General features: G+C 42.0%; 5 protein-coding genes across 6 annotated transcripts; 2 read left to right on the forward strand and 3 right to left on the reverse strand.

The window, feature by feature from the left end:
- Positions 1 to 1,780: 1,780 nt before the first annotated feature.
- DTX3L (deltex E3 ubiquitin ligase 3L) lies at positions 1,781 to 16,536 on the forward strand. Its single transcript, XM_063116641.1, has 5 exons — positions 1,781 to 1,999; positions 5,450 to 5,694; positions 8,198 to 9,745; positions 11,497 to 11,714; positions 16,080 to 16,536. Exons 1-5 carry the CDS (start codon positions 1,816 to 1,818, stop codon positions 16,147 to 16,149), a joined length of 2,265 nt encoding a protein of 754 aa, XP_062972711.1. The 5' UTR covers positions 1,781 to 1,815; the 3' UTR covers positions 16,150 to 16,536.
- Positions 16,537 to 17,844: 1,308 nt separating this feature from the next.
- Positions 17,845 to 50,955, reverse strand: LOC134392374 (protein mono-ADP-ribosyltransferase PARP14-like). Of its 2 annotated transcripts, none has more exons than XM_063116657.1 (17): positions 50,760 to 50,955; positions 48,039 to 48,178; positions 47,904 to 47,937; positions 46,414 to 46,662; positions 44,980 to 45,216; positions 40,208 to 42,468; positions 35,639 to 35,875; positions 32,664 to 32,885; positions 31,249 to 31,315; positions 30,154 to 30,303; positions 29,700 to 29,762; positions 27,595 to 27,762; positions 25,591 to 25,797; positions 24,868 to 25,476; positions 22,998 to 23,143; positions 20,925 to 21,099; positions 17,845 to 19,946 (listed from the first exon to the last, which is right to left on the reverse strand). In XM_063116657.1, exons 1-17 carry the CDS (start codon positions 50,947 to 50,949, stop codon positions 19,660 to 19,662), a joined length of 5,442 nt encoding a protein of 1,813 aa, XP_062972727.1. In that variant the 5' UTR covers positions 50,950 to 50,955; the 3' UTR covers positions 17,845 to 19,659. The 2 variants fall into 2 exon arrangements, with proteins under 2 accessions (XP_062972727.1, XP_062972726.1); XM_063116656.1 differs by having other exon boundaries at positions 31,240 to 31,315.
- Positions 50,956 to 55,114: 4,159 nt separating this feature from the next.
- LOC134392367 (protein mono-ADP-ribosyltransferase PARP14-like) lies at positions 55,115 to 91,319 on the reverse strand. Its single transcript, XM_063116643.1, has 18 exons — positions 91,107 to 91,319; positions 90,253 to 90,392; positions 87,785 to 87,818; positions 86,110 to 86,307; positions 84,736 to 85,002; positions 83,293 to 83,529; positions 77,209 to 79,463; positions 74,305 to 74,535; positions 72,806 to 73,027; positions 71,643 to 71,724; positions 67,468 to 67,599; positions 66,244 to 66,306; positions 63,612 to 63,779; positions 63,259 to 63,477; positions 62,565 to 63,167; positions 59,309 to 59,442; positions 56,676 to 56,850; positions 55,115 to 55,526 (listed from the first exon to the last, which is right to left on the reverse strand). The coding sequence occupies exons 1-18, from the start codon at positions 91,297 to 91,299 to the stop codon at positions 55,237 to 55,239; spliced, it is 5,643 nt and encodes a 1,880-aa protein (XP_062972713.1). The 5' UTR covers positions 91,300 to 91,319; the 3' UTR covers positions 55,115 to 55,236.
- Positions 91,320 to 95,073: 3,754 nt separating this feature from the next.
- LMLN (leishmanolysin like peptidase) lies at positions 95,074 to 116,846 on the forward strand. The gene is made up of 17 exons (XM_063116647.1): positions 95,074 to 95,239; positions 96,940 to 97,037; positions 97,327 to 97,357; positions 97,922 to 98,004; positions 98,722 to 98,839; positions 100,302 to 100,480; positions 101,740 to 101,845; positions 102,086 to 102,180; positions 102,451 to 102,568; positions 103,870 to 103,977; positions 104,736 to 104,812; positions 106,929 to 107,039; positions 107,187 to 107,319; positions 108,497 to 108,656; positions 109,771 to 109,901; positions 111,367 to 111,580; positions 112,056 to 116,846. Exons 1-17 carry the CDS (start codon positions 95,084 to 95,086, stop codon positions 112,154 to 112,156), a joined length of 2,019 nt encoding a protein of 672 aa, XP_062972717.1. The 5' UTR covers positions 95,074 to 95,083; the 3' UTR covers positions 112,157 to 116,846.
- Positions 116,847 to 117,744: 898 nt separating this feature from the next.
- Positions 117,745 to 139,458, reverse strand: LOC134392370 (glycerol-3-phosphate dehydrogenase [NAD(+)], cytoplasmic-like). The gene is made up of 8 exons (XM_063116648.1): positions 139,360 to 139,458; positions 126,071 to 126,248; positions 125,383 to 125,523; positions 124,114 to 124,252; positions 122,466 to 122,578; positions 120,303 to 120,536; positions 118,759 to 118,865; positions 117,745 to 117,918 (listed from the first exon to the last, which is right to left on the reverse strand). Exons 1-8 carry the CDS (start codon positions 139,398 to 139,400, stop codon positions 117,822 to 117,824), a joined length of 1,050 nt encoding a protein of 349 aa, XP_062972718.1. The 5' UTR covers positions 139,401 to 139,458; the 3' UTR covers positions 117,745 to 117,821.
- Between the last annotated feature and the right edge of the window lie 2,583 nt (positions 139,459 to 142,041).

Consider the following 142,041-nt stretch of genomic DNA (forward strand, 5'->3'; position numbering starts at 1 on the left):
CACCCTGCATAATTTGGTGTCATCCACAAATGTGAGCAATTTATTGTTCACTCCTAACTCCACAATATTACACAGTGAGCTTCACAGCTGTGCAGGATGGGTTTCCCCAGTTACCGAGCAACACAATAGTCTCTCCACAACACTACTATCACATATTGTGAAATAGAAACACACACACACAATGCTGCTGTTACGATGGGCTGTACCCAATTATTACAATTTGTGTTAATTGTACTGCAGTATTGTGTTTCTTCCTTTATGCAAATCCATACTTTCAAAGAGCACAGGTGGAAAGCTGCTAACTGAACTGCCTTGTAATTGTGATCAATTACAACAAAGGATGGCACGTTTATGGTTGTGTAGCAATGCCATGTCACTCAAAAACGTGAAAAAAGTTGTTCCTGCTAAAATTCCCTCTTCTACACAATTATTAAAGGCGCAAGAGCCATGTGTTCTCACTTGTGACTTACCCGTGGCCATCCGGTAAAAGAGAGGCAGTTTGTTTTATTTTTATGAAAGAGGCTAGCCCTCAACAAATTCATATCACAAAGATTTATGCCTGAATAAACATGTGTTTATGAGTGGGATGACTGGCTTAAATTGAAAGCACACTTTCTTGGGAGATGTATGATACAAATCAATACAATTCCCCCAACAGAAATGCGGGGATTGGCCTGCTAACAATGTAACCCTAAAAATGCTGACGATGCATTCCATTAACCATTTTGACCTTAATGCATTCTATTAACCATTTTGTGGTTAAGCAGCATAGTTTAGCGTGTTGTCTGAATGGGGCCAGTGAGTTCAGTGGGACCTACTCCCAGGTAAGTGTGCGTAGTAGCTGCAATCCTATACATACTAACCTGGGAGCAAGCCCCACTGAATCAGTGGGGTTACTTCCAAGTAAGCAAGTTTAGGGTTGCACTATAAGGGCACAATCCTAGCCATGTTTAGACAGAAAAAAGTCTTACAACTCCATGCTAACTGGGGCATGCTGGGAGTTGCAGATTTTTTTTCCTGTCTAAACATGTAATAGAATTGCACCCTAAGTCTCCCATCCCAAACTGTGCAGGATTTAAGTGACATTAAAATACCACGTCCTTAACACCTTTTCACAGCCATCAATAGGATGGGCTTTTTATTTTATTTTTTGTACCAATGCACGATTATAGATTTAAGTGGTCAGAGTCTTATAATGTAATCCTACTACACATGTCTACTCCGAAGAAAGACCCACGGAGTTCAATGCGGCTTGCTTACTTACTAGATAAATAGGTATAGAGCTGCAGCCTTAATCTGTATTAGCAGTTTCGAAAATAAAATAAACGGTGATCATTCTTGAAGAGCTATAAACCAAGGGACTACGTGAAAAACATCCAGGAGAGATGAGCATATAATTTAACATCTCGCCAACAGGACCATCATCAAGTATTTATACCCCGCCAGTGGGATAGAGAGCTCTCATGCATGAGCTCTCATGCATTTTGGGTGAAAATCCATAGGGGCGGCAGAGGGCAAACATTCACCTGTTGAACTTCTGCCCGTCACTCGGCTTTTTAAAGGATAATAGGACTGGGTCCCGGAATAGAAGCATCACTGGGGATCTGGGCCAGGCTGTCGCCACCTAGGGAGAGCAGCAGGCGGCGCTGGACGCACGACACGAAGGGCGGCGATGGGCTAAGCCTCGCCCCGGCGGCGGCGGACGCGGAGCAGGAGCAGGAGGAGGAGGAGTTCTCCGTGGCTGTTGATCTCCTCCAAGAGCGTTTGCGAAGAATCGAAAGCGAAAGTTTCCTCGTCCTCTCCAAATCCCGCACCATGGCCAGCCGCTCTCCCTCGCTGCTCGTGCAGGTCTCCCTTGCGGACCTGCCCTGGGAGAGGGTTCAGAAGAAGCTGGAGATCTACTTCCAGTCCCAGAAGAAATCCAGGGGCGACGAATGCGAAGTGCGGCCGGTGGATCGTGAACGGGGCATTTATTCGGTTCATTTCCGGTCGGAGGAAGGTAACAGACGGCTGAGGAGGCCTCGAGCAGGGGGCTGGGGCTGGACGTAGCTCCAAGAGGGCTGCGACCAAGCCCTAGTGCCCCTCGCGGCAATCCCTCGACCAGGCGTTCGTTCTGGCTGTGACAAAGTGCTGCAGCACTTTAAAGAGATTTCCTTTTCCTTCAGGCGCTTTTGATTCTAGAGTTGGCAAGTTTCTCTTTTTCTCCTCCCTGCCCCACCCCACCGGGTAGGGTTCCTGATGATCGTTTAACTAACAGATGCACGACAGGCAGAAATATCGCAGGCGAAGCTCTTCTGATAGCTCGGATCTCCAAACCGAGTGAAAATCTTTACCTGTTGGATTTCTGCCTGCCTCGAGACTGAGAAAGGCTTTGGAGTCCAGTCAGAGAAAAAGTTGGTAGGCACATTTGGGCCAGGGCTCTGGCCTGCCCTTTGAAATAATTTGTGGTGATTTTTTGTTAAAGTTGACTCTGAGTATATGCAGAGTGCCTTTCATCACTAGCTGATCACAACCAGACATTTTGGAGGGGGTGGGGAAAAGGCTCCAAAAGGGAACAGTCCCAACACATCCTATCTGCCGGTCTCGACATGCCCATTGGCTTGTAGAGTGTTAATTATGCCATTCTCACCCCTGCCCGTGTATGTTGTTATTAAATGCATTATTATTATTATTATTATTATTAATAATAATAATAATAATAATAATATTTGTCGAAGGTTTTTGGTATAGAAGACATTCCTGAAGCCATAAGAACGTCAGCCAAAAAAGAACATATTTGGCTAGTTTTAAATTGTACTATTGTACCTGGTCCTTGTCTCTATTCTGAAACAACACCAAGCGGGTTCAGGGATAGAGCCTGTTTTGCACTGTGTTTATTTAAAGCAGGCCTGGAGAATGTGTGGCACTCCAGATATTGCTGGATTTCAGCATTGTTGGCTAGGGAATATTGGGAATTTTAGGACTTTTCTGTCTGAATATACATAAGATCGAGCCTTTACAGGATCTGGGGGAAGCAGGAAAGAGAGTAGAACAGTCCCTTTCTCCCCCCCCCAAAAAAAACCTTGGTCCTTTAGATATTTTGGACTTGGGTTCCCATCAGTGCAGCCAGGAATTCTGGGGAGTTGGAGTCCAACATGTCCGGAGGGCACTAAGTTGGATAATGCTGCTGTTGAAAGTTTTCACACTGTTGCCAGCAACTGAGAGCCAGATAGAGATGTACAATTTCTGGAAATTTTGAAGCCATGGGGAAAAAAACATTTTTTCCCTGGGTTTTTTTTCCAGGAAAAAACGGAAATTTTCAGAAAAATTGAAATAATGCAATATTAGCACTTTTTACAGATGGAAACACTTTGTTACTTTAGGAACATAAAATGTAATTATGTCCAAGTTGATTTGGCATAAAATTATTACATTAGGTATATTAAAAGTACAGTGTATTAAAACAATTATTAAAAACTGAATTTTCTTGTTAATTCCCCCCCCCTTTTTTTTTTGGTAACAAATGGAGCTACAAGCTACAAGCTCCTGAACCATTAGGAACACCTGAACTGTGAGGAACCTCTTTGGTTTTGCCAGTTTATGAGCAGGCAAAAAATAATTTAAAACAACAACAACAGAGGAAACCATCAACATTAGTAACAAAGAAAATTATTTATGTCTCTGCTAGTCCTCCACAGTGTCAAGCAGACATAAAGCCCCCATTCCCATAAAAAGAACTGAGAAAAAAGAGGGAACCAAGATTCAATGAATATGCATGAAAATCAGACTCATTTTCTGACCTTTAGCTATCACTATCAGTTTCAGTCCCTGCTTCAGTGGCAGTGCCCCCTAGAGGCAGAAATGCATCTTGCTCTTGCGTTTGAGAGTTGCAGTCTCAGTTTGCAACCTAAGACTTGTTTGTCCTTGGTGCACAGAAATTGTAATAATCTAATACTGTACATAGTTTTTTAGAAATCATTTGGAGAAGTAAATATCTGAACACCTTGTCTTAAACATTTTATTCATGCTAAAATAAAACATTCCATAATCCGTTTTTCTTCATTTTTTTCAATTTTTTGGAAAAAAACCCCAAAACTTAAGAAAAAAATGGTATTTTTTTAATTTTTTCAGGGTTTTTTTCAGGCCTTCACATCTCTAGTGGTGTAATGGCTGAAGTGTTGGACTGGGAGTCGGGAGATCTGGGTTCTAGTTCCCACTCGGCCATGGAACCCCACTGGGTGACTTTGGGCCACTCACAGACTCTCAGCCCAACCCACCTCACAGGGTTGTTGTTGTGTAGATAAAATGGAAAAGAAGATTATGTACGCTTCCTTGGGTTCCTTGGAGGAAAAAAGGAAGGATTTAAATGCAATCAATTAAGATGGAATGGATGATCTTAGTCTGCCCCAGGGGTTTGCAACCTGGTGCTTTCAAGTACATTTCCCATGGTCTTTGACCATTGATGATGTTGGCTGGGGCTGATGGGGATTGTAATCCAAAATATCTGGAGGGCACCAGGTTGGGAAAGGCTCGGTTACTACTTGCAGACTTCTGGTTGCTTTGATGCAGTCCAGCCCTGTTAATAAGCTGACAAAAGTTACTAGCCTGCCCCCCACCAAAAAAAAGTATACTAGCTTGATGAGAGGTCTAGTAGTAGCTTCTGTTTCCATGCTGTCTGTGGAGGAGGGGAGGCCCTTTCCTGTGTCACCACCAGCACAGAAATATAGAGGATCTCGACATTAGAAAAAAAATGTATTACATCAACAGCCAGGACGTCTCCTTCATCCTTACCGGGTCTCAGATTTTGACTCGTGATTTTGAATTGGGAAGGGAATGACATTGAAAAGAATAGGCTGCAATGAAACAGCATCACTAGTGGTGGAATAAGTCTCTTCATAAATAGATTAGATACTGGATTATCTCTGTGTTATAAAAACACAAGGTTACTGGTGGAAACCTCAGGAGATGTCCTGGCTGTTGATGATGTCATGAAATCGACTCTCAAACTTCCGTGACGAGTGTGTTATAAATCACTCGTTTAGAGAAGCCCATAGGCTATTCGCATCTTCATAGGCTTTAAAAAAAAAGAGCCTTCTACCAAGTGGTCTGGGAGAGGGAATGGAGTTCTCCATCACTTCTCTGCCAGCCTGCTGCATATCCTTGATGGTGATGAGGCTGAGGCTTTCCTTCCTTCTTTGAGAAAACTGAATCTATGCCAGTGGCTTCTAGGCAAGTCATTAAATCCAAGGCTGCAGTAGCAGGACTTCAGATGTCTGACATGTGTTTGAATTGTTCTGTCTGTCTCAACATGTTGTTGTAAACCTGGATTTATGTGGATTTTTTTAAAGTATTTCTGTGGCTTCAGGATAAATGGTGTGTTAGTCATGCAGTGTGATAGCCCCATGAACACCAGTTAAAGAGTTATACCGTATATTCCACTAATGTTTGTTTCCTATTCAAATTGGTTTAGTGAAGAACCGAGTGAAGGTACATAAAGACCATTCTATAGAGATTGGCAACAGAATTCTGAAAATACAGATCCTGCCAGATTCTGGCATGACGACGATGGATTCCGCAGAACGATCATTGACAAACAGCTTGATAAGCCCCTCTGCAAACTCACTTCCTGCTTCAAGTGCTCTCCAACTTCAAAGTGATTTAGAAAGGAGGTTTGATGGAAAATATGCAGGTGATCGTGACAGCATTGCCGGAAAGGTAAGACAACAGCATTGCCTAGACTGGAAGTTGAGAACTTTTAAGCACCCCCTCCACCCCAATATTGTTTAACATGAAAATTCTGGAATTTAAATGCTGTGAAATAATAGGATTTTTGAATTAATTTTATGTGCTGACCACAAAATATTCCTTTTTCCACTTAGCAAATGTACTTTTGATTTATTGAAACCAAGCTGAGATTTTCATGTCTCATGCATTTTGAAAGTGGAGTTCTGTGTGTGACCACTTCTCTTTCCATTGATTTGATTACAATAATATGCCGAAGGAATATATAAGTCCTTCCTGCCAGTCAGGATACTTAATTAGGATGTCCTAATTAAGGACTAAGTTGGATACTTGCTTCCTCCTGTCTTCGGTGCAGCCTTCCCCAACCTGGTGCCTTCCAAATGTATTGCTGGCCAGGAGTGATGGGTGTTCTTGTCCAACACATCTGGAGGGCACCTGAGTAGGGAAAGCTGTTTTAGAGGCATTTTAGTGGGTGTGGAGATCCTGGAGATCTTCACAGTGACACTCTTCTCCAAGTGCCTCCTTGACCTATTCACCATCTCTATATAGATCCTCCTTGGACCCTTTTCCTGGAAGCTATAGAGCAGTTGTCCCCAACCATGGAACCCCAGATCATGCTGGACTACAAGTCCCAACCATACCCAGCAGTATTTATTTATTACATTTATAAACCGCCCCATAGCTGAAGCTCTCTGGACGGTTTACAAAGATTATAGTCAATGGTTGGGTATAGTGGGAGTGACCATTGAGAGAGAAAATAATACTTTTTCTTGAGTGCTGAAAACACTTTGGGCTTCTATAGATTTAAAGGGAAATCGCATTCGCTTACTGGCGCTTTGCTTCCTGCTTCGCTTCCATAATTTTGTTGAGTTGAGTTATACAGGAGGAGAGGGGCATCCACGTGGCCTGTGACTGGAAACTTCGCTGCTCATATACTTGAATGGGACACCGCCCTCTAGTGGGTGTTTTGCAGCATAATTTCTGCTGCACATGGTAGGAAATCCCGAGATATTTCAGAAGAATCGGGATATACAAGGCTTTTTTTAATGGAATAACCAGGGGAAGGAGTGGGAGATGTACAGTGGGCTCATAACGTCATCAAAATGACCTACAAACATCCATGAGTGGCCAATCACGAGCGTGCTATAAATCGCTCATTTAGAGGAGCCCTTTGTGTGTCCTGTCATCTTAATCCATGCAACAGCCTTAGGAATATAGGAATCTGCCGTATACTGAGACTGACTATCTAGCCCAGTATTGTCTACACCAGGAGTGGGCAGAAGATAGCGCTCCACATGTTTTGATTTTCAACTCCCATAAGCTCCTGCTAGCATGGGAATGCTGGGAGTTGATGTCCAAAACATCTGGAGATTTACTTTCTGCCCACTCTGGTCTACACTGCCTGGCAATGTCTCTCTGGGGTTTCAGGCAGGTGTTTTCCACGCCCTACTTAGTGATGACAGGAATTGAACTGAGCAAATGCTGTACCTGGAGATGTATAATTTGCAGAAATTTTGAAGCTATGGAACCCTCCCCCCAGGGGGCGGGGGGAATGTTTTTATTTATTTTTGAAAAATTGGGGGGGAAATGCAATATTAGAACTTTTTACAGATTGAAAGTCAGTTTGTTGCTTTAGGAACATAACATTTAATTATGTACATGTTGGTTTGGCATAAAATTTTCACATTTGGTATATTAAAGTACAGTGTATTGAAACAATTATTACAAATTGAATTTACTTTTTACTTTTTTTAATTTTTTGGCAACAGATGGAGTTACAGCTCCTGAACTGTAAGGAACCTCTTTGGTTTTGCCAATTTATGAGGAGCAGGCAAAAAACAATTGAAACCATCAACATTTGTAGCAAAGGAAATTATTTATATCTCCACTAGTCCTCCACAGTTTCAAGCAGACATAAAACACCCATTCCTATAAAAAGAACTGAGAAAAAAGAGGGGTGGAGTAGCTATAGTTTTCTGAGCTATAGTTATCACTATCAGTCTCTGCTTCAGTGGCAGTGCCCCCTAGAGGCAGAAATACATCTTGCTTTTACATTTGAGAGTTTTAGTCTCAGTTTGCAACCTAGGACTTGCTTGCCCTTGGTGCACAGAAATTGTAATAATCTGATACTGTACATAGCTTTTAGAAATCATTTGGAGAAGTAAATATATGAGCACCTTGTCTTAAACTTTTTATTTATCATGCTAAAATAAAACATTCCATAATCCATTTTTCAAATTGGGGGGGGGGGGATCGCAAAAAGGCTTCAGGGAAAAACGGGGGAGGGGAATGTGTGTGTGTTTTCTGAATTTTTCTGGGGGTTTTCCAGGTCTTCACATCTCTAGCTCTACCACTGAACTATGATTGTTTCCTTATAATGAATCCCATGTGACATATTGGGGTGTGTGGATGCATGTGCTGAACCATTTTATTGCACTGGCTTCAGTTGTTTGATCTCTTTGTTTTCCCCCACCAGATATTTCTCAGCGTCTCTGCCACTTTGAATACTGACTTGTTCACAGAGCAGGAGAGGAGAGATGTGATTGATCTGTGCCCCACTTTAAGAGTAGACGGCATTTCAAGCCATCATGGCATTGAAAAGGTGTCAGGAGGTTATGGCGATATTGAAAAGTTACACCACCTTTTTGAGAAACGCCTTGGATCTTCCCATCGCCACGCCAATGAATTTCTGCATCCTAAAATACAGAATGGTTTGGAAGAAATGGACATGGGAAGCCAGAAAGACAGAAACAAGAGTGATTCAGAAGATGTTTGTTGTGAATTGGAAGTTCCTTCAGGTATCTTTGAATACTTTAGCCAGGCCTTCAAAGAAACAGTTGAAGAACTGGAGCAGAAATTTAATGTCAAGATAACTAGTAATGAACATGAAAATGGATTGACCTCTGTACGCTTTAATTCTGCTGGAAGTCTTAACTTGATTGAGAAAGCTCAGCAGGATTTTGTCACAGCTTTTCAGAAAGTAGCAGCAGATGTGAAACAGGAAAGGATTCCTTTCACCAACCATCAGCAGTTTGATAAAGCACAGGAAATGCTAAGCACCAAATATAAAAGTATTCTTGTTAAAACGGACCAGAACGAATTAATTCTCCGTGGCCCGGCAAAGGAGATTTCAGCTGCTAAAAGAGAAATAGAGGCAAGTTATTTGGATAAGGTACCTGAATCTCCTCCTCCTATGAAGAGTGACATTGAAGTTGATGCTGATATATTTGAACTCATGGAACCCAAATTGTCTAAAGAAATTGAAGCTATAAAACAAAAGTATGATACCACCATGGAGAGAAAAAAGTGTCTCAGGAGCCAGAAAGCAATCATCCGTTTTATGCCTAAGAAGCATGGGAAATCAGATCAGTCTTCAAAAGCTTATGGACACTTCCACTATGTTTATCAAAACACTTTAAAACAGACTACAAGAAAAGAAATCCCCTTGAAACTTTCAGAGAATCAGCAAAGGAAACTGGATGCATTCCTTTCACAATTGCAAGCTGAAAATACTAGAGTATTCCTGGAAAAAAAGGGAAATAAACTGTTTATAGAAGGGCCTCTAGAGCATGTGTGTTATGCCGAAAAGCACATCATGAAGTTTCTGAACACTGACATGAATCCAGATCACGGGAATCTACCCATTCCTGGTTCTAGCCCTAGAGCCACTTCAGGGGCATACTTTGAGCCAAACAGTGCCCACAACATGCGCCCGGTTTCTAGGGAACAAGCAGGTTCACAAGCAGTGGGAGCCAAACAAGAGGAAGAGTGCTCCATCTGCATGGATTTAATCGACCAGAAAGAAGTGTTGCCCAAATGCAAGCATGCGTTTTGTAAGACCTGCATTACTGAGGCAATGAAATACAAGCCCACCTGCCCTGTGTGTAATATGTTCTATGGAAAAATGGAAGGAAACCAGCCACCTGGGACAATGCAAGTTAACAAACTTCGAACGTCACTTCCTGGTTATGAACAATATGGTACTATTGAAATTGCCTATCACATACTTGATGGCATCCAAACTGTAAGTCTGAGTAGGAATGTGCTGTTTTAGTATTATCATTAGCAATCCTCGCATGTTATTGATTCCTTTTTAAAATTGGTTTCCCCAAGAAAAGTTGTAATAGCAATTTAGTTGGGAATATAAACCAGGAGATTGAGATTTATTCACAAAGTTTTAAATGTACTAAGAAGAAAACACAGAAGTTACAATCTAGTGCTCGGTGATCCACTCTTAAGTCTCCCTGAAATCAGTGGAGCGTAGGACACTGCTAGATAAGGTGGTGCAGGATCTGTGGTCAGACAATCCAAGATAATCTCAGTTCTTAAAATGTCAAATGCAGCCTGAGTGAGTGGGGTTTAAACCCTTCCCTCCCCATGCTGTTTTCCCAATCCAAATGGCTTCCTTTGATGCTATTTGCCCCATAGGACAAAACATAGGAGTACCTGTACATTTTGCCCCATGAGGCAAATAGCAGAAGTGGGGGGGATCCATTTGGATCCAGAAAATTGCATGGATAGAGGGTTAAAAAGGCCCTCCTACTGAAGCCCTGATCCAAAGCAGGGAGAGGTGGATGAAGTTGCATTTGCCCCCTTTTTAAAAACGGTGAGAGGTGTGTGGTGGGATCTCCTGCCATCTCCATCTAATTTGTGTTTGAAGGAGAACATTTAAAAATGGAACCCATTTTTGTCCTCAAATCTAGGCAGCCCACCACAATTATGTAATAATGTTGAGGTCAAAAAGAAAATGATAGAGGCCTTATAAACTTATGAATGATGTTGCTCACTTTGTCTCTCACTCACTCACTCACAGTATTAGAACTAACGGTCATACCCTTTGAAATTAATCGGCAGTAGGTTTCGGACAGGAAAAAGGAAAGGAACCTCTCGTGCCAGCACTGAGTCATTACTGACTCTTGGAGGGACACCAGCTTTCGCTGACGTTTTCTTGGCAGGCCTTATAGCGGGGTGGTTTGCCGTTGCCTTCCCCAGCTGTTACTACGTTTCCCCCAGCTAACTGGGTACTCAATTTACCGATCTCGGGAGGATGGAAGGCTGAGTCGACCCAAGCCAGCTGCCTGAAACCAGCTCCCGCTGGGATCAAACTCAGGCCGTGGGGAGAGTTTCAACTGCAGAAACTGCTGTTTTACCGCTCTGCACCACATGAGGCTAGTAGGTTTCAGACAAGAGAATACTTAATTTAATTCAATTACCAAATTTACTACCAGAAGATGTGTGGTGATGACTACTATCTTACATGGCTATAAAACGAGATTAGACGAATTCATGGAAGAGGAGAGGTCTTATCTATGGCTATTAGCGTGTTTGCTAAATAGGAACTTCCATATCCAGAGGCAGTATCCATCTGAATGCCAACTGCTGAAGGTAAACAGAGGAAGGCTACCACAGTCATGCTCTGTTTGGGAGCTTTCCCAGGACAGCCATTTGGCTATTCTCTGTTGGAAGCAGGATGCTGGATTAGATGTACCCTTGAGATTAGATGATCCTCTAGTGTGATTTACAGCAGAGCTGCTTTATATAGAGGGGGAAGAAAGAAAAAGGAAGAGAAGCTAGAGGACAACAAGGGGATGAACTAGACAACCTGCTGTTGCCGTGCAACCCATTCTCTATCGCCCCCTAGTGTGCGGAAGCAAGCAGAGTTCCTATTATTCAACAGAGATGAGCAAAGGACGTTCTCATTCATGATATGGTGAGCATCTTGCCAGTAAAGTGTAACACATGGTGTATTTTAATATTTTCACTTTTTGCAATTAGACAAGCCATCCAAATCCAGGAAGAGGATTCCGGGGAGCATATCGGACTGCATATTTACCAAACAACAAAGAAGGAAATGAAATCTTGTGTCTGCTTCAACGGGCTTTTGAACAAAAATTGATTTTCACAGTGGGACAGTCACGTACAACTGGTTTATGTGATGTTGTTACCTGGAATGATATACACCACAAAACTGGAAAGCATGGCGGCCCAGAGAGGTGAGTTGTGGTGTGGTGTGTGGGAAGTTAAATGTTGTTTCTGTTTCTGTATAGTTCTGTTGTTTTTATTTTGCGGACTGACTTAAGTCAGTAAGTGCTTTGAGAAACCATTTCGGAAGAAGCGTTAGAGTTTTGAAAAAAGCATAACAAGCAGACATCTCTGTGAAAATGTGTTGTATTTTTCTCCATCTTTGCTATACATTATAATTTTGCCATTATCCAAAGAGTAAGTTTCGTATCTGTAATTATAAAAGAGGATGACTGTCATAGCATTATTATTTGGAGAATAATCCAGCCCTCCATCTATGTTAATGTCTTATAATTTTGTTGTGTATTTTTTAATTGTTTATGGTTTTGTTTCCCCCCCCCCCCAATGTATATTTTAAACTTTGTAAGGCCGCCTTGAGGCCCAGCATTGGGCAAAAGGCGGGATACAAATAAATAAATATAATAATAGCACTAAAACTGTGAAACTCAAGATAACTGAAACATAGCATGCATAGGGGTGGGCACCTTAGGGCTACATTTTCAATGCATTAATTGTGAGTAATTAAATTATTATTATTATTATTATTATTATTATTATTATTATTATTATTATACCACCCCCATAGCTGAAGCTCTCTGGGCGGTTTACAAAAGTTAAAAACAGTGAACATTAAAAACAAATATACAAAATTTAAAAGCATAAAATACAAACAAAAACAGACAATATCCATTTAAAACAACTATTCTGGGGTCAGTTAAAAAACTTGGCATATGCTGTTAAATGCTTGGGAGAAAAGTCTTGACCTGGCACTGAAAAGATAACAATGTTGGCACCAGGCGAGCCTCATCGGGGAGATCATTCCATAATTGAGGGGCCACCACTGAAAAGGCCTCTCTCTTGTTACCATTCTTCGAGCTTCCCTCAGAGTAGGATCTTAGATGTTGAGTGTAGCGTACAGGTAGGTTCAAGTTGGTAGAGACATTCTGTCAGGTATTGTGGTCCCAAGCCATGTAAGCCTTTATAGGTTAAAACCAGCACCTTGAATCGGGTTCGGAAACATCCAGGCAGCCGATGCAAGCGGGCCAGAGTCGATCTTACCTGTTCAAACCTTCTAGTTCCTGTTATCAATATGGCTGCTGCATGTTCCTCAAGCTGCAGCTTCTGAACCATCTTCAAAGACAGCCCCACGTAGAGCACATTGCAGTAATCTAACTTGGAGGTTACCAGAACATAGACAACTGAAGCCAGGTTATCCCTGTCCAGATAGGGGCATTAGCTGAGCCACCAACCAAAGTTGGTAGAAGGCAGTCCTTACCACTAAGGCCACCTGGGCCTCAAGTGACAGAGATGGTTCTAGGAGAACCCCCAAGCTGTGAACTTGCTCCTTCAGGGGGAGTGCAACCCCATCCAAAACAGGTTGAACACCCTCCATCCAGTCAGCAGAACCACCCACTAACCACCCACTAACAGCATCTCAGTCTTGTCTGGATTGAGCTTTAGTTTATTAGCCCTCATCCAGTCCATTGTCACAGCGAAGGACTGGTTCAGCACACCCACAACCTCACTTGATGAAGATGAGAAGGAGAAGTAGAGTTGCGTGTCATCAATGTACTGATGACAACGCACTCCAAAACTCCGGATGACCACACCCAAGAGTTTCATGTAAATATTAAACAGCATGGGGGACAAGACTGACTCCTGCGGAACCCCATACTGGAGAATCCACAGGGCCGAGCAATGTTCCCCAAGCACCGCCTTCTGGAGCTGACAAGCCAGGTAGGAGCACTCGAAGCCACTGTAATGCAGTACCTCCCACTCCCAACTCAGCTAGTCGTTCCAGAAGGATACCATGGTCGATGGTATCGAAAGTCCCTGAGAGATCAAGGAGAATTAACAGAGTCATATTCCCTCTGTCTTTCTCCCGACATAGGTCATCATACAGGGCGACCAAGGCTGATTCCGTGCCAAAACCAGGCCTGAAACCCGACTGAAATGGACCAGATAATCAGTCTCATCTAAGAATGTCTGGAGCTGGCCTGCAACCACCTCTCAAGGACCTTGCCCAAGAATGGAACATTTGCCACCAGCCTATAGTTATTAAGATTTTCCTGGTCCAGGGAAGATTTCTTCAGGAGTGGTCTCACTACTGCCTCTTTCAGATGGCCTAGGACCACTCCCTCTTGCAGAGAGGCATTAATCACTTCCTTGGCCCAGCTGACTGTTCCATCCCTGCTGGCTTTCATTAGCCAAGAGGGGCGAGGACGCAATACAGAGGGGGTTGCACGGACCGGTCTATGTTTGGAGCCTGCTGTGCTATCTTAAGTCACTAGGTTGCAGACTTCCCTAACCACCGCATAGTTTGAACTAGGAGAGAATAGTTCGAGGAACAGTTACAAGCCTGCCCTCTTCTCAGCTGAGGGGCAGCCACACCCTCAGCGGAATGGTGTGGACAGACTCCTTCCCTCAGGAGGCTAGAGGGGTGCACTTTGGCAGTGGGCTTCAACTGGTCCAGTCCTGAGACTCACCTCGGACTCTCAGCCTGCAACATGGGACCGACTTTTACAATTTCATTCTCCAACATGGCAGCAACGGTTTTGCTGCGACCCAACTGGACTGATCTCGCAACCCACTTTTGGGTCGTGACCCACTGCACTATGGCACAGGCTGTGTGTGCCGTCACCAAGACAGGGTGAATACAATGTGTCCAACTCCGACAGCTGCATAACTTTACTTGAAGGCTTCACTGTATCAAACTTAAAAGTTATTCCAACCCCTGCAAAGCCAGGTCTATTTGCTAGTACTCTGATAAACATTACACTGTGGCTAGTCACATTCTCCATCCATAATACTAATTTAATTAGCAAATAACAATTTATTTAGTGTTCTATCTGTTTTGAATTACCATAATAATCCTGTCTTGTGGTGTTATGCCCATACTTAATATAATGGTCAGTCAGGGGGCTGAGGGAACAGTAGCTTGCTTATAGTTACCTAGCAAATTCATGGCTGAGGTAAAAGTTCAGTCAGGAACATCTTGGCTCCTAGCTCTTGTACTTAGCCACTGTGTTACAGCTTTTTTTTCTAGTTGCAAACTGCTGTATCCGAATCTTACTTGGGATATAAAATTAGAATAAAAGATCACTTTGCCCAGATCCTTTATGATCACCTGTATTTATCTGACCACCATTATAGAATGTGTTTCCGATGTGACTGATGCTTAATGAATTCCCATAGTGTGTGTTAGGTCAATTAGAGACTAATTCTGACAATGTGAAATAGGCCAGAGCCATGTATGTGTCACATATTAGCCAGTTCAGGTATTATGCACATACATACATACATTAGCATTCCCTGTTCAGGTATAATACCTGAACAAAGGGCTGCTATAAATGAAGAATTCATTAGACCAGAGTACTTTGTTTAGACCATAAGCCACAGCATATGAAGATGTTTTGCCATGGTTAAAGTGTGCTGTGAAAACATCTCTGTGATTAAACTGATACAATGTGAAAGTACTAGCAACTGTCATATTGGGAAGTTGTAATGAACTAAAGATCTGTTGTTAGTTTGTTAAACTTTGGATGCAGCTGACAGTTTTACTATCATTTCCGTGTCTTTTGTGACTTTGGGTTGCAGTCAATGCAGTGAGGCGTATTTCACTAGTTGCTTTGGTTTTAAGTCAGAGGTATGCTGAGTGGACACCTCAAGGCATGATGAAATGGGCTTGACTCCTTGAGAACCAAAAAATGATAGAGCGCAATCTTTTGTGTTGTCTACTCAGAAGTAAGTCACATTGATTTCAATGACGCTTCCTCCAAGGTAGGTGGGTATAACATACTTCAAGGGAACAAGCCCCATTGAACACAGTGGAACTTAATTCTGAGTAAACATATGAAGTAACGTGCTGGAATCTTGTGCTAAATAGGAACATTCTAATGGTTTCTAAATACTTGGCACATGGTTAGCCTATGTCTTTAAAGGCTCTATATTCAATGAGAGCTAAAAACTCTTTTAAACTACAGCACAGCAGCTTTGATCTTTTTTAGTATGCTCTCCACTTTTGTCAGTAAGCTATATCTGTATGTGGATGACTTTGCACTCTATCAGGCACATCTTGTTCGCCTGCATTTTTTTAAGGACCTAAAAGTTAAGGTAAATTTTATAAATAAAAAATTGTGTATAAAATCTTCATACCCGGACCTATTTATTTGGAGAGAATGTTGAAGATAGATGCCAACATGGTATCAGCCTCCTTTCTCTCAAATTCTTTTGCTTCAAATAGATTTGAATACATGGTATTTGAATGGAAGATGCTGTACAACAGTATCATTTCACTCAGTAATTCCTTGATCTAAACAAGTCTCTTTTTCTCCTAGTTTTGGCTACCCTGATCCTTCCTATCTGAAACGTGTTCGAGAAGAACTGAAGGCAAAAGGAATTGTATGAGTGTTTTTGTCCAGAAATTGCATCTGTCTAAATACACAATTTAATTCACCATATTGTTGAAGTTAATGAAAGAGTTTAACACTTGCTTTTGAAGAATTGCTGCTTACCCAGTGCAAAATTCTGAATTGCAGTATTTGTTGATTAACAATTATGTTTTGGGCTGTGAAATTATACCAAAATCTTTGTATGCAATACTAACTATAAAGCTGTGGTCCTGTGCACATTATGTAGAACCAAGACACATTGATTTCAGCTGATTTCTTTTTGAATTCTGTTGAAATCAATGGGCCTTGGTTCTAAGTAGGCTCATATATGATCAGGTTATATTCTTTCATTTGATTATTACTTGGAAAATATGGAGATGGAATAAAAGTTATTTATCAGAAATGGGCTCGCCTCTTTTCTCTCCTTGTGTTGCAAAAATACAAAACAAAACAGAAGCCACAGCTCAGAATATGTTACGTATTGGTCATAACTATGTCATTCTATCACATGCATATTTGTATTGCATCAGACCACTGAATCACAGTCTGGTACTCATAATGTAATTATAAAGCCTGATACATCTATTAACCTTGGTGACATGGTAGCAGTGGAGTTGGTGGCTCCGATGTAAGTGGGGCAGTGAATCCGCTCTGGGTATTAGTCAGAACTGTAAAGGTGCTATCTAAAGTCTCTTGTGTAGCCCCTTTAGTGTTCTGATTGAAACCCAGAGTAGATTTCCAACCCCACTGATATCGGAGCCACCAGCCAGGACAGCTGTCTTTGAGAAGGCTACTTCTTCATGAAGATAAAAGCATCCCCCCACCCCAGTATCTTGAAAAGGCAGGACTACGCCATTCCCTCATCATCAGGGGCAGGCGCTCTCTGGGCTCTTGACCAAAACATCCCTTTACCAAATCAACAAAAAGCGGAGTAAAGATTAGAGAGGAAACTTTTGTCTGGTAGCCTGCCCTAGTTTCCCCCTTCTGATGCTCTATGAGCCCATAAGAACCTATGATTTAACTCCAGACAATTGATACACTCCTTCAAGAGTGTATCCAGCCAAAGATGCTATGGCAACATATGGAAAGCCTTTGTGAGTTTGACAGCAAAAGACCCAGGCTTTAATGTCTTACTGCTTTCCTTCAGCCCATATCCCACCCTCCCAGGTGATGGGTGGGCTCTCAACTTTATTAAGAGGGCAACTTGGCATGCTGTTGGATCAGAGGCTTATCAGTCAGTACAGTATACTGTAGCTAGTGCCCTCCCCTCACAAATTATATTTCCACTAGCACCAATCAACATGCTTACATTGTGTCTTCAATTGGTTTCCCCTCTCAAAAGCCCAATGCGGAGTATTCTCTTTCCATATAACACTGGCTTGACGAGTTTGCTTTTTCAGCTTCTTTACAAGCTGGATGTTTTCTCAAGCACTGGGCATGAGGACCAGGGACCCTCCAGATGATGATGATGACAACTGCAACTCTCATCTCAATGTGGGATCCTGGCTAGGACTGGTGAGAGTTGTAGTCCAACAATACCTGGAGGGCCACAAGTTGCCCACCCCTGCTCTAGGAAAACCTGTAACCCTCTGTCCCACTATGTGATGTTTTTCCTGCGATCCTTCTGTATCTTACTGGTTAATGAAAGGTAAAAACTGAAAGCACATTTCTCAGGCAAGCCTCATTGGCACAAATGACATTACATGGTAAATAATTGGAAACAAGTTTTTATTCAGTCATTTGAATCATGATGAAGATATCGTAAATGATACAATAAAATAATGAGGCAGAATAAGGAAACTAGCATACAACTTTGTATGTGAAAGTGGCAGTTGTTAGGCTGGACTAGGCGTCTTGTATATCTTTAACCTTTCATTGAATTGTCAAGACTGTACTATTTGTCTTTCACTGCCATTTGATCACCAGTTTACAATTCCATCCCTATCTGCACATGTGGGATCAAATGGCAAGAAAGGTGAACAGTACAGTCCTGACAATTTAATTAGTTAAATGTATACGAAATAAACAATGATATTCCCAATGGCAGTAACAAAACAATCCAGGCATTGTTAATTAACACCTGTAGTGGGACTAGAAACTCTTCATTTATGCCTAAAAAGACAAGATCAAACTTACAGATATCCCTCTAGAAGCTAATAAGAGATGGCTTAACAAAACCAACCAGGGGTTTCTTCCTCGTGTGTTTGACAATGATCTTCCAGAAATAAAGTTGATACGTTCTCTCCCTACTTACTAAACCCCTGAGAAGAATGGTTTGCAATTATGCAGGATATTTGTGGAGAAAGCACAGATAAATTGCTGTAAAAAGGCACAACACTCTGAAGGATCATATGTGAGGTACAGCGGTGAAATTTAGCATTTCCTGAAACTCCTTCAGAAGTGGGTGTAGGGCAACCAGCACAGATAATAAGGGGGGGAACAGCATATGACACAGAAACATTCATTACAAATGTCCAATAGGTCCTGCTGTTGGAAGACAACCCTCTTCAGGAGAATGCAGGCTGAAGCACAGAAGTGGACTGGAAGAGGCTTAATTGTTCCCCACCCAACATCCTACTGCAACTCCTCCCCATCCACACACACACCCCAAAAAACATGGGTTGGATCCAGCATCAATATGGTGTAAATGGGGGGATGCCAATTGCAGAACAGGACATCTGCGTCTTCCCATCCCCTGTGCAGCCCCCATGTGCCTTCTGGAGATTTGGTGTGTTGAGGGACTGCAAGGGGGAAGGAGAAGTCATGGAAGTCCCAACCCACAAGCAATGTCAAAGTGGGATCCAACCCCTCTTCTTACCAGACAAATGTTTGCAGGGTAAACGCACATCTTCAACCCCATGAGAGGGTGGGAAGAAGGGTTTGGCCGGGACAGGCTGCAGTGGAAAAGTGGGCAGAACAAACATTAAGCACTCCCCTTGTTTCTTCCTTCTAAATGGACCATCCTGAGGCAGTTCTTCCTAAAAGGAGCTATTGGCATTTTATTACAAGTATCCATGATGATGTGTAGCTCCACCCAAACTGACAGAGATGCTGAGGAACATAGAGGAGAGCCAAGCAAACTTTAAAGGCCATTTATTTATTTATTTACTTATTTAATTACATTTATATACCGCCCATAGCCAACGCTCTCTGGGCAGTTTACATTCTGGCACATACGTATTTGTAAATGACTTGCAGGGAAGACTGAAATTAAAAGGGTGATATATTAAGAGAAGGATGTACTGTAGTCCAATGAGATAATGAACATAAACTATGATCAAAGTATTGTGCCCATCTAGCTTGAGTTCAAGCTTGCTTTCCCAACTCTCAATCTCTAAACTGGATCTTAGCCAAAATTATTTCGCCTTTGCTAATCTTTGAAATGCACAGCTTAAAGCAATTGATCAGAAAGAGCAAGCAGCAAGCCCAATAAAATCACTGTTTACAAAGTATCTTTATAAATTCAGGGTTATTTTTTGGAGGGAGGGGGAGAAACAGGACAGCTCTTTGACTGCCAAAACTGAAGTTATTTTCTGAAGGTAATAAGATATTCTGGGTACGCCTGAGCATCATAAAATATGACAAACATTGATGGATTAGCCATGTTGTCAGTCACACTGTCATACAGGTCAAAGCCTCCCACATTTTTTGGCGGTGGAGTAATTTGTCCTTGTCTTCCAACACAATATTCCCCAGTGAGAACTCGAGCGACATATATGTATTTTTTACCATTACTGTCTGGCCTGGAATATACATCCGACGCAGAATAGTGTGCACTAACGGCAAAATAGGTACCATTTCCAATTGATGCAGCTGAAAAACATTTTTAAAAATGCAAGAAAAAGGTTAATGTCTTACATAACTAATGGAAAGCACCACTAGCAGCACTTCAACTTTGAGGAAAGAATTGTCACATCACATAAGAAATAAGAGCTGCAGAGAAATTTGGAATAACTGAACAGGTACTAGCTAACTGATTCAGTAAACTGGGGGGGGGGACACAAACTGGAACCCTCAAAGGTATTTTGTACATTTAAAATGAATGGAGTTGAACCCCAGGACATGAAACCCTGAAAGGTCCTAAGAAGTAACTAAGCAGGAAGGCAAGTGGTAACAATCCTTTTGGAGGCACACAATTAGGAAGCTACAACTATTTGATTTTTTTTAATCCAACTTCTTTGCATCTGCTTTTGAAAGAGAAAAAGACAGGTACAATCCCCCACCCAACCGAGAAGTATAGAGTGTAGAGTATACACACATGTGGATTAGGAGGATTATTGTTGCCCACATTACACACAATGGGTATAAGGAGGCCTCCCATCATATCTGCATCCAACAAAACTGCTTCCATGGGCTACTTATGATCCATGCAGCATTCAGAAACACCCCCTCCCCACTAGTAGGGGGGCTCAATGCCTGAGAATATGCCTCCAGATAATGCTTGTTGAAACAGAAGTGAACATGGGGGCAGTGAACATTGTGTCATTGAGGTAATGACACAAAATCAGGCCTACTGCTGTTGAAGCAGGAAGGGGACAGTTTCTCTCATTGCCTCACAGAAATGTTTTGCATACAGCCAAAGGCCAAGATCCTGTGTACACTTTCATTGGAATAAGTCTCATTAAAATGTGTGGGACTTGTGTTTGAAAAGATATGAAACCTAATCCTATTTTCCCAACCTTCAGTAGAATTCACTGTTCATCTGCTTTTTAGAGGCCCTTGCAAATCACAGCTCTCAGTATTCTGTCACATTTCCCTTGAAATAAATTACCAGATTTCTTATTTACTTACCATTTTTCCCAGCATAACTGCGATTAAATCCAGTGTTATTAATTGGGCTCAATGTGGAATTAGCTGTCCCATGATACAGGATCTTCTCATTGTTGTCATGGCCATTCTTTCTATTTATTTCCTGTTTTTTAATTTGGTAGGATTGCCAGAGGAAAGGATTCTGTACCCTTTCAATCTACAAAAGTTGTAAACGTAAAGACTTTATTGAGAAAGAATCATAAAAAAGCAAAGACAATGAATAGTTATGAAAACAGATTACAGGTACTCTTGGAATATTTAGGGCAAGACTACACATTAGGTCAAATGCACACACATTCCAAAACTCACACTTGATGGGTGAATGTACAACATTTTCAGGGGAGCTGTAATTAAGTGAGAGAAGGAAACGTCATCTTTTTCCTACTTGCCAATCTTCCCCACAACTCCATCCCTCAACAGTTTTGTTATTTCTCCCCCAGCTGTGCTCCAAGACTGGAAGCAAATAGAAGTGGAGGCAAACAGCCTGAGGGGAAGGGTTGCAGGAGAGAATCAGTAGGCGGGGAAGGGTTAAGTAACCTCTCCCAGCTGCTGTTACGCCCTGAAAATGTGCTGCTGCCAACTCGATTCCTGTTATTCAGCATCTGGGGTTGAGGCAGAACCTATTACATTGGGGTGAAACAGATTGCTGTCTATTTATACCTAGTTTCATCCCAGGCAACATAAATAAAAGTTATTTCCAGAATGTCAGCCAGTCACTCTGGAGATTATTTTGAGCATGTCTTCCAGGTCCAGTTTGGCACTTCAGTGCTAAAGCAGAAGTGGCGCAGGAAGGAAGACACAATAAAGGAAAGTCCAATGTGATGCAATCCCGTGACAACAATTGCAATCCCGTGACAACAATTGTAACAAGGGCAACTACTGCTAGAATGTCTAAAGATGCTCTCATGGGGATCAAAATGCGTGGTTCAAGGTATGACGTGCCAACAGGGCAAATACATGCAGAAGCACCTCGCCGAGGAAGAGGCCAAAACACACATTAAAGACAGGCCCAGCAGATTTTTTAATTTTTTTTAAAGGGGGGAGTTCAGGAAGTTTCAACTGAGTGGTTATTAGAGGAAACAGGGAAAGGAGAGATGGTCGAGAGAATGGCTCAAGTAAGGACTGGTAAGATTTGTGATCTGCTCCAGAAGTACAATTAGGACTCAACCAGCCATGGCTGACTGGGGGAGGAATGTAGCAGTCCTTATTATGACTTTATCTTCAGCTAAGGGTGTTTATTCTGAGATTTAAGTGACACTGGGAAAGGGATATGGACAGTTATTTCATACAGATAGTACATGAACTGGAATCATGCCTGATGAAAATTTCCCAACTACCCCAGCATTCTCCTTCTCTCTCTCACACACACATACCATTCAATATCAGTTCAACTTACTGATTAGGTGAAACGTGGGCCAAGAGCAGGGCCACGCAGCACAGCCCCGCTCCTGGCATATACATAATGTAACCCTCCCCTGCAGGCATCCACACACAGAGCATGACATTTACAGAGAGGTGATCTGTGTGTACAAGGCCTCCACATGAGCCGAGTCCCTGTGCAATCAGGTTCAAGCTCAAGCTCACATGGAGGCCTCTGTGGATATACACGCTCTTTACAGATTTTCATGCTCGATGCACAGACACTGGCGGAAGGGGCTACTCGGCATAGTCCTGCTCCCTTCTTGCATGTTTGCTTAACCAGTAAATTACATGCCTGATTAAGGCCTAGATGTCTGAATACTGTGGTTGTCATTATGTTGATCTATCAGATTATGAGCTTGTGGACAAGAACTGTCTTATCTTTCAAGTGCTCAGAAAATATTAGTTGCTTTATTAGATAATAACGACAACAACAATCAGAAGAAGAAGAAGAATGTTGTACATTATTGTAGTGTACTTCAGTACAACTGAATTTTCCCCTTGTTCATTCCACACTTGTGAGAGAAATTGCAACTATTGCTGACTTGTGAGCAGCAGCTTTGGATCACACAAGTATTTTGAAGAGAGGCTCCTCCATATGTGGCCTATGAATTTTTTGTCCCTATTGTACTTTACCTTTTCTATTTTGTATGTAGGGCAGCTGCTCCGGAATTTTATTTCAACATTTTTATATTCTTTTGACGTCGGCTGGAGGAAAACCACTTTGACACAACTTTTCTTCATATCTTCCCATTCTTTAGGGAGTTCTACCGATAGCTTACCTACGAAGTAAACATGTTGTTATTACTATGTGCACAAGCTGTTAGAATTAAGGTCTGTGCGTCTCTGCAAAAGAACTGGGGGAGGGGTGTCACTGGAGCTTCGAGTTGACTATGGAGACATTTACTGTTCCATATTATTTACTGCCTCCACATGCATTCCAGTTGCAGCAATGCATTATTGCAATGATTGTGGCATGGACATCTGTGTTATCACCCAACAATGTGGAAACCATTAAAGTAACTATCGCTGACTGTACTTTTGCATTTCAATTCCATCTAACAACACAGTTTATATTCCCCCCCAGCCCTACCTCCGCGTGTGCATATAAATCTGCCAATCTGAGGTTAATACTTCATAACCTGAGGAAAAGGACAGTGTCTATGAAAGCTTATGCCAAAATAAATGTGTTACCCTTTAAGGTGCCACAAGACTCTATTTTTGCTGTAAAAACAAAATCTTCTCCTGCAAGAACCAAGGGTAAAGAGAGACTTAATGTTCCGAAAAGCAGACTGAGCACACTCTTCACTTTTTGTGTGAACATAAGAAACATAAACTTTCTTGCACACTGAATACTGGATCAACTCTCAAGGTATTCCCCTAGCTCTACATCTCGGCTGTCTTTATTTTAGAAAATATTTTTAAAAGTCCATGCACGTTTCCTTTACCTTAGCAGAGAAAATAATCATAAATACTCTAAAGCGCTGAAGATTTGGGCGGGGAAGATACTTCAACAAGGTCATAGACTGAAAGAGGCACATGATGAACTAAAGTCTGTTTTTCAGCCTAGTAGTAAAGCTATCTGAAGCCAACAGCTGTTTGTGACCTAGAATTGCTAGTGTATAAAGTCACACTGAGACTTTATACACTAGATGGGAAATGGTTATGGGTTTTGCCCCATGAGGACAGACAGACAGTAACGGAAAAACCACAAGATGCAGATTAAGAACTTTGGGGAATATTCTTTAGAATGAAGGCAGTGAACAAGACATCAGTGTGCTACTCAGAAGAGGCTTGGCCCTAAGACTTGAGGAACGGTCCACAAAAGAGCTAGATCACCACAGAGGATCCAATCAGCTGCCTTAAAATATATAAAGGTTGATAGGCATGGATTTCAGAATATTTGGCAGAGAACGAGGGTATAAAAAATAACCTCATGTTAACGTAAGACTCTTCTTTCTGAAATTGAGGTGAGTAGTGGTTTCCACAGCCTTGAATTAGGGATTCTCGAGGTACTATTCCTTCTTTTATCTTTGTATTGAGGGTCTTTGTCGTGTTAGTGTGAAATTGTCTTTCACATTAATAAAAGCACACTGCCTCTATCCAGTTGTTTGATCATGGTTCAGTAATTGCCAATGGCAGATTCAAGTCACACCCCTAGAACCTGAAGCCAAATACAGCAGATGGGGTGTAAGGACTCACCATAAACTAACTTCTTGAATGAACAAAGATATTCTAGGTACCTTTTAAATTATTAAAGAGACTTATAATTGAGTGAAGGTGATTAAATTACCTTTTAAATTGTGAAGTGTTGAATTCTTGGGCAAAGGATCTTTCTAAGTTCTCTTTAAGTAAAATGACAGTATTCATTGGGAAAAGATCGAAATGTCTTTTAAATTATTCCCATTTATCCCACTTTTCCTATCATGAAAAAGTCCCTACAATAAACTAATCAATAGGAATCCAGGCACTAACCAAGGCATCAAACCATTAAGATTCTTTTTACCTTCATCCTTTGCAATGCGCCGAATGTTGACACATTTTCCTAGGCTATCAGTAGCGAACATATTTCTTAAGTTTGCTATGTAGCTCTTCCCATGAATCTGGATGTTAACATGGGTCTTGTTATTGATTTTAGAATCCTCTAAATGGAGATTGACAAGCATATTAAAAGCTACGAATACATTCCCGCTTGTGCAATACTGCCACTCAACCAAATTTTTAACAAGTTCTGCCTTGGATTTCTCTTCCCGGTTCTCTTTCATAGTTTTTATCAGGCCCTGAATTTCTGTGAAGGCGGTGAGGACATCACGGGGGATTCCAGATAGCAGGATGAAAGGAGGAGATTGTTTCTTCTCCAGCTGAATAGCAATATGCAGACTTTTCTGGAGCTCATTCAGTTTCTTTATTTCTGTGTCATCAAACATGTCAATCATCTCATCAGAAATACAATTCTCTGTCTGTTCCTGAAGTATCATTTTCTTTAACCAAGACTCTGCATCTTCCACCTTTTCTCTGCTTTCACCACAGATTTCAAACACTGCAACTTCAACCTTCTTTTCCAAAACCAAGAGACGTTTCTTTTTAGCAGGCGGTTTTTTGCCAGTTAGAAAATCTGTAAAAAGAGAGAGACATTGTGTAACTACAGACAAAGCACAACAAAAACTACAAATACTGAAAATGAATGCTGCCAACGGAAAATAAAGGAACTTGTACTCTGCACACTTACTTTTCAACCTAGAAAACATAGACTCATTAGTGGGCAATGCAACACCTTCTCTCTTCTTCATAGCAGCATAAAAGGCATTTTGCATTTGCGGCTGAAAAATAACGATTTTAATGGTTTTTAAACATTGGGGCAATTCTTTGCCTGCAAAGTCAGCAATTCCACTCATCATCTGCTCAGCAGCATCCTCGGGACTCTTCTGGGCCTGCCCTGTATCAAGTGCCAGAAAAGAAGAAAAAAACGCAAGTATTACAACCTTCAGATTTGAACTACAAAATGAAAGGGCAAACACAATGAAGGATGAGGAACATGATAGGAGGTTCATGATAGACCTGAAGAAGGCAAAAATTTGGTTCTCTGCTTAGTCAGAAGACAAGATTAAATCTAATGTTTAACATTATGAAGAACTTCTAGATGGAATGAAGAGAAGCAGTTTGACCAAGGGGTCAACTATCTTGAAAGATGAGCGGGCTCTCTGTCAAAGCAGAGGCTGCTTGGAATAATCGAACTCAACATAGGGTTGGACTAGATGAGTTAAAGATCCCCACCAACACTAGGGTTGGCATTTCACCACAAAGGCAGCCTAGAAAACTTTTAAATAAATAGTTATGGTACCCCAGCTGTACTTTATATCACGCTCATCAGCATAGCTGTATTCAGTCAGCCCTGCTGCAAGCTCTCCTTACCGCATCTTGCCTAACTATCTCCTGGGACACAACTCCCCAGTCTGGTTCTGAGGAAGGACCCCTCAGAGCCAAGCAGTTTGGTTTGGCCTGCTTTCTGAAGGGCCACTTCCTGTCCCTGAGAACCCTGCTGGGCTGCTCTCTCACTGTGACAAATGGGAAACCACCTGGCAGGGTTCTCTGGGGAACCCACTGGAGGCAGCAGCAGCAGGCTATCCTCCCACTCTGTCACCTGAGATTGGAGTTTCACCCCACCTCATGGGAGGGCCAACCCTGTATTTGATAAGTCTGTGAGGAACAGGTTATTAAGACTAGCTATGAAGAACATCAGCACTTGCTGAAAACTGACCTGCCTTTCAAGTGTTGAAGAAGATAGACAAACAAGACTTCTGCTACAGCAATAAGGAAATGGAGCAGGTGGTTAAAATGGGAAAGAAATGCAATATATATAGAGCTACCTAGACTACATAGAGCCGAAAGATGAAAGTGGTGCTTGAGCTAAGAAACTGGAAGTTCTTTTATGTACATGCAAACAAGAATGCATGGACACATAAGAAGAGCATGTGGGAGCAGACCAAGGGTCCAACTAGTCCAGCATTCTGTGGCCAACTAGCTGTCTGTGGAAAACTCACAAGTATGACATGAGTGCAGCAGCACCCTCCTGGTCGTGTTCCCCAGCAACTGGTGTACATAGGAAGACTACCTCTGGTGCCGGAACTAGTGTATAGACATTATGAACAATACCACTGACAGCCCTGTTCTCCAAAAATTTGTGTAATATCCATTTAAACCGTCAAATTGGTGCCCATCACTACACCTTGTACTAATGAATTCCATAGTTTAACTATGCGCTGCGTGAAGAAGTACTTCCTTTTGTCTGTCCTGAATCTCCCACCAAACAGCCTCATGGGATGACTCCCGGGTTCTAATATTATGAGAGAGGGAGCAAACTGTTTCCCGTTCCACTTTCTTCACACCACACATCATTTTTGAAAGCTCTACCATGTCTCCCTTTACTCGCCATTTTTCTAAGCTAGGTTTGCAGCTTGGTGCATACAGTCTCTCTTTTATGTTCGCATCCACACACGCAGTTTCAGTCACTCATGGAAAGGCACACAAATGTTTGTCTCTCCCAGGAAGGAAGGCAAACTGGGAGGCTAGAAAATGTAAGCCTACTGTTGCATTTCATTTAAAATCCAGTTCAGCAGCTCAAGGCTCCTAACAATAGAACGCTACTGCGTGAAACTCTTCACTAGGATTTCATTCTTTAATGAAAATCTTATTCCGGATCCGCCAGCGGTTATTCTCATGAGAAAATGCAAACCTGTTCCAATTGCAGGGAAGGCAACTGACTGGTATTTCCTCGCTTCACACTCCTGGAGCACTTTGGAGACCTGAGCTTTGATATTAGGGTCAGGAGCAAGGTGGATAATGTTCTTACAGATCAGATTGCCGCCTTGTGTGGTTATAAATCCATTGTGAGGCTGCGAAGCTAGAAATGAGAAAAGGACAACTTGTAAAGCCAATCTTTACGAATGCAAACCTAAATTCCCAGCCGGTGCACGTCATCACTGAATAGCACTTTACAGCAGGGGTAGGCAAAATGTACAATCCCAGAAGCTGTTGCAAGCATTAGACTACATCGACCCTTTCCAACCTGGTGACCTCTAGATGCATTGTACTACAATTCCCAGCATGTCCTAGCCAGCATGGAAGTTTAGTCCAACACAGGGCACCAGCTTGGAGAAGGCTGCACTAGATAATAGGTTCAGGGATCCATAAATACATGTTTCATATGGCCAGCAGCAACCATGAATCTTTTTGGAGCAACTGTCCACCCTTCAATTCCTGGCACAAAGGGACTCATCATTGTCGCCCCCCCCCCACCCGCCGCCCCATCACCACCACGACCACCATGCGTAGCTCATAATCTGGGATGTCCCACTTTATGCTGGGTGGGAGTGACAGACCCCTTCTCACAAGTCTCCTGACATGCATAGAAGAGACAGGGAAGAGGGCCATTTCATTTTGCTCCGGGCTGTCCCTGTCTTTGAGTCAGGTGTTGCGGAAGTTCAGAAGCTTCCAGGCAGAGATGCACCATCTCTGACTATTTGCACAGCCCAGCTCAAAGTAGGAAAATGCTCCTGATTCCCCCACCACCTACAAAGTTGACTGAAATTTAGGGAAGTGGAGAGGTCAATCTCATTTAGTGTTGGGCTTTGCAGTCACTTGAAAGCAGCCAAACATCTCTCAGAGCAAAGTGAGAGGTTGCCCTACCCCCAAAACCCTTTATGCACCTCAGAGGCGTTGAGGGAAGGTGACTACTGCAAATAATATTGGCTAACAAGGCTAATCGAAACCAATAGATCTCAATCCAACATTAGACCCAATTAGAGTAGATCCATCAAAATGAAAGCCTAACTTAAGCCCCATGTATTTCATGGGTCTGCTCTAAGTAGAGCTAATGCTGGAATTAATCTATGGATGCCTGTATCCATAACTGGTGTTGCAATGATCTGTGTATTGAGCAATAAATGTTTTGTATCCATAACTGGCATCCATTCACATTTGATTTTGACAACTTAGGTCTATTTCCTGAAAAACTGCCAGAGGCTGGTTTAACCTGGGAAGTCTTACAGGTACTTAAGTTAAGAAGATCAGAAACCTGCCAGTCACAGCCATACTTCTCCTTAATGTCCCAAACACAAAAAATAATGTAGGGTCCAAGCTTAGTGTTTGCTTTTCATTAAAATCGACGTCCTGCAGCACAAATATGCAATCTGAGGTTATCCCAAATATTATTCCCTTCCTAGATAGTTTTTCAGCTGCAGGTTATATCCCACATTGGTTTGTAGCTTTGTTTGTCTAATGCCTAATCTCTAGAGCTGTGATTAAGGGAAACAGGCTGATCCATGCAAACCATATTTGAAGAACTCAGGACATATAATATCCCTGATGCAGGAGCTACACTTTATCTTCTACCAGCAGATGCCCAAATAAAGACAGACCCAATCAAGTACAGCTACAACAGCATATGCTACCTCTCTCGCCTGCCTGTTTCTGAAATTTTCTGCAGTAGCAACACTATTCTGCTTCTCACACTAGCCAGGCTAACAAAATTCTACATTCCTCTAGCTGGGTCTGTGCCATCACCACCTTTCCCTATGAACTATCAGCAGACATTCTGTTGAGCTGCAGAGCTATAATCCCCAGTGTTAAGGATATACAGATTATTTGCAGCCCAGTTATAAATGATGTGGCATAATGGTCCATCCAATGCTAATTATTGCTATGTATTATTTCTATCAATTGATCAGCAAATCATCAACATTTACAATCAGGCATGAGTAAATGCCTGATTGTAAGAAAGAGAAGTACAACCTAAGAAAGAGAAGTACAACCCGAATTTGACTAGTTGTTGTGTCATACCATATGTTGCACATTCTGTTTCAACTTGAGGTCCACCGCCTTCCAAAATCGCTTTGGAGACACCTTTAAAGAAATTGGGTGGGGGTGGGGAATGTTTGTTAATGCTCAATGAGTACTCAAAATTCACATCACCTGTAAAAATATTACTGACAGATTATTTAAAATTACAGGTCTAATTTGTGAGATTGGAATCGAATTAGATAATACATTATACATACAGTCACATTTGATATAGTCTGATATAGCGAATGTTGGCCTTGAACACAGGGGAAAACAGATTCAAATCCCATTTCAAAATTATTCTAGTGAACATTGCACACTCACTCTCATTCGCTCACTCACACACATGCAGACACACACAATTTTTGCATTTTAAAATGCTTCTTCCTGTTGTCATTAATTAATTTATCATTAACAGATTCAAGTGAAGAGGTAATTCATTGAAGTTATGTACCTGATTTAGCATTAAAGTCTGCATTTGTTACATTTACAATAACATCTGTGTTTTCCTTTGTAATGTCTCCTGTCATTGATTGCAGTTTAATTGATCCTATCTGCATTTCATTAATTCCCAAGCTAGGAGTTGAAATGGGTCCAAAGAAACCTATAAGGGAGAAAAGAAGCAGTGTGATTTAGCAAAGGCACTGACCCCTTGATTAATTACCATTCTAACCATTCAAATACATCAGAGAATGTGTAAAATGTACACATATTTGATACTGCATCCATTTTTCAAGAATTCCAAATTTTTTAAAAAAATCACTTCACTATTTTATCTTTTTAGCTCTGTTGTTTGGCTGATTTATACTAAATGGCTGTGTTTGGACAACACAACAGTCAATGGTAGGTTAATGGTCATCTTCATTGTTAATTATCAAAAGGGTACTCCCCACACAACATGATTATAATCAACCATGGTGTGGATTAAGACCAGCATCGAGGTGACTATTAGTCAATGATTGACACACACCCTGCCCTCTCATCCCCCTCAGTCCTCCTGCTGGTATCCCATCAGCCATTGCAAGTTCTACCAGCTGGACTAGAGCAGCAGCCACTGCTTGTTCACTCTTGCCAGGGCACTCCGTAGTCGTCAAAAATAACCAGCTGTGTGCAATGAAATAGTCAACAGTGCTCAACACACGACACGATAACCAACAGTTGTTCAAATAATCAACCCTGCACAGCAATGGTTATTTCAGCCAAACAACCAATTGTGGTGTGAAATAGTCCAGATGGCGCAATAACCAACATTTGACTATTTAACCCACCATTGGTTAGGGTGTTGGCCGAACCCAGTTAGTGTATAAGATAGACAGAGCACAAGAGTGTTAAAAACCCATCCCTAGAGTTGCAGTCCCAATCCAACCTCCCCAGTAGGTACTATTAACTTCTTCTTTTTTTGGAAAAGGAGGTCTTGTTCACATATCATTCAGTGTTCCATCTTAGTTCAGTCATAACACAACTGCAACTCTGGGATTTATAATCAAAGAAGGCTATAGAGAGTGAATGATTGGGCTGTTAAGTGAGCCACCCTACTCACCAGTATTACCTTCATCACTCCATGGCACTGCCCTGGAAATTCTGCCAATCCTGGATTCAAATACATCAGAGAATGCCTAGAAGGAAAACCAACATTACCCATAACATTTCAGAGATAAGCTAAGTAAAAACAGGAATACACTGGAATCATTCTATTAATGAAGTGAATGCTTAGAAACCAGTAGTTTGAAAGCCTTTCATATTAATGACTGCCTCCAGCACAGGTCACCCAGTTTTCTCTTCCTCATCTTTTAGCAGAGGAATTGTTTGAGTGGAGAAGAAATAGCACAAGTTGTTTGTGCTCTCTCCTTGGGAATGGGGAACCATCCACTCGCACAACTTTGCTGCTACAGTTCTGCTAATGATACGCTGGAAACATTTAATAATACTTAAGACAGATGAAAATGGTATGATAGAACCACCATTTCTCATGATGCACACCTCTTTTCTGTGATCCAACCACCATCCCTGAGGTTTTGTGGAAGAACAAGAACCCTACAAAACCTATGAACAGAAGTGACAGCGTGTATGCCAGAGGCGTAGCATCTACTATAACACCTTCAACCAGGGAGGGGGGAATAAAAGCTGTGGCAAGGGCCGAACAACCCAATCCTATCCATGCTCACTCAAAAGTAAGTTCTACTGATTTCAATGGACTTACTCTTAAGAAATTACATAAAGAATCCTAAGGCGAGGTATGCTGAAGATTTGTATATACGTTTATTTTCTGGTTCCTTCCCTTACTGTTTCCCCTGCATGGAAAATCTGAGCTGTGGAATGATGTGGAAACTGATCCTTAACTAATGTTAGCCAAGTGTCATAACAAAGGCAATATGGTAGCTGCAGCTATTCCCTATAAAAGAAGGAACAAAGGTCAGATTCCTTCGAATTGCAAGCAAGGGTTATCTTCTATGTGAAGTGACCACACAGCCTTCAAGAGCACTTTTCTAATCAGCGATGTTTGTACATGCCAATAAAATGATCATCCCTTCTAATTCTAATGTTCAAGCTTGAATTCCAATGCTTATATAGCTAAATGGGCATGATCCACACACAAGAGGGAAGTATCAGCAGTCTCAATAAGAGTCCCATCATTCCCAAAAGCATAATCATGTGGTGGGAAAAAAACCTGGGGTGGGAACCCCCAAAAAATGCATAGTGAGGACTGAGCATGCTCAGTGGCCACAGAATGTTCAGATTGTTGAGAGATGGATGGAAAACAGAGGTAAAGGGGAATGGAATGTAGTATCCCAAAGGGACACATTTCTGACCCAACTGAAATGCTGAACATTCCACATACTGCAACATTTTATTGCAGGTCCCACTTGGGTGTTCTAATAGAGAAATATTCTGGGGCATTCATTCAAACTTGTTGCTAATTTCATTATTTAGAACTATTTATGACTGGGAAGTTATAACAATTACCTTTATGTTATCGTTATCATTTGGATGTAGGAGAAAATGAACTTCCTGAAGAGACTTCAAATTCTTCGCGCTACTGAACTGAAGCGCCTCGTCGAACATTAATTTAGCGACTTCAGATTTTGGAAAGGCAAAACCACCTGTCCCGATGGCTGGGAATGAGATGGAACTCAATGACAGCTCTTCAGTTTTCTCCAGGCATTCCCTCACAATATCTCTAAGTTTCTGTAAAATATACAATCGATTTTAACAAATATGATGCTTTGTCATCAAAACCAGACGATTAAGGGGATGTACAAACTTAGTGCCAAAGTATATGTGACAGAATAGGTAACGGTATTTTATTCACATAGAATCATAGAATAGCAGAGTTGGAAGGGGCCTACAAGGCCATCAAGTCCAACCCCCTACTCAATGCAGGAATCCACCCTAAAGCATCCCTGACAGGTGGTTGTCCAGCTGCCTCTTGAATGCCTCTAGTGTGGGAGAGCCCACAACCTCCCTAGGTAACTGATTCCAATGTTGTACTGCTCTAACAGTCAGGAAGTTTTTCCTGATGTCCAGCTGGAATCTGGCTTCCTATAACTTGAGCCCGTTATTCCGTGTCCTGCACTCTGGGAGGATCGAGAAGAGATCCTGGCCTTCCGCTGTGTGACAACCCCTTAAGTATTTGAAGAGTGCTATCATGACTCCCCTCAATCTTCTCTTCTCCAGGCTAAACATGCCCAGTTCTTTCAGTCTCGCTTCATAGGGCTTTGTTTCCAGACCCCTGATCATCCTGGTTGCCCTCCTCTGAACACGCTCCAGCTTGTCTGTGTCCTTCTTGAATTGTGGAGCCCAGACTTGGACGCAATACTCTAGATGAGGCCTAACCAAAGCCGAATAGAGAGGAACCAGTACCTCACATGATTTGGAAGCTATACTTCTATTAATACAGCCCAAAATAGCATTTGCCTTTCTTGCAGCCATATCGCACTGTTGGCTCATATTCAGCTTGTGATCTACAACAATTCCAAGATCCTTCTCGTTTGTAGTACTGCTGAGCCAAGTATTCCCCATCTTGTAACTGTGCATTTGGTTTCTATTTCCTAGATGCAGAACTTGGCATTTATCCCTATTAAATTTCATCCTGTTGTTTTCAGCCCAGCACTCCAGCCTATCAAGATCACTTTGAAGTTTGTTTCTGTCTTCCAGGGTATTAGCTATCCCACCCAATTTTGTGTCATCTGCAAATTCGATAAGAGTTCCCTGCACGTCCTCGTCCAAATCATTAACAAAAATGTTGAAGAGCACTGGGCCCAGGACTGAGTCCTGCAGTACCCCACTTGTTGCCTCTCCCCAGTTTGAGAAGGTTCCATTGATAAGTACTCTTTGAGTCTGATTCTGTAGCCAACTGTGAATCCACCTAACAGTTGTTCCATCTAGCCCACTTTTAGCTAGTTTGTTAATCAGAATGTCATGTGGTACTTTGTCAAAAGCTTTACTGAAGTCAAGATATATGATGTCCACAGCATTCCCACAGTCCACAAGGGAGGTTACCCTATCAAAAAATGAGATCAAATTAGTCTGACAGGATTTGTTCCTGACAAATCCATGTTGGCTTCTAGTAATCACTGCATTGATTTCAGGGTGTTTGCAGATTGACTTCTTTATAATCTGCTCCAGAATTTTCCCAGGGATGAATGTCAGACTGACTGGTCTGTAGTTCCCAGGTTCTTCCTTTTTGCCCTTTTTGAAGATAGGGACAACGTTAGCCTTCCTCCAGTTGTCCGACACCTCACCCATCTTCCATGATTTTGCAAAGACAATAGACAAAGGTTCTGAGAGTTCTTCCGCTAGCTCCTTCATTACTCTAGGATGTAGTTCATCGGGCCCTAGAGATCTGAACTCATTCAAGGAAATTAGGTGTTCTTTGACCATTTGTTTATCAATCTCAAACTGTAATCCTGCCCCCTCAACTTCTGCTTCACTTTTTCCAGGGGGGTCAGAGACCCGCTTTTGGGAGAAGACTGAGGCAAAGTAGGAATTGAGCACTTCAGCCTTTTCTTTGTCATCTGTTATCAATTTGTCATCCTCATTAAGCAGTTGAACCACCATTTCTTTCCTCTCTCTCTTACTACTAATATATCTGAAGAAAGCCTTTTCATTGCTTTTAGCATCCCTCACTAGTCTCAGCTCATTCTCAGGTTTAGCCTTCCTGACTCCATTTCGGCACTTCTGTGCCACCTGTCTGTACTCTTCTTTTGTAGCCTGGCCTTCCTTCCACTTCCTATATGTATCCTTTTTTGTTTTCAGGTTGTCTCTAAGCTTTTTGTGGAGCCACATTGGTTTCTTCTGTTGTCTTCTATCTTTTCTCCTTCTTGGAATTGTTTGTAATTGTGCCTTTAAAATTTCCTTTTTAAAATACTCCCACCCATCCTGCACTCCTTTTCTCATTAGGCTCACTTGCCACAGGACCTTACTTATCATAGTTCTGATTTTATTAAATTCAGCTTTCCTAAAATCCAGAGTACGTGTATGGCTACACTCCACTTTTGTCTCCTTTATAATCAAGAATTCAAGTATGGCGTAGTCACTTTCCCCCAGAGTTCCTGTAACTGCCACTTTATCCACTAAATCATCCCTATTGGTCAATATCAAGTCAAGGATTGCCGATCCTCATGTTCACCCTATTCACGGATAAGGCAAAGGACTGGAGGATGGGGTGAGAAGGAGATGAGAGGTGTTCTACTTAAAACAAACAAAAACCCAAAGTGCATTGCATGGGTTAGGGGAGCTAAATTGTGCCCACCACCACTTGAATCTTAACCCACCATGCTCAAGTCATAATGTTTAACTCAAAATCTTAACTGCCATGGCTAAGCGTGTCATTTGAACAGGGTTGAAGTATTGAAGTAACCTGCAGTTCAGTCACCATGACCCATGAGCTTTGCATCAAGTACAATTAAGACCGCCAAGGAAATGAAACAGACAGCTACCTGCATTGCAGGTCCTTTTCCTGCATCCCACTGTGGAACAATAGCATGGAGCACAAATCTACAGGCCAGGTTATATCCGCCCGTTTGCAACACGCAGCCACCCTGAGCTCCCTGGCCTTGGATGGCTTGATCAAACTCCACTTGGAGCATCGGCCCAGACTTCTGCAGCAGAGCTTTGGAAAGTGGACCCACACCAAGCTTCAGGTCGGAGCCGATGCTGCTGACAACCACATCCGTCTGGAAAAAAGCAATCTTAAAATTACTTGCAAGGAGATGACACAGAGCAAGACATCAGTATCAGCTGGGAATGTGAATTGCAGAATATGCTCAGACCCACATTTTGCCATTATTAAAGGAGACAGAAGGATCTTGAAACGATCACCAGCAGCAGTCATGCCAGTAGGCTGCACAGAGGGAGATGGAGAGGGGATGCGGTGCCATTCCACCACCCAACTGAAGGACTTAATATTTCCCCCCTCTTCCTTCCCCATTCCTTTTTCCTTGTGGATTGGGTCTTTTTAAATTGTAAGTGTGTGGGCAGGGACTGTCTCCTTTGATTGCTTATATGTAAGCCACTCTGGGGGACATTTTGGCTGAGGAGTGTGATAAAAACACTTCAAATTATAAACTAATTGATCTTTGATCAATTGAAGTAGGAGGCTTTGAAGTAAGAAGCTCCTAATTTGAATTGGGGACGGGTGGGGGAGGTGGGTTTGATTGTTTTTTGCCAATTCCCCCCAGCACCATTTCCCACACTGTTTCATATAGAGCCTCAACCATTCAGAGCAAATTTAGGGTAGGCACAGGAGGCTGCGAGTAGCAGGGAATCTCCTCTCCCTGTCCATTACTGGGAGTTGGGAACACATTTTCCAGGAGTGGAACTCTGCTGATGAGAGCTTAGGATCCATTCAATGAATGAATATGATACAAGTAAAACTAGGTAGCTGGGATGGATACAAAATCACAAAAATCTAAAGACAAAGTTGTAACAAACTTTTCTCGGGTTACTATCTCTAGAAAGCAAGTATACTTATGGGCACAGCTCATCCGGAATGCTAAAATTAGTGTGCTAACAGCTAGACAGAGAGAAGGCTGTAGCTCAGTGGTAGAGCACATGCTTTGCATGCAGAAGGTCCTAGGTTCAATTCCTGGCACCTCCAGGTAGGGCTCCCCAAAATCCTGGAGAGCTGCTGCCAGTCAGTGTCAACAATACTAGGCCAGATGCACCAAAGGTCTGACTCTGCATACACCAGCTGCCTATGTTCCTATGGTTTTCCACACCTTTGTTTTCCCCTGTATAATCTTAAATAATGTAAGGGAAGTGCCTGGCATTGAGTTGTCATGCCTTAAAATATTTACACATATTCCAATATAAATTGGGTTGTATCCAAAGTTACAGTAGTCTATTTTGTCCCATTCATTTCAGTGGATCTACTCGAAGTAGGACTAACACTGGATACAAACCATTACAAACTTTGCATTAGTTTGAATGTAAGATTTCAATCACATTAAGTGTGGTTTAATTCTCACCCTCAGTTCAAACACTTTTGATAACTGAAAATATTTTGAGATATTAGTTCACAACAACAACAATAATAATAATAATAATGACATAATTTGGAGAGGTTGTTTGTTAAACACACTCAATCAAAGATGTTCCAGTTCATGATTTCTCAAAAACCCATATCACTGAGTCTCTCAGGAAAAGTTCCTAAGAAAATATAACCATCAAGGGAAAAGATTATAGATCCTCTTATGAATCCACGACAGTCTGAAAAACAGGCAGGGGAAACAAGCAGGGAGTTTCACTAGCAACTGCAGAGATCTCCAGAATATCAAATGAGATTCAGTTGGGGGAAATTACATCCTAGATTCACATATGTATTTATGGGGGAAAGGGCTGTAACCATCTGGGAAAGATATGGGGGTCATAGTAGAAGCTCACTACAAACATGAACTGAGCATTGTTGGTAATAAAACTAACAAGAAAACAAAACAAATTCACCCTGCAACTTAGTTCCCTGGGAGTAACCTCTGAAAAGACATATATAGGATTGTTCTGTCAATGATAGGGATTATTAGGAAACAGACTCAAAAGGCTACTCTAGAACTGAAGATGCTAAAAAGGACAACAAAAATAATCATGGGTTTACATCATTTCTGTTCCTATGAAGATGAAGGAACCTGAGCTTTTGTAATTTTAAGGAAGGGGCTGCAGCTCAGTCAAAGGGCCCTTGTTTTGTATGCAGAAGGTTCCAGGCCAGGTTCAATCCCAGTATCTCCAGGTGGGGTGAGAAAAAAAATCCTGCCTGAATCTTTGGAAAAGCACTACCAGTCAGAGTAAAAAACAAAAATGAAAAAAAATGGGCTAGGTGGACCAAGGGTCTGAATCAGTTTAAAGCAGCTTCCTATGTTCCTAGTTTAAAAAATGATGGCTACGTGTCACAGAATATGAATGTATCATATATTTTTTATAAGAAATCACTGTATTCTTAATAATCTGTGAATGCCAAATGTAAGTGATTAGTAACAAGATGTGATTAGTTCTGTATGCGTTGTGAGACAACTGTGAGTAATGGAATGTATTCTTGGAAATGAAAGAACGTTGCCATAAGTAGGTTCGTTAGGTACAGGAAGCAGAAAGCTGCTTAGCTTAGCAGGGATAACTTCATAAATGAGTTACTGGTATCAATGACAAATCTAACTACACTGAGAATAGTAGTATGACCAGGTCCAAAAGTATTTATTTATTTATTTATTTATTATTACATTTTTATACCGTCAGAATGAGGTCATCAATAACATAAGGGTTATAAAAGCAAGAGTTTGATCTGATCGTCCAGAGAAATCCTGGGAGAATGAGAAGCCTTCCAAACAGGATTACCTAAACTCTGCACACCATGCTTGCCAGGTAGGTAACCATAAGATCTTAATGATGACTGCCTTATTGGGTGAGAGGAATAGAACTTTTAATTTTACTAAGGAATATCCTAGCCACAATTTCTATTGTGCTTCTAATAATCTTAATTGCACTGTATGTAATAACGTGCTTTGCTTGTTTTATCATTGCATAAATTTGTTATTCTCTAATACCATTAGAGCAACAAATATATTGTGGTACCACTTTGTATTATTGGGCTTGAGAGAGGTTTCAGGGATCACAACGTATATATTATATTATATTTTACTATATTATATATATAACATTCTTGAAGCCCGAAACAGTAAATCTGTAAATCTATCACTGAGTGGGGTCTGTCTTTAATGCTGTTGCATTCTCTCTTGATATGGTGAATCTCAGATTCACCCATTCAAGTTTGGGAAACGAGCTAGTCAGATGGAGCAAAAGAAGTTACTCGTTTCATATGGAGGAGACATAAGAAATAAAATTAACTAATTTGTAGAGAAATCAATGGAGAACAGTTGTTTTCTGTCTCTATACCCTAGAACTTGTGGTTATCCAGTAATACTTCGTAGTAGACTCAGGACAGTATTTCTTTGTGTAGTACATAATTAACATATGGAATTAATTTCCACAAGATGTGGTGATGGCAACTAGATGGCTTTCAAAATTGGTTTGACATACAGAACCTATTTCAGATATAATTACAGTGTCTGGTGGCAATTCTTGAGTTAATTAACCCATGAATTGTGAGGACATGAGCTGCCCGCAAGCCACTTCCAGTTTCCTGGAACTATAAATGTAGCATTTGTAGGTTGTTTCTATGATATCCAATCCTGGGCACTTGGGATTGTTTGTGGGTTCAACAACCCCAAGTTAACCCAAGAATGTGCCATGAACTCAACCCCAAGTGCTGAGGTTTGAACATCATGAAAACAGCCTATGAATACTGCATTTGTAGGTTGTTCCAGGATACTGCAAATGATTTTTGTGTGGCTCGCTTTGCTGCCAGACCCTGCCGTGATGTCCAAACAGGGCTGAAAGGTGGCTGTTCACTCTGAGCCAATACCAATTTCCTCATCAGTATCTCCACAACCACAAGACTATAGGAACCAACAACAATCACAGCTTGCTTCTAATCCTCCCAGTGGTACCTGATCATGTTTAGAAAGCTGAACAAGATCCAGCAGAACAATTGTTACTTCATCACTGGTCACAACAGATAATCCTGGATTTGTATTCAACAGCCCATGTACAAGCAGGAACAGCCTTGACAAACAACTATCCCATTTGGACACGTTTTAAAAAAGAAAAGCTGCAAAGCTATTCCTTATATATGAATGACATCACTGAAACATCACATGGTTCTTTCCAACACATTTGACACAAGATAAATGTAATATGTAAAGACGTTCTTATCTTGCCCATACCCAGTTCAGGTGGGGAAAGGGCAGATAGTATGACACTTGTCCCTGATACAGGACAAAAGGCTAATAAATCATAAACATTACAGGCTCTTTGTTTTGGAATTTCACCTCAACGCTAAATAGAAATAGTCTAGAAGGACATTTTACAATGCAAAATAACATGAACTATGTATGCAGGGAAATTAAAAAGATGCTCTGCGTGTATTTGAAAATGAATTGTATGTCAATTTACAAGCTTACCGTTGCATCTTCAATGCTTTTTTCCTTAAGTATGAGTTTCAGGCCTTTATGAGAATTTACCATGTGAAGTTCATCTCCAATTTCTTTGGCCTGGTTGACCGGTTGGGAATGAGATGGTGATTTGGGCCCAGGTGGTCCATCTCTGAATATTTCATTCAAAGCATCAGCGAGAGCCTGAACTGTATTTTCAGACACATCCACAAGGGATATCTGTTTCAGAGAGTCATTCTCAGAAGATTCTTCTAAGGTTTCCTTGATGGCCGTTACAATAGAATGGGCACACTCTTTTAGTGGGAATCCAAAGACCCCAGAGCTTACTGCAGGGATGGCTATTGAACGATGATTAAACGTTTCTGCCAGCTTTAAACTTTCCCTCACAGCTTTCTTTAAAAGGCGTGTACATTTCTCTTTTTCAGAGCTGTTCCACCTTGGCCCAACAGCATGGATCACCTGTTTACATGGCAGCTTCCAAGCGCTTGTGATAATCGCACAGCCAGGTCTCAAGCTTCCATGTCTCCTCACTAGCTCATCACATTCTCTTTGTAGCCCTGGGCCAGATGCTTTTGACAGTGCATCCGCAAGACCACCAATGTGCTTTAGGTCTTCATTTGATGCGTTCACAACAACATCAACTGGAAAATGGGTCAAGTCCCCCTTACAAGCCTCTACCACAATGCCATCTTTTAATATTACTTTAGCCTGTAGGTGCCCTCTCTTTTCCTCAGAGTCTCTATTATTTTCACCATCTTTCTGTAGTCGGAGCAAACAATTGAAGGAGCTTTTTGCCTCAGTAACGTAAGAATGTTCTCGGGTTTTGAAAAAGACTTTCACTCCAGGTTTATCAAATGCCACGTTTGAAGAATGCACCAGAAATAACATTTGTTCAACCATAGTGGCTGCCTTTGCCACTTCTGCCTTAGGTCCACTAAGGACAATGTTCTTCTGTTTAGCCTCTAGCCCAAAATTGATTTTCACACCTCTCTTCCTGATGTCATGCCAAACCGTCTCCTTTTCCTTCTTCATAAATTGTACAACAGCCACCGACTTGGCAGGGATGACTTTTAGCATTTGGGTGTTTCTTTCAACAAAATTTGAAAGCTCTTGATGAACGTCTCCTACTGCTGTTGTATAACCAGCTATGGATACTTTAGCATCCTCTCCCAAAATGAGGAAATCATCAATTATTACAGCTTCTTCCACAGAATTGTGTTTCCTCTGCAATCGTTTAGTGAGTTCTTTCCATTCTCTTCTGTTGACAAGTTCCTGGTCCTCCAAAGCAATACATCTATGATCCAAGTTTTTCTTCATTTGTTCCTCAGCTTTCAAAAGACCTCCGGGAGATTGTGCTACCAACATTACAGACTCATGTGCAAGTTCATAGGAAGCATTAATGTTATTAGCATGAAATATGTTCTCTGATGCCTTTTTGCTATCTGCATGCTGCAGGAATTGAAAAATATGAGCGTGAATGTCAACTTTTTTCTCTACCATGTTGTGCAACTTCTCCAATAGGTCACTTTTCATTTTATATACTTCTGCAAGCATTCCAGAGAGCTGCAACTTCTTTGCCGAAGAATCGTAAGAGAACTTGACGCCAGGGTTTTCTTTATAGATGTTCCCTTCTTGTAAAATATGGTGCAAAACAGCATATTTTTGTGGAGCAACAAACAATGTTTGCTGTATCGTTTGTTTTGCCTTTTCTGCATCTTTGGTCAAATTTTCCATGTGTTCCTTTACCGCTTTCTTTACACCATCCACAGTGAATACAAAACCAGCTAGGATAACAGTTTCTTTGGAAACATCAGGGACAGCCAAAACATTTTTTATCAAACTGCTCTCTATTGTTTCCCATGCTGCTGGGATAATGTTGCATTTAACAGACTTGAACTTTGACATGATGCAGGCAAACTCTGCAGAAATTTTCTCTTTCCAAGCCTTGACTAATTCTCTCACAGAGGTTCCTTGTTTAGATAGGGCAGCTGAAGGGCACATCGTGATTTCTGGATGTTCGCAAGACATTTGGGGCCATATTAGTTCACAGTAACAATTTGCCATTTCATGTTCTATTTCTTGGATTAGTCTATCCCTTCCTTGCAGAAATTGCCAGATATAAGGATCTAACGGGACTCTGATACGTTCTGGCATTTTGATTTGTGGCCTCTCCTTCCCATACAAAACTGTATCCAAAGAACTGCAGTATGGATAAACCAAAACTGGTTGATGATCAAAAGAATGCTGCTTTTCCAATGCTCTCTGCACAGCTAAAAAGATGAAAACAAAAACACAGTAAGCCTTCTGACAATTTAATCAGAATTAGCAATATAAACCCACAGATTCAAATCAGATTTAGCAACAAATAATGGTTTTTCATTGACCTGGTTCACACAATACAGCATCCCACCATGGATGTTGTTATGTCTGAACCTGGCACAATTTCTCAGGGTGGCTTATTTTTCATGAACAAGCCACCCTGAGAACTCATGGCTTGTTGGGTTGTTTAGAGCAGCTTGTTTTCAGGATGGCTCGTTCAAATGTCTGAACCCAGCAGGACAACTTTATTAAAGACTGTCAGGAACGGCTAGGCAAGAGGGCTGAAGTCGCAAGTTCCACCACCATCCTCTTTCATCCATCCCATGCTCCTAAAAATCATGAAGAAAAGACACTAGAGAGTGTCCCAAACTTGTTTCTAGCCTTTTAAAAACCAGGAGGTTGGAACATAAAAGACTGACTCTGGCCACTTGCATTGGCTGCCAGTACATTTCTGAACCCAACATCTAAGGTCCTCCTCCAGATGCCTGCTCCGAGGGAAGCTCAGAGGATGGCAACAAGGGAGAGGGCCTTTTCAGTGGTGAACCTCCAAGTATGGACTGATCTCCCCGACGAGGCTTGCCTGGTGCTAACATCTTTTCGGTGCCAGGTCAAGACTTTTCTCTTCTCCCAGGCATTTAACAGCATATATTGAGTTTTTAACTGAGCCAGAATAGTTGTTTTAAATGATATTGTATGTAATCTGTTTTTATGGTTTTAAATTATGTTTATCAGTTTTTAATGTTCAGTGTTTTAATCTTTGTAAACCACCCAGAGAGCTTCAGCTATGGGGCGGTATATAAATAATAATAATACTGCTAGGAAATTTGTGTCATTTTACCCTCAACTTTATTACTCCACCAAGAAATGTATGTATTTTTAGTGAGCTGCCTCACTGCTCTGCCATGAAATTAGGAAATTTGCTTAATTTTCCTTTCAGCTTAACTACTCTGCAGTTAAATCTAAATCTGATGGCACATTCTATGGGATGTGCCTCTCCCCTGTCCCCTTAATGGCAAAGAAAGACAAAAAAAAAAGACTTAGTGTTATTAATCCCACATACCACATTATAATTTTTTATCCTGATAAAAGCTATTATTTTGCCATCCTTGTACTGGGGGCGGGGGAGTGAGTGAGTTGCTGCTCTTCAGACAAATGATCTTCCATGTTTGTTTTTGAATTAAGTTGTAGTATTTACTACTTAATAATCCTTCTCAAAGAATAGCTAGGCTAGTTAAAGGGTGGTTGAAAAGAGATTATTCTTGCTCAGAGCAGCAGTATAGGGCACTACTCTATGTTTTGGACATATTGTCCCTGAAGTGGAGAGGCACATGGCTTGGTTATTCAGTACTGGGGGAAATGTACCCCGATGCACCCAATTTTTGCCAATCTCCCATAATTGCTGTAATCCTCTGGGCCATACCCCGACTGTTCTGGAGGGTCCTCAAAAACTTAAAGAGCACTTTTGGGGGTTCAAGTGGGAAGAGGGGATTGACAAAAATTGTGTGCCCAAACTTTTGTAAGCAGAAGTGCTTTTCATTAAGGCAAAGCCACCACTGGATACAACTCCTTGGATACAGAAATGGTATTGTTCTAGAATGAGTTAAGAAGAAAACGCTTTCTTCCTGAAGAAATCACATGACCAGGAAATATTCTAGAAAGATATTGTCACCAGATGAAAGAGGAAGCTTAGAGAAATAATTAGCGGGGGAGGGAAACCCCTACTGTCCCTGCGAGACTGATGATTTCATCTCGTAAGTTATTTTTATTTCCCAGAAGACTGAATAAAGCACTGATTTGTTTTTAGTAGTGAAAGAAAAGCACACTTCCAAGTTCTAGGCTGAGGTAAAAGGAATGCTCTGGGTGTAACGAACTCAGCAAACAAGCCAAATCCAGATTGAAATGGTCTGAGAAAGGATTCCAGTGGTATTTGCTGTATGTACAGATACCACCTGGAATCCTTCCTCAGCCCTAATTTTTCACCCTGGGGTAAAGAGGAGCAGAGTGATTGGGCAGCAGATTGAGTTCTTCTGAGACAGCTTGAAAGTCATAATACATGCCTGGCTTGAAGGACCAAAGGAGTTGCAAGCCCGTGGCTCATACACTGGCTTCATATGCTGCCCCTGCTGTGCCTCCCCACGTGAATCCTGCTATTCCCAGTGATCAGTACAGTCCTTCACTGATGATGATTTTATGTGCTAGATCAGAGACACACAACCCAATGTCCCCCAGACGTTTTGGACTTTAACTCTCCCATCAGCTCCAGTCAGCATGGCCAATGGTGAGGGATTATGGGAATTGTAGTCCAACACATCTGGAGAACATTGGATTGCCTACACTTGAGCTAGACAGCTCCCAATACCTCTATCTGGAAGCATCCTATAAGCAGAGGTTCTGCTGTCAAGCTGCCCTAATAGCTCACACTTTTTAAAAAGCCATCTAAAAAACAAAACAGATCATATTACCTTTGTAGTCACAAAAGGTAACAATAGCCGCATTCTCCTCAGGTAACATACGAATGTTGGTTACTTGTCCTCCTCCATGCTTTGGACTTTCAAAGTAGAGAATTATTAAATCTTTGCATACCCCAGTGGGGATATTTTCAATTTTGATCATCTGTGGCCTTTCAAGAGGCCGGGCAGTAATTTTGAATTCTTTAAATCTGAGGTTCTTGGTACATTGGTCAACAAACTTTGCAGCAGCTGAAAATAGGAAGCAAAAAGCATTACTTTTATTTATGTATTTTATTTAGAGATTTTTCCCCCCTGCCCTCATGGTCATTTAAAGATTCAATTATGATTTCTCAATATAACTATATTTTCAATATACATTCATAGAGGACAGATCTATCAATGGCAATCAACATGATGGCTTAATGAAATGTTCAGTTTCAGAGACAGTAAATGCCTGGTTATCAGCTACTGGGGACAAACCCAACGGGACAGGCAGAGCACTCACGCACTGCAACACCCCCTTCCCCCTGATCCATTTTGTGGTTTCCCAGTTATTGTGCAGTTGTTCCCCATTCCAAAAGGTTGAGACGGCACTCTTAAGGCCTAGGTACTGGCAGTAAGAGCTTTACGTTAAAATGTGCTGGTATTCTAAACTTGCCATTTTGCCTTTTAGCCCCACCCATCACTGGTATCCGCCCCCTGAGAGTGTCTCCAAAATGAAATTCAGCCCTTCCCTGGGGTAGACAAGACTGGGTTAGACGGATTGGTGGTCTGGCTTTTCTATGTTCCTTCCTATGCTCATTTCCCCACCTACGCCGCCTTCTCAGATGGCTCATTTCCGCCATGATAGGTGCCTTACCCAGTGTCCAGCAGCTGCTCTACGACAAGTCCCCATATGTACACTGCTGAAAGCTGCCTAAGCACAGGAACTTGGGGAAGGTGGCTGCAGGATACTTTGATGGGAGGTGCAAATTGCACCCAGCACATCTTAAAGCCTCTCCAGACATGAACTTACCCGTACACAGCTCAACATCTAAGGTCCTCCTCCAGGTGCCTACTCCGAGGGAAGCTCGGAGGATGGCAACAAGGGAGAGGGCCTTTTCAGTGATTATCCTAGAACAGTTGTTTTAAATGGATATTGTCTTTTTATGCTTTTTATGGCTTTAAATTTTGTAAAATTTAACTGTTGGTTGTTTTGTTATGGTTTTAATTTTTATGGTTTTAATTTTTGTGAACCGCCCAGAGAACTTCGGCTATTGGGCGGTATAAAAATGTAATAAATAAATAAATATTTGTTTTTAATGTTCACTCTTTTTAATCATTGTAAACCACCCAGAGGCCTTCAGCTATGAGGCAGTATATACATGTAATAAATAAATAAATAATAAAATAAAGCAACGTTCCCAATGTGAAAGTACTTAGCAACACCATGTTTACAATTCTTACCAGTAATTTGCTGAAATGTAATCACTGCAGCATTTCTCTCGCTTATCAATTCGATCTGGAAGTCTTCTCCTGAAAGCCCATTGATGTTCTCTACTAGCAGCATTAACAACTCTGGTGTGATGCTTTCATTGACATTTTCAAGAACGACAAGAGAAGACGCATGGGAATCACGGAGAATATCCTTCTCGAGACATTGATTTTTACCATTTGCTACTCTGATGCTCTCTTGTTCCAAGTCTCCTTTCACATCTAATTTGAAAGAAATAAAAATGAAAGTTGAATGAACTACCCAGTGTTTGTCAGCATATTGCAGTGTATGTAGATCAATGCGCCAAGGTACTCTTTTTCAAACAGTTAAATTCAGTGTTTATCCACACTCTTTCTGTGCAATATGGTGTCAACTGCAGATACTGAACTAGCAGTCATTAATTTGATTTTACTTATGCCTATAAATGTTCACTGGCAAACAAGGAACTACATTCATAGCAATCCAGAATAATTTACCAAAATGCATGGGTGGATGCTAACTCAGGGATGGACAATTTGTGGCCCTCCAGATGGTTTTGGCCTACAACTCCCATGATCCCTCACCACTGGCTATGCTGGCTAGGTCTGATGGAAGTTGGAGGGCCACAATTTGCCCATCCCTGTGCTAACTAAAGAGAGGAACAGAAACCTACCTCCTACTTATGTTAGAATTCTGAGACAGTTAATCAATTAACACTGAAGAAAGCATGTCTTCTAAAGAGTCAGAAATCAGACGGGGGAGTGTATTTATATTTATTTATTTGTTTATTCATTTATTACATTTCTATACCGCCCAATAGTCGGGGCTCTTCTGTCTATATTAGTAGACAGAACTTCTATATACTGCTTACCTACCAATCTCCCATTTTTACACTGCAATCAAAAGACATTACTCATACCCTATAAATTGTATGCATCCCTGTTCAACTTGTATTATTCATCTGGCTTGCAGAATTTAGAACGTTTCAAAAGAAATCAGTGGACTATGGAATTTTAATATCCTTGCTCCGAATGAAATCTACTAGGGTTTCTTCACGATTCTGCTATTGCTCAGGAAAACATCCAGAGGAACCATGAAATGCTTTCAAAAGCAGTACAGAATTGTTATGTATTTGGGGCTTTTTTCTTTTTTACATTTATAACCATGGATCTCAGGGCAACTCTCAGGCAATTCCCAGGAAATTCCTTATCCAGAGCCACCCTCCCTCTCCACCCCAGTCATGTCGCGTAAATGCCTGAAAAAGATGATCTGCATTTTCTGCCTCTTTTGGAAAAGCCCTAAAGAGCTTGTTGACATAACACCACCTGCTTCTCAAACAGATATAGAAGTGAGATAAGGAAGTCAAGTAAAATACTGTCTCTGCATCAATTGCTTCCAGCTTAAAAAGGCCACTTTCCCCAACAGCATGTTTACAGGGGCCAATTGTGTCAATGCTTAAATCACTACAGGAAATTTACCATACCCATCTCTTCTGTCCGGTCTTCTCTCACGGAAGGCTAAAGACGAAACAAAAAATGACAATAGCATATCAGTTTATTGCTTGAAACGTCAACAGATATCTGCTTCAAAGCTGTGGATACTGCTAGGTTAAAGTTACCTGTTTCGGAACCATTTGCTTCACAGGCACATGCTCTTTATTTGCACCTGTTGCTTTTTGCAATGTGACCACCAGCGGCAATGTTCCCTTCTTTCCCAGGTCAAGTTCATGGGTCTTCTGGGAGAGGACTCTTTGCCTCACTGAAATGGAAATAAATTACTGTAATCCTTATGACAGAGCCACTGCTGTGCTGCATTTCTGCTAGAAGAAAGGTGCATGGCTAGAATTAGGCAGTGAATCAGGTCAAGGTCCCCTCTTTTGAAATCATTTTTTAATAATGGTCAAGTGATCCCTTCCACTCAGCCAATATATAGAAGAGATGTCCTCCTGATGATTTGGGCTGTTCTCCAGTTCCATAGTTAGCACTTTGTTTGGCCATTGCGTCTACTTCCCAAAATGCATTGCCTAGGTGTAATCTCATACCTGCAACACCTAACAATGATTAATTCACTCGGACTGCAAATCTCAATTTTGAGACCGGGTCTATCTAAACTGCAGACCTTTCTCTTCTCCCAGGCATTTAACAGCATTTAACAACATATGCCAAGTTTGTTTGTTTTTTAATGGACCCCAGAACTGTTGTTGTTTAAATGGATACTGTTGTTTTATGCTGTTGTTTTTGAACAGAACAGAAAGCCCACGCCAGAGCTTTCTGTTGGCCATCGCCACCCCCAGATCCCCCAAGGTCAAGTCTGTCACCTCCAGAATATCATCCATCCATCTTGCCCTTGGTCGGCCCCTCTTTGTTAAGTATATGAAAAGAAATACTTGCTTAGTCATTAAAATTGTGTGTGTATGGCTATCTCAGGGTTAAACAGAGAAAGTCTATCTGTGGGCAATTACCTTGAGATAGAGGCTGTTCTGGGAACTTTGCCAAGATTCTAAGTTAGCCTCATCACAGCTGTATGTAATGTAGATAAGAATTGTGTAAGATGTGTATATAGTTTCTCACTTGTGTAAAATGGAACTGATCACTGCTTACTGATCACTGCTCTCTGATCACTGCTCTCTGTGTATGCCTCAGTGTGCTGATCTGAACTGATCTGAATTGGACTGCATAGAAGCCTGAAGGAAATAAACCAGCTCTGCTGTGTAAGACCTGTGTGATGTGTGTTTGTTTCTGAGCACAAACAGAGTTCCAGAAGGAGAAAAGTTCTGGCAATAACCCAACACTCTTCCTTTTGCCTTCCACTTTCCCTAGCATCAGCCTCTTCTCCAGAGTATCCTGTCTTCTCATTATGTGGCCAAAGTACTTCAGTTTTGCCTTTAATACCATTCCCTCAAGTGAGCAGTCTGGCTTTATTTCCTGGAGTATGGACTGGTTTGATCTTCTTGCAGTCCAAGGCACTCTCAGAATTTTCCTCCAACACCACAGTTCAAAAGCATCTATCTTCCTTCGCTCAGCTTTCCTTATGGTCCAGCTCTCACAGCCATAGGTTACTACGGGGAATACCATTGCTTTAACTATGCGGACCTTTGTTGTCAGTGTGGTGTCTCTGCTCTTAACTATTTTATCAAGATTTGTCATTGCTCTCCTCCCAAGAAGTAAACGTCTTCTGATTTCCTGGCTGCAGTCAGCGTCTGCAGTAATCTTTGCACCCAAAAGTACAAAGTCTGTCACTGCCTCCATGTTTTCTCCCTCTATTTGCCAGTTATCAATCAAGCTGGTTGCCATAATCTTGGTTTTTTTGAGGTTTAACTGCAACCCAGCTTTTGCACTTTCTTCTTTCACCTTCGTCATAAGGCTCCTCAGCTCCTCCTCGCTTTCAGCCATCAATGTGGTGTCATCTGCATATCTGAGATTGTTAATGTTTCTTCCTGCGATTTTAACTCCAGCCTTGGATTCGTCAATCCCTTTGCGTCTTAACAACCTTATATAATTTGGTGTCCTAGGTAAACTTGGCCACTTCACTGCTCATTTCCTAATTCCAGATAATTTCTGAACAAGTTGAAAAGAATTGTTGCCTGCTACTCTCTCTTTCCTGAAACTCGAGGCCATCTGACCCCTCCCACATTTAATTTACTGACTTGGCCTTGTGGCTGGAAACTGAAAGTAGAGATAGATTGCTGTTGTTGCCCTCGGAATGGCATCATGACTGGAATCCGGAGAGGGGGCGGCGGTTGCACCCCCTTGCCCCTACGAGCAGATGCCCATGGATGCTTACTTCTGAGTAAACATACTTGGCATTGTACTGTTAAGTCATCACAAAAGGGCAGCGGAAGACATCATACACCTAACCAGAAACCCTTTTAACTATCTTTTCAAAATTTATTCCAGGCACATGACTACCCATTCCCAGTAAGGATGCAAATAAACTTTTTAAAGCCGCCTTCCCCAACCTGGTGCCCTCCAGAAGTTTGGAACTATAACGCCTAGCATCCCTGACCACTGACCACACTGGCTGGGGCTGATGGGAGTTTTAGTCCAAAACATCCAGAGGGCACCACATTGGGGGGAACAGTTTTAGAGGATATAAGACACACACACCCCAGCCCAACATATAAAACGTGTCGATGAAGGAGGAACCAGCCACACCGGCTCAACTTCCCAAACACCCCCAGGAGCCAGATTCTCGGCCTCCCTTCCTGCCCCCTTCCAAGCCCCCACCCCCCCCCCCGCAATAACTCCCTTCGCCCTCCCCCAGCCCGCCACGGACGGTGTTCTGGTCACTCAGACACGCCCAAGGGCTCAAGCGAGAAGGACCGGGGGTTTCCTCTTACCTTCGTCCTGAGCAAACCAAACCAAAAGCAGTCCCGATTGCCACTGGATCTCGCACTCTCCTCCTCCCGACTTCTTCCGGCTCTGGAAGTAGCAAAGAAGTTTGTTTCTCAGCGGCTTAGGGGGATCCGGGGAGCCCCAGTCTCCCTGTACCAAGATAGGAAAGAGACACAACCTTCCCCCCTCCGCCATGTTGGGGAAAAGCTGCGAAACTGAGCGAGCTCTGGCGCTTTCGCTTTCGTTTCTTTGCAGACGGCGGAGTTTGTTTGCTCAGAAAAGGGAGGCGGGCCAAAGCGGGTCAGTCTGTTTTTCATCCCAGACGTCCATCCCTGTTTGTTTTAGATCCAACCCGCGCACCGACCCTAAAATCAAACCTCCTGTCTTTTCCCTACAGACCTGTGGTGGGACTACGAAAAGTGAGTATGGAATCCTTCAAAAACAACCTCGGCAGCTGCGGTTGGTTACAAGAAAAATTCCAAACTCCATATAGTGTGATACCTTTATTGGGCCAACTCAAATAATGCAAAAAAAAAAAAAAGTGCAATCTCCAGATCTCCCCATCAGCCAAGCTCTTACAAAAAGCGGGAGAGAGGAGGATAAGGAAAAAGCGGCTGGATCGCTTCTGCGGCTCGAACTGCAAAGTAGTTCCAAGAATCGGGGCTGATGAGGCCAATTCGACAAGTGCTCAAAACTGTCAATAGTTTCGATTAACGAGTTAGTTGCTACTTAGTCTTTGATTTCTGAACTTTCACCCATTTGCTTGCATGGGTTCAGTCCCTACCCCTTTCCGTTCTTTTCCTCTTTTCCCACTTGTCCCTTATTTTGAGTGCCTTGCTCAGCAACCTATTCAGCTTCTTAATTTTGTTCTCCTTTTGTTCATATACCGTTATTATTGATTTCATCTGTGTCCCATATTTTCTCCCGAGGATTGATGGGAGGCGTGCATGAGTCATCTCCATTGAACCCCAATTTTGTCCTCACAATCAGTAGTGTTGGTAATTTAGTCCACAACCCTATGCATGCATAGACAGAAAAAGGCCTACAACTTTTTGTTCTGTGGGATTGTTTTCTGTCTAAACATGCATAGGATTGCGCCCTTAATGAACTTATGCTCCCACCCGCTTTTAGATGGCCATGTGTATTATAGAACTAAGATTTCTCTTCCCCCCCCTCCAACTGCCATTCCATGCTTTAAAACTGCTTCTACATTCCTGATTGTGCAAACCACAACAAAGCATTCTGCCAATCCTGATTTTAAAATAAAAAATCCAGTGCAGTTTTGCATTTTAAACTCACTTAAATCAAAACACTGCCATGATTCCAGGAATAAAGTGAAGTTTGCTTCTGCTGCCCTGGCGGTGATCTGCTCCACCGGCTGCTCAATGGGTGGCGATTGGGGTGGGTTGCAGCGTCCTGGACTTTGGCCTGAAGGCCCAGCCCCAACTGCACCACTGAGCTGATTGACAGCAACCAGCCCACCATGAGTGAGCTGGAATTTGTACCCCGTTTTCCCCAGCCCAAAACCCCTTGACAGGCATAAGTACATAGCCTTGTTCGAACCGTTGAGCCCAGTCACTGTCACCACATCTTGGGGCAGGGCAGCAATTTCCATACAGTGGGGTTGGATTCAGTACAGTTTAGAGTGAAGTGGCCACAGTAAGTGGCAGATGCTTCGGCGGCTGAGAATGGCAGCAAGGTGGTAAAAGACGGAGCAGTGGGGCCCACATCGTTTGCCCTGCAGCCCTCCATGGATGCTGCCCGGATGCCAGTGTCAAAATAATCCATAGCATGAATGACGTTTTCAGAGCTGCTCTGCAGAGTTTACGTTCTTCCTTTTTTGCCCAAGTATCACTTTACACTTCCTTACACTAAACCTCATTGACCATTTTGTTGTCGGTTCAGCTATGCTTGCTGCAGTTACCCCCATTCTTGTAACATCTAGGTTAGACTACTGCACTCTGTTATATGTAGTATTGACCTTGAAGGCTCTTCCGAACAGGAACGCAACAGTGAACATATTTCATCTGAATTCAAAGACCCTCCTGGTTAGCAGTGTTTCTGGGCACAATTTAAGTTGTTTTTACATTAATGGTCTTAAACAGCTTGGATCCAGGCTACCAGAAAGGCCTGTCTGATCCCATGTTCTTTAAGGTCTTCTCTGGGACCCCTTATAACCCTGGTTGTTTGGAAAACAGGCCTTCACGCCTAGATCTGAAACATTTCTGTGTTCACGCATCAAGCCTTTCAAGAATAACTGATGAGTGAAGGCATTTAGTCTGGTGCTAAGTAGAGGAACCTCTTCCTGCTACAGCCCATCTCTATTATAATCACAGGACAAGCTGCCTGTAACCCAACAGACTTGGCCCAGGAACAAGCATTTTAGTTGAATCAACAGGAACACAGCATGTCTAAATTACAACTGAACATCCTGGAAAAGAAGCTGAGATTTCAGAAGTTATCCTCGATACAAAGCAGATTTTGACAAAATCATAGCAAAGCTACTGAAGACTATCCTAGATGGGAGAGGGAGTAATGAGTCGGGGCTGTGCACTGCCAACCAGAGAGAAACAGAGAAAAAGGTGGTGTGGCAGAGGAAGAATAAAGAGGAGTGGGAAGGAACAGGCAAAAAAGTACTTGTCCTGGGTTGGCAGCTGCAGACAAGATGGAATCTGCAAGACAAAATGGAGGCAGAGTACCAAAATGAGTGGGTGCTCGGAATGCCCTCCTGTGCCACCTGTCCATATCCTCTAGCACTGGGGTGGGCAGGTAGCCAATTGGGACCTTTTCAGTGGTAGCACCCCCTTTCATGGAACACTCTTCCCAGGAAGGCTGATTTGGCATATCCCCATGCCAGCCTGAGGACTTGTTCGTTTCCAGTGCTCTTAACTGCTTGCAGTTTTGTTACTTCTACCATTGCATTGGAGTTGTTGGTTCTAATCCGCTTTGGATATTTTATTTTTCATAGTAGAGTGGTATATATGTCTTTTAAATACAATTCAGCAAGATGCTTCAGAGTCTGCTTGGGTTTTCACCATCTGTAATAAGTGTCACCCACAAACATAGCTACTTCACTTACCTTTGAGGCCAGCTAAACTTCAAGGAACACCTCTAATTATTGACCTTCGTGATGATATCTGTCCATTTATTCCTATCCTCTACTTCCTGTTTAATGAGACCCTTCTAGTTAAAGTCCCTAATCCCAAGATTGCTTAAATGGACAATTGATCCAGTGGGGTAGTGGTAAATGCAGGCATTTGTCATGACAGTCCCCATAGCCATGCCCAAAAGGAAAGTGAGGGAACATAGCTCAAGGGTAGCATGTGCGTTCAATGCAAAAGGTCCCAGGTTCAATCCCCAGCACCCTCAGGCTCTAGCAGTTCCCATCCCACCCCCAGATACTTTAAGAACTGCAGCTAAGCTCAGAGGCAGGGTACCAAAATGAGTGGGTGCTCGGAATGCTTGGGGTGTGTGTGACAGTTGACCACCAGTTAAGAAAAACTGCCAGCGCTGCATCCCTGAGAGCCCTGGCTCCACTATTCCATTGGATTTATCAAAAGCTTTCAGGGAGGCCAAATATACAGTCTACCTGCTACCTGGATCCGTCGTTCCAAATGACAGCTCAGATAGATGCGACAGCCAGTAGTGCCTACTATTAGCTTCGGCTGATTTGCCAGCTGCTCCCATTCCTAGAGTTGGAAGACCTAAAAACGGTAGTGCATGCACTGGTAAAGTCGAGGCTTGACTTCTGCAACGCGCTCTACTGTGCCTAGTCTGAAAACTTCAACTAGTGCAAAATATGGCAGCCAGGTTGGTCACCAGTACATCTAGGGGTGACCATATTACAGCAGCTTTAAAATCACTCCACTGGTGGCCAATTAGTTTTCTGGCAAAGTATAAAGTGTTGGTTATCACCTTTAAAGCCCTACATGGTTTGGGTCCAGGTTACCTGTGGGATCGCCTTCTCCTGTACAATACACCCCACACACTCAGGTCCTCTGGGAAGAATTTATACCAGCCAGCAAAAACTAGTTTAACAACTGTTACCCAGAGGACCTTCTCTTCTGCCGCTCCCAGAGTGTGGAATGATTCTGTAGGTTCTGGCTTCCCACCCCACTTCCCTTTTGCTTGCCTTATTGTCAACTTATACTTTGTTTTTCCAGAGTTTCTCCTCATTTCTATTTTCTTCCTTTGAGCAAGACTTCACTTTGGTGGGGGTGGCTATTGCAAAATAAAGGAAGCCTCTTGCCTTTTACAGCTTCCTTGACTCTGCTTATTAGCTACACTGGTATATTATTGTCATTTTAAATAGACTCCAAGCAATGCAAAGAGATTTAACACCCTCCCTGACACAGCTTACTTTTCAACTTCAAAGAAGAAAGTTTATTGCCCAAGTAGTCCAAGCCAACTTTCATTTATACAAGATTTCAGGGGAAATGTTTCAGTGCAAATGGGAGATTTCAGGGGAAAGTAGATATAGAATTATTTCCTAAAAGTAATGAGATACTCTGGATAAGCTTGGATATCATTGAAAATGATAAACATGGAAGGATTTGCCACTTTATCAGTCACGCTGTCAAACAGAACTGTGGGATCTGCTGCATTCTTTGAGGGCGGGACAATCAATCCTGCCGATCCAGCACAATATTCCCCAACGAGTACTCTAGCAAGGTACATGTACTTTGTCCCATTTGCATCAGGTTTTGAATAGGTATCCTGGGCAGAATAACTGGCATGAACAGCAAAGTAGGTTCCATTTCCAAATGCAGCAGCTATAAAAAATATAAAAGGTAAATGAAAGCTTTAAACAGCCAGCAGCTACAGAGAGCCTTTATCCTTTCATTCTTTAAGGCCACTTCACCCACAGTAACTTCTATAGCAGTATCAAGAATCATCATATTGAACTGACAGTTTTAGCAATAATTCATGGTAGAGGGAAACCTCCCCAGATAAGTGGCAACAGTATCACATCTAAGGATGTTCTTATACCATCCTGAAGTTCTCAGCCTCGTTTCAGCTCCTGTGCCGGGACTTTATTTCTGTGCCAACTGGCACACAACTTTCTTTTGCTGCCTTCCCTACCAATGAGCAGGAGAAAGGAATGTGTGGCCTTCCAGATGATGTTGGGAGTGCAACTCCCGTCAGCCCCAGCTAATGTGACCAATGGTCAAGGTTGATGAGAGTTGGAGTCCAACAGCCACATGTTCCACACCCCTGCAGTTATCGGCAAGAGAGAACGCTGCCCAATTTTCTCCTCTTTGTAGCAGTCAAACCTCAGCAAACACAGTCATAAAAAGGTGAACGTTGACAAATGGAGTGTTGTCAATGCTCCAACCACAGTGGCACAGAAACTATAATGGATGAGAAGTACTCCAGGACAGGCCAAGAGATTCCGCTAGCATTCCTCGAGCTGCTGAAGGTATCTTCCAGAGGGAGGGGAGCCTTTAAAAGATACCCTTTTCTAAAACATACAGCAAGCTGACAAATGTAGAACTAGATAGACTTCCTGCTTCAATTCTCATGAGCCAATTTCAGAAAGGCCATCAAAGGATCTTCATCTGTGGACCTTGGAATACCAGCTTGGAAATGTGTCCTTACGAGAAGTGCCTAGAGCTGCAGGGCATCTTCCATCTCAAAAACTGCAGCACAGAGACACACAAACTCATACTGATGAATAGTCCAATGGCTATTTCACACATTAAGCACTAAATGCCAGGTTTGCCACTGAATGTACAGCCAATCCTGGCTCTCCAACAACTACCTTTACAATCATGTGTTTGCAGAATATTCACTTTTGATGTTTTTATGTGTGTAAAAAAAAAAGAGAAAGTGTAATAGGTCGAGCACACTAACAGTCACCAACCATGTGTGTGAGCCATACCTCCATCTTATCAAGAGTCATGATTTCATCATCAACTTACCATGCATTCCAGCATAACTCCGATTGAACCCAGAGTCATTTATGAGTTTTAATGATTCACTGGATGTTCCATGAAAAAGAAGTTTCTCATTAATGCTACTGCCATTTTTCGCATCCATCTCCTGCTTTTTTATTTGGTATGCCTGCCAGTAGTAGGGATTTTGGATCCTCTCGATCTACAAATGAAAAAAAACCAGTAAATTGACATTAACCAATATCTCATATCACCTGCAAAGAATTTTTTTAAACAACTTGAAACAAAGCAACAGATTTGGATTCTTAGGGTATATCAAACCAAGCATGTCTGCTTCTCTCCGATAACAGCAGTGTTAAATAGCAAGTGGGAAACAACTAATGAAGAGAATTTGGCATGACCATTACTCTTTGGCATGACCATTACTCTTCTTGGGCAACAGGTCCTGCATCTCATATGCCAAATTTGCCATCTTTCAGCCAAAAATAGCCCCCAAAGTGGCTTACAATAATTTGAAAGTCACAGGAGGATTCTCTCTGTTCTGAGCAGTTAACACATGACACAATAGCCCATGAGTTAAACACCCATGGGCTCGTGGCCACAAGTGAAAGAGAATGGGCATGCTGCCTCCCATGTACCTGCCACTTCCATTTTTAATCAGCAACCCTGTGTAGGTTGCTGACCAAACAGCCCAGCAGTTACCCATGGTTTGTTTAACCCCTAAACAACCCAGTACTCCAGGTTGAGATGACATACTCGGAAAACTACGGAGCTGCTCGTGGGGGTTGCTGATTAAAAGTTGAAGTGGTGGGCATGGAGAAGGCTATGTGCTCCCTCCCACTTGTCCCAGGCAGTCCATGGGTTGTTTGAGTGGGCCAGTGTGAACTGGCCCACTCAATGAAGGCCCTGGAAAAATGCTGTAACAACCAAATTCCGGATCCCCTCCAGAGGGCCACACATTTTCTACCGTCTCCCAGATTTGGGCATGTAGCTCCACTGAATGGGTTGAGTTTGGCAACACGTATGTTCCGTGGCATTTGCAGAGGACAGAACTCTTCCAGACTGCCTCTGGGGATGGCTAGTTATAGAGGCAAGGACTCTGCTAGGTTTAAGGCCCAGGGCCACAAAGGCCCCATGGAACATCCCTCCCCAACCTGGTGCCCTCTTGATGGGTTGAGATTGCAATTCCCATTAGCCAAGATGGATAGGAATGAATGTGTTATAGTCCAACAGATCCAGACAGCACCAGCTTGGGAAAGGCTGTCAGAGGGTGCATTGGAAAGTTCTGCCAAAGGATCTGCATCAGCGATAGTACTCGAAGCAGGGAGTACGTCTCATGCTGACCAAGTAGGTCTAGTTCTGCAGAGTCTTGAGAAGGAACAGATCTTTGGTTAAGAAACGCAACAGAAACCTTCACATTTTGTTTAACATCCCTCCTATGGTGGCTCTGCCTATGTACTAGGGGAGAGAAAGACAGAGGAGTCCCAAGCCTCACACCAAGAGTGGTTCCAGACAGAGGGCTCCTAGCCCTCTGAGAAGGCCCTGGTGCAGCTATTCTGTCTTCCTCCTCAACGGATTTTCTGAAGTGACTGAAAAGATGGAAATAGCTGTGAGAACACGACGGAAGGTAACAAGGGGGTTGGACTTGATGGCCTTGTAGGCCCCTTCCAACTCTGCGATTCTATGATTCTAAGATGAGGACAACGATGTCTGGAAACCATCACCACCACCCTATTAACATTCTGTGAATGAGGCAAGGCCATAAAAGCCTCATTTAAAAACACTCCAACTTCAGGGGTGTGGAAACTCTTTCAGTCCAAAGGCCGGATTCAGTTTTGGGGAACCTCTCAGGAGCCATATTTCAGTGGTGGCCGGGACTGGAGGCAAAAGAAGCAGAGCCAAAGGCAAAAGGGGGCGTGGCCATAAATACAAAACAATACCAGCTCTCACTGCCAATATCTAAGCCCCAGGAGAGGCATTTTAACCTTTTGGAATGGGGGAAAAACTGCACAAAAGAGAAGCCACTGATGTTCAGTGGGTGGGGCCAGGGGAAGGAAGCGTGGACAGTTGGGTCCTGATTTGGGGAATCTCATAGGGTCAGACTGGGACTCCAGGAAGGCTGGATTTGGTTCCATACCCCAGGTCTACTTGATAGGAACCACCAGCGAGATCTAGATGCCTGTCAGTTTCACAGGGTTATATTTACTACAAACAACTGTATGCCCCAAAGTCTGAGAAGACAGGATGCAGCCAACTATGGAGGGAAGAGAACCTACACTGGCCCTGTTCAGAAGACACCTTAAACCATGGTGATTAAGCCAGAAAGCCAGGCTGTATTCAGAAGACACCTTAAACCACAGCTTTAACCATGGGGAATAAAGCAGAAAGCCTTATTCACCATGGTTAAAGCCATGGTTTAAGGTGTCTTCTGAACACAGCCTGGCTTTCTGGCTTAACCACCCCGGTTAAAGCCATTGTTTAAGGTGTCTTCTGAACACAGCCTGGCTTTCTGGCTTAACCACCACAGTTAAAGCCATGGTTTAAGGTGTCTTCTGAACAGGCCCACAGGAAAAAAAGCAAAACACGTCTTCCTTTTATTTTTTGTCTTTACAGTTCATCGCTGGCCAATCCTGGAAGCTGAATAAAATCAAAATGGTTACCTTTTCAATAGTGCATTTGCAACCTTGGCAAAATTGCCTCTTGACAGTCTGATATTCCTTCATGTCTGGCTTTAGCTCCACCACTTTGATGCGCGATTGCCCCATGGGTTCCCAATGCTCCGGAGATGCTGTGACTATATAATTGAACATTGCACTATTAATTTGTGCTAGGATTAAAACAGACATGCCCCTTTCAGGCCATTTTTCAGCCTGAATTTTGACAGCTGAGGTTAAGGCAACAGTTGAGTGGCATTTCACTTTGTTATGATTGTCACTGGGTGAGCATCCATTTGAAAAACCTGTTAGCTGCTCCCATGCTTTCAGGTGAGAGGAAGCTAGAAATATTAATAAGTATGGACCTTTACTGAAAGAGACAGGGCACTGGTTAATTAAGCACAGGCAGAGTTAAAAAAAAAAGGTTTAGACTAAAACCTATTTCCCTAATACTACCCAGCCCACTGTAAAACCAAGGGTTTTCCAACATGGCATAAGTGGGCTAAGATCATCCCAATTTTGACAATCCCAAAATCAATTTGTGGCCGCACAGACAACATAGCAAGCGTTGGGGATTACTTCCTCCATTTTCTGAGCTAATGGTTCATCAAAGTACAGTAGTAGTACAAAGGAACAATTACCAGCCAGAAATAAGCAGGCTGATCCATAAGTACTAGTGCTGTGCACAGACCCCCCGATTTGCTTTGGATCCTGATTCGGACCTTCTGAATCGAGCCCAATTCACTTTGGATCAATTTGGACCCAGTCCGCCTTGCCTCGGATCCGAATTTGAATCGAGATTTGGATGTCCAAATCATTCCCATAGACTTGCATTGGAAAAAAATAAATACCTATAACTTTATTTTTTAACATAGAAACATGAAAGCTGGCAACCTTACAGATGCCTCAGAGATGCTCACATGTACCAAATTTCAGACACATCTGTGCAGTGGTTTTCCTATAATCCACTGCTAAAAATGTGATTTTTCAGGCAAACAAGTCAAAGCAAACTACTATAACTTTCTCATTTTTCATGAGACAAACATGAAAGTTGGCAACCTGGGACATAACTATGAGTACCAAATTTCAGACACATCTGTGCAGTGGAATTTCTGTAATCCACTGCTAAAAATGCGATTTTTTCAAGGAAACAAAGCAACCACTCAAAGCAAAGAGCAATTTGAGAAGGTGTGTAATCAAGCTCACATTATCCCTTCCTTAATCTCTGTGTATTTTTGAAGTGCAAATCTCCCCTACTTGAGTTTTCTTTTGTGTGTTCTGAAGCCCTGAGGCCCTTCCCATTCAGACAGGTAACAGGGAAAGTAGGCTGCCTGCAATACACACATTACCTGGCTGGGAGCAATATGTCTCAGAAATTGAGTCAGACCAGCCCTGCAAGGCGGGACCAGGCAGGTAATATTGGAGAAGTATGTAGGTGCACAGCAGGCTGGCGGCAGGCAGCTATGTAGGCACGAGTAAGTGAGCCAAGGATTGTCTCGATTCAAAGCCAGAAACACAAACCAGCCCTGCAAGGCGGGACCAGGCAAGTAATAGTGAAGTGTGCAGGTGCTCAGGAAGGCAGGCAGAGAGAAAGCAGGCAGTTATGCGGGCATGAGTAAGTGAGCCAAGGAGTGTCTTGATTCAAAGCCAGAAACACAAACCAGGCAGAGAGGCAGCTATGTAGGTGGACACAGAGAGGCCAGCAGAAACCAAACAAACCGGCCCTGCAAGGCAGGCACAGAGGAGGAGAGGCAGCAGGCGGCTATGCCCATGAAGCACTGAGAGCAAGTATGCCGTAGGCTTGTGGGGTTGACCCACCCAGCCCATCTACATCTCCCAGGCACCAGGAGGGCAGAGAGGCAGGCTGGCAGAAAGCAAACAAACCGGCCTTGCGAGGCGGGCTGGCAGAAAGCAAATAAACCGGCCCTGCGAGGCAGGCAGTGGTTGGAAACATAGTCAGTGAGAGATGCTTTGGCATCCCCTTAATAGGAGGCTAGGAGGAAAATAGTTTCAAGGTCCTTCATAGTTAACTTACTCCATGGTAAGCACAGCCAAAATAATAATAATAATAATAATAATAATAATAATAATAATAATAATAATAATAATAATAATTTGAGTTCGGTCTTGTTGAGTCTCTCACTGTCTTCTACTTTGTTTGTGTGTGTGTGTCTAAGCAGTACACAATAAAGAACTCATTTATAAAATTCGAACAAAAAACGAGGGTTGAACCGATCTGCTTCGAACTTGGAATGGTTGAAGCCCTACTGAAGACCGACCATGGTGCTAATTTTCATGCCTGTATCTGTAATTTCCCCCAAAACAAGGGATGAACCGATATGCTTCAACTTTGGCATGCCTAAAGCTCTACTTGGGGCCTATCATGGTGCTGAGTTCCATCTCTTTATCTTTAAAAATGTCAGCGTATTCTTAAAAAAATAATTATAACACCTCAAATTTAAAAAAAATCCTAAAAATCAGGAGATGAACTGATATGCTTCAAACTTAACAGAGATGAAGCCCTATCATGGTGCCAATTTTCATTTCTATATGTGCTTGGGAAAGGGTCCAAATTGATCCAGAGCATGCTGATTCACTTCGGACTGATCTGGACCTGTTTTGATTTGCTTCAGATCCTGATTTGGACCTTCCAAATCACCCCAATTCGCTTTGGATTCGAAGCAGTACACAGCCCAAATAATTACACTGAGGTCCTGCCAACGCTTTAGCTTCCAAAACATGAGCCTGTGCAACACATGCTACCAATTATCACTCATGCTGTTTCAAGCAATAATAGCTATGACTGAATATTGGTGTGAGTTATGCCAACCTTCCCCACCCTGGTGTCCTCTGAATGTCTTGGGACATCAACTCCATCAACTCCTGCCATTATGGCCAATGGTTTGGAATGCTGGTTTGGAACCACATTGGACAAAGCTGTGTTAAGCCATGCCAAATTGTACCCCATGAGCGAGGGGCTCATGTCCTTGAATGCAACACAGGCTCATAATGGGTCAATCCAATGTCTGCACAGAACAAGAAGAGGGGCAGGCAGGGAGGAAATACCACAACTGCATAGCGAGAAACGTTTGATGTACGCGACTACCCAATGTGGTCCAAAGGACAAGATGGGCTTAGATCAAAGTTCAAGGCCCATCTCAGTCATGGCTTTACTTGGGGGAAAACTCTGGACATGCACCCACAGTGACAGAGAGAGACTAATGTATGGGAATTGATGATGGACCAAGTTTTGAGAACGCACCTTCTGCTTTTGAGATACGCCGAAGAGCAATGCTTGCCCCCTTGTCATCCACTGCACACAGATTGCTTGGGTCCACTCTGTAGCGTTTATTTTCTATGGTTATTTCAAGCACTCTCGAATCTTGTGATGCAGCTTCTATGTACATACTGGTCGTCATGTCGAAGGCTTTGTACTCCCCGTTGTACTCATACCTCCACTCTACTATGCTGCTGAGAAGCTCTGCCTTGGACTGCTCTTCTCTGCCCTCCCGGACGCTCTTGATTATCTTCTGAATTCTTGAACTGGCATTCAGGACATCTCTGGTTAAGCCAAGGACGCGGAGGGAAGGAGCAGGAGCTCCAGGCTCGAGTTTAATGACAATATGCAGCTTCGCTTGGAGCTCCCGCAGTTTCTCAAACTCGCTTTCTCCGAAGTTTGAGATCCATTCATCTGTGACAGCGAATTCAGTCTGGTCCTTTAAAATCAGATCCTTCATCCAAGATGCTGCATCTTCCACATTTTTCTGGCTCTCACCACAAATCTGAAAAATGGCCGGCTCCACAGCTTTCTCCAAAAACATGGCAGGTTTTAATTTTTCTACAGGTTTCCTGAAGGTAAAGAATTCTGCAACATGACATCAGTTTGAGAACAGGTTAAGCTTTTCACTAATGCACCTGCAGTCAAGATGCTCCATAAAAAAAGCCCATCTACTTACCTGCCACTCTAGTTAAAATGGTTTTTGATGAGTGTGTCCCAGGCTTGCCATATGTAACTTCTTTTTTTTGCATACTTCCATGAAACACACTTAATAGATCTGGCTGGAAAATGATGATTTTAATTTCTTTTACCACTGGGGCAGAGGTTTTACTTGTGAAGTCTATGATGGCATCTATCATGTCATCAGCCACCATAGAGGGATCAAGTTTTGCTTCACCTGCAATGATAATAAAATGTCTATGTTGTAAATAACTGAAACAGGGAGGCTCATTCTCTCTGGCCTGTGACATTACCTGGCCCTCTTCTGCTTATTTGTTGCACAATTATTTCCCTCCACAACTCAATACAGACCTGTCCCAATTGCAGGAAAAGCAACAGTGGTGAATTGCTTTTGTTCGCATTCCATGAGAACTTTGGAGACTTGTGCTTTGATATCAGTACTGGTCACAAGATGAATGACATTTTTACACCTCAGCTTTCCTCCTTTCGTGCATATGAGCTGGTTCTGAGCCTGGGGAGCTGAAAGGAAAAAGAGACGTGAGATGTGGAACAAACAGGACAATTATCGAACAGTAGGAATACAAGCCTTCCATCTTAAAGAGGCCTATTTGGACAACGTTTTCCTTTCTTGTTCATGGAAGCCACATCTTCTTTGTTAAGGTGTCAACTGTGTTGCAGAGAGATCCTGTTTTTCCCAGTGTTGAAGATGCAATATTTTATCTCTTGGCAAATATTTTACTCTCTACAACGTTCTGACGGGCAGGGGGAAGGGGAGATAAAAACGTGACCTATTTTTTATGCTACCCACACCTCAGCCAGTCAAGTGTTGCCTCTTCTTGCTGCCTCATGCTTTGTGCCATTGCTACCTCGGCAAGCGATACAGTTTTGTTTAGAAGAGGGGCGAATTTGGTTACGTGGTTTTGCAAAAGGGACAGTCTTCCTTCGTGATAGCCACTAACAAGAATGATCCATACCAACGTTACCAGGGCATTTCAAAGAGGGAACAGTCAACAGTTTATGGTTCAGTCACCAATGATTTTGTTCTGGCAGTCAGCTAGGGAAGCCCCTTCAATACTCCATCATAAGAATAAGGAGGCTACTGCATTTCATTTCGTTTACACGCTGTCACCAGAGACAGAATAAAAGGGAGGAGGTGCCCCTTCCAAAAATGATGACAGGCTAAGGCTTGGGACCTGATATAGGGCCAGTGTTGTATGTCGGAGAGGAGGGATTTCTACAAACGCTATACCTGCCACTCCTCCTCAGTAAAATCCCCTCCTCAGGCAGGTGGAAGAAGAGGGACACACTAACTTTGCTTCTGTAAAGCAGGAAGCAGAATCTCACTGACAACTAGAAATCATGATCTAATCACAAGCCCAACCAAATGGACATGGACCCTTGAGCATCATTCCCCTTAGGGGCATGCAAAACAAGGCTCCTGCAAAAGCAACTTAGGAAGCTGCAGTCTACCAAGTCCAATCATAGGCCCATCTAACCCAGTATTATCGACTCTGACTGGCAGCAGTGGCTCTCCAGGGTTTCATGCAGAATTCTTCCCCAGCCTTACACAGAGATGCCAGGGATTTCACTTGTGATCTTCTGTATGAGCTACAGCCCCTAACTTTCAGCTTAGATGCCTCTCTATGTTCTATAATGGTGTGCGGATAACCAAGAGAGTTAAAATTTCTCATCAGATCATGGAGGCCACTTTAACACTGGACATGCATATTTAGGACCCAGGAACTCCTTGAGGACTGATGATTGCTAGTACCTACATCAAGGAGTAGACAAGTGAAGAGTGGGCAATGGGCACTCTCATGGCCATCTTTGGACAGAAAGAGGGCTAGTGTCCTTCCTTGTTCCATGGCCACATGCTCCCCGGCCAGGAGGGCTGCCAACATTCGGCAACCACCACCATTTATTTAAGAGCCTCCAGAGCTTCAAAAGATCTGTTCAGGCACAGGAACATGCTTAGATATGTGGTGGACCTGCCCTAGGGTATATAATTATATATCCATTATGTACACCCAGGCAACGTTTACGATCTTCAGAGGAGGCCCTGCTTGTCATTCCCAGATGAAGAGAATGCCATTGTGAGGAACCTCGACAGCAGGCCTTCTCTGTAGCAGCACGCTCCTTCGGGCGATTCAGGAGACGGAAAAATGTACTATCTCTTAAACGCCTCCTAAAAACATACCTTTTTGAACAAGCCTTCCCTGGACTGTAATTTATTCTGGCTTTATGTGATTTTAAAGCTTTAAACTAGATTTTATGGTTTTAGTTGTAAATTTCCCAGCGAGTTTAGGCTGTTGGGCAATATAAATATGTAATAAATAAATAAATAATTTCTGGATATTAGTCTTTCAAGAGACTAGTTCAATAACAGGGCAATGGATTCATCCATCCTCTCACCTGGCCTTGCAAAATTTATATATAGGTTTAGATATCAACCTAAGTAAAAAATTAGTGAGTCATCTATTGTTAGCGGCAAGATGGTTGATAGCCAAGTGTTGGAAAGACGGTAAAGGGCTGAATATCAAAAACTGGTATCAGAGAGTTTGGCACATCACTCTCTTAGAGAAATTGACTCAAAAGTTAAGGATTGATGGAGGACAATTAGATAGGGACAAGTTTGAAGGAGTATGGGGGAAATTCATTGAATATATAAATAAAGCAGAACGTGGGAGAATCCCGCCGTTGGCATATGCAGAGCTATGGAGAGCCTAGGACTAAGGAAAGGAGGTTCCCTTCTGAACCTGATGGAAAGAAAATGCAGACTATAAATGGGCGATCCAGGATTTAAGAGTGGGGAATAATGAAACAAAGTGTATTATCCAAGTTAATAGCCATCAATATTTAAACCAGGTGGAAATTGAAACTGTAATTGTTTGTAAATGTATGACTTCCATGTGACTTACGTACCAGAACAAAAGAACAATAACATTATTTCCCCCCCCCCTTCAAAAAAAAAATAGATTTGTACCTAGCTTAGCACATTCCGTTGCCATTTCTGGTCCAGCTGCATCCAGAATTGCTTTGGAAACACCTTGAAAAAAACAATTAAAACACATACACATTTGTATGAGAAAATAAGATAAAGCAGTCAAGTTTAAAATCTCATACAGAGCAAGGCAATCGATGGAATCTCCCTTCACCGAACCCATTAAGCACTGCAAGGCAACATATCGAACAAAAATCAGATCTGTACTTGGGCATCTGACCTTATTTTAAAGTGGTCAACTCCAAACAGGAGCTATGGCTGTGGTCAAGTGACACAGTTTCCCTGTCAGATTTTAAGCAAGAATGAAGACACTTTCCATGAGGCATGGAGAGATTCCAATTCCAACAAAAAGTCAGCTGCCATCAACGCCACTGTAAGATATTCCCATTTTTCTTCAGGTTGTATGACTACAGGGGCACCTGAGGATAGGGGTGTTAACACGCATTGTAGAAGGCAAGGAGGTGCTCCTATGATGAACACCAATCAGATGTTTGGCTAGGAACTGGGAGTAAACAAAAGGCTCTGCTTGATGGTCCCGCTCCTCCTGCTCATACAGAGCAGCACTTGATCATCCACCTGCACCTGACAGCATGGTAAAATGCTCACTATCGGAGCAGAATGACAGAGAGCCCGAAACTGCCCACCTGCATGGGATCTGTGGGAGCTTTCCAACTGCATGACCATCTTGTGGGTCAAGACCTAAGATTAGAACAGTCGCAGTTTGCCCTTGGCTTTGCAATACATGCACAGACGGCTCTTTTCTCCAATATTATTTATACAACTCTTTGTAGAGGTTCAGGGGGAAAACAAAACGGACTGGACCTGCTCCATTACGTTCACACCAAGTTCTCCAATACTGCAACTGCATAGAGTGGGAGAAGGTGGCAATGCTTAATCTGGGGGTGGTGAGGGGAAGCTAGCACTTCCGTAGAAAGCACATCACAAACTGGAGTGGACATCGTCATCTCCAAATGAAGGAAGCAAGAGAAGAAGAAGCAAGGCACTTGCTTATCACTGCTAGAAGTCTCATTTTAGGATGTGGGGAAGCAGAGGAGTCTCCAATGACAGTGGGGTGGACAGAACTCTAAAGGAGCTATCCAAAGTGTTTCACCAGCCTACACTGGGGGAAACTACACACAGGCATGCAATTGGTCCCAGATTACAAACAAATCCTCCAGGGGGAACCTTGAAGGGTACAAAACATACCACAATTAAGGTTAAATGCTTGATTGGATATGTTCACTATGACATCTGTGGCTTCTTGAGTGATGTCTCCACATTCCACCAGCAACAAAATTGGGCCGATTTGCATTTTATGAACTCCGTTTGTTGAAGAAGCTGTAAGGGGAAAAGGAGAGATACAAGTCTGTTTATTCTGCATCCCTTCTCCCACACATTTGTGGGTATATTATTTTTATGTCAAAGCTCTATGTTCACATGAGCCTCGTGTGGCGCAGAGCGGTAAAGCAGCAGTTTCTGCAGCTGAAACTCTCCCCACGGCCTGAGTTCGATCCCGGCAGAAGCTGGTTTCAGGCAGCCGGCTCGGGTCGACTCAGCCTTCCAGCCTTCTGAGGTCGGTAAAATGAGTACCCAGCTAGCTGGGGGAAAGGTAATAATGGCCGGGGAAGGCAACGGCAAACCACCCCGCTATGAGGCCTGCCAAGAAAACGTTAGCGAAAGCTGGCATCCCTCCAAGAGTCAGTAATGACTCAGTGCTCGCACGAGAGGTTCCTTTCCTTTCCTTTTCTATGTTCACACAAACCGGGTTATATTTGGGTTAACCCCCCACCCCCAAATAAGTTTCATCAGTGGCCCATTTTTTATATTACCATAATCTAGCATTACATGAACAAGCAACAGCAATCCTCAACCCATATGCTCCTCCCTCCCCTCCTCTGGTCTGGGTGCATCCACTTCTGATTTTAAACTAACCAGAATTTGCTATTATGCACAGAATTTGCTATTATGCACAAACACTGATTAATATTAAACTACAGTTTGTTGAAACAATCCAGGATGAAACTGGTTCATGATCCTGGGTTCTTTCAACAAACCATAGTTTAAAATTAACCAGTGTTTCCCTAGCCTGGGAAAACTCTGGTTAGTTTAGAACAGGAATTGATAGATGTTTCCAATTTCCTTCTCGTGTCCATGCCAGAGCAGCAATCCAAGGTTCACTCTTGCTTGTTCACATAGCACTCAACCATGGTTTAGCATGATGTCCAAAATGGGCTACTACTTCTCAGGCTAAGCTAACACAGGGTCACTGGGGAGGGGGGTAAAAAAAAGGATTTAAGGGCTTTGTACATGTGAAGATAACTATCACATTAAATAATCCTTTCCCTAATACCTTGTAGCATGGTTTTGTTTTAGAATTGCCTAATAAGTAGGGCTGAGCTCCACTTCTCTTCGGTTCTTAGAAGCGATAGCGGAGTGGGGTGCTTTGCCTCCGTTATAGGCAAAGGAGAAGTGAGTCGGGTGGCTAGCGAAGCATAGCGAAGAGAAGCGGCCACAAGCGGATCGATCCGCTTTTCACAAAGCGCTTCGCCTGCCATTTTGGATATTTTTTCCCTTAGGATTGCATTGCGGAAAAGTTTAGCATATAATTTTTTTGTTTTGAAACCCATATCCCTGAAACTTACTGTACTTAAAGAGTGGTGGTTGGGGGTCATTTGTGGAGATTTTCAGACTTTTTTGTCCTGCGGTTTGCTTGCTATTAATTTGTTTAGAATGGCTAAAAGCGGGAGGGGGTAACTTTTTTGGAAGCAATGATAGGCAGATTCAACTCCCAATCGTGATGAGAAGTGATCACCTCATGTGAAGCATCCTCCAATCCCAATGTTGGAGGGGGGGGGACTAAGGCAGACCCACCCAGACAGTTTTTCCTTTCTCTCTTTGTGGGGTTGGACTTCGTGGAGATGGGAGTTAGTTCTGTGCTGCAGCTGTGTTTTGGAGGAGATATAGGATTAGGATCTGGTGTGGGTTGTGTGCTTGTTTGTTTCTGACTGTTTGCTTAGCTTGCTCTGTGTTTTTACTTTATTTTTATAAACTTTTAACTTTTCATTTTTGAAGTGTTTGTTTGGTTTCCCACCCCCAACTCCTTCTCCCTCTTTTAAACCCTGTGTACTGTGACTGTGTTTCATCTTCTTTCTTTCTTCTATTTAAAAAAAGATTTTAAAAAATACCAAAAAAAAATTATCCTCTCTTTCTCTCTCTTACTCTGTGTGTGTTTTTTTGGACTGTGTGTGATTGTGTTTGCTGTGCACTGTTAAGTGCAATAAGCATTCAAATAAAGTTAGAGGCATTCAAATAAACTTTGTGCAAAGCATACACACTTGTCCCATTCCCCAAATAATAAATACATTTATTACTAATAATAATAATAATAATAATAATAATAATAATAATAATAATTCATCATGAGAAAAGGCAGCAGGCACACGGAAGACAAAGGTTTACTCTTCTCCTCCTAGCCCCCTATTAGTTATGGGCTGCGAAAGAATCTGTCTGTGCTGTTCCTGCCTAACAGGGCTGGTTTGCAATACTAGCCTGGAATGGAAACAATCCTTAGCTCACTTACTTGTGACCGCAGAAATGTCTGCCTGCCTGTGCTCGCCTCTCTGCCCGCCTGCCTGGGAGCTGTCCTTGTGGGGTAGCTGGATCTGCTGGGACTGACTTCCCCAGAGATCTATGGCTTGCCTGTGCAAGGTACCAGTTCTTTTGTGCCCGCCTGCCAATGCCCGCCTGTCTGTGCCTGCGTCCCCATAGATCTATGGCTTAGTCATATATCGTGTGCCTGCCTCTCTGCCCTCCTGGTGCCTAGGAGATGTACTAGATGATGGGCTTTGTGGATCAACCCCACCAGCCTCTGGCATGCTTGCACCCAGTGCTACAGGGGCAGAGCCGCCTGCTGCCTTTCCTCCTCTGTGCCTGCCTCACAGGGACAGTTTGAGCGTATCTTGCTTTGACTCAGGGGATTAGTCCTTCCTGCGCTCACCCGGTTTAGACTTCTTGAAATTCCAAGTAAATTTTTGAAGTGTGGAAGGTTTATCTTTAAATAGTCCCCAATTCATGACATGTTGGGATTTCCTTTGAAATGGCTATGAATAAGGAAAGCCCATTTAGCTGTCTGCAGCTTTAAAAACCCTTGAGATATTTGGATTTCTGAAAATGGGGTGGGGGATTTTCAAATAATCCCCAAAAATCACTGGAGCTTCGGATTGACTTCAAACTGGGCATGAATGTGGATACATGGATAAGCTCTTATGGTGGTTATTTTGAGGTTTCTAATGTGAAAACAGACGGAGATCTAGAAAAGGATTGTTAGGGGTTGAGGGTTAAATGTTAAAAAATCGCTAAAAATCAGGGCATGCTTGAAACTTGGCATGAATGTGGATCTAGGTGGCATCTGTGAGGGTGCCCATTTCAAGTTTGTATCTGTAAAGATGTCGGAGATATTAGCATTTCTGAAAATGGGGAATTTTTTAATATTCGCTGAAAATCAGTGGATGCTTGGATTTGCTTGAAGCTTGGCACAAATGTGGATACAAGGGTAAGCTCTCATGGTATCAATTTTGAGGTTTCTAACATTAACAGAAAAAAGTTATAGGTGTTTGGATTTCAATGCAAGTCTATGGCGGGGGGGGGGGAAATGGAGCTCCGATCCAGAGCTCCGCAGTGAAGCAAAGTGGACCATAGGCGGATCGGGGCGGAGCGGACCCAATCCGTAAGTTCCGGATTGGGATCCGGAGCAGATTGGGGGGTCCGTGCACAGCCCTACTAATAAGGCTTGCTTATTCCTTCAAATTCATTATGGATGATTCCTACTCTGCACATTCTACAAACTAAATTCACTTCATAACAGTGATAGTTAGGACTGCCATAATTGCTGGAATATTTGACCTTTTCATTTTTGAACAGCTGGCCCATAACACAAACTTTTTAAAAACACACACACAACTTTTATTTTCAAATGCACTTTGTAATGTGGCACAAGTAACTGCTGTCAAGGAAAACAAAAGCATTCAGTTGGGCTCAGATAACTAGCTTTACCATTCTTTGAATGTTGCCCTATGTTTTCAGTAATGAACAAAACATTATACAAGGCAGGCAGAGCCAATAGAGGCTGATTTAGCTCCCTTATTTTACAAAACAACAACCCTGACTTTTCAAAATATTCTTCTTTGCAGTGGTCCTCACTATCACCACTCTCCTCCTCAAACTATTCCACTTTTTACATTTTACATTTCACACACACACACACACACTCACTCCTAACTCTTCTAACATATCTTCCTCAAAATGAAATTCTAGAATTCCCAAGATTCCTGGTAAAGACAGCTCCAAACCCTGGGGATGTGTGGGTGGGAAACAGCATTTACCTTGATTGTGCTGCTGGAAACTCTCAGGTACAGTCTTAGTTCGGCCTGGATACAGCCTGCTGTTTAATTCATCTGTAAATGCCTGGGGGGAGGGGGGAAAGCGTCACAGTAAACAGGCTACAAGTAGGAAGGTGTTTTCTGTCTTTTCTTTTTAAAGAGTTTTTTCATCAAGAACATGCTTTTGTGGGAAGGGAGGGAAGGTTCTGCCTGATATCTCCTTTGGAACACCACTGGCTTTGTGATCATTCTGTTGAAATAATGGGTTGTGTCCATTATCAGTGTACTTACCCACTGAAATGAATGGGATGCAAGTTAGACTAACATTGGCTATAACCCAATATCTGTATTTGGATAATCATATCCGAATAATGGGCTCAAGTTACAGGAAGCCAGATTCCGGCTGCACATCAGGAAAAAATTCCTGTTACAGCAGTACAACAATGGAGCCAATTACCTAGGGAAGCTGTGGGCTCTCCCACACTAGAGGCCTTCAAGAGGCAGCTAGACAACCATCTGTCAGGTATGCTTTAAGGTAGATTTCTGCGATGGGCAGGGGGTTGGACTCAATGGCCTTATAAGCTCCTTCAAACTCTACTATTCTATGATTTCTTGACTTAATAAGCCAATGGACATTTTGGCTGTACATGGAGCCCTTTTACATGAGCCTTGAAACAAACCAGGAACTCTTGCATTAACCATGGTATGCTCTTTCCTGTTCCTAAACTAGGTATCTACAGTTAATGGCTTTGGAAGAAAGCAAGAGAGGAAGCAAACTTTAAATCAGAGTTTAGTTGAGAAAAATAAAAATTGTAGAGGTAGTAGGAGAATGCTGAGGACTAAGATAAAATCTGAAGAGGAAATCTCTTCTAAGCAGTACTGAATTGTATTATTATTATTATTTTATTTATATAGCACCATCTATGTACATGAAGCAGTTGCTCCCAGGCCAGCTTTCCTGGCAAACTGTCAAGATGCCAATGAACAATAGAGCAGTAAGATAATAGCTGATCCTGCAACTGGAAAAAGCTTTGTATTTTTAGAGATATGCTGGATCTGACTCACAGAGAAACAAAGAAAACTGCTTTCTGCAGACTTCAGATCTTTCAAAGCCACCTTTAATATCAAACACATACCCAAGAAGCTACTAGCAAAGAGAAAAATACCTTGATTGTGTTCATGTCACTTGGATGCAGTACAAAGTGAACTTCTTGAAGGGACCTTGGATTTCCTTTCTGACTGAATTTGAACACCTCATCAAACATCAGTTTAGCAACAAGATGCTTGGGGTATCCTAAGTTACCGGTCCCAATCGCTGGGATTGTGATGGAATTCAGAGAGAGTCGTTCAGTGGTATTCAGACATTCTTCAATAATGTTCCCCAAGATCTGGGGACCATAAAATAAAATGGACTTAGAATCTGCAGTTTAAGAATCTGTTTATTAACAGATAAAATAAAATACAGTGTCTTTTATTCAATTAAACATTACAAAACAAATAAGTTTTGTTCCTAAGATAGTCAGGTACATCTAGATAAAGGGAATTGGCTGTGCCGGACTTCCCAGAAGCAAGAGGGTGAAACACACACCCAAAGCTAGGAAGACTGAAAGCAGATATCTGAGTGAGATCTGAGCATCCGCCATTTGCAGTCTCTCTTAATCAGCTCAATAACAATAACAATAATAATAATAATAATAAATTTCTCACCCGTCTCTCCGTTTGGATCGAAGCGGGGAACAACAAGAAGTATAAAATACATAAAACTGAATTAAAAACATAGTATACATTATTAAAACATCCTAAAAACATCCTAAAATTACACTGGATAGGAATTCAATCTTGTTATAATTTCAATCTTTCAAGTTCAATCTTGTTATAATTTATAATTATAATTTATATAATTATAAATTATATAATTATATATAAAAGAAATATATAATTTCTTTTATATTATATTAGTCCTTTTACCCCAAGGTCTTGACTGTCAATCAGACGTTGTGCAGTTGTGTGCTGTTTAGCATTGCTCTTGCTGTGAAATTCTCCTTAAACACATATGCATTCAATTAGTGAGTCTTAGGCCATGGTGAGACCAGGCCTATATCCCAGGATTGTCCCAGGATCATCCCTGTGCATCCAAATGACACACAGGGGATCCCGGGAGCAGGCAGGGACGATCCCTCCATTTGCCAGGGATAATCCTTAGGTCTAGCTAAGGCCCTAGATCAGTCTCCAGAGCTTTTTTAAATGCTAAGACTGTTAAGTTGAAGAGTCTCCTCTGGCAGGCCATTCCACAGTCTGGGAGCAGCAGAAGAGACAACTACAGTTGAAACATAACTGCTGATCCAAGGAGTCATGAAACATGAACAGTGAGCAGTGAGAAAATATACAGAAAGGCTGGGAATGGAGGCGAGAGGCTCACGCTTAAAGCCCAGTGAGTCTGGAAGCATCACAAGGGGACCTGGGCAAGCCACTCTCTTGTCTAAGCAGCCTCACAAGACTGCTGCACAAAAGGTGTAGAAGAGAGCACCTGGGGCACAGAGAAGGGCTATCGAAACCTCTGTCGGTGAGCAGCAACAGCCTCTTTTGGTCTGATCCAGCTGGGCTCTTCTGTTCTGAAATACACCCATTGGGCATTCGAGACGTATTGAAAAAAATCCAACTCTACCTTATTTCCAGATTGTTGATCCCAAGCGGGTAACACGGCATGCAGCACATGAGAGCAGTTCAGAGCGTGACCGTTGGTTATAAGCACGCAGCCCTCTTTAATGTCTTTCCCTTGGCTTTGCTTGTTTAATTCCACCTGGAGTTCTCCTCCTGCTCTGGCCAGAAGAGCCCTGGAGAGGGCGCCTCCATTAAGTTGCAGATCTCGGGCAACACTGTTGACAACAACATCTGTCTACAAAGACAAACCGAGAGTTAGCGCGACATCACACAGGAGGAAATTGCGTCTGCTTACCGTCACTTCTCCGCCCATGGGTTTGTCCCTCATTACTTCTCTTTTGAAAGAGGAAGTAAACATAATGCACATGTCCCATTTTGATTTTGAAGCCGTTTTGATCCCGCTGCTTCTCCTGCACACAGCAGGAGATTGCAGCAACTTCCGTCTTTAAAAGTAAGTTGGACTTACTGGGGTGTGATGCGAAGAAGGCAAAAAGGGGCAGGAGGCATGCGGGAGGCAGATGACGTCATGAGAGGGACCCACAAAAATCCGTGATAAAATGCTCATCTGATGGAGCATTCTGTTGAGAAACACTGAAACATCTCAGAGGAGCATATACCACACCAGTGTGCATGGGTACATGTGTGTGTGCACGCACACACACATCTTTTTTAGTGTGTATCGACAACAAAAATCTAATTACGTTTACGACATTCTAATTGGGGGCTCTGAAGGCTTAGCAAATATCGTGAAGCACATCTATCCCTGTGAACAAACTGAGCCAGTGCCAGCTCATATATATAACTTACACGTAATTCAGTGACTCCAAACTCCCCACCACCATGCAGTTCAGGTATCAAGACAATTCAGTGCTAGTAATCAGCCCCAATGCCCTCTAATCTCATGCTTTCAGCAGCATACGCACTTGGAATTCACTGCAACGCTCTCATGCTTTGAAAAAAATGTGCGAGGGCATTCTAGGGTTATGCTGCACATCATTCATCTGCATAAATCAGGGGTCAGCAATATGTGGGCCCCGCCCACAAATTGCATTAAAAGGCAATCTGGAGCGGCCATTTCGACCCTTTTAGTGCTGTAGTTACGATGGAACACACAAAGGGTCAAAATTAGCCTCTGTTCCAGACACCATTGTTTGGAGGGAGATACATTGGGGGGGGGATATAACCTATGGGGAGTTCAAGGTGCAAAAATGCCCCCCACCCCCGGATCTCCCAAGGTTGCCTATCCCTGGCATAAATGAAGGTTCACTTCATGTATACAGATGTACATTATAAGGGTTATGGGGGGGAACGTTCTTTGCAATTGAATCATTGTTTGTTTACGTATTGTTTTAATAGGTGTTATACAGCATAAAGTCTATTGAATTATTTCTATTGTATTAATCCTGCTGAATGGTTTCTTATTTCAGAATAATAGCATAGAGATCATATTCCCATTTACAAGATAATTTGGGTCATGTGACTTGGTATCCTGACTGGTCCACGATTTCTCCCCACCCCCCACCCCCACAATCATATGGAGGAATTCAGTATTCCTACATCTGCATATTTATAGGGCCATTTTTACACAGCAAATGGGGGTGGGGAGTGGGGCTAGAATGAACCCTCCTAGTAGTAGAAGCTGCTGCTCTCTGGAGAGAGTCCTGCTGATCAACCAACTCCTCTTGGTATGTGGAAGGGCACTGCTACTAAAGGTTGCATACCAAAGCTCCAAGAACCAAGCTCAGTTGGCAGGTGTTCTTGTCACACCCATTCACTATGGAGGACAGCAGCACTGAGGATGCCTCCCCAGATGTAGGAGGAGTTCACAAGGACTATGGCTTGTCACTTGTCCTCCTTTGGGCTTCTAGGTTTCAGGCTCGCAGCAGCAAATAGTTGGCCAGCCTGAAGAGGGGATGGGGGTGACCAAGCGCTTAGCAATGTCTTTCAAAGGGATTCCTTTAGAGTAAAGAAATGAGTTGCAAATATGGGGGTACTACAGAAGGAATGCAGGGAAGTGATGATGAAGGAATCTGTCCCAGCTGACCTGGAAAGACACAAGTATCCAACACTTCTAATACAGAGACCTTTTCTGTGAGCCCCTGCCAAAGGAAGTGAGACAGGTGGTTACTAGGAGGAGGCCTTTCTCCACTGTGGCACCCCAGCTGTGGAATGAGCTCCCCAGAGAGATCCACCTGGCACCTACACTGTACTCCTTTTGTCGACAGCTGAAGACCTTTTTATTTTCTCAGTATTTTAACACTTAATTTTAACTTAAATTTAAATTTTACTGTTCTAACTCTGTATTTTAATCTTATATCAATTTTTGCTGCGTGGTTTTATTCTGGTTGTGTTTTTTATATTGTATTTTGTATTTGTGTTTTTAGACTGTTGGTTGTTTTATTATGGTTTTAATTTTTGTGAACCGCCCAGAGAGCTTCAGCTATTGGGCGGTATAAAAATGTAATAAATAAAATAAAAATAAAAAAACTAAAAGAACACTCTGCAGGCTATAAATATCATTACAATCTAAACCCAAAAAATCAAGGAGCTGAAAAGAATTCTGTAAAATTCATTCAATAACTATTCAGAGGAGATTCATAAAGACTTGCATACTTTTCCTCCTGAGGTACTGAAAGTAATGGATGGCTTAAGAGATTAGATTAATTTAATACAAATTGCAGCAGAGAGTTGATGCTACCATGGAGGTCTCCAGGAGCAGAAGAGTTTCAATTTTGTATTTCATTTCCTTGATTGAAAACTTTAACTCTGCACTTAAGGGGTTCAAGTTTTTGAATATCATATTAAACTTAGTGATCCCTGTTAGTTCATTCTGGTGCTAGACAGAGAGGCCAATATAAAAAGTGCTTGGTGACAGTTTTTATGTTTGAAGTTACAGCAGCTTACTTACTGTTACATCTTCAATTCCCTTTTTCTGTACAACGATTTTCAGGCCTTCAGGAGTAGTTAACCCTTGATGTTCTGGCCTACTCTTGGCGGTAGGGTTCTCGATTATGGAGGCAGAGGTCTGTTTAGATGGTGATGATCCATTGACCAACACTTCATTCAAGGCTTCAGAGAAAGCCTGAACAGTTTCTTCTTTAACATCCACAAGGTATATCTGTTTCAGGCAGCCATTCTCAGAAGATTCTTCTAAAGTTTCCTTGACAGCTGTTACAATGGCATGGGCACATTTCTTTAGGGGGAATCCAAAAATCCCAGAGCTTATGGCAGGAATGGCTATAGAACAATGATTGTAAGCTTCTGCCAGACATAAACTTTCCCTCACGGCTTTCTTTAACAGGCGTGTACATTTCTCTGTTTCAGAACTTTTCCATATCGGCCCAACAGCATGGATCACCTGTTTACATGGCAGCTTCCAAGCACTTGTGATAATTGCACAGCCGGGCTTCAAACGTCCATGTTTCCTCACTTGCTCATCACTCTCTTTTTGTAGCTCTGGGCCGGCTGCTTTTAACAGTGCCTCCGCAAGGCCACCACTGTGCTTCAGATCTTCATTTGATGCGTTCACTACAACATCAGCTGGAAAACAGGTCAGGTCTCCCTTATGAACCATAACTACAACGCCATCTTTTAGTTTAACTTCACAGCACAGCTGCCCTTTTTCTTCAGGGCCATTCCCACCTTCGTCCTCCTCTCTGGTGTCTTCGTCGGCATCTTGAATTCTGATCAAACAGTTAAATTTTTGTTTTGCCCCACTGACATACAAGTATTCATGTTCTTTGAAGAATGCTTTGGCACCCGGTCGATCGACGACTGTGTGTATAGCATGCAGAGAAGACACAAGATTTTGAAAGAGCTCAACTCCCTTCAGCACTTCTCCTCTGGGTCCTTCAAGGGAAATCAGTTTGCAATTTGTCCATGTGCCAAAATGGATTTTGACACCTTGCTTCTCCATGTGAGCCCAACTGTTGCGCTTCTCCTGCTTGACATAAATTGGAACTGCTGCAAATTTAGTCTTGACAGCTTTTTGTATGTATGTGTTGCTATCGACAAAATCGGAGAGCTTCTTATTGGCACTGGCCACCTCTTTGGAACAACCTGCAATGACTACTTCATCCCCCATTTCATAAATGATAATGGTTTCGTTGGAACAATTACACGCCTTGTACAAACTGTCAGTCAGTTCCATCCATTCTTTCTTTTTGATGATCGAATTGTCCTCCAGTGGAATACATTTGTAGGCCAGATCTTTCTTCATTCCTTCCACAGCTCCTAGAAGATCCTGAGGAACTCCTCCCATCAGCAGAACCGCCTCCCCCTTGAGCTCATAGAAGGCATTAATTTTTTTGGCCCAGAATAAGAGTTGAGACAGATGCTTGTTATCTACGTGTTGCAGGAAAAGGAGAATATAAGGATGAATGTCAACAGTCTTCTGGTCCATTCTGGATAGCCTTTCAAGGATTTCACTTTTCATTTTAAAAACTTCAGTGGCAACACCACGCAGTGTTACACACTCTTTGGAAGCATCGTAAGTAATCTTCAGATCTGGATACTCCAATACCCTATCATGAAATCCAGCATTACTTAAAAGAGTATACTTCCCAGCAGGAACTGACATGGTTTCCTCTATAGTTTGCCTCTCTCTTTCAAGCTTTTTAATAGCATTTTCTATGAGCACCTGGATTTCTTGCTCTGCATGATCTACAGTTTCTGGTGCCCCGACCAAGACAACTATTCCCTTGGGAATATCAGGTAAAATGAAAATGTCATCTTTTACTGCATTGTTTCTTATGGCTTCCCACACCACGGCATCCACTTTGCACTTGACAACCTTTTGCTTTGATAGGATCTGTGTAAGCTGGGTAGAAACATCTTTGTTCCAGTTCTTGGCCAAGGATCGCTTTTGCTTCAACAAGGCACGCAAAGGGCATATCATAATTTCTGGACATGGTGAGTGTCTAGTGGGCCATTTGATCTCACAATAGCAGGCTGCCATTTCATGGCTTATTTCCTGAAGTAACAATGGATTCTTCTGTAAAAATTGCCAGTGGTAGGGATCTATGGACATTGTGCTTGGATCTGGCAACTTAACGGGTGGTCTGTCCTTCCCATACAGAGCTGCTCCCAAAGATTCATAGTATGGATAAACAAGAACTGCCACATTGTCAAAAGAATGTTTCCGTCCCAAGATAGTAGTTATTTCTTTAAAGGGAAAGAGAGAGGGGGGGGAATTGAAAGAACAGAATTAGAAAAGAAAACATCACAGAACCCACATTGCAATGCCCAGTTATGTTAAATAAACATTTTGATAAAACATAACACATTGCAACAGGACTTCAGGCTTGACCATGATTATTTCAGCCAGGGCTTTCTCCTCTTCCCATCATTTTCATGGATGCATCCGAAGTATTTTACCAGTAGTATCTAACTTATATACATTAACAGTGCAATCGTGTACCCACTTACCCCACTGAACTCAATGGGATTTACATCGGAGTAGACACGCAACGGGCTGTACTGTTAGGTGAGAAACAAGTTACCCAAACCTATATGGTGAGCTTCTGGTTGTAAAGGAATTTGAACTACATCTTCCTTCATCCAACCCAGTACTCAGCCCTCTGCAAAACACTGCCTTCTGTTCTAACCAAAGCTTCAGTCATAATCCAAATGCAAACCTGCATTCCACATGACTGAGGATATCTTTTCCACTCTTCAGGTGTCAAGGTGGCTAGTAGCCTCCAGTGGGCACTAAACCACTGACCCTGGACTTGTGAAACAGAAGCCAACGCCTCCAGCCTCAGGATGTGGAATCATTGTACAATGCTGCAATCCAGCTCTTATTACTATCCAAACAGAATTATCATCATTTCCAGTTGCCTTCCCTGTGATCATTTCACTTGCCTGTTTTCTAGCAAGAGAGGCTTACATGTCTGCTAGTTTGCTTCTTTAGCCTCATCTAGCTCTATGTTACAACATCAACTGGTCATCTGGCCCCTTGCCCATGCTATCCAGTTTCCCCATGTTCTTCCCAGCTGAAACAGCAGCTGCCAAAGCAGAGGGTTGGCATTACGGTTGTGCCCAGGCTGAATTCCACAGATGCAACTGAGTGCTTAATTTGACTATTTTGGATATTGATAAACCAGATGGTATCAGGGCAGTGAACAATAAATACATAACAAAAATAATAAAATACAATCCTAAAACAATAAAAAGGCACAATCATAAAGCAGAGCAGTTTAAAATGCATGGGCAATCCAAGGTTTTGACCTGCTGCTGAAATGATAGCAAGGTTGGCCCTGCTCACGCCTGCTTGGGGAGGGCGCTCTACAAATAGGTGTTAGGACAGCAAAGGTTCTGTCCCAACTTGTCACATGACAAATAAAAGGAACCTTCAACAAAGCCTCTCTTCCAGATCACATGACACAGGGAGTCTGGTGGAGGGGGGAGGCATTCTTGCAGGTATTCAGGCCCCAAGCCATTTCTAGATAAGCCCTACCACTTTAAATTGGGCATGGAAGTGAATAGCCCAGTATCTCAGTTTCACAAGCCAATACAAGATGGCTTAGGATAACCTCTTACAATGCAACCCTACAGCAATCCCAGAAATGCTTAATTATGGAATGGAACACGTCAGCAGTGCTCCCTTCTGCGACATCTGCTGACCTGCCCCATTCTGCAAACAAGCGGTTCCAGTTTTTCTGGCAGCTCCTGGAACTCCTCTTCCCATTACACTAGTGGTGTGTCCCGCTACTGCACATGCAGCATTGGACACTGCTCACTCCATTCAGTGGAGCTTCCCAGGGAAGTCTGGGAAGCATTAGTACAGGATAGGACATCTTGTCAACTCTGACCGTAATTCAGATCTCCCAGATTTTAGGAAATAGCCGATTTTGCTTTATTGGGTTTGCTGGCGAGACTATAGAAAAAAATTACTAATCCACACATCTTGAAACAATATAAGATGACTTATTATGAAATACAAATGCCAAACGTTTAATAATAAATAATTCAGAATTTGAAAAAAAAAAGTGAGAAATATTGTACAAAGAGAAGGCAACACAGAAACACAAACAGGTTCACAATGAATTCTGGATAACTGGCATAAAAATAATGGTCAGGTTGTCATGGATGTTATTCAGAAAAAAAATACTGATTTAAAGCCCTATCGCTTGAGCCAAAAACTTATTTGACTAATGAACAGGTGTGAGATTGTATTATTCCAAGTCAAAAGTGTAAAGTTTTGGCTTATGAATTAATGAGCAAAAAGTATTGTGTGAGATTTATACATGAAAAAACTTGATATACAGATGTCTAGAAAAAATGTGTAGACTTAAGTTTAATGGGCAAATTTTGAGCAGAGTTCTCTTCTCAAAAATATAATTCAAAATGGATCTTATTCCAGCCTGATATGTGTATACGTAAGTCTTTTACGTAAGCTGTTTTCTTTAGGAAAGTTTAATAACAATGAGATAATTAAGACTGTGAGCCCTAATTTATGGCACAGTAGATAACATTAGCTATGAAGTAATTTCGACACAATAAAAGTATAAAGTAGTGCTGATTTTAGAATGCAGGAGCTTCTTATTAGAAAATCACCAAGCCCGTATACCTATCAGCTGGGGCTCATCTTGACGGCAGCGTTTTGGCGCCGTGAGCCCCCAAAGCCCCACACCTACACTCCTTCGCATTATCCCCATGCGAATGAGAGAGTGCAAGGCCTTGCTTGAGAGGAGGAGGAGGAGCGCCCGTTCACCAGGCGCCTCCTCGGGTTCCAGGTTTTGTTTTTTAAAAAAATTGTTTTGGAGGAGGTGCCGCGCCTGTGCACTGGGTGCCCGCGCTTCCTCAGGTCCCAGTTTGTTTGTTTTTTAAACCCTTGCTTTGGAGGTTTGCTTTGCTTCTTGTGTCCAAGTTTTGTTTTTTAAAAAAACCTTTTCGGCTTCTCCCCATACTGGAGAAGCGTGGAGGCGGGCAAGTGGCCATTCGGCTCACTGGGCTGCCCCCTGTCCCGGCTGGGCGACCAATTAAGGGTTGCCATTGGCTGGGGCACACCTCCAACACAGCTCTGGAGCAAGGGCGACAGAGGGCAAATGCTGTAGCCTCCGTCCAAGATAAAAAAAAGTTGAGGTAAGTCCACGACTTCTTTTAAAGTGGAGCTTCCGGGGTTTTCCCCTGGATGGGTTCAAGATGGCAGCTGCATCATATAGATGACCTGCCACCACTCCAGATCCACCCTGAGGCAAATCCCTCGTCAAGACAAGCCCCTGAATAGCCTATTCAGTATTCGAGGGATTTGGTATTTAGAATGAGATCTCTCCTTTTTAAAGTGCTAAGACTAGAAGTCTAAGAACAAGAAATTGTTAAGAAATTATATTTCATGTAGTAAGATCTAAAGATCTTCAGTTTGTTTAACAACAAACATGTTTTTATATCCAAAGGATTTTGATGTTACCCTATAAGCATATTTCTAATAAAAATGATAGATCAAAAATATTTTCCTTTACTAATTCTTGATAGTACAAAATCTAGATTGTGACCCACCAAACAATCTTAGGTGTACACTTTGTATATAAGTATTTTTATCTGCTACAGGGAGTTGATAGGTCACTAAATGCTCCCAAAGTATTGAATCGTAGACAGACAAACTGTAACAATACACAAAGGCAATTCCTTTGATTTTGTGGAACAACCACATTCATTCACCCTTGATGCAACCAACGGATTGCTCTCTAGTCAATGAACTCTCATTGCAAAACTTAAGAGGGATCCTCTTCAGGGGCTGATTTTGGCTGCAAGACCCCCTCCCCCATCAAGAGATGACAGTTTTGACACAGAAAAAGGATCTGCCTATATTTGCCAAATCCTGTCTTCTCTCCTAACAAGCCTGAAGTAGTCTAGAACCCAGACAAACTGATATTTTCCTGCCCTCAAAGACATGGCAATCATTATGAATACATCCCACTTTTTGCAATAATCCGGGTTTTGAGCCCACCCAAGTATAATTCAAAAAGGATGTTTTAACAACAGGCATTACCTTTGCCATCCTGAAAGGTAATCACAGCAGAATTCTCTTCAGGAAGGTACTTGGCATCCAATACCGGTCCACCTCCAGACTTCTTGCTTTCAAAATAGACAACAATAAAGTCTTTGGAGGTACTAGATGGAATGTTTTCAACCAGAATGCTTTTAGTCACCTCCAGAGGGCGTGCAGAAATTTTCAGTTGCTTAACCCTATGGAACTGGTTGAATACTTCGATAAAATGCTCTGTGTCTACGAACAGAATAGAAATAATAATTTAAAAACAGTATAAAATAATGTAATTGACTATGGAGTCCTTATTCACCAAGTTTATCCCCAGGCCCTCCAATCCACAGCCTGGCAGGACCACAATCTACAATCAATTCACTATATTTTCACCCCTTCTGCACAGAATCCCATCTTGTCTCTTGCATCTTCTTTTGTTGTTTAGATTCACCACGCCATGCTTAATTCACCCTTTTCTTCATACAGCCATGAAGGTTAAGAGTGAGAAGTGGTGGAAGGGCACCTCTGATGGGTGCAAGGAAAATAATTAGCCTGTGGGGGCGAGACTCAATGCAGCACACAGGAACAACAGTATGCTGCTGCCATTGCTCACATAACTGAATGAAGCAAAGCATTCTTACAGGTTTGTCCTTATTTTAGAAGGGGATCTTGAGCTCTATGATCAGAGCCAGGGCCACCTCTAGGGATGGGCAAGCAGGCCACTTGCCTGGGCCCCAAGCTAAATGGGACAAAGAGCTGCACTTGGTGATCTTTCCTTTTAGTGTAAAATCTGCCACAAGTAAAGTTACCAAAAAGCAGTAAAGGTGCAATGCTATGCGTGTTTAGACAGAAAAAAAGGCCGACAACTCCCAGCATGCTCCAGCCAGCATGGCTGACCCGGGCATCCTGGGAGTTGTAAGTCATTTTTCCATCTAAACATGCATAGGATTGTGCCCTAAATGTACTTTGACTTCTCCTCGCCCCCAGGGCTCTATAGGTTGTTTGGGTACTATCTATGAAACTGGACTTCCATCAATTAGCTTGAAGTATTTCCCAATTTCCAGTTTGCTGTTGTTCATTCGTAATAAAAATCAAGAGAACTTCAAGGCAACAAACACTATAAGCACTACAATAAACATCACGAGCATTCTCTCTCTCCCTCCCTCAAATAAATAAAATAAATATATATTTTTAAAAGGAAGCTGTAATTTGATGTGGGGTGAAAGCACTCCTCACCCCAGGTGATATTTATCCTAGGGTAGGACCCAATCAGATCCTTGGTATTACCAGACTACTATCACACACAAATGGATAGTACCATCACTTTACACGACAAGGCGACACAACTTTAATGCCTCGTAGTAACAAACTTTTCTTGTGTTTTTCAGTTAAATGACTCCTTTAAACAATAGCAAAGACCTTATTGATTTCCCATAATCAATTCCCTCTTACCGGTAGGTTTGATGAAAGTGATAACAGCAGCATCTTTCTCAGGGACCATTTCCACGCTGAAGTCATTGTCCTCTTCCGATAAGCCACTGACATTTTCTATCAACAAAATTAGCATGCACGACTCTATGGCCTCTTGCACATTCTCAACAAGAACTAGAGAAGCTGACATCTGTGGCTGTTCTTGAGCCTTCTCCGGCTCGTGCTTTCTGACATCAAGGGCAATTTTATTTATACAGTGATTCTTTCTTTGCAAAACCTCTTGAGCATCTGGTTGGAGAGAAAGACAGTGAAAATAACATCACCCAGCCAGCAAAAAGTTATTAGCTTGGACAACTCCAGAGCTGCACTCATTCCCTGCCCTGTCACACCTTGCTGCTCCACTCAAGATCGAATTTTAAAGTTTCTAGCCCGTATCATTAGGGGAAAGTACTTCAGGTGCCCTTTGTCTTTCTAGACCTTCTGTCCACAAACACTCAGGATAGAAGACAATGGCCTAAAAAGAAAAATGTGTATTTCTTATTTTTATTTATTTATCATTGCATTGATATCCCACCATTTTTCCTTCAAGGAACCCAAGGCAGCATACATAAACCTACTCCTCTCCATTTTATCCTCAAGCAACCTTTGAGGTAGGTTGGGCTGAGAGTCTGAGAGTTGGTTTCCATGGCCAAGTGGGGACTAGAACCCGGATCTCCCAACTCCTAGTCCAACATTTTAGCCACTACACCACCCTGGTGTAGTATAGACAAGAGTTTTAACAACGTATATTATGTTTTAATTCAGTTTTATGTATTTTATCGTTTATTGTTGTTCCCCGCCTCAATCAAAATGGAGAGGCGGGTAAGAAATAAATTTATTATTATTATTATTATTATTAATAATAATAATAATAATAATAAATTATTATTATTATTATTATCTTGATACAAGTTTTTCCACTGCTAAAAATCCAATCATAGCTACCACAGAGAGCAACTCTCACACAGTTATACATAAAGGAGCCATGTGATTGCTCGAGTGTAAGGATCAACTCCTTCAAGGCTCAGGAGGAGAGAATGTATGAAGAAGCATTTTACCTTTTCCAAACAATGGGTTAAATCCAACATAATGCTAGCGGAAGACCCCTAGCAAAATGGGACATTCTCCCTCTCTCTCTGCACCCCTGCAGCCCTCAATGCACCTTGGAAATCTGCCCTAGAGGGTTTCCCAGCCCTCCGGAGAAGATTTTGAGGGTGTGCAGGGAGCAGCAGGAGGGAGAGAGGGAACCGTCCCCTCTCAGTTCTGCTGATAGAACTGCTTTGATCAGTTAAATGGCAGTGTTGGGTACAACTCACAGAGCACTCTGCTGATGTGAGAAGCCCTTCAGAAAAATACCTGCTTTATTTTCAAAGGTGATGATAAATTGTTGGCTGTCTTTAACACAGGACGTAATGGGGCCCCCAGCAGACCGCTTCTTATTTTCAAAGTACATCTCCAAAATTTCCGCCTCGATTTCCTCCCCCTCAGCTGTCTCCACCACCACACTGAAGTCCTCCTGGGCTGTCAACTCTCCTGCCACATTTTCTGGACAGGCTGAAATTTAAGAAAGGAAAGGAAAGTAAAAAGGAAAGGAAAGGGTAAACAGTTTCTCCTGTGCTTTTGTACCAGCCCCACCTAAACGTTGCTTAAGGCAATTTGCTTGCTAAAGAACAAAATTTGAATTTGGCAATTGCAAAGGCGCTGGTGCAATGGTAAAGAAGCACCGGCTCTTGGGACAGGCTGTGCAAGCCTCATCAACCTACCTGTTAAATTCATCTCACCTGGTATGGCAGGAGTGGGCAATCTGCAGCCCTCCAGATGTTTTGGCCTGCAACTCCCCTCAGTCCTAACCAGCCTAGGCAATAGTGAGGGATCATGAGAGTTGTAGACCAAAGCACCTGGATGTCCACAAGTTGCTCACATATGTGTTAGAAGCACTTCTACTATGCTAAGCGTCTGTCTACTACTGCTATCATACGTCTGTCAACCACAACGGGGATGGTGATCTAGTTCAGAAAAGGCAATGTTGGTCATGGCATACACTGCATTTTCCTCACCAACGCTTTATTTCATTTCATTTCATCTGAAAGAATATCTTACCCTTTAATAAGCTTCTCGGGCGGAGAACCTAACAGATGTATCATTTGCTAGGAATCTAAACTTACAGGGAAAGTGTGAAGATACAATGAGACACAGCATCACCTGCAGACCTACGTTCGAAAAACCACAGGCAGGGAAAATGTGGGAGATCAGTAGAGATGGGTGCACCACCTGTGGCTCACACTGCTTTAGCTTGAAAATAAACCAAGTCAACTTGTGCCGAGGGCTGCTCCTCACATTACATAGCTACACCCATGGATGAAGCCATGCATACTGTGGAAGACTCCCCATGCTGGCCTCTTTCCTTCATTGTTGATACATACCCTTAAAAGCCAGCGTTCCAGACATCTCTTCACAGAACCGCCATCAGGCTAAGATCGTATACAGACCAGTTGTTACCTCAAGAATCAAGCCTTGCTTTTGAGCTTCTAGTCTGGCTAAGCATTTTATTAGATGCTGCACAGATATTTGTCCAGTTAAACACAACTGTGTCAAGCCACCTTAAATTGTTCTAGCTTTTTGTACTAGTGTTTATAAAGAAACATGCTTGATATTGGCACACGGTACTTGGTTTTATGCATTTATTTGATTCAAGCTGTAATCTTATTCCCACTTCCCCATTGAACTCAGTGGGACTTATTTCTGAGTAAAGATTAAAGGATTATTTGTGAACCGCCCAGAAAGCTCTGGCTATTGGGCAGTATAGAAATGTAATAAATAAATAAAATAAATAAAGAAATAAATTATACTATAAGGGTGTTTCCAGGTGTGCAGCTACCAGGCCCTGCTTCCATATAAAATGTGTTTAGGACCAACTGCAAAAGCTTAACAATTGGAATATTCCACCTTTCCCAGAAAAAGAGAAACTTACAACAATTTTATAAAATAAATATTGCATCTTTACTTTACAGGGTGTTTTAAAGAAATTTACCTGGCTGTTTGGGTTCTTTAGCTTGAACAGGCTCCTGAAAGCAAAATAACAGTTATCAAACTTTCTTCCCAGGAGCGCAGATTAGCTACTTTCAGGTGTCTTGCTAAACCATAATATAGTGTGATGTTACTGAGCCTAGTTATGCCACAGGCTTGCACATTCTCTCCCCTTTTGCCTAGCTGTGAAGAGGAGTTCAGAATTTTCCATGATCCACAATTTAATGTTCTGTCCAAACCTTAAACTGCAGTAAATGCTAACTACGATTTCTTTAAACAAGCCAGCTTCATAACTTGAAGCTGCCTTGTTTCAAACAAACAATAGTTAACATTAACCACTGTTTGTTAGGCCTCATGACAAGCTTTAGTTAAGCCAAAATGGAAACATAACTGCCAATCCTTACCTCGTGGCTACATCAGTGGAGGAGAGCAGATGGGGAAGCACACAAGCTTGGGGCTTTTTGCAGCTCATTCACATCATCCTAAACTATGGTTTAGCACAACATCCAAATGCCACCTCTATAATTTAAGTCATGCAGTCAAAATCTTCCTTTGTGTGATCTGACATAACTATCCAGGAAATGCATATGTATCAAGACTATAGGACTTGTGAATTAGTCACAAGTTTTGCTTAATCACATAGGAAAAAGCCTCAATGAACCCAGTGGGATTTACTTCTAAGTAAACATGTATACAACTGTTCTAGTAGAACAGTAGTTTCTAAGCTTCAGGAACCCCTTTCCCCATTGTTGGCTGAGGAATCCTTGATGATCTGCCACAGATCACCTGAATTCTGCAATGGGTTAATGGAGCATGTTCTAAACCTCGTCGTTCATAGCAGCCACCATCCAGGTTTACTGAGACAATCATCAGACGGGGGAAAATCATGTTTCCCTACCATCTCTTTGCCTCCGATTTCTGCCCCACAATACGGACAAGCAGCTTCCTCTTTCTTCACATGGAGAAGAACAAGGAAGCAAGCAATGACCAGGTGGCCCATTCAGTGGGCATTTTTATTATGCTGCTTCTCCCGCACACAGCAGGAAATGGCAGCAAGTATCATTACAGCCAAAAGATTTTCTGGGTCTTTTTTTGTGATAGAAAAATGAGCAGAAGAAGCAGGAGATGCATGGGAGGCAGACGGCGTCGTGGAAAGGACCCGTGGAAATCCGTGAGTGGCCAGTAATGAGCCTGCTATAAAATGCTTGTCTGATGATGCTGTGAGTTTCACTGCCAACCCACATCAACCAAGAACACAGGTCCCCAACGCGGTGCTCACACGTACCATGGCAGCCCCCATTCAACCATTTTTCTTTAAAATAAAAACCTTCAAAAATGTTAGGTTACCTGTTCCAGTACCTGCTGCAGATCAGCTGTTGGCAAGCAGGCAGAAAAGAGTTACTTTCTGGCTTTGCTCAATCTTCTGCCTGCACAGGCCCTTCCTCTTTGCTTTCTCTCTCTGCCCCCAGTCCCAGTTTCTATCCTCATTATTTTTCTCCCCATAGCTCCTTTCCCTACTATTTCATCCCCTTCCCCATCTATAGCCTTCTTCTTTCTCTCTCCCTTTCTCTCCTCTAGCCTTGCTCTTTCTCTCCCCTCTACTCTTTTGCTTTGCTATTCACCCTCCCTCCCAGCCTCTAGCCTCAGTATTTCTCTCCTCTCCACCTCTTGAACTCACTTTTGAGTAGCCAGACCACCATAGCAGTCATTATGTGACTATTCATATCTTCAATGGGAGCCATTTTGTAATGGTGCCTACAGCAGTTTCTCAAATTCCCAAATGTGTCTATGGGTCCCAAAAGGCTGGGGATGCTTGCATTAAAACATGCACCTGCAAATTAGAGCGGAGGATCAGTAGTGGGCATGCAAGTGGCTTTCAGGGAAATGTGTCTGCCGTTACTGATATTCTCACTGGGGAAACACTTAATAAACTTTCAAGGGATCCCAGGGTTTTCAGGGGGAAAAGTTTGAAACCCACATTACCTGTGGGTGGGGGAATTTGTAGCCTTCCAGATGTTACTGAATTAAACTTCTATCATTCTTGACAACTAGCCATGCTGCCTGAAGCTGATGGGAATTGTAGTCAATAGCATCTGAAGGGCTACAGTTTCCGTATTCAAGCCTTCACCAACTGGACAACCTCCAGATGTGCTGGACTACAGAGGCTATACTGGCTGGGGATGATGGGAGTTGTAGTCCAACACATCTGGAAGACCCCCAGTTGGAGAAGGTTGACCTGAACCATCCACAGATAGAACTCCCTGTTGCCAGCAGGGGCATTCTGCACTAATGGCAACATATGTTAGGCTCTGTAGTCCCAGGAAGTGGTTCAGGATAGGTGTAGCTATCCATCTGGAATGGCTGGGTGGACACATGTTCCCCATGCAATTCATTGTTGTAACAACCCAGATGCAGAGTACGGAGCAAGATCTTGGCTGTGCAAATTAGTCCAGATTGGAACATTTCATTTACCTGACTTGGCTTTGGTTCTCTCAAGGCCTCTTCCTCGACAGTTGCTGATGCCTCTCTTGGCAGGGAAACAGTTAGCTTTAGTTTCTTTTTTTCTGGTATATCAAGTTCATGGTTGTTCACGCCAAGAACCCTCTGTCTTGCTAAAATGCAAAACAGGAAGTCCATCATTAAAAAAAACCCCTAAAACTTAAGTAAGCAAGAGCCTTGTGACATCATAAGCATAACAACAGCAACATATGCTGGACGTTATTAAGTTATTGTAGTAGATTAGATAGCCTCTGAGTAATGGCTGGAAACCTAAAATGAAAGTGGCGATCTATTTCCCCAATCCTATAATAGACATTTAGAAAAATTCCTGAAATAAATAAACAAACAAACCACTAAACCTCCTAGATTCTTCTGTGTTCCACATCTACCAGAATTTACCTCTTGTACTCTACCGTATTCTGTATTTTAAACTCTTCCTTTTTCTTAACTCTATTTCACTGACAAATGTGCTTTAGGCTGCAAGCAATCTTTCGCTTTCCCGTAAATGGCGCCTATTACTGTCCGAAGGAGGAGCTAGCTGAGGATGTGTTTTTGATTTCTTTGGAAACGGGAATCTTTCTTTTAAAGATGTACTACTCGCATTTTAAAAAGCAACAAATACAATAATGTCTCAACTTTAAATTTAAGCGACCAGAATTCTCTTTTTAGATACTCCCGGGTAGACTTGTAGGGGGCACTCTCTCAGACGGATTTTCTACACTAAAAAACCCCACAAGAGAGTTCGATTTCCCTAAATACTTTCCCCTATATACGCAAAGAAGAAAATCAATCAAGTGTGATGAAGATCCCGGCTCGGCCGCACCCACCTTCTTCCTTAGCAAAATACACCGTTATCCGCTCCTCTTCGCCGGGTTTCACGTGGATTCTACACTCTCCTCCTCCAGATCTCTTCTGACTCTGGAAGTAACATAGGAGCTTGTTTTTCAGACGTTTAGAGAAATTGCCGCCCCAATTCCCCTCCACCAGGACTGGGAAAAGATAAGTCTCCCCCTCAGCCATCTTAGCAAGAATGGCTGAGTTCAAAGCCTCTACTGACTCAAATGAGCGGAAAAAGAACGAATTCTGTTTTTACTTTCGATTTCCTTTTCTGGAAGTAGCTCCTCCCTGTCGTTTGCAGTCCTGAAGGCTGCAACAATCCTACATACGGGACTTGAACTAAGTGCCACTGAACTCAGTAACCCTTACTTCTGAGTAGACATTACGGGACTGCGCTGTAAGCCTCCCTGCTTAATTTGAGTCAAGAGCGGAAGCAATTTCCTACGCCAAAACTGAGCCCTGAAAAAGGTACGAAGTAATAGCAGTGAAAACAGGACATCTGCGTATGTTCAGTGTCCATAAAAAATAATCACGTCTAAACTTACAAGTCTAGGGAGATTTCCTAAGACAGCGGCCTTGATGGGCCCCCACCCCGCCTCGCCTCTTGTTTCAGAAATTAAAGTTATCTAGTTTACTCGTTCGGATTGTTTATTTGCTTTATCCTCAGACTCTTAAGTAGAGAGACACATTCTTTTCCTTACTTAAATTCTGTAACATATACTATCTTTTTCTCTAGTCCACAGATGAATCCGTAACAAACAAGCAAAGAATTACAAACTGGGAGTGATGGAGCCTGATGGAAGCCTCAACGATCCCTTTCTGTGCTGCAGCTTCCCCAACGTGGTGCCCTCCAGATGCATCAGACTACATTTCCCATAATTCCCACCTTATAACACCAGTCTTAAAGGAATTGCACTGGCTGCCTATATGCTTCTGGTTGGAATTCAAAGTGTTGAGAATGTAGGGATGTTACCTTGCATGGCGAAAAGAACCAGACTTTCCCTGTACAAAAATAAAATGGAAGAGGAGGGGGAAACAGTGAGATCTCAGCAAGATGGGTACAACGTCATGGAGCTGTATGTATGCCTGCCTGTGAGAATTGATATCTGTTGGAGGAGCCCTCCTATGCATCCCACCAACGCAAGACATACACTATAGTGGAACATGGGAGAGGACTTTCTCTATTGTGGCACCCCAGCTGCGGTAGGCCCTCCCCTTGAATGCCCAACTGGCGCCAATTCTGGCTTCATTTCAGCATCAAGTTAAGACACGGCTTTTTAACAAAGCCTTTGATGGCTAAATTCACCAAGCCTGTACATAGGTTTAATTGTTTTAATTGGTTTTGCTGTTTTGTAATTCTATACTGGTTTTAACTTAATTTTTTTAGCAGTGTATATTTATTGTTTTATATTGTTTGTATGATTTTACCTGTACGCCGCCCAGAGATCCTTGTGATATAGGGAGGGATCCAAATGTTATAAAATAATACATCTGGCACCAGGTTGGGGAATGTTGCTCTGGAGAACGTCTTTCGGTGGGTGGGGGGGTGGGGAATGGAAGTCTGGAACAATTCAACTCTCTCCAGAGTTCCAGGCAGATTACTTTCCCAATCCTATCTGGACATGCCAGAGATAGAATGTGGGACCTTCTCCATACAAAGCAGGGGATCTGCCACTCAGCTATAGTCCATACCTAATTATTTCACAGGGGCTCCTGCCATAACCATTAGCCTTCATGCCCAACCTAGATCATGTTTTGCTATCACCACGATACTAGTGGAGGGAACCAGCTGGAACCACACCAACCTCAACGAAAGAATCTCTCCCCCACATAGTACTGGCTTCTAGTTCTGGAGGGCAAGATATCTGGGCAAGGTATTTTTATTGGGTCCCCTCTACTTCCAAGAGTGGGCCCATCTCCTCCTTGCCACTGTTACTACGGCCCTGCTACTAGTCAAAATACGGCAGCCATCTCAGGTGGCAGATGCTGGGGCCAGGAGTCAGAGGGCAGAAATGTATGAAGTTTATGCTAGCCTGCTGCCCTCAGGTGCCGTGGAGAACGCTATCCCATCACTTTAGCTAGGTTTAATGCTCTGCTATATGAGCTTTTTGAAGGGTGATTCTGGCAGGATCCCTATCAAGAGTGTTTATACCCTTGTGAGGCGGGGAAATGGAGACAGTTGGATAGGTTTTATTCTATTGCTCCTTTTATCATGATCTTCAATTCACTTTTATCATCCCAATTTTACAGAAAATTCCTGTTAGATCTGATATATTTTATTTATTATCTCCTTTGTCAGATCAGAATCACCAGATCACAGCAAAATTAGCTAGTTTCTGTGCAGTTACTATCGCTTTCCAGAGAAGGAGGATGAGATAATATCTTAACATTTTAAGATTTTTTATATTGGAATTTGTATCTTCTTATGATACTGTTTTGTGGTTATTTGGTCTTGATTCCTTATATGAACCACCCAGAGAGCTCTGGCTATTGGGTGGTATAGAAATGTAATAAATAAATAAATAAATTGTATTTTTAGTAGTTTATATTTTAAATGTGACTGAAATAAACAATCTGCTGTCCCATCACCAGTGTTGATGTAAATTCAACTGTCCATCTGGCTGGCATGGAATGGGGCTGGGTGCCATCTTGTCCTTCAAATCAGAAGCAAAATCCTAGGCACATTTACGCAATGGGACTTACTCTCAAATAAGCAGGCATAAGTTTGCAGCCTAAGCAGTCTACAAAACTCATCTGTTCCAGTTTAAGAGAGTTTTACAACGGGAATTTGCAACACCTCCAGAAAAAAATATTTTGCTTGCTGTCATCCACTTTTGGCGGGGTGGTGCTGGTGGTTAGCATCCATCTTGAAGAAGAGGTCTGGTGCAGTTCAACCCTTGCACGCCAATTGGTTAGTGCTAATAATGGTATTGCTATATTATCACTGTAATTATAAATCCCAACATGCTTTTGGAATGTGCAAAATGCTTTACCCTGACAATGGGAGCAATTACAGTTAGCACTGAAATAAGGGGGGCTTAGGTGGCAGGAATTTCCTGCCTTTCTCCCCCATTCTCTTAGATATTAAATATTCAGTACTAAAATATTCAGATTTTCTGGACAGTGCAAAGGACAGAACTGAACGGTTTACACAGTCCCAAAATTCTCATCATGCTATTCCAATGCTGCTTGTTAAGAAGGAAGTTTCAGTATGATGAAGTAAACTGAACTACTGGGGCATAGCATTCAAACTGGCCTGCATACAAGAGCAACCACGGCATTTCTCAAGATAAGCTCTCTCTCACAATATTAACTTGATGACAACACCTCCCCCACTTCAGCGCAGCGGAGATTCTAACTCACTGTAGTAATATCATGTTCAAAAGCGGCGGATGGTAATTTTCCCAGCATAAACACTAAAGACAGTAAATGTATTTTAGATGCACTACAGCAGCCTTCTCCAACCGTAGTGCCTTCCACTTCGGAAGTTTTGGACTATCTCCCCAAACATCGTGGTCAGTTGTCAGGAATGTTGGGAGTTGTGGTTCAAAATATCTATAGAGTACCGAAGAGTCGGAAGCGACTGAACGAATAAACAACAACCACCTGGTTGGGGAAGGCTGCACTAAATCCTCTTTTGCTTCTGCAGCAACTTTTGATGCTTAACCCAGCGAACTCAATACCCACCCATCCCCTTGGATTTATGCCCCACCCCACTGAGCGACATCCAATCATTTCCCTCAGCAGGTTGTTCCTTCTTTTCATTGGCTGGCTGAGGGACTCTGCGCGTGACGTTAGTAACCTCCTCCCCTTTGCCTTCTTTTGAGGACGAGTCGAAGCCGGCTTCGGTGAGGGGGTGCGCCCAATAGAGTGATAGTCTTGGTAGTTCTGCGCTTTCTCATTGGTTTATAGAAAACCGACGCTCCGCGACCATGGAGATGCGGCGGTAGTGAAGGAGGCTGTCAAGATGGCGGCCGTACTGAGGGGCCGGGGAATTCTCCATCCTCCCCGGCCGGTTTCTGCTTTTCCCGCTGTCTTCGCTGTGCTGCTTCTTTTAGGCTATGGCCCAGCCTCTGCCGCCGCTTCTCCTGTCTGTCAGCACCGCGTCCCCAGCGCCAGGGAGGTGAGAGTCTCGGGGAAAGAGGGAGGTGAACTGGGGGAAAGGCAAAATGATGGTACTAAAGCTTTATCAAGCCCTAAGAAGCGACGGGCTACTTAAGAATGTACTGCATCTTTCTTGTGCGTTTTTTCACTTGTTGACTTAGGTAGTCAACACTGCTAGTCCCACTGTTTGCTTGCATTGCTTTTGTTTTCATAAAGTTCCTCAGATGACTTAGTAATAGTTTTTTTTTAAGCCGTCTATTATGTTTCTTGAGCTCTGCGAGAGTCCCTTTGTAAGTGCTGCTGATGAGTGACCTAGTTTGCAGCAATAATAACCGGTTGGTGTGTTTGATGCTTCCACATATCCTGGCAACTAAGTTTTCACAAAGGACTGGAAAATTGTGACCAGTCCCTTGATAAATAGTTTCAGGGTACAATCCTATGTCTGTTTAGACAGAAAAAAAGGCCTACAAGTCTCAGTATTCCCTAGCTACCCATTCTGGCTGTGGAAAACTGAAGCTTTTTCTATCAAAACATGCATAGGATTGTGCTCTCAGTTAGTCAAGTGATATACTTCAAGAAACAAAAGCAGAGATGTAGCTGTACTCCCATTTTGTAGTGCAGATTGCCCTGTAATATGTGGTGTTTCAGTTCATTTGAACAACTTGACTTATTCTGCTGTTGGCAGGAAGGCTATGTGGCCCAATGGACAAAAAGTGGAGATTAGAACTAGGCTGGGCTGTGGATCTATTTTTGTTTCTTAGAGAAGGTATCCTCTGTGCTTCAACTCTTCATCTGTAAATGCCAGTACAAGCCCATCTCTCAAGCCCAATGTCCTCTTGTAAGAATAGGGGGAAGTGTTACATGTATAAAATACTCCACAAACCAAATAAAATGGGGAGCAGAACATCATATTCATATTGGTTTATCTAAGAGGTGCCTAGTTTGCAAAAATGTTTTATACCTTCAGTGTTTGTAGATGTAATAAAAATGAAACCTTGTCATATGCATGTTTACTCAGAAATGGATCTTACTGTGTTCAATGGGATTCCTCCCAAGTAAGTGTGCAGTCTTTGTTGCTTTAGATTGCAGCTACATTTACAATCTGAACATTGACCTGGTTCATATAATCACCATGGTTTAAATCACAGTGGCTTGTTTAAGCCAAAGGGCATGCCAGGGCACAATTTGAATAATCATCTCCTGGGCACAGCTTGTCATATTGTCTGAACCTGGGTAGCATGGCTTGTTGGGGGTTAAACAACCCTCAAATAACCATTGATTATTTGAGGGTTGTTTACCCCTTCAGCAAGCCATGCTCCCTGGGTTCAGATGACAAGACAAGCCATGCCTGGGTGGTGAATAATACACTGTAAAAATATGAGGCAGTATTTGGGAGGTTTTACAAGGAATTTGAATGTTGTAAAATAAGATATTTACAATTAGCAATAATAAGAAAAGATTAAGACATTCTAACGAGAGGATAGATAGTGCTTAAATTAGATAGATAGTATTAAAATCTGTTAGTTCTTCCAAATAAGAATGCAGTTATATAACACTTACTGAGGAGTAAACCCTGTTGAGTTCATTATGAGTTGTTATGTGTTGGATGCATGTTGTTTGGATTAGGAAGTAAATGTGTTAAATGGAAAATGTGAAATATCCACCTGTTTAAAAAAAAGTTATAAAAGCAGTTTGTCAAGTGCACTTATTCTTTACCAGGTTATCTACAAAGTTTATCTTAAGGAAAACCGTGTTATGAAGAGAAATGTTGATGAACAACTAAGAATTAAGACTGTATATGACAAAAGTGTGGAGGAGTAAGTATAATGGCAGCCTTTCAAAATATTGTGACTGGGAATTGGCTGAGAGCAGGGAAGAACTGTCTCTTCTTCTTCTCCTCCTCCTCTCCTTCTACTTTCCCCACCAGACAAGTATCCAAGGAAATGGGGAATAAGTAGGAAAGGGAACAGGAGTGATATCAGTGATGAATCTGGAGGAACTGGTTTTGTAATAGAGAAGGTATTGTTTGGAAAATAGACATGGTGACAGTACTTCATACAAACAAAATAAATCATTACCTTTTCTAATTGCTTTCACTTTCCATAGATTGCTACCTGAAAAAAAGCAACTTATAAAGGTATGTCACACTTCCTTCTTTCACTATTGTTGAATAGAGTTCTAGCTTAATTATTCCAGTCCAAGGTTCTGAATTTTTCATACTTGCAAAGGGCACTCTTGACATTGGTAACTGGCTTACTCACAACAGAAACTGCTTTGAAATGTGTCGATAAAACTTTTTGTGTTATTTTAACCATGGCTGAGAGACTGAGCAAGCTGTAGACTTGCACTCCCTGTCTCCTTCCTTCTATCCTTTCTGCTGTGAATTCTGCAGTTTTAATGATGGTTAAATATGAACATTTGAATAAATACTAAATGTGATTAACTAAGCAGAGTTCCCATCTGAACCAAGTTTTGAAGTAGGGTTAAAAATAAACATTTGGTGTTATACTCCTGGTGTGAATTTGTATCTATAGTCTGAAAATATAATAAAATCAACATCTATTTAGTAATATACTTGCATTTCCCAAAGCTGTAAAAAGAGACTTAGCAAATGTCCTGAGCCATGTGAATTCATTCTTTAAAATCTACTCAGCTTTTTTTAATATATACATGTGCTTTTCTTACTTTTCTTTACTTTTAGAATAAGCTTTTCCCACAAGCTATTTCTTATTTAGAGAAGACATTTCAAGTTCGTAAACCTAGTGGTACTGTACTATTAAACAGGTATGTTGCTTAATAATGGAAAACAAGAATCAACGAAATATTTTTAATATTGCAGGCTACATATAGACTGGTGTTCTTCTCCCACCACCCTGGCAGTGTAAGAGTAGTTTACACTACTGCTAAGTAAACCAAATTTCTTGCGTTGTAAATTTAGAGATGGGTGAGAGCTCAGTTGGGGCCCGCCCCGCGAATATTCACATCCCTCACAAGTGCAGTCCGCTCCAATGAGTCAGGCCGCACAAGCCCCTGCCGAGTGCTCAGGAGGCTCACGAGCCCCACAAGTCCTCAGCAATTGCCTCTCCTTCCCTCCCTCTGTGTTAATGGTGGCAACTGCCCACTATTAGAGTGGAAGGAGGAAAATACGTACTTTCCAGAGACTCCGGAAAGTGTGCATCTCCCCCTGTGCCAATGCGGGCCTTTAAGGTCCCCATTGGCTTGGGTGGACTGGAAAGCACACTTTTCAGAGGCTCTGGAAAGCATGCTTTCCCAAGGTGGACCCGCATGGGGTGGGGGCAGGTGCGTGCTCGCACAAGGGACACCTGGATGGATGGAGGGGGGGCTGGACTCAGGGGAGTCCGTTGGCCTCCTAGACCCAGTTGGGCACTTGCAACAACCCTAATTGTGATACCAAGCATCCTTGTTCATTATCCTACCCTGTTTTGTATTATTCTGTGTATCCATTTCCTTGGTAAATATGTAATTATGATTTACTTGAAGACAGTGTGTTACAAACCAATATTTAAGGAAGAAGGATGATCCTCACAGATACTGCCGAGGAGCCTGTTCACAATATACAAGGTGTGGCCCAGTTATAGTTCCTGAGGAACACCTGCAGGTAATTCAACCTTCTTATAGTAGGTAAACAATGTTTGCATTTGTATCTTATGAGAGTTTGTACATTGTCATGATACTATGTATCCTCAATAAGCATCCCAGAAAACCCTTACAAGTATCGAGAGTTTCTGGAGAATAAGACAGCTGAACTGATCTTAACTTGCAAGTTACGATTTGAAATTGCATTAGAGTACTGTCATAGTGAGGAAGCTTAATTTCACATGGGATCGTTCTTCTTTGGCACTTGGCCAACATAGGCCAGCCCTGCTGTGAAGCTGACCTAGTGGCAGCTGGAGAAGAGAGCATGACTTACTGTGATAGTGGAGCAGAACAGTCAGTGACATCAGGTGAGGTGGGATTAAAAAGAGTGAACAGTGATAAAAGAGAAGTAAACAGACAAGAGGACCAAGCATTAAACTGAGCAGGTGTGTGAGAGGACCAAAATAATGCTTGGGTGCGGAGAAGTTGGGGGCTTCAGTGATGCTTATAGCATGCTATATTGATGGATCTTAACTAGTTCTTACATTGTTTTTAATTTTAATGTATTGTTTTTTAAATTGTTTGATATATATTTTTCCATTTGTCTTAAGCTGCTTTGTGAGGGTTCTTCCTGAAAGGCAGGATATACATTTATTAATTAGATAAGATTTGATGTCATTTATCTGTATTATTCTTTTCAGTGGCCATGTTCAGAAGACAACTTAAACCACAGCTTTAACCACTGTAAATAAGGCTTTTTTGGTTTATTCACCATGGTTAAAGCCATGGTTTAAGGTGTCTTCTGAACACAAGCCAGTGTTTATTGCCCCAGTTGAGTTCAGGAATCATGAAACAGTTGGAAAAAACCAGACAAAAGTTTCCTTGTTACAAACTTTGAACAAAGCATGTGTGCTCAGTGTCAGTTCTTTGATACCAGATTTTCTGGATCACAGCAGTACCTTTTGAATGTAGTAGACAATGTGTTCCTACACTTCACCTATGTGCAATAGCCCTGTGATATCAGAATATAACATATCAGATCCTCTTTAGATGCTCCACATGTACATGCCAAATTTTCAAAATCTGGACTTAGAAAGATGGTATTTTCAAGGCTTTTTAAAAGATAATTTAAAATTTAGATTGGGATTTAAAGCAGTACAGGTGAAAGTTTTTCAAAAGGAAAACCGGGGGGGGGGGTATTGTGCATGCTGTGATGGTACTCCCTGTTTGATATCTCTTGTTCCTAATTCCCCAAACTGCTTTCTGAGCTTTGGGGTCTTTGAAAAATACTTTGAGGGAATATCTTATGAAAGTTCACAGAAAAATATTCAGACATTCCTTTGGTTATTGACCATGACTAGTAATATCAAGTCGGTATAAAAAAAATATTTCTTTGCCCATCTAAGACTATAAAACAAATATCTTCCTACTGTTGCTAAAATACTTCTATTTAAAACTCATTTCTCTTAAATGTAATGTCTTAGCAATGTAGGGTATGTAGTGAAAATGGATGGCTGTGTGGACCTGCTGGTAAAGCAGACCAAGAAGGGGTACGAGATGCTGACTTTGTGTTGTATGTTAGCGCACTAACCACTGAAAGGTGTGGCCAAGAAAATATTATTGCCTATGCAGCATACTGTCAACTGGAAGCAGATATGGACAGGTAATATTTTTCTCCAAATTAAATTTAATTGATAAGTTATCAGGCATAATAACCAAAAAAAGGCTTGTTTGTGACATTGGGCAGCATCGTATTTGGTATGGGAATAAGCTATCTCTAGCACAACCCTCCCAACTCTTTCTCTCACCTTAGAGTACATAAGAACCACTCACCCCAGTTACTCATTTCTCTCTCTCCCTTACGCATACACACACACACACCGGATTGCCCCAAAGGAGTTCCTATCCCCTCCCATTGCTCTCTGCAGCCCTCCCCACTCTACCCCAGCCTCCTCACTTTCTTTTCTCCCACCTCAATCCTTTCCCACTCCATTGGGCCATCCTCAGTGCAGACCCTGTCTCCCCCCTTACTCCTCCTTTTATATTCGGACTCCCCACCATTACCAAGCAGTCACACTGTGAACCATCCTTTCCTTCATTTTTTCCAGGCAGCTGGGAGCACTTCTAAGCAAAGTGCTGGCCTTCAGCCACCCACCATCTTTACTTCCTAAGAATGTCTATGGGAATAAAGATGCCCGGTAGTTAGAGGCCAGCAATTCATTTTGGACACCTCCTAGCCACCAGGAGAAAAATAAATAAATTTTAAGGTAAAGTCAAATAAGTCACAGATATCAGCAAAGCAGGCACAGTGGGAGGTATCTGAGCACAGTGATGTGTGTGGCACCACGTTGCCTACCCACAGCTTATATGCACTAGTTTTCCATCACATGTCCTCATCCCATAATACCACCTTTAACCAAGTAATTAAAGCTTCAAAATTATGTGTTAAGTTGGGATCTGGATAAAGCAATCATAAGCAAAAGGAGGGGGGGAATCAAAACTGGCTCAATCCACTTCCTGCCACTTGGATGGGGTGAATCCGCCCCTCCAAAAGCTAGATTAAAACGTGTTCCTGGCTGTTTCTTTCAGAATACTTCAGCACAGTGGGATGAAGTGGATTTAGATCTACTTTAATGACTCAGGAAAAGAGAAACAATAGTTTATTGAGTGAAAAAAATCTAGAGATGAGTTCCAGCTAAGCATGTCAACATCTCATATACTTAGTCTTTTTTTTTTTTTCGTTAGCATGACTTTAGAAATAGAGAGATAATAATTTATCTTTGTATGCTCGTAAGGTTTAATTTCTGAATGATTGAGTGTGAAAAATTACTTCAGCTGCTTTTTACTGTTCACTTATCAATATATATTATTAAGATTGTGAAATTTTAATTCTTCATAAATATTTTTCTCATTATATCCCAGACCAATTGCAGGGTATGCTAATTTGTGCCCAAATATGATTTCAACCCAAGCACAAGAGTTTGTTGGCATGCTGTCTACAGTGAAACATGAAATTATTCATGCATTGGTAAGAGCTGATGTTTGATGCATCACTTTAAATACTAGTAACATAGTCTTGGTATTGTGCTGTGCAAGAATTTTTGTGGTGTTCTTGTTTCTTTTCTTTCCCCCCCTTTTAAACTATATGTGACCTTTGTCTAAATGTATATCTTGCTTTCAGGCAGTTTTCTCAACATGTTGGTTTTCTATTGATTTCTGGGCAAAACATGCTTAAAACATGTAAATGACTTCTTGGGTTATGTTTAAGGGTTTCTCTGCTGGGCTGTTTGCATTTTATCGTGATGATGATGGAAATCCTTTGACTGCCAGATATGCAAATGGACTGCCACCATTTAATGAAAGGTATATACTGAATTTATAGAACTGTAGTGATGTGGGCATAGTTGTAAAATAATTCTTCAGTAAGCATGTAATAACTCTGTGACTCAAATAGTTTGTTTGCTTAGCTGATTTCCCCCCATGCCCCATATTCATAGAGAGCCAGCTGTCATGAACTGCAGAGCTTTTGTATTAGTAATAGTTTTCAACATTTTCCACTCAGTCATCCCAATGGTCAAACTTAGAATTGATCCTGCTCACCAGTCGTGTGAATTCAATGTGTCTTCCTTTCAGCCTTGGCGTGTATCAGTGGAGCAATAAAGTTGTACGTCATGCAGTACGGTTATGGGATGTACGGGGTAATAAGATACTGCGTCACAATATATTTCTTCTAATAACTCCAAAAGTAATGGTAAGTATTATTTTCACAATAAACAAAAATATTCCTTAGTTACATAGTTCCTAGCGACTAGCCATGCCTCCTTAAGGCGGCTTGTCTAATATTTTGAGAATTATATAGGAATAGTTCAGTCCTAAGACTTCTAGTAAAGTGCTTATTGGTGAAATAATCCAAGTAAAGTGGGAGAGTTACCTTTAGGGTTATGACCATTTCTTATAGTAAAGTGGCTAGCCCCTTGCTAACAAGCTGGGCACCAAAACATGACTACTCACAGACATGGGAGTAGGAGGGCTTCTGCATATTCCTAGTGTACAGAAAATATCAGTCCATGTTTTAAGCAAGAACTTAAAAAAAATCCAAAAACAAGACCCTTGTGTGGCATGGAATTCTGGTAGCATGAGGACAGAACACCAACAACACAAATCTTCAGTATGCTGGGTCTCTATTAGGCGGGATAGCATTCTGCCCAAATCCCTGCAGCCAAAGGCCAAATGTAGCTGCCTAGGGAAAATGTGAGAAAGTCAGCCCTTAGGCAAACAGGCTCTTAGGATTAGAAGAAAAGTGCTTCCTCTAACCTTTACATTTACCTTCCCCCCGCCAACCATTTAATCTTTAAAAAGGACTGACCCCAAAGAGGTTAGAGGGTTTCTGGAAGGGAAGGAACTAGGTTGCATGGATGCATGCCAACATGAGCCCATCTCCCAAGCCCCATGTCCTCAAACTGTGCCATGGAGTATGGGGATAATGTTAACTCCTCCCTATGCTGAATCAGAGGGTTCAGGAACAGCTGTCGCACTCCCAAGGCTGAGTGCTAGAATGGAGTGGTGGTATTTTTCTTCATTGTTTCTCTTCCCACCCCCACACCACAGCGACCTGTCACAGATATCCAAGCAAGTTGGGTAATTACCTTTTAGAGCTGTCATTTCTGCTCTGTTGCTCTGTGTGATTCAAACAGCTTGATCATTCTGCACAAATTAAATGACTGCTTAATGATTCAGAGTAGTGTTTTATTGGGGGAGAGTATGTGATATCTGTCTCGGGTAAATCAATTTCAGTTCCTGAGTGTTATGAACTTGAAATAATCTCTTGATTCCCCCCCCCCAAGTACTGCAAGATGATTTTTCATTAGACATATTTATATTTCAATGTATTTATTTATTTATTTATTACATTTTTATACCGCCCAATAGCCGAAGCTCTCTGGACGGTTCACAAAACTTGATATGTAGGATGAAGGAACTTAGCTTTAACTTTTCAAGTATGGGCTTTTGCTAATTATTTTGATAGTTGTCCTCTGTTGTATCTTTCTGAAGGAGGAGGCCAGAAAACATTTTGACTGTCCAATTTTAGAGGGAATGGAACTTGAAAATCAAGGTGGCATGGGCACAGAGCTCAATCATTGGGAGAAGCGTTTGTTGGAGGTTAGTATAGTTTTGTGGGAGTGTTTGGTGTGTTTTTGGTGAGGGTCATTATAATCTGAATTGCAGATTGTATGACTAGATGAATATAACTCCAGGATTTGGGTGAGGGGGGAGATCTCTAGCATAATTAATTGAAACAAATATATTTTCAATTAATATTGAAACTCTGTACAGCTTAAGGTGAATTCAGGTGCACACCATTAGGATCAGTTTGAACAAAGACTAAAAATATGATATATGACTGGAGAGGTTCCTCTTTCCATCCCTCCTCTCCCTGTCCCCTGGGTTCCAGAGTTCTGTTTAACATTGTTCCTCTGCACTTGTTGCTCCAATTAGATAGTACAGAACCTTATAAAAGCAATTTTAATAAGAGAAGAGTGATACTGATAACTTTGTAAGAATATCAGACTTTAGAATTTGATATTTTCTGTGTCTTGGATAGGCATTGTAATGACTACTTTGTCTTCATTTCTTTCAACCTCTCCAGTCTGCCATTGCTTACTAGAATATTTACGAGAAAATACCAGTGCTCAATTTAGGGAGATTCTCCTAGACTGCATGATTATGCCTCAGAGGTTCTTCAAACCCTGATTAGCTGACTGATTCTACAGACTGAGTGACTATTGTTATAAATAGTTAAATGGAATAATGTACGAAGTGTTGAGGCCGAAGTTGCACACTCATCCTTTTCCAAAAGAGGGCTCCTTTTCTGTTCAATCAGTTTTCTGAAGATGACAGTTGGTGCTGGATTATTTCAGAATGAAGCAATGACAGGATCGCATACACAGAACAGGGTCTTCTCCCGGATCACTTTGGCATTAATGGAAGATACAGGGTAAGAATTTATAATTAAGCTAGAGTGCATTTTCTCTAAAATATAAATTGTTTGGGGAGGAATCTTAAAAATATAGTGAAAATGACAAGGACCCTATGTTGTTTGAAATGTTTGCTGATAATAATAGTAACATATCACTAAACATCATTTTGTCTATATAGCCATACCCCCTTCTTCTTGTAAATATTTGGGTTTTGGGTTTTCTCTAAAGAATCATCTTTTCTTCCTCTGGTCACATGGTAGTTTCATATATCTGCCAGTCAGCTACACATGAAAATCCTATACCTTAATCTTCATTTCTTTCTAGATTTCACAGCAATTTCCTGTTGCAAAAAGTTAAATTGTATAGTAAACAAACAAAGTAGAGGATAATCACAATTGACACAGGTTTCCCTTCACTATTGTAAGTACATAATAGAGGATGGAAGAGACTAGCAACAGTTAGTCAGGTAGCTAATTAGGTGGCTTTAGAACTAGCTGTTTTAAGCCTTCCTCCTCCTCACCCATCAGTGACTGGGTTCAGACATCACAATAACCAATGGTGGTTTCATTGGTTATTTAACCCACCATGGGTTATTGTGTTGTGCGGAGGGTGTTTTTTTTAACCAACAGTTGGTTATTTGGCCAAAATAACCAATGAAAATAACTAAAGCTATGCGGAGATGGCTATTTGAACAACCATTGGTTATTATGTTGTGCAGAGGGCACCATTAGTTATTTCCTTGGCCACCATTGGTTATTTCATCAGCCACAGAGTTTCAGGCCAAGAGCAGTCAAAGTGGTGTCTGCTGCTCCAGTTGGCAGGATAGATTTTCAGCAGCAATGACTGATGGGATACTAGTTCAAAAGCAAGGGAAAGAAGAGCCACCAAACGGAGAAAAAATGGAGAGCGAAGCTCTGGTGCTTTGAATCTTTATTTTTGTTTTCAAATCTTCAATGTACTCACTCTACACATTTTGGACAAGTGTCCTTCGTCAGGAGCTACATATGAAATGCGTAAAACTGCCAGGTAGACACACATTGACGAAAATGAAAAGGTTCAAACAAGTACTTGTAAAACAAGTACAACTGACAATTAAATATGTGAAACATTTTAAAAAACATTGAATAGTTTAAGATTAAACAATGGACAACTCCCAGATGAAACAGTAATCATCCTGATACAAAACCTTAGCTGATATCCAACATTAGAAACAAAACATTTGCCTATTAGCCTGAAATCACAACAGTTGAACTGACCTGAAGAAGGAAATGGAGGAGAAAAACATCAAACAGCAGTGCCATGGGTCAAACAGCCCAAAAAATAATAAAAAATGATAAAACTTAATTATAAAAGAAACTCTTGGCCTGCACGTCAAGGTCAGGTGGAAGCTATTTAAATTAGTTTTCAAAAAATCAGCAGTCTTGATCATCTTGTTGGTTGATCCTGCAAACACTCAGTTATAGTCACACTTTGTCATTTTTAACGTAATCTTGCGTTATTTTCAATGTGTTCTGCCATGAGTCTTATGGATTTTTTAGAAGAATCAGCTGGTCTACTAATCCCCAGCACTGCACACTTCTTTGAAATTCTTTTATCGATTACACTGCTGTTTGTTTTTCTCCTCTATTTCCTACTTCAGGTCAGTTCAATTGTTGTGATTTCAGGCTAATAGGCAAATGTTTTGTTTCTAATGTTGGATGTCAGCTAAGGTTTTGTATCAGGAGGATTTACTATTCCATGTGGGTGTTGTCCATCATTTAATCTTAAACTATTCAATTTTTTAAAAAATGTTTCATGTATTTGTCAGTTGTACTTGTTTTATACTTTCAACTTTGAACCTTTTTATGTTTCATTTTCAAGTCAGCGTGCGTCTAACTAGCATTGAAGGGGCAGAGGGATAATCTTTGGTGAATAATTGAGGGAAGGAGAGAGTTTTGGGGACCATAATATAGATGATTGTCTATAGAAATACTTTTGCCTCTTCTTTTCATCTACCTACCTGCAACAGTATAAGAGCTTCATAATGAGGTGTTCCCTAAGAGGTTTCATTCAGGATCTTTGAAATAACTTTTTGCGGACTGTTCAGAATTGCAAGCTCCATAACAGCATTTTCATTTCAACATACCTTTGCAGCTGGTATAAAGCCAATTACAGCATGGCAGAAAAACTAGACTGGGGCCGAGGTAAAGGCTGTGACTTTGTGATGAAAAGTTGTAAATTTTGGATTGACCACAGGCGGACAAAGTAAGAATATGTTTACTTAGATATGTTCAGTCTGTCATTTAAATTGTACTAACATATTAATGCTTGTGTGATTAGTACTAATAACAAGGCAATGTTGCATATGAGACCTTAACAGTTCTGTTGCTGCTGTTTTTAACCTTGCCAAAGGAAAGAATTGGTAGCCCCATATTGTGACACTCTGCGGAGTAATCCATTGCAACTAACCTGCAGACAGGACCACAGAGCAGTAGCAGTGTGCAATTTACAGAAGTTCCCTCAACAGCTGCCTCAGGAGTATCAGGTATATTGTGTATGACATGAAACAAAATTAATTGTTTGCACCCCAATTCTATGAGTCCTATGAAGGAGAACTTCAGATCTGTTGCTTCCATTCTAGATTAACCACAGCTTGCCATGTCATCCGAATCCAAACAAACTATGGTTAATCTTAATCATGGTTAGCAGAAACAAGGTAACTTCAAATCATGGACTATAACCTCCTGGAGAGCTTCAGGTATGGGGTGGTTATATAAATGTAGTGATGATGATGATGATGATGATGATGAAGAAATTGGCTTATTTTCACTAACCATAATTAAAATTAACCACAGTTTAAGATTGAGATGACATGCTAAACTGAAGGTGATCTTAAATGAAACCCAAACCTTCCAGTCTCTTCTCAGTTGTGCTGGAGGAGCAAAGGAATGGGGGAGCCTGCAAACTATGGTTTAAAATTATGCCTTGAATGCAGACAATGTGTCAGATAGATGCATCTTACCGTAAAAAGTTGCTGTATCACAATCCCTACATGGACTAGTGCTGCTCTTTCTAGAACTTTTATCATTGTTACAAGCAGCGTAGTGCAACCTTTATTTTGCACTGTTTAGAAATTGGCAAAGAGGAGGCATAGTTTAGGCCAGCCTTCCCCAGCCTGGTGCCTTCTACACATTTTGGACTACAACTCCCAGATTCCTGACCAATGGCCATGCTGGCTGGGGCTGATGGGAGTATCTGGAAGTCACTAAGTTGGGGAAGGCTCGTGTAGGCAAATTGAAAATGGTGAGTTGTGCAACATCATAAAGATATATGATGTGGAGTTCCTCTATAGGTTTAACCCTGCACCTCTGATATTTGTTAGAGACCTTTTAAAATGGAATTGTTATTTCAAAGAGAGCTGAGTCACTTGCCAAGCACAGTACATGACATCAACAGAAGGTTGTATGTATAGACAGTGTTGGTTAAATTTTTCATATAGCACTTATCAATATTGTTGGTGCTAAAAAAAAAAAATGTTAAAATGATAATAGCAATTGCAGCCTAGTTCTCTGGTTGTCCTTAGCTCCAAGATGTTGTATATGAGAATGGGTTTCTGCGATCGGTAACTAAGTTTGCTCTTAACAACAGAAGACTGTAATGGTGATAGAACTATGCTCTTGCCTTCATAATCACCTTTGTAATGTTCTCCTTTTTTTTTGCAGTACTTTGACAGTTTGTATGGAGTACCGCAAGAGGATTTGCCTTATTATGGTGGGTCGGTTGAAATTGCTGACTACTGTCCTTTCAGTCAGGAATTTAGTTGGCACTTAAGTGGTGAATTTCAGCGCAGTTCAGATTGTAGAATACTGGAAAATCAACCAGGTCAGTTGGTTTTGTATTTGGTTTCTCCTTCAATAGTATATAGAAACTTTGGCTGGATTCAAATGTAACACAAGACCATAGTTTATTAGGCTAAATCAGGGGTTCATGTTATGTCTGAATCCAAGCCTGTCCACAATTTGGGTTTGTTTGTGGCTGACAAACTAGGATCTGAAACTACAGTTTGAAACTGGTTCGCAAACAATGGTTTGTACTAACAGTGGTTTCCCATTATATCTGGATTAAAAAATTGACAATCCACAGTCAGGGCTATTGCTCCACTTCAAGAGGTTGCTGCGCCATTGATACAGGAATAAATTTAGGAAATAATGTAGCTGAGTGCCCAAAACATAGTTTGCTTCTTTTATGTCTGGAAGTTCAAACTATGGTGGTGGTTTTTAACTATCGTTAGCATAAACCATGGTTTTGTCTAAACCACACCTGTGTGTAACCTTCATGTTATCCTTTCTTTTGTTTGAAATCCATGAGCCTTTTCTGCCTAACTTGATAAATTTTTGCACTTATTCTGTATTGAATAAATAAAGCTATGTGAGATAGGTATATGGACAAGAAATTAGTTGATGTTCTCACAGTACATATTTTTATTATGGCCATGCTTTCAGTTAGTACCAACTTTTTATAAGATACATTACAGATGGCATTTAACTGCCACAAGTTTCTTATTCTTTTAAATTTTCAGAGAAGTAGCTGCTTTAGTCTGTTGCAGCAAAAGCAACAAGGTCTTCTTGGAGAACCATAAAGACTAACAAATTTTTTTGGGAATAAGATCCACCTCATGCATCTGATGAAGTAGATAGCATCCATTGGAGCTTATGACAAAATAAATTTATTAAATTTTAAGGTGCCACAGGATATTTTGTTTTGTGTAGAAGTATTGTGGAACTGTGGAAAAATCAAATCTTTTTAGCAAGAGGCTATCGTGACAATAAAGGTGTCAACTTCCATTTCACCCATATCTGGAGATAGCAATCTACCACAGTACCTTTGACACTGTTTGTGACTTTGAGTTACTTTTTCTAGTAAATTTGGATTGCTTTGCTGTCTACATGACTATATAATTTGTAGCAGAAAACTGTACTTGTGTATTTTTTTTTAGATCCTTACAAAAACTATGCTGCAGAGAAATATGGACCAAATTCAGTTTGTCTCATTCAGAAGTCAGCTTTTGTTATGGAACAATGCAGAAAAAAGCTCAGTTACCCTGACTGGGGTAGTGGGTGTTACCAGGTAATGCAGGAGTTCTTATCTTAAATTTGCATTTTGTAAGGTTGCATTGTTTAGAAATTGCTCAGGATTGGTTATTGCTCTTGCGCTAATCATGACATGTTTTTGCATTTGTGGCCAATTATAATTGCTATCTAATAAAATGCTAGATTTTTCTCCCTATAACCTGAAGGAAAAAGCAATGTAGAACTATAAATAAAACTATTTGCAACAGAACTTGCTGCTATTCAGCTCCCCCAAAGACTTATTATAACTACATTCTCTTCTGAGTCTTCATTTTCCCATATGCAACTTAGAAGTACCATTTGCTCAGGATCACTGAACTTTACATAAAAACCTAATACGAATTTGCAGATCTTAGATAAAGGATGTACATACAGCTGTCATTGTTGCTTGGCTGCAACACTTGGAAAACAGTAGAATTAAAATATCCCAGGAGTGATTAAATGCCCTGTTGCCTATGCAAAAGTGCTTAGAATCATAGAATAGTTGAGCTAGAAGGGGTCTATAAGGCCATTGATAGATTCTCTATATTGTATTTGATATTTCCTGAAAGCGTAAGGGTAGTGCGAATGCATAACCCTTGACCCTTTGTGTTCAATATGGCTAATATCCTATGTAACACTAGTGGAAAAGTACATGAAGTGGCATTCCACTAGCAGATGCATGTTCCACTAATGAATGGGCTACCAGAACTACTAGTGCAGCACCTAGCATAAGGAAGTAATGAACTATAAAAGTGCTTGCACAAACAGAATCAAAACATTGGATTTGACACTTGCGCTGGGATGAAACTAGGATATCCCCAAGCAGTAGAAGCTTTGCATTAGTGCAAGGGTAGGGAACCTCAGGCCCAGGTTCTCCAGGTGCCCATATGCCTCCTTACCCTGGACCCATTGCCTTTCTCCCCAACCACTTATCATTGGGTGGTTTTCCTGGCTTTTGTGCAGTGTGTGTGTGTGTGTGTGTCCCCCCCAATTCTAAAAGGTTAAAATGCATCTCTAACTAAGTTACTGGCAGGAAGAGCGTTAAGCTATGATTTTCAAGTATTTTGTATATTTTATTGTTATTTTGGGCCCCACTCCTTTTGCATTTGGCCCCACTCACCACTAGAGTATGGACCCCAAGACCTTCTCCAAAATTGAATTTGGCGCTCAAGCTGAAAGAGCTTCCCCACCTGTGCATTAGTGCACAACCCCCAATGTCTCCCTTCTTCATCCAGATGATCTGTGCTACAGTGAGTACAGTCCCTTTCCTACCCTGATTGTCATCTTCCAAATCCACATGCAAACAACTGAAGTAACAGACACACAATTGTTAATCTATTCTTTTGACAACCAGATTGCACACAAAATTCAACTTACAGGCGCTAAAACAGCTCCAATAATTAGACAGACACACACACACACACACACACTTTTTGTGAAATCTACTTTGTAAGCATAACAAGTCTGACTTTATTTCAAAGGTTTCTTGTTCTCTCCATGGGCTGACTATTTGGGTCAAGGACACAGCATACCCGTGCAGTCACTCAGGTCAAATTCTAACTGTGAATATTCAGATGAATGGATGGATACATATTGGGAATCTAATTTGCCCAGCATGCTCAGATTTCTGTGATTTCTGCCCACCTGAGCAGGACCCTCCTCCAATTGCTAATCTGACAAGAGTTGCATCTATTGGTAAGTGAAACCAACATAACACTTCCAAAATCATTGTTAAATGAAATGGCAAGATCTTGGACTTGCGTTGTAGGTAGCTTGAAGTAACTGCAGTTAAGTGGATTAAATTAGATTCAGAACCTAGAAGGGATTTGTTTGGTTTTGTTCTTTCTAGCTTTTTCAAAATAGTGTTCTCAGCAACAGGAAAACTTACTTTTCTTCACTGCTGTAAAGGTTTTAGAGGAAGAGAATAGAACCTAAAAGCCAGATTGTCTACATTCACACAAACAGCCTGTCTGTGTACTGCAGACCCCAATGAATTCCCCCCTTCTAATTCGGTAAAATATTTAATGAATGTTTCTCGACATCTGAAAAAGAGCCCCTTCTTCTAGTCCTGATTAAATATTATTTTGAATATGCTCTTAAATATATCAACAGTACCTAAAGGAATGCCTAAACTATTTTGCCTGTATTAATGTGATTTTTTTTCTTCCAGATTTGTGTTCCTGTTCTCCCAGCCTCGTTGTTACTCTGTGGCTATTGATGGCAAACTTGCTTCCACTACTGGCTGGATTTCTTCTATGTGCATGGAGTTAAAACATGCTCCCATATCTCCTTTACAGTCATGTCCTATATCTAGAGTACACTATATTTGAGTACATCTCGAAGGCAGCTATCTGGAAGAACAATCACAAATCCATCTGCCTTGTGGCAAGTAGCCCAGCTGATCACATGCTGCATGGTGCTGGACAACAGCTTCTAGACTAAGAGAGGCAAAGTTTACAGTGACATCTCAATAAGTGCCAGTGTTAATTAAAAGTTTTATTTTCACATTGGTAACAAATTTTGGGGGAACAAACTTGCCAGTTGTATTATACTATCCATTGCCACTGGTCTGGAGCACTTTTGCTTTGCACAATTCTCTGAGACTGGGATATAGACAGAGATATACCTCAATTTCCTTTAGTCAAAAGCCATGAAAATTGGTTGCCATCGCTGCTAATAACTTAAGTCTGATAAGGTTATGGAGTTCAAAAAGGACTTATTCTTTCGGTACTGGTTTAGGATGCTACCAGAAGTATTCTATACCTTGTATACCCTGATGATTTGAGGCTGTTTCTTCTGTGAAATCTCTGCTGCTTAGAATATGAGGGAATGTTTGAACAGCTGCACGTCATGCACTTTTAGTATTTTTAAATAATGAAAATATTTAATTTGCCCTTTATTGTCGAAGAATACTGTTAAACTATTCTCCCATAGCTTTTAATATACTAAAACATAATCCTTTGCATGTTGACTTAGAAGCAAGTCCTATTGAATTCATTTGGGCTTACTTCCAAGTAAATAGGCATAGGATTGTAGGGTAAGACTAATTCGAAGCGTGCTTGCTACGATGTAAATCTCATTGAATTCAATTGAAATTATTTTGAGTAAACATGTTTGGGACTTGGTAATTTGAAGAAGTGGGTAGTCCCCATTCATAAAAGTTTATTTCACTGCACTGGCCTTTTATTTTTAACCCTTCAGTGCATGCCAGATATTGATCAGACTCAAGCATCCAGATGATTTTCCCACACACACTTCTAGGTGAGTAGACCAAAAGAAGAGTAAAATAAAACAAATCTCTTGCTTAGATTGGAGGGTACCTAATGTTCTGTTAGGCAAAACGTGTGTAGTGGCAGCAACTAAAATCTTACTGGCACCATGTTGACTCCTTTGGGGCTAAAATGAAAAAATTCATTACCAAGAAACCTTGTTTGGTGGTTCTTGGATGAAAGTACAGCTGACCTCAATTAACCTAGGTATATGAAGATTTAAATATACTTTTTGAAGTACGCAGGTTAGTGGCTGTGCCATCAAGAAATTGTTAGACCTATATAAACCACCAGCGACTAACTTGCAGAAGAAGAATCAATTCCCTAGAGAATGGAAAACCCTCAGGGATCATAGTTCTGATAACTTTTCTTTATTATAACTGGCACAAATTGTTTTTTGTCTTGGGATTGGAGGAGGAGTTGTACCTAATAGTTCTGATTCATTCTAAGGTGTGTTTCTTGGAGATGCTGGACTAGGAGTACTCTGTAAAACAGGAATTTTATATCTAAATCTTGTAGGACAATCTGATCTTTTAAAATTTATACTTTGGAAGAAGGCTATACAGTGGACCAGTTTGTTCAGCACAATGGGAAATTGTGGGTTGATTAATTGTGCATGAGCCACCTTCACTTTGCATAAACAACCTACGAATGCCCCATTTGTAGGTTGTTACATGATGTGCAAACCTGGACTCTCTGGGTTATTTATGGGTTTGTCAATCCAGAGTTAACCTAAACAGCTATGTGTCCCCCCAGCTAATTGTGCATTAATTAACCCAAGATTTTCCACTGTGACATGTGAACTGCATCAGTGTAGTGAGATCAGAACCTTGAGTAGAATCAGGTGAACTCTTCTGTTTATTCCAAGCACATCCCCTTCTATAATAGTGCCTGCTAGATTATTATTTTTCTTAAAATTAACTTTATTTTTAGAAATACACTACGTAGAACACTATATTACCTTCTACATTAGCCTTAAATGGGTTGGGGATTGAAGGCATAGAAATAGCAATAAAATGTTAGGATTAAGAAATGCTTTAAACTTGTACAATTTGATGAATGGAAATTAATTTTCTAGATAGATTCAGCTCAACAACTAGTATGAAACAGTTTCATAAAATCAAGGAGTAGAAACTGTCTTTTAATCTGTGCAATAATAGAACTTAAATAGCATCTTCAAAGAATGCTTTTATATACTTGAACTTTTTTTTCTTTTTGTCTTGAAGTAAAACAATTGCACTGTATCAACCTTTTGGCTAACTTTATATGTGAGCATTTATACCAATGTTAATGTATGATTTTGTTGTTGTAAAGGTAAAACCTTGTCATCCTTGACTGAGAAATGCTGAACATTAATGGGTCCAATTGAAAATTTAGTGCAATGGAGAAACGACTGAAACATTTGTAATGTATGTTAGTGATCATAGTGCACAGAATTTGAAGAGTGTTTTATCTTTGTATGTAGATGTTAATTGCTTCAGTGCATCTTGTAAAGTAAAAATGCCATTGCCCTCGTTATGTCTGAGAAGATGCTAGCGGATAATAATCCAAGCCCCAACCTAAACAACTGGAATTGACCTGTGTTTTCAGAAATCTCCCAAATTTAAATTTTAAATCACCCACTCTCCTGCATTAATAAAACAAATTCTGATAGACCAGCCAAGAACCCCTTAACGCAACATTTTACTGTTGCAGAATGATTCCATGAGGATGTTGTACAGGAGGCAAGGCCTACCAGTGTCGTTGCTATTTCAGATATCCCAGCTGGCCCTAGGCAATTTTCTGAATAACTGCCTAAATTCTAGAGTGTTGCCAACCACGGGATCATTTTGGACCTGATGATGTGCCTAAAGCATTAAATAAAATCATTGCTTATTGTTTTGTGTAAATTGAGTGTCTGTCAGTGCAGTGGAAGCTAGCTTTCCCACAGTAGAACAAACAGTTTAGTAAAACAATATGATTTCAGGTAAACTTTCTTATGGCTGTTTGAAATATCAAAATTAACAGTGACACTGAATGTTTTATGAAAAACATGTCAGGGTTGTTTTTTTTAGAGCAAAGGTACCACAGTAGAAAGCTGTAACCTATTTTCAAAATGCAGAATCTAAATATAATCCCTAACTTTAAATAGCAAAGATCAGGTAGTGGATGTAATTGATATAAACTGCATGTAGAACTGTAGTTTAAGCACAATTAAGTATAGATATTTTTAAATACAGGTCACACTGCCACTAGTTTTCTTCCTTCATACACATTAACAACAGAGATATGGGCATACAGTATTAAACCTGTACTGCTTTTTCCCTGTAACATTGCCCCTGCCCCCCTTTTTGGGGAACTCACCAGCAGACCAGTCATTTTAAACTTGGAGGAGCCTTGCATTGCCTACTCCCTGTTTTTTATGGTAGTCTCTAGAATGCGTCATATCTCATGAGGAAGGAAATGACCATTGAACATTTTCCCCCTATAAAGCTGTACACGATCTTTTTCTGGCTCAGTTCAGACAACATATTTCTCAATGGTGGCTTTAGAACTCCATGATGGCATTTTTACACCACTGTTGAGAAATGTGCAGTCTAGCAGGAAACCTCCGTGCAATGGTGGAGCTTTTTGGGAAAACACTCCACACAGAATATCCACAATGTGCAGAGAAGAGTTCCTGTACAACCATTGTATTGCGTGTTGTGGGCTCCATGGAGTTTTCTGTTGAGTTGATTTTTCCCACTTGCTACAGAGTTCCCTTGCAAGAGTGGCGAAAAGAGTGCTGCTCTAGCAGAGCAGCCAGGATTGGGTTTTTTGCAGCAATGGCTGATGGGATGTCATTGGGAAGACCAGGGGAGGAGAGAGGGCAGAGGAACTGTCAATCAAACATCACATTGACTTTTACTCAACTCCACGGTAGCTCACACGGTGGAGTTAGAACATGTTGTGTGGAAAGTACCCCCTAAAAACTGAACCGCTGAGTGGAGTTTTCACACTGTGTTGACTAAAGTGTTGTCTGAACTGAGCAAACTATTTGAAAGAGATTATTCTTGGACAGTTTCTCCAAGCCTGTGAACTACTATCTTCTAAATCTGCTTCTTTCTTAATTCCAGGGAGAACTTTGGATCAAGACTGTATTGAAAGCACTTGCGTTTTTACCTTATCCTGTATTTCATACATTTTGATATGATGTAGAATATCTTTCCGAAGAATATTGGGGGAAGCTTACTGTATTTCTGCCTCTCCTTATACAGGCCAATGCTAATTTTTGCTCTTATATATGATGAGCACCGTACCTAACATAATTGATGTTCCTATAGTTCTCTGGAGTTCCTGGGTATGTTATGCAGGTTGTAGCTGGATGGTTTATGATCTAATACCTGCTGTGGTTGTCGGTGTTTGATGGGGAAGTGTGTGAATGCACACTCCATAAGTGCATGCTCCATAGGAGCCAAGGCCTTCTTAGTGGGAGCTGATCCAAATCGTAGTCTGTATATATGTCTGTTACTCTATACTAAAAATGTCAACTTTTTAAAACGTAAATACTTTGCAGATAAACTTATTTGGGATGAGTGAATCTAGGATTTGCTGTATGCTATTGCAACAAAATGTAAATACAGAATTGTTTTCCGATTCTTTTTGTGAGTTGATCTGAAGGCTGGATTATATATGTGGTGCTTATATATGCAATTAAAATATTTTTTTAAGTATGTGGAAGAGTCTTCTAGTATAAACTGTTAGAGCATTCATGTGTCCATTAAATTAAACCTTGTTTACAAAAAGTCTTAGTCCTTTACTCAGAAAGAAAGCACACTTTCTAGATACAAAATGGACTTGCTTATGCATTGTCAAAATGTGGAAAATACAACTGCTTTAAAAATTTGAACTGTTTTGACAACATGCTGTTGTTTTATACTTATTCAGTACTTCCAAAATAACATATTGTAGGACAATATTTTAAATGACCTCATGCGTGTTTGACCTAACTAAAAATGCCCATGTCTTGTGTTCTACTTGGAATACATAGCTTGCACTTTACTCGATGGCTGTACATTTCCCCAAAAAATTGAGTAGAGGATTCGCGAAAGTGTCTCTATAAGCAATGACACATTTGTGTGGGAAACTACCAAGGACAAGGTGACTGAAAGAAGTGGAGAATAGGCAATGGATGGAGAGAGAAGAAGCTGTAATAAAGTTTGGTGGAGGAAGAGGTTTGAGGGAAAGAGGAAAGGAAGCAGGGAAGTTATATGAGGGAAGAAACCTCATAGCATTTAAAATCAACAGGAATATATAGTGTAGGGGGGATGAGGCTTTCCTTAGCTGCAGTCTTCTAGTGTTATACTCCACTTCGGTAGATTCCGGTTAAACATTAAGAAATATTTAGCTTATAAGAGCAGATCAGCAATTAAATATGCTGCCTTGGTAGATTTTCAGCAAAAGGATAGATGGGCATCTCTCAGGAGAGCTTTAGATATAGGATAACCTTTTTGCTGTCCCAATTCTGCAATTCTAAGTCTAACTTAGAATTGGAGACAGTTACCCAAGTATATAGCGTTTTCTGTTAAGCTTGCAGTCTGTTACAAATGGATACAAATTATCTTGCTTTTTCTTGTTTTTTATTCCTTGTAATGATGTTGACAGAATCCTTGAGCAGAGGGATACCTAATTGGTAAGCTACAACCATCTTACATATGTTCTGGATGATTCTGCAGGCAAGTGATGAACTCTTTGACAGACTTTCCTTCATAGCAGATCAGGTAGACATTCACAAATAATGGAAACCTAGGATAAATGCAGTTGTTAAACATTCAGTCAAAATACCTATAGCCTATTGAAATTCTGTAATAACCATTATACCTGTACAATAACCAGCACCTACACTACAGTGTCAAGGTATATTTTAATTGACTTTTCAGAAGACATTTGATGCATGGCGTTCTGTTATTTTTTTCTTTCCTGTATGCTATGATAAACAGTATTATACTAACTTAAATTAGATTAACTTATTGTAGTAAATTTTCTACTTGATTCAACATTGATAAGTGCCTGTGAGTTAAAAAAAATGCATGGTAGAACTGGCCAATAGAACCACAACAAATACCTAGATAAGTTTTATTCCTACAAGTGCAGCATTTCCCCTCACCAGCCAACAATTTAAATGTAGGTGGAGGAGGGAAGCTATTGATACAATCCAGTCCTCAGCCTGAACTTAAGGCTGTGGAGCCTTCAGAGATTTCTACTAGTAAGTGACTACCACTGACCAGCTTGTCTTAAAATTATTTTCACTCGCAGGCCTGATTCCCCATTTACTTGTTATTATTTAAACAAATCTTTCAAATATATTGTACATGTAAATAACCTTGGGGCATCTCTGGTTATACCCTTTCACCCAGTGGGCAATAAAAGAACCTCATTTGCAACCAAAGTTCCCAATAAAACAAATTTAAAGAAATATTTCATTGTAAAATCAGTATCAGTAGCTAATATTTCATTTTATGATGAACCGCTATGGAAGCACCCAGAGTTTTCCATGTTCTGCGAAGCCAGTCAAGTGCAGACATAGGGTGAGGGGTCTGACTGCTCAGGGTGTGTGTTTGGTACCTAGAATATCAAGATACTCACTTGTCAACCATTTTCTTCTGCTTCAGGATTTTGTAGACTTCAGCTGATGTTTGAGGTCCTTGTAGCTTTTGTCCATTCAACATTTCTTTTTCCAGCTGTTCAATTGTCTTGAATAAACAAAATAAATATTAATAGTTATAATCATAATCTATATCACCCCATAGCTGAAGCTCTCTGGGCAATTTACAACAATTCATAAAAATACAAGATATTCACCATTTGCTTTAGATTAAAAGGAAAATGTATCACTAATCTCTATATCAAACCAAATAAGCAATGTGAAAGTGCTAATCAGAACTCCAGTGACTAAACAGCACCCTCTTCCTGCCTTTTGCTCTCACTTGGAAAGGATGGAAATAAATGAGAAGGAATTCTGAACAGACTCCAATCTTAGCAATTCCCAGTGAATTTATTAAAAAACTGATTTTCACAGGTGTTAAAATTATGACATGTATCTCAGTGGTATAATTTAGAACCAGACCACATGTAATGTTACATGTGTCTTTAGAAAACCCATCAGAGTTTTGTTTTTAAATTAAGAGCAGATACAGGAGGGGAGGGGAGGGATTTTTATTGGCACCAATGGGAGTTTTTTTCCTGGAGCTAATAGTAGCCTGGAAGGGCAATTGCCATGGAAGGGCAATTTGTATCAGAACATATTGGTGGATCAAAGAGTCATCCTGCCAACTGTAGTCCCAATGAAAATCAGACCCCTAACCCTATGATTGTTATTAACCAAAAAACATAGGCTTCCTAATTATGCATGTAGCAACATATATAGTCTTCCTTCAGCCATTAGTCTTCAGGTGCTGTGGCCAGGCTCACTATTTGGTTTCAGATTGACCTAAAAGAGGTTGTACCAGTAGCCCTATCCCCATACAAATATAAGGTAAACAACTGAGAAGCAGGGTCCAAAATGCCTGCTTGAGATAACGGTGGGTCTCAGGCATGACAAGACCATTGAAGACTACTGCTTTAGCCCAACAGCAGGTAGCTCATACTTCATTAAAGATTTGTATGTGGTCAGCATAAAATTCTAACAGCAAATCTTGTACATGTCTGCTCAGAAGAGTGTCCCATTGAGTTCAATGGATGCTCCTCTGTACATTTTTCCACACCGTGAATTATTTTAAAAACCTAACCTCATGGTGTAACCATGACACCACACTGGCTCTTACCAAGGAGTGATGAACACTACTAATTATCACATCACTTCATTCTATCACATCACAAATTTATTCCCAAATTACGTTACTAGGTATGGTTCTTCATCAGTCTTAAGATGAGATGTGCTGGATCAGATCAAAGGGCTGCCTAGTTCAGTATTCTGTTCTTTCTATGGCCAAGCAGTTGCCTGTGGGAAGCTCACAAGTAGGACATAAGTTCACCCTTCTGCTTGTGTTCCCCAGCATCTGGTTTTCAGAGGCATAAATAAGCAAATGCAGAGAGTTTTTGTCACAGAGATCTTAAAATCACCCCTTTCCTCATTGCAGACTGTTTAATCATTGCAAGGACTAGAGACTCTAAAAGAAATATGGTCTTACCTTTCCGCCATGTGCAAAAGCTTCGGCCACCTTCCTGTTACGTCCGCCATAGCATGTGGTGATCAGATCAGCAACACCACAACTTTCCAGAAATATACTGATGCTTACATTGCTCTTGCAGAAGAGTTTTGCAAAAGAAACCATTTCCATCAGGCCCAGGCGAATCACAGCGGCCTTGGTATTATCACCGAACCCCAGACCATCACAAAAGCCAGCCCCAACTGCCACGATGTTCTGGATCCAATTGGACAGGGAAAATGAAAGAGAAAAAGAAAGAAGCTTTCTGTCACATGAGAGAAAGGCATCAGTGGTAGCCTGTGCTGATTGTAAGCAATTAGTGATGTCAGAATGCAGAGGTAACTAATAAAAACATAAGAAGTGCCCTGCTGGATCAGACCAAGGGTCCATCTAGTCCGATATCCTCTTCCCACAGTAGCTAACAAGCTGACTATGGGAAACTCACAAGTTGGACATGAGTGCAACAGCACCCTCCCGCCCATGTTCCCCAGGAGCTGGTATATGTAAGCATACTGTCTCTGATACTGGAGCTAGTATATAGCCATTATGACTAGTGGCCGTTGATAGTGTTAACCTCCATTAATTTGTCTAATCCCCTTTTAAAGCCATCCAAGTTGATGGCTGTCCCTACATCTTGCTAATATTCCAATAAGATCACCTTGGAATATTTAGCAAAAGGTGCTGTTCATACATTGCATCCTAACAACTACATTTCTCCAATTCCCCAACTATACAGTTGCCTAAAACAGCCTTCTCAACCCGGTGCCCTCCAGATATTTTGTAACACTACATCTCCCAACTTTCCTGAGCATTGGCCATGCTGTCTGGGGCTGAGGGGAGTTGAAATCCAAAACATCTGAAGGCACCAGTTTGGGAAAGGCTGGCATAGAGACATGCCATCTGTTACATGTGATCTAGTATTATAACAGAGATGCACAACAAGTGATGTTTGTAATTACAGCCATTCCCCAAAGAGTCACTGCAATCACAGGGGCTAATCTTTGCAGGCAGAAGGTCTCAGCTTCAATTCTCAGCATCTCCAGTTAGAAGCTTTGGATAGCAGATGGTGTAAGGGCTTTTGTACATGAGACATTTATTGTGCACTCACTATATCCTACTCACGACTGTTTATAGGTTCTTTAAATAACATTGTGACCCTCTAATTTTGCTTCTGTGTCTAAAGATCACTTTAGCTACTTTTTTAAAGCAGGGAAGTTGTGATACTTAATTGTAAAAGCAAAAGGAAATGCTTTTTCACTTATGTATTTTCACTATTCCACTATACCGCAGTGCCACCTAGAGGTTATGTAGCAGAAAAGCAGGAAAAGAAGCACTCCTCTTGAAATGCAGATCTCAGTTCTGCGACAAACTGAAAGTAGATGCAGCAGATTAGCAGTTTAGTGTAGGAAAGCTCTAAATTGCCTCTTTCATTCAGAGTAGAGAATCCTGAGCTGATGGACAAATAGCCTGACCTGATATAAGCAGCTTCCTGTGTATGATAGTGCTATTTTTGCCCATGGTATGGACACTTTTTTCCTCTTTTGTTATCAGAATCTGCAAAATCTATTTCACACAAAATTATGGTGGGGGGAGGGGAGGGCAATGCTAGTCCTACTGTATCATATTCAGTCCCCTTAAAGAAGTATCCTCTGCCTCCAGCCTTAGTGAGTCCATTACTGAATGGACTGTGTGCTCTGTCCAGGAAGTGGTCTAAAGGTGCCCAGTGCAAGTTAAGCCTAATTTAAGCCTCACATGTGAAAACATGTCATTTCTTTTAAACATAGGACCTCTTATGACACTGCTTACACCAAAGCCAGGAAAAGTCTACCTGAGAGTAATACGCCAAAAGGAGTACAATGGTGAAAAAGAATCCTTGTAATGGCAACATCATAAACATTTGATTCCAGGTGGTCTCTTTTTAAGAGAGCAACTGGCCAACTGAACTCAGTGGTCCCTCAAAGCCAGTTTTTATTCATCTAACTGCTGGAATGTGAAGAAATACAGCTTGCCCATTTTACAGATTATAAAGCCAAGTCAAAGCTAATGAATGCCTAAGCATTTTGTGCAACATTTTAACAGCTAAGGTGTCCTCAAAGACTGCAAATTTTCAATTGGTCTTATGATAGCTGATTTGGCATTACTAACTTTTAAGGCTCCACAGAGCTCCACGGTGTCACAGTCATCCACCACAGTAATTCTGAAATTTGGAGTTTGCAACAATTCTTTAAAGATCTTCCCATTGCTAGCATTTTTACAACCTATGGAAAGAAGCACAGTCGATTAGGATTCAGTGACATTTTTAAAAAGTATTTCATCAGATGGAGTCGCTTCCAATATAATTTCCTATTATACTGCCTGCAGCTATTTGCCAAATGAACACAAACATTATGCAGAAAGGGTTGCATGTACAACTGTTTCACAGGGAAGATGTGTATTCAACAAAATTGTCAACGTTGGTTGGAAGGCAATGAAACAGACAAGATCTGTAACCCTTCCTATACAACACGTGCATGGATCATTCTGGAGAGAGGTGTGCAACAAAAGTAAGACTGGAAACCGTCATTATGGAATGAGAAAGCAAGGATCTAGTGAGGATGGAGGTGTAATGTTGGACTTGGCAATATGAAATTAGGAATTGTTAATTTCCATCGGCTCCAGAAACTTATAGTTACGGAAGCCAAAATATTGCTTATGGGCTTTCAAAAGTATCTTAGCATGTACTTACAGTTAAAACAACGAGGCGTATGTGTCGCTCATAGGCTTCCTTTGCCATCTGAGGCTGCTGCACACAGATGGTTGCCCCAGTCCACCTAATCCCATTAGGTGTGGCAGCCAGGAGCAAGGCGGGACTTCTTTAGTTGCTCCCCACCCCAATTGTCCCTCCTTGCTAAACATCTAATTAGCCCTATTCAAAGTATTTGGTAGTTTAACGGGAGCATCTTCTTATTTAACTTTTGTTTAAAAGTGGGATTGGCATTGGTTTGCTCTGTAGCTGTGCCAGCTTCAGGTTTTGGAGGGCCCTTGGGCAGGACCCCTTCCGTGGGGCCCCTCCCTCAGTGAGTCTACTTTCTCACCGCCATGGTCACCAGCTGCTCTTGCTCCTCATCCCCTTGGTCATCATTTCTACTGCTTGTTTTCTTGATGGGCAGAGATCCAGGGAGCAAGAAAGCAGAGGCATCTACTGATCCTCCCTCTCACCACCATTGTCTGGGCCAGAGCAAGAGGCAGGTGAACATGCAGATTGCAAAGGTGAAAAGGAGGAGAAACTCAAGAGGGCTTTGGTCAGTGGGCTACTACTGGGTTGTAGGTCCTCCACAGGTGCCCAACCATGCTCCCCCACCCCTTGATGCTGGCCCTGCTTTGAGGGGTCTCATGCCGGTGGATTGTGGAATCATCAGAAGGCCATCACTGCTGGCTTTTGAGTGATCTGCCAAAACATAGCTGCTTATGGTTTATTTATTTTTTCAGCTGTGTTGTCTTTAGTTTTTATAATGGCTTATAATTTATATTACACCCTTTTGGTACTTATACGCTATTCAGAATAGGTAACAATAATTAATGCTGGCTGAGGAATACTGGGAGGTGTAGGACTTTTGTCTGCCTAAACTTGCATAGGATTGCTCCCTAAGAAGATGTTTTGAATTCTCATTGCAGATGGAAATCCACAGATATTCATCTAAGTTACTAGATGATGGAGGAAAGCTGTCTGAATTCATCCCAAGTGTGTGTGGACTGATCTCACCAGTATGAAGAGCTGTTTTTTTAAAAAAAATTATGGCCATTCATCAATTACCAATAGTAGTTTCACAGAACATTTCATTTGCCACTTCGTTAGCGATGTTGGCTCCCATGAGCACGCTGACTTCTATATTCAGTTTCTCTCGAATGATGTCCGATATGAGTTTCAGTCCTTCTGGGCCTTCATCTATACCCTAGTTAACAGAAAGACAGGGATCAAAGGAAAGGTTTGTTTAAAAAAGGTTTTATAAACAATGTTGCTTGTGCTTCAGTAGTGAACCATAGGTCAGATCCTGTCATACTCTATGACATTTGAGTCAGTGGAAAATTTTGCCTAAGGAGCTATTAGTACCAAACAGATTCATAAGCCTTGGTTATTTTTTTACGAAGGAATATTCCATCTCTATATATCTAATAAATTGGACACCTATTTCACCCAGTGCCCGTATATCATCATAACATCTTCTATATGCCATTAATGTAAACATTTTTGGATGATTATGTTTCTGCAGACTAAGGTGAAAGATGCCAATGGAAAGGAGAAATGTTACATATGTTTAGAGAATGGGCAGGAACTGTCAGCCATCAGAAAAGACTGAGACCTATGGATGAGGTACATGCCATGTTCTCTGACTTAAAAAAGTTTACTCCAATCATTTCTGATTTCTGAACTGTTAAACCAGGAGTGGGGATGAGTGTACATCTGGAGGCCACATTGCCAATTTAACAAAAAGTTGTACTTTCTCTCATGTGTACGTATAACTAACCATTGATATTCCACTGGTCAACATAGCCTGTGTGTGTTAGGTCTGATGCCTGTGTAAAACTAGAACAGGGCTAAACAAATGGAGGCCACAGAAGAATTTCGAGGGGTGACATGGAAAAGAGCAGAAGAACAGATTTCTCCTATAGGATTCACATGGCGGAATAAGATAACCATTCTGGTTCGCCACAAGATTTTCTCTACAAAGGGGGTGGGGGAATGGAAACATGTTGTTGTTTATAAAAATGTTCAATTAAAATCTCAGGATGTTGCATGGCACCAAATCACATTCTAGATATTGTGTTATGCAGTTAGGCCAGCCAACTTTTAAAATAGCCCTGCTCCTCTGCCTTTGACAGCCCAACACACAGAAATATAGCCGCTGATGCTTTTCTTGTTATAGACATAAACTAATAGGAGAAGCTTCACCTGCTAAAGATTTGTTGCTGTGAAGGGCACAAGAGCAGGGCTAATAAAAGAGTTGGCAATCCTATGTGCAATCATGACCATGGACTTTTGTGACTGTTCCACCGTTGCCCTTGAAAAAAGGCCATGAATTACCTTGATTAGTGAAATTCCAATGGCTCCTGCTTTAACATGGCCAATAAGCTGTTCACAGGTTTTAGGTATGAACTGATGAGGTATAACAAATATGAGAATATCCGCCCCATCTGCTGCTGCTGCTACATCTGGTACAGCAACCTGAAACAAAAACGAAGACAGTTACCACATTCTCCTATTGAATAACAAATGTGGACTGCTCTACCCTACTGACATCTGCTGTGTTTTAAAGGAGTTTTATTTTCGTGATATTTTCAGATCTTGTTGTGATGCCAGGGTTTGTTTGTTTGTTTGTTTTTAGCACCTGCTGCATTGTGCACCCCTGATCTAAACAGTGGTGATTGGGAATGAGCTGTAGTGCACCTTATGCCCCAACGGTTATCAGTGTACTTCAATACTGCCATAAAGCAGTACTGTACTTTAGCCTTGGTCTCACGTCCTCCCTCTCCTCCTTCACACACAAGAGGAGAGAGTGAAAAGCTACTTCTTTCAGTTTCGAATTTTTAAAAAACTCCAGTTCTGTGTCATGTATGAACTGGGGTAACTGTAGCTTGTTCTAACCGAAGTTATCTAGGCAATTGTTCAACCTGGGTCATTGCCTCCGTTACTTAGAACGACACTTCAAAATGGCCCCAGCATGACGTATTTAAAAATGAGAGCATACTTAAAGTGGCTTTATTTCACTTACCACATTTGGAGGTAGCTTATGCCCTGGGAGGTACTTCACATTTTCATGATCTTGGTTAATTATCTCTGTGAGTTTCCGCCCATTGATTAACTCTTCAAATACCCATATCTTTACAGACGGATCAAATCTGTTGGATTTATGGGCATTTTGGCCTACGATTTTTGCAATGGCAGATCCCCTTGAAAAAATGACAAAGGGGAAATAATTTAAGACAGGGCTATTCACATTACCTCCCTCTCCTTGCACCATCTGTAGCGCAGCCATCCATATAACATATTTTTTCTCATAGCGTCCATGAACTCTGATTAGGAGTTCATGCCATCTTGCTCTTTAGTGAATAATAGCAGGCCAAGCTGGGTGTTGTTGTTTTTTTTAAAAAAAAAGCAGTTGGTAATCCACCCTTTCTCCCTTCCCTGGACCCCGTCTTGACAGTATCTGCATGGGAAGGAATGCAAGTGCGGACTTTCTGCTGCAGCTACTGTTGTGCTGAGCACCGGGAGGGATTGGGGAGGAATGAGGCAGCCAGAGGAGGACAAGGAGAGGGATGCAGGGCACCCAAACCACCTCTCCTCTCTCTGACCTCCCTCTGGCTGCCCGTTCCTCCCCCCCCCCTGATTTTTTATTATCTGTATCTGCACAGCTTCACAGATACAGATAAAAAAATGAGGAGGAATGGGTCCCATTCTTCTCCTCCCCCTGTTATTGTTGTTATCTGTATCTGTGCAGCTTCACAGATACAGATAAATTGGGGTGAGGAACAGGCCCCGTTCCTCTCCTTCTCCCTTTTTTTTTTAATTTACCATGGGCTCTCCTGAGCTCCTGGAGGTCCACCACCTTCCCTGTCCAGCCGATGGCAACCAATCAGGGGGTGCCATCACTTGTAACATGCCTCCGCAGACAAAAAAATCAGGGTAAGTGCCCAATTTTTTTTCAGCGGAGTTTCTGGGGTTTGCCCCTTGATGAATTCGCAATGGCGGCTGTGTCGTATAGATGGCATGCCACTACTGCAAATCCTCCCTGGGGGAAACCTATTGTCTAGACAAGCCCCAGCCCACCTGTACCAAAAAGTTCTGATACACAGGGCTTATCATGATGTGTGAACCCAATCACTGAATAGGCAAACAGGCAACAGGTGGGTCTTAACTTCCAGGTATTTTGCTGAGTAATTTGGCAATTTAAACATAGACTTTGTAAAGTCAATTAAGGAGCTAGCGGAAGAACTCTCAGAACCTTTGTCTATTATCTCTGCAAAATCATGGAAGACGGGTGAGGTGCCAGATGACTGAAGGAGGGCTAACGTTGTCCCTATCTTCAAAAAGGGCAAAAAGGAGGAACCTGGGAACTACAGACCAGTCAGTCTGACATCCATCCCTGGGAAAATTCTGGAGCAGATTATAAAGAAGTCAATCTGTAAACACCTTGAAATCAATGCAGTGATTACTAGAAGCCAACATGGATTTGTCAGGAACAAATCCTGTCAGACTAATTTGATCTCATTTTTTGATAGGATAACCTCCCTTGTGGACTGTGGGAATGCTGCGGACGTCATATATCTTGACTTCAGCAAAGCTTTTGACAAAGTACCACATGACATTCTGATTAACAAACTAGCTAAAAGTGGGCTAGATGAAACAACTATTCGGTGGATTCACAGTTGGCTACAGAATCGGACTCAAAGAGAACTTATCAATGGAACCTTCTCAAACTGGGGAGAGGCAACGAGTGGGGTACCGCAGGGCTCAGTCCTGGGCCCAGTGCTCTTCAACATTTTTATTAATGATTTGGACGAGGAGGTGCAGGGAACGCTGATCAAATTTGCAGATGACACAAAATTGGGTGGGATAACTAATACCCTGGAAGACAGAAACAAACTTCAAAGTGATCTTGATAGGCTGGAGTGCTGGGCTGAAAAAAACAGAATAAAATTTAATAAGGATAAATGCCAAGTTCTACATTTAGGAAATAGAAACCAAATGCACAGTTACAAGATGGGGGATACTTGGCTCAGCAATACTACAAACAAGAAGGATCTTGGAATTGTTGTAGATTGCAAGCTGAATATGAGCCAACAGTGCGATATGGCTGCAAGAAAAGCCAATGCTATTTTGGGCTGCATTAATAGAAGTATAGCTTCCAAATCACGTGAGGTACTGGTTCCTCTCTATTTGGCCCTGGTTAGGCCTCATCTAGAGTATTGCATCCAGTTCTGGGCTCCGCAATTCAAGAAGGACACAGACAAACTGGAGCGTGTTCAGAGGAGGGCAACCAGGATGATCAGGGGTCTGGAAACAAAGCCCTATGAAGAGAGACTGAAAGAACTGGGCATGTTTAGCCTGGAGAAGAGAAGATTGAGGGGAGACATGATAGCACTCTTCAAATACTTAAAAGGTTGTCACACAGAGGAGGGCCAGGATCTCTTCTCGATCCTCCCAGAGTGCAGGACACGGAATAACGGGCTCAAGTTATAGGAAGCCAGATTCCAGCTGGACATCAGGAAAAACTTCCTGACTGTTAGAGCAGTACGACAATGGAATCAGTTACCTAGGGAGGTTGGGGGCTCTCCCACACTAGAGGCATTCAAGAGGCACCTGGACAAGCATCTGTCAGGGATGCTTTAGGGTGGATTCCTGCACTGAGCAGGGGGTTGGATTCGATGGCCTTGTAGGCCCCTTCCAACTCTGCTAGCCTATTCTATGATTCTATGAAAAGAAGACAGACTGTGCATACATTTAATTTGCATTTCTGTAAGTTTTTGCACGGTGTTCACGAATTTGGATGTTAAGACTTAAGGGCTCGTCTGCTAGACATCCATTTTCTTCTCATTTTGCCTATTTGTAACTATAACAAAAAGGAATGAATGAAAAACTTTCCTGAAGAAATGATAGAGGAAGCATTGCTACTTAATATTTTAACTTACATTTCTGGGGCTTGCCTTGTAGCTATAGGTTTGTAGGATTTGATTGCAACACTTTTGACCTCAGACTTTTTCATTAAGTATACCATCTCCAAGCAGTGACTCCTAAGTGCTGTCTAAACTGAAATTGGGTCATAGGCTAGCCAAACGACATGGCTTTCCTCACACAAACTATTTTGTGGTATCATTGGCAAATGTCTGTTTTGTATGTATGTATCCCACCTTCCCAAAAAACCCAAAACTTTTTTCCAGGGTATCTTTACAACACATAAAAATAAAATACAATCAATAGAAATATACCTTTTTCAATGTGTGGTGTGTTATTGTACTTTTCAGTATTGTTTGCTTTTCTTATTTCTTTGTAATTAAGAATTTTGTAATACAAAAACAAGCAATACAAGTAAAGCAGTAGCAAAACTAACATGGTAAAACACAACAAAGCGGCATGAAATCAACGTCATCTTTATTACACATTAACCAAAGATCAAGATGACATTGCAGGTGTGTTGGGCATTTGTACACACCAATGCAGACGTGATTTGCCTGATCCTCCCAGCATTTGGGGGAATGTGCTTTGTGTGTGTGTTTGTGTGTGTAACAAATCTTATATACCAGTTTACAAGGAAATCATTTGTGTCCTCATCAGCATACTAGTTCCTGAGGTGTTCACCTTCTTCTACACTCTATGAAGATGTTTTCTGGTAGGCTGACTTAAAATGTAAGTCCTATTAAGTCCAATAGGACTTACAGCGTCTCTGTATTAAGGGAAATCACGTTGCTAACCCGGGGCTGTTGTGCTTCCTGGTTCTTTGGCACTATTGATATGAGCTGCATTACACAGGAGGAGAGGCGTGACAAGGCTGAAGATCCTGCTGTTTCCTAGGGCTCTTTTAAATGGTAGACATGCTTGAACTGAGGGAGCACCTCCCTCCCTCCCTGGCATGTGTGCAAAGATGTGACAGGGGAGTCTTGTTTTTGTCTGCTGTAAGTCTGCAATCATTGGAACACTTACTTGGGAATACGCTCCATTTAACACAATGGGACTTACTTACGAGTAGACACATGAGGAACTACTAGCACAAACCAACAGAAAGAAGAAAAAATTACAAAGAATCACATTGGATTTAAACCTAGCATAAATGAAGGGTCTTGTTTTTGTGGTTTTATAGAACTTTCTACATCCCTGTGGCACACTTACTTGGGAGTAAGCTTCACTGAATTTAAAGGCATGCTATTGGTGGGGTGGGGGATCAGATCTGTCTCCCTTTGTTGCAGGGAGGCATTTTAACCTTTTCTCCCTTCGATAGCAGGGAAAGTCTTTTCTCAACAAGTTCATAGCAGAATGCCAGCTTTACACACTGCCAATTTCACACCAAAAAGGATTTATGCCAGCTTGTGTCCAACCTTTTAAAATTAGAATAAGTGGTGGTGGGAGAGAGAACCACAGGAGATGTCCTGTTTCATGATGAAAGAGATTCGCAAACTTCCATTTTAGAATGACTTTTAATAATGTGCTTCTTTTAATGATGTATTAGTTTTGAATGTTTTAATTATATATATTTTGTGGTATTTGCACTTGTGTTGTACCCCGCCTTGATCCAGAGGGAGAGGCGGGTAACAAATAAATAAATAGATGATGATGATGATGATGATGATAGTGATAATGATGATGACTGGCCAGTCACAAGCACACTGTAAATCATTTGTTTAGAGAAGCCCTTCGTTCTAGAAAACTGGGAGCAGATTCCATCTTAAATATCTGAAAAAGTCCCTAAGAATAGGATAAATTATTTTTATTAGCTGTTTTTAAATATGTGCATAATTGTCAAGGGAAACTTCCATTTGTCACTTAACAATTTCAGATGTGGGAGTTCTATTTGGGTTTAAATTGTTTATTTATTGACATCTTGGAAAGTTAGAAAACCTCCAGTAGTAAAAGATCTCATAATTAACAAGCTCTTCAAACATAATTAATGAGCTCTCCAAACAAATGTTGATCTAGTTACAAGTCAATCATTTATCACTTGATCAAGAAACTCTGCTCCAAGGTTGTGTAGTCTATAAAGCAGAACACTAATCTCACAATTGCAACAAATTCTTCTTTTTCATAATCAATCATGGGGGGAGGGGAGAATTTGCTGCAACTGTGAAATTAGTGCTGCATTTTCTGTTCCAACCTTGGAACAGAAAGTTAGGTTATCCAAATCTAGGCAAGGCCATTTGAATCTAAACAACACTTTTATCTCATTTGTTTTCCAGAGGCCCTTTTAAAGATCCACTGGAAAGTTGTGCATTTCAGTTCTATATCTTTGTTTTTAAAGAGCAATGGAACCTGCTCATTTTAATTTTTCAACATAAATGGGAAAATGTGCTCATATTTCAGATTAGGCCACATAGCAGAGATCCTCCAGCCTTCACTACAAGGTCAACGTGCAACACCACTTCACACAAACAAGCTACCCCTTAAGAGTCTTTAAACAGAATTTTTTTAATATACTTAGCCACACTGATTAAAGCAGGGGTGGACTGGAGCATATGGAAATTTTATGCAAATCTATGTTCTCTTTTGCGCCATTTTTGGGTGATGCATTTCCTTTTTTGGGTGATGCACTGCATAAGTGGTCATCCTAAGGTGTGATCTTGAACTGCCCTAAAACCAGGCCCATATTTATTTACCTAAAACATTTTTACCCTGCTTTTCAGCCAAAAAGGCTCTCAGAGTGGCTTACAGAGTTCAGTAATAAGACAGCTCTGTTTGAGCAAACTGATTATCACATTTCTAAAAAAAGAAGGAAAAAAGTACCCTTATTTTCTCAATTGAACAGCTAGTAACAAGAAACTGTTACTGGACCAGCAACAATGTTTCTGAATCTGAAAGAACTAGGACAAATAAGGCCCACAAGATCTGAAAAAGGAAACCCTCCAACTAAGAACAGCTATTGAGAAACTCACGTCTCTGTGTGAGAGGTTGTCTTGTTTTGTTCTGGTTTTGAAAAGATTGCTGAACACTGAACTTTAACATCTATTTTGGTTGCTTAAAAAAGCGTGACTCTGACTGCAAGATATGGCAGATAAGCATGGAGTTTCATTGTCTGTACCACAGTTTCAGAAACTAAAACTTTCCCTCTTCCTTACCATACTCTGAGGGACTTGAGCTTGAGGCCATCACATAAATCATATATTCTTTGGGTCTCTGAGGTCAAACTGCTAATTTTGTAAAGGCTTGCAAAGCAATCATTTTGTACAAGCATAATAATACAATCCACAGTTGTTACTTCTTTCTTACAGGGCTTCCAGACATTTTTTCTCTAAATGTAGCTCTTCTGTTACAGAGATATCACACATTTTCAGCACTGAAACTATGATATTTTGTTTCTGAGAAAATGTGTTTATTCCATGAGATAGCACCACAGTTGCTACTGTGAGTGGTGTGTGTGTGTGTGTGTGTGTGTGTGTGTGTGTGTGTGAAGAATATGGGTGTGCAAGTAGCATTAGTGATCAAAATAGTGCAACTGCCTTCCTCCTGCCATTTTGTCACCTTGAAAAAAGTTACGTTTTTAAATTTCGGAAGGAAATTAATTGCTTCTCTCTGCTCATCCCATTTCACCTATTTATTTATTTGTGTGCCACTTTCCCACAAAGCAGCTCACAACATAACAAATGAACAGCAATAAATATAATTTACAATGTAACAGCAATAAATATAACAATACAATAGCAAATATAACAATAACAAAAGTACAATAGAAACAGTTACAAAAAGCAATAATGTTGGCACAATAGACAAATCTACGCATACAATATCCAATAACACAGTACGAATAAACTAATCTAATCCAACGGCTGAACACCAAACAGAAGAGGGAATAAAGCATGACACAGAAATATAAGCAAGATCCCTAGGTCTAGGAAGATAAAGAGATCTCCATTCCATATGGGTTCTCCATACTTGTGGTAGCCACATATCTCACTTGTGGCAGCCTTCCTCCCAGCTCTCACCTGGGTCTTCTCTCACCTGGCCCCTGCCTTGACAGCAGTGCCTTGGCACCGCGAGGCCTCGGGCTCCTGCACTCATGCTCCTTCCTGGCATCTGCACCAGAAAGAGTGTGAGTGTGGAGTTGCTGCCACCGAGCATTGGGAAGGGGCGGAAGGGGGCAGCAAGAGGGGGAGGAAGACAGGGGCATGAACCAGCTCTCCTCCCTCTCGCTGCCCCATTCCTCTCCCCCCCATTTTTTTCAATCTATAGATGCGAAGGATCGCATCTATAGATAAGAAATAAAAAAATAAATGGGTGGGAGAGGAAGGGGCAGCAAGAGGGAGGTCAGAGGAAGAGTCCCTCTCTTCCTCCCCCTCTGGCTGTCCTGTTCCTCTCCCCCCCACACACTTTTTTTTATCTATAGATGTGAAGGATCACATCTATTGATAAAAATAAATAAAAAAGGGAAGGGAAGGAATGGGGCAACCAGAGAGGGAGGAAGAGAGGCATGCACGGCGCCTGAACCTGCCCTCCTCCAGCCAATGGAGACCAATCAGTGGTCGCCATCGGCTATGGCACACCTCAGTGTCCAAAAAAGTCAGGGTAAGTGCCCGACTTTTTTGGAGTGTAGTTTAGCTTTGCCTCTGGATGGCTTCGGGATGGCAGCTGCGTCATATAGATGACCTGCTGCCACGCTGAATCCACCCTGGGGCAAACCCCTTGTCAGGAGAGGTAAAGACTTCCAGTCCTCCTTCAAGACCCACAAAGTTGTATTGACATTACTCTGTCCTTCTCCACCAGGCATTACTCCTTCCAGCACTGGTCTTCAAGCAGCAAGTTTTATTAGGTTTCAATGTGCAGTGAGGCTGGTGGAAATGCTCAACTCCGCCACACCAAACACTCCTATCACTGGAATGCGTGAACATTCATGCAACCTTTTAAAAGCAAGCAAGCAAACAAAGCAGTGAACATAAGCAAAGCTCCTTTTCTTCCCACAGCTATGCTTACCTTTAAAAGAAAAGTTGCTTCTTAAGTTTAAAAGGGTTTTGCATGTTGTTTACCCTTTTCGAAAGCACACACTTCTCCACCTCACCTATTCAATATGTGTGGGTGAGGGATGCTGTTTCTTTGCAGAAGGCTTGCACACGAGACACGCGTAGCAGCTCCCAAGGGGCTCAACCAGAGCAGCTACAGAGGTCCAGGAGCCAAATCTAGCATTACGGGAATCCAGAGTTTCACAGAAGGCCCCTGACTGCACCTCCTTTTCCCTGACCACCAATAATTTTTGTGCTGTTTCCCCCCTATTTTGAAAGGTTGAAACGCATCTCCTAAAGCTTAGTTTCTGGCAGCGAGGGCTTTAACCTTCAATATGCTGGTATGTTGTGTATTTGGGCCCCGCCCCTTTTGCCTTTGGCCCTGCCCACCACCAAAATGCAGCCCCTGATAGAGTTTGGTCTTTCCAGCTGAAAGAAGTTCTGCACCACTGGGCTCGCTCAACCTCCTGTCTTTGCCAGCTGCCTGGAAATGCAAAAAAAAAGGAGTTCCCCCAGTATGCTGGCAGGCCACAATGCCTTGTTTCAGAGGTGGGTCACTTTTTGTCCAGGGGCACGTCCACACAAAGGTTTTGCCCCAGGGTGGCTTTGCAGTAGCAGCACGTCATCTACATGACGCAGCCATCACTGCGAAGCCATCCGGGGGCAAACCCTGGAAACGCCGCTCCAAAAAAGTCAGACACTTACCCCTGACCTTTTTGACAGGGGAGCCCATGCCGCCCCGATTAGTCACCATGGGCACCCCCACGCTTCTGTAGAGGTAAAAAAAAAATTAAAAGGGGGGAGAAGTGGAATGGGGCCATTCCTTCCCCCTTTTAAATTTTTTATTATCTGTATCTCCGCAGCTGCGCAGATACAGATAATAAAATGAAAAGAAATGGGGTGGGTGGGGAGGAACAGGCAGCCAGAGGGAGGAGAGGTGGCTCGCCCAGTCCCTCTCCTCACGTCCTCCTCTGGGTGCCTCATTCTTTCCCTCCCCCATTTTTTAATTTTTATTATCTGTATCTGCGCAGTTGTACAGATAGACAATAAAATAAAAAAGGGGAGGAACAGCCCCGTTCTTCTCCCCCTCTTTTTTAAAAACTTTTCCAGAGCTGGAAAATTTGCACTTGTGTTCCTTCCCGTGCAGATGCCTGAAAGGAACGCAAGTGCGGGAGCAAGGCACCTCGCAAAGACGGGGGCATAATCTGCTTTACAGGGGTCTGTGGAGTTATTGCACAGAGGGAAGCGCTGGCTTGCTTTATTCATGCAAAAGGAAAAAAGGACCATGTTCAATGGAGTCTTCTACAAGGCGCCTTCTGTCAGCATAGGGTGGCTGCAGGGTGTCTTACTTTATACAGGACAGTCCTCTGTTTTGCAGAGCTGGCAGAAGACAGTCCTCTCTTTGAAAATGTACCCAGTCCAAGTCCGGTTTAAAGACAAAGATCCACAAAGAGGGAGAGCAAGGGCATCGAAGTTGTCCATTGGCAGGTAGCACCTGAAGAGCAGGCTGAGCAGGTGCAAAGATCACCCAGTCAGTCTTCTCCATTATGGTGAGAAAAGTGTCTTTTGATTTAAATTATGATTATTTGCACTTATACACATATATTTACATATGCAAATATCTTGCACATTGGTGCCTTCTTTGGCCTCTTTTTTTGGCAGTCTACTCCCTGGTGAACTCCAAAGCTTACTAGAGACCAGATGGGGACAGGCACCAAGGGCGACAAGCATGTTCAAACTGCAGCGCTATAAACAGAAGCACTAAGCATATCCCCGATGTTCTGGGCCCCACTCCAACATGTGCACCGGTGGCACAGCTGGCCCAGAAGCATCAGGGATAAGGAAGACAGCAGCAGGGACAGATGTGCGACACAGTGCTCCTCTTCACAACACCGGGCCGTCCCAAAAAATGTGCTGCCTGAAGGAATCCTTCCTTTTGTTTGCCCTGAATTTCCCACCACTCAGATTCACCAGAGGATCCCAGATTCTAGAATGTTAATAAAGACAGCAAGAAAAGCATCCCCCTATCCAATTTTTCCACACGATGCACAATTGTGTACACCTCTATCATGTCCCTCCTTACTCATCTTCCTTCTCAGCTAAAACTGCCTGTTCTCTTGAGAAACTGTAGCCGTGTGCCTACCACTAGCTGGGAAAGCAAGAGAACAGAATGTCCATATAGGCTCTTCAGTATATTGTGGGTTGGAGCCTGCCTGTCCTTCTGATGAGCACGTCTTTGTGGGTGGCATTAAGGCACAGCAGATGGTCAGATGGTCACATGAAAAAGTGGCTGCTTGCTCCTTGAATGAGACATGGGTGCTGTGCACCCATGCTGCATCATGTGTCCCCTCACTATTTTGCTCCATTTCTTTCTCTCCTGCTCTTCCATTCATTAAAGAGCTACACATTTTGGATATAAACAGGGGTCTTATCGTCTCCCCGGCTATCATCCCGCCCCTCATTTTCAGCCTTTCTTTTCTTCAATTACTCAAATGTGTTTTAACTTGCACCTTTGTATCCATTCACCGAGGGTCCATTACACTCTGCCATAAAAATAGTAGTTAACAAGATAAAAAACAAAAACATTAAATCTCCCTTCCTTCTGCTTAATTCTGACCCCACCCTTCAAAATCCCAGCCAAATACATAAATTTTCAGAAAGATTCCCAGGCCTGGATTATGGAGTATCTCCAAGATCAAAGAGTTCTATAAACTGCATGAAAAGCACCCTGAGATGTGTGGCCATAATGGAATTTGTGTAGATGTATGAGGGTTTTTTTCTTCTCAGTTTTTTAGTCAAGGTTGTTCTTGTCGAAACAGAAGAAAGCTCTTTTCATTGAGGTGGATCTCTAAGAGAGTGCCCAAACTGGATGTTAAAATAATAGAGATCTGTGTTTGAATGTACTGCTCTTTGAAAGAATGCAAAATAAGCTCAAATCTTTATGTAAACAGGTGACATGCTTGAAAGGAACAGGGTAGGGAGGACTGGAAAAAGAACGGCCTGATTAGTATAAACAGTGGGTTGTATCTAAAGCTAATCTAACGTCAACCCATAGTTAGGTTCTGGGCATAAACACTTTTTCAATGGAGCCGTAGCTAGACCTAAGGTTTATCCCAGTATTGTCCTGGGGTCAAACCTGTTCATCTAAGTGCCACACAGGGCATCCAGCACTCAGGCAGGGACGAACCCAGGATGATCTTGGGATAAACCTTAGGTCTAGCTATGGCCTGGGTCCTAGAAACAGTTTCAGTTCATTCTAATGACTTTCAGTTGGCCTTATGTAAAAGTTTTGTGGTAAGAGGGTGGGGGGGAGGCTAATTAATTCATTAATTAATTCTTCCCTTACTTATACCCAGACAGCATTTGATAGTCATCTGGCTCTACATTTATAGATTTGTACTCATTAAGATTTAGTTCTCAAACCCTCACCCTGGTTTCAATGCAGGATTGATATATCGCAGTGTTTAAATGAACCTAAGAGGAGCCTTGTTGGTTCCAACCAAAGGCCTATATCTTATCCACTTTCCGGTTTCTCACAGTGGCCAATCACATTGCCTATGGGCTGTTATTCCCGGGGCAACTGGGTACTGAGAGGCATGTGGCCTCTGGTCCTGGAGGTACTATATGTAGCCATTGTGACTAGTAATCCATGCCCCCTTTTGCACCTTTTCCAGCTCTACAATATCCTTTCTGACAGGCAGTGACCGGAACGGTACACAGTATTCAAAGTGTGGTCACACTATAGGGTTTCGTAAAGGAATTCATCTTTTTCACATTTGCTGCACACTGGCTCGACTTATCAACTGAGCTATCCACTACCCCAGGATCTCTTTTTTCATCAGTTGCCACAAGATCAGACCCTATCAGCATATATGTGAGGTTAGGATATTTATTTATTTATTTGCCTCAACGTGCATCACTTTACCCCTATTAATGTTGAACTCTATTTCTATTTTATTGTCCATTCACTAGTTTGGAAACCTCTTTGCTGGCCTTTTTGTTTTTACCACCTTGAATAATATGGTGTCAATCTCACTGTTCAGCCTAACTCCAGATCATTTATGATCAAGTTAAAAAGCACCAGTCCCAATTGAAATCCTTACATGCCTCCACTGCAAGTAGCGTCCATTTATTCTTTACTCTTTGCTTCCTGCTCTTTAACCAATTACTGATCCAATTTTGTGGCAGAATTAAGAGCGGATCTCTACACAAAAAGTTTCTTCATTGCTGCCTTTTTAAATCAAGTTAAAAGTTTATAAGTCAACTTATTTTATAGAGCAGCCTTCCCCAAACCTGGTGCACTCCAAATATTTGGGACTAGAACTTCCATCATCCCTGACAATTGGCCATGCTGGGAGTTGAAGTCCAAAATATCTGGAGGGCACTAGTTTAGGGAAGGTAATTATTTTCACATGCCAGAAAATCTCAGCCCCATAGAACATAACGGATACCCTTTAAATCATCACACCCTCAGGTCTATCATGATACTCCATAAATCAGGTTTCACGATGTCTTTTATTACAGCCCTTCTATTTTATGTTCCCTTCCCTGCTTCTTTTTTAGAAATCCTGTAAGACTGTGTTTCAGTTGCCTTCATTTTTTTCCAAGCTATCTCTGAATTTACAGCACCATCGAACCAGAACAGAAAGCAATATGTTTCTCCCCGTCCCATTCAAACCGTTTGGGTCTAGTTTGGCAGGAGACATTACAGTTTGGATGCCAGTTGCCTGTGGCAGCTGGTGTGAACCCTTTAAGCCAGACTTCTCCAACCTTGTGCCCTCCAGATGCCTTGGACTACAATTCTCATGACGGATTGAAGCCCAATCCATCGGGGGGGGGGGATCTCGTTGGGGGAAGCTGCATAGGGGGCACATTTGCTGATTTCTCATCAAGCCTTCACAACAATGCCCACTTCAATCTACCACCACCCTACGGCTGGCTGGGCCTGATGGAGGGCTCCAGGTTGGGGAAGACTGTTTTGTAAAATGAGGGAGAAAGAAGCCTCCCCCCAGCTTTTTCTTAGGCTCAGGTGTGAGATGACGGATACGAACGAGAAGACTGGGAAAATGCTGGGGGAAGGATCGGTCTGGACAACGCCCGCACCCCTCGCCCGAGGGGGAAGATGAGGCTATACCAGCAATCCGGACCATTGGCCATGCTGGCTGGGGCCGATGGGACTTAGAGTCCAACACCTTAGAGGGCCCCCGGCATTATAGCCCCTCTTGCCCGCTGCCCGCCCCGCTCTTTCTCCTTTTCTCTTCGGGGGAAGAGGCACGAGGCGCCCCACGGCCCTTCGGAGTGTCTCCACAGGTCTCTCTCCCGTCTGCCCCCCCCCTCCCCGCCCGGCTCGGCCAGTGCTGCTCACCAGTTCCCGGATCCGATGATGCAGACTTTCAGGGGCGGCATGTCGGCTGCGCGCGATCCGCGACTGCAGAGACTGTGGCAGATGCCCCCTGCAGCAGCGTCGCTGGGTGGCGGCGAGGGCGGCGCTCCTCCTCGGCTCGGAGTGTCCCGCAGGCTGGCGGAGCGGGTCGACACTCCCCAGCGTACGAGCGCCGCCTGTCTCCGGTGGTGCAGCCCGAGGGGTGGGAGGGTGGCAGCCAGTCCCTAAAGGCCAATGAGAAGCAGAAGGAGAGCGCGTTCAGCCCAGAGAGAGGGGGGGGGGGGGGAGAGGAAAGAAGGAAGGACGGGGGACCGAAGGGGCAAGGAGGCCTTTTGAGTTAGGGTGGGGTGGGCTGGGGTGGGGAGACGCGGGGGGAGGATGGAAAGAGACGAGAGCCAAACCTCAGGTGCAAAGAACAGGAGCCAAACGTCTGCTAAAACCGAAACCACACCTACCCACCCCCCGATTTTTGTTTTTTAATGAATTAATTCTGCTATTGCGTTCACAACAGCCCTGTGAGGTAGGCTAGGCTGAGAGTCAGCGACTGGCCCTAGGTCACCCAGTGAGCTTCCATGGCCAAGGGAGCACTAGAATCCGGATCTCCTGAGTCCCGGTCCAACACTCTAGCCACGGCAGCACACTGGCACTGGATCACTGTTATTTTCCCTTGGCTGGGTGACTGCGGGTCTCCCCCACCCTACCCCGCCACGCGCCCACTCAGCACACCAGGCGCGGATTCGATTAACATCCAGCAGCGGGGAGGCGTTCTCGGCTTGCCCGAGAAGACGCAGTTCGGTGGAGGGAAAAGCCGGTGAGATGCAGCTGCAGCAAAATAAGAAGAAAACCACAAGCCATTCTCTCTTGGCTAATTCCCGCTTTCTGCAGAGCAGCACACCACACGCTTGTTTGGTTCCCCTCGCCCGTCCGCCCCGCTTCCAGGCCTCCCTAGGGTAGCAGCGGCAACAGCCGGCAGGAAACCCGATCATATTTGCAGGGAGTGTTGAAAAAGAGGGACCACTTTGCGCATGATTTGCATTGTCGCCATCCCACACTGGGAAACAGATCGTGAAAGGTTTGGGGGTTGTCAATTTTTGGGGGGCGGGGGGAGGCGGAGCGGGTGTTGTTTCAACAACCTGAAAAACCCATTTGACCCACAGCAGCAACATGGGATGACAAGAAATGTAGTGTGTACACACCAGGCTCCCACAACGAGGTACCCTTTAGAAGTTGTGGACTACAAGTCCCACCAGCCCCAGCCATCATAAGCAATGGCCAGGAATGATGGGAGTGTTAATCTAGAGGGCACCAGGTTGAGGAAGTCTGGTTTACCTGATGGGACAGGATGTTTCTCTCAGAACAGTTTTTTTTTAGCTCAAAATATTGTCTGTTCCCAGTTGTGGGCTCAGAACCTCAAATGCTAAAAGATAAGAAGGATAACCCTTTGGCATGGGGAACCTCTTGTATGCTCCCTTTCGGAGAAAGGAATGGATGTGCAGAAAGGCAGAAATAGAGACAGATAATATAGGCAGCTGTTCCCAACCTGCTGTGCTCCAGATGTTTTGGATCACAATTCCCATTGGCCATGCTGGCTGGGGCTGATGGGAGTTGAAGTCCAAAGCATTTGGAGGGCGCCAGGTTATGGAAGGCTATATTAGGGTGTTTCTACGCATGATGTCAAATAACCAAACTAATGGAGAGGATCACATTTGCTAATGTACCTGCTGGACCTCTGCTTCCTTAATGACATCTTTAATTTTGAGTATCTCCTTTTTCCTGGTGATCATGCTCTGGAAAGTATGGACATGTTACAAGTACCAGTGACAGAGCAAACAGGCTTTGACTAGCTAAATTAATGCTGACTCCATGCAGCTTTTCCACCAGAGCTCTCTGGCCCAATGTGGTATGGTGCAGGTAACCTAGATACTGGGGAGTGCAAGCTGGAATGGCGGAGCTCATTCATCAAGACAACCTTTCTCCTTCAGGGCTAAAATACATTCTGATTTGTAATCTTTACATTTCTTTGATTTTTCAGTTGCATCTATTCTCATTCCAAGAGTATTAGCAATTGCAGCATTATCTCTGATCTTTGAACACTGGCCTCCAAAACTTAAATATGAGGATTGTATATGCTATCAACATTTGGGTTACTTACAACTTCAAAAGGATCAATATTTCTGGAATAAATTTTGTAAAGTATGGATTCAACTCAAAGCATTCTGAATTTGGACAAACTCTCAGATGTGATGTATAAAACTAAATATTACTTTTAAGACCTAAATGCAATCTATGTTATATGTCCTAATCACTATCGGGACCAAAAAATAAATAGATCTGTTTTATGGCCAGTCTACTGAACTTTGGTTCTTTGATCAGTTAAAAATTTCTGCCTGTGAAAGGGTGGATGTGATGACAGACAGATTGCACAATGCCTGAATACATAATCTCTGGGTTCAGGGTCCATTATGGAGGAGAAGAAGTGGGTCACAAGGAAGAAGCTGAAAACAAAGTTAATACTCCCCCGTCATTCTTTCCATTCAGGTGAAAATGGCAGGATTAGTTTGACTCATGGAGGATCAGTCTATCAACAGTTATTAGCTACAATAGTTCAACCCAGAACTTCCATCTTCAGACATTTCCATCTGATTACCAGATGTATTTGGGAAC

This window comes from Elgaria multicarinata, chromosome 2 (genome assembly GCF_023053635.1).
Source record: "Elgaria multicarinata webbii isolate HBS135686 ecotype San Diego chromosome 2, rElgMul1.1.pri, whole genome shotgun sequence".
Lineage (NCBI taxonomy): Eukaryota > Metazoa > Chordata > Lepidosauria > Squamata > Anguidae > Elgaria > Elgaria multicarinata.

Coding starts and splice junctions, on each gene's coding strand:
- DTX3L (XM_063116641.1), top strand. CDS start 1,816: ATGGCCAGCCGCTCTCCCTCGCTGCTCGTGCAGGTCTCCCTTGCGGAC. Junction 2,000..5,449: donor TCATTTCCGGTCGGAGGAAG/GTAACAGACGGC, acceptor AAATTGGTTTAG/TGAAGAACCGAGTGAAGGTA. Junction 5,695..8,197: donor GTGACAGCATTGCCGGAAAG/GTAAGACAACAG, acceptor TTCCCCCACCAG/ATATTTCTCAGCGTCTCTGC.
- LOC134392374 (XM_063116656.1), bottom strand. CDS start 50,949: ATGGCGGAGGGGGGAAGGTTGTGTCTCTTTCCTATCTTGGTACAGGGA. Junction 27,763..29,699: donor AACAGAATGTGCAACATATG/GTATGACACAAC, acceptor TCTCATTTCTAG/CTTCGCAGCCTCACAATGGA. Junction 23,144..24,867: donor GCGCATTGCAAAGGATGAAG/GTAAAAAGAATC, acceptor TTTACTTCGTAG/GTAAGCTATCGGTAGAACTC.
- LOC134392367 (XM_063116643.1), bottom strand. CDS start 91,299: ATGGCTGAGGGGGAGACTTATCTTTTCCCAGTCCTGGTGGAGGGGAAT. Junction 90,393..91,106: donor GTATTTTGCTAAGGAAGAAG/GTGGGTGCGGCC, acceptor TTTGCATTTTAG/CAAGACAGAGGGTTCTTGGC. Junction 73,028..74,304: donor ATCAACAATCTGGAAATAAG/GTAGAGTTGGAT, acceptor TATGGTCCCCAG/ATCTTGGGGAACATTATTGA.
- LMLN (XM_063116647.1), top strand. CDS start 95,084: ATGGCGGCCGTACTGAGGGGCCGGGGAATTCTCCATCCTCCCCGGCCG. Junction 102,181..102,450: donor CTGCCACCATTTAATGAAAG/GTATATACTGAA, acceptor TCTTCCTTTCAG/CCTTGGCGTGTATCAGTGGA. Junction 111,581..112,055: donor GACAAGAGTTGCATCTATTG/GTAAGTGAAACC, acceptor TTTTTCTTCCAG/ATTTGTGTTCCTGTTCTCCC.
- LOC134392370 (XM_063116648.1), bottom strand. CDS start 139,400: ATGCCGCCCCTGAAAGTCTGCATCATCGGATCCGGGAACTG. Junction 118,866..120,302: donor CTTTTGCACATGGCGGAAAG/GTAAGACCATAT, acceptor TGTTTATTCAAG/ACAATTGAACAGCTGGAAAA. Junction 117,919..118,758: donor CAGAAGAAAATGGTTGACAA/GTGAGTATCTTG, acceptor CATTTATCCTAG/GTTTCCATTATTTGTGAATG.